At 44.9% G+C, this 144,179-nt stretch overlaps 3 protein-coding genes and 3 pseudogenes across 3 annotated transcripts; 1 reads left to right on the top strand and 5 right to left on the bottom strand.

The window, feature by feature from the left end:
• Window positions 1-32,185: 32,185 nt before the first annotated feature.
• On the bottom strand, window positions 32,186-32,680 carry LOC122110718 (annotated as a pseudogene).
• A 17,133-nt stretch (window positions 32,681-49,813) lies between these two features.
• Window positions 49,814-50,059, bottom strand: LOC122110715 (annotated as a pseudogene).
• A 4,486-nt stretch (window positions 50,060-54,545) lies between these two features.
• Window positions 54,546-60,310, top strand: LOC122110701 (annotated as a pseudogene).
• Window positions 60,311-74,011: 13,701 nt separating this feature from the next.
• LOC122110716 (short coiled-coil protein B-like) lies at window positions 74,012-74,254 on the bottom strand. Its single transcript, XM_042683351.1, has one exon. It carries the CDS (start codon window positions 74,252-74,254, stop codon window positions 74,012-74,014), a length of 243 nt encoding a protein of 80 aa, XP_042539285.1.
• A 7,958-nt stretch (window positions 74,255-82,212) lies between these two features.
• LOC122110713 (short coiled-coil protein B-like) lies at window positions 82,213-82,526 on the bottom strand. The gene is made up of 2 exons (XM_042683350.1): window positions 82,506-82,526; window positions 82,213-82,424 (listed from the first exon to the last, which is right to left on the bottom strand). The coding sequence occupies exons 1-2, from the start codon at window positions 82,524-82,526 to the stop codon at window positions 82,281-82,283; spliced, it is 165 nt and encodes a 54-aa protein (XP_042539284.1). The 3' UTR covers window positions 82,213-82,280.
• A 12,372-nt stretch (window positions 82,527-94,898) lies between these two features.
• On the bottom strand, window positions 94,899-95,579 carry LOC122110571 (vomeronasal type-1 receptor 4-like). The gene has a single exon (XM_042683159.1). The coding sequence runs from the start codon at window positions 95,577-95,579 to the stop codon at window positions 94,899-94,901; it is 681 nt and encodes a 226-aa protein (XP_042539093.1).
• Between the last annotated feature and the right edge of the window lie 48,600 nt (window positions 95,580-144,179).

Genomic DNA, 144,179 nt, shown 5'->3' with positions numbered 1-144,179 from the left:
GGTTTTCTTTAACTTCAGGACTTACAGATCAGATTACTGTCCGGTGATTACTACTCAAAGTACTTTTACAAATGTGAAACTATCTTGACTTAGGAGAAGGAAAATGGGGAGGATGAGGCAGATGGAGGAGAGGCACACAATGGTGAACAGGTACATACATAAAGCTATGCATTCAGTACATAATTTTGGTCACATTTTCACAACACGGTTATTTTCTTGTATATCTTACTAAGTAAGCATGTAATAAAGGACGAAGTCTATATATCAAAGCAAATTCAATAAAACATTCAATTGCAAGTTTCATAAATATATGCAATTCTAATTATAAAGTCTGTACAATGCACCTGCACATTTTCTTAGACTAACATAATACACAGACTCATGGAAGTCTCCTGTTAAGTAGTTAATTTTGCCTAGCTTTGAAATTATTTACATAAACATTCAATGAAGCACAAACAAAGGAACTGTAACATTTGGAATCTACCCAAGTTTTAAAGGGGGGAGAGAGGGAGGGTGGGGGAAGGGATGGAGAGAAGGAAAGGGAGAGAGAGAGAGGGAGAGAGAAGCAGCAATTCCATAAATGAGAAGGGAATTCAATCCCTTACTTTCTTTTGCTTTTCATGTCAGTTGTTTGGAAAACACTAGAAGCAGACATGAGGTTTTCTATATATTGTCCAAAAACTTGGTCTTCTGATTTTAGCTTCAGGATTTCTTCCTCAACTGCATCTACTCTTGCTGAGAGATCTTCAAGTGTGTGTTGGAGTTCCAACACTTTATTAGTGTTGTGCTTTTTCCTCTTATTTTGTACTTTTTAAATGCAGATTTCATTGGATGGGGAAGACTGTGTCAAAGTGTGATCAAGCAGAAAGGGTGTGACAGGGTGCAGACAGGGTCAAGCTGGGGGCCTAGCAGCGCCTCCACCTGCACCCTGTGGCCCTCCTGTTGGCATATTGGGCTGGACCCGTCCCGTAACGGGTGTTGGGATGTACCATCAGACACTGGTCAGGATTCTACTGTGATGGCTCTGAGAGGGAAATGCTGGGCCCAGTAGTTACCATGCCCTCTTCTGAAACAAAGCTCTGGTCCTATGGTCTGCATTCTGGAGGGAGTTAATGAGGCAGAAACTGTGCACCCAGACCCACCTGTACAGTCTTGGGTTTCTGTTCACCTATGGTGCTGCCCACAACAAGGCTGAGGTTGCCCCTCTCTTGTCATTGTTAGTTTGAGAAAAGATCTTCCTATGTACTGTAGGCTGGTTTTGAAGTCACGATTCTTCCACATCAGTCTGCTGAATACTGGGATTAGAGGTGTGCATCAGCATACCTGACTTTTGTTTTTGTAGTAATAGTATCCTATTGTTTATTCTCTCATCATCACCGTAAGTCACATGTCTTGAGTTTAAATGCCTGCTCTGCCAACCATCCTCTTAGCTCTGTCAGCTGGCGAGAGGTTCTGCCTTGTGCTGTGAGCCAGCTTCAGACCTTGTACGATTGTTTTGAGGGTTCAGTGAGGTCGCAGGTGTGTGTGCCTTGTCTAGGGCCTGGCCCAGAGCATGGATGCATGCATGCTATGCAGCTGCAGCTACTAAGTGGAATATGTGGTGTAGTAACTAGTGGTGGGCAGCGTGTGTGATCTTATGTGAACTCGGAATGTGCTGTTTCTATTGAACTGTGAGCTCCAGGTCAGAGGAGGGCATGGCGGGTGTGCTGAGCGTCTGCTCCCAGCACTGTGGAGCTCCCTTGAGACTGGGATTACTGACATTCTCCCTCCTTATTCTCTCCTCAGCTTCGCCTCAACAGCATCAAGAAGGTGTCCACCATCGCCTTGGCCCTTGGAGTGGAAAGGACCCGAAGTGAACTCTTCTCCTTCCTTACAGGTGGAGACTCTTGGGGCACAGTGCAGTTGGGGTGCCTGGAGATGGCTTCTGCTTAATAAGAGAAGCCCACAGCAGGGCCCTGGATGATGGGGTACAGAGGCTGAGGTGCAGGTAGAAAAGCTTTATGTACTGCAGGACTGTGTTGAGGGGAAGGCTGAGGAAGAAGAAGGTGGAGGCAGGATGTCCTATCAGAAGTCTGCTGGAAGACAGCTGCTGACCCGGAGTGAAGCTCTCAGCCTGAAACCTGCCTTGGGCTCTGCAAGGTGGAAACATTTGTGTGACTCATACTAGAGACATGGAGAGCATTCAGTCTGTTTAACACATAAGTGTCGGTTGTGAGGACAGTCTCATCAGACAATGTTCTGCCTACCTGGATGGAAAGAACTGGGGCTTGTGATGGGGGGAATGTGGTAGCTTCAGACCAAGAGCTGCCAGGGGATCCAGACACCTGGGGTCAGAGTCCCAAGGGGCGTTAGGTTCCTTCTTCTCTGGACTTGCTGCCTGGGAGCCTCTCCAGTCGCATGTGGCAGGTGCCGTGTCTTTGGGAAAACATGGTGCTGTCCACAAAGAAAATCGGAAGTCTCAGCCTCACCCCTGCAGAACATGCAGGATTGGTTTTGTGAGCGATTACTGCAGCATGATTGTGGGCTAGAGCAAAATGCCAGGCTGGCATCTTAAAGGATAGCAGTGTAGTGTCGCTGTTCTGTAGGTGGTGCTCTGAGCCTGGGTGCTTCTCTTCCTGTGGTGAGTCCTAGGTCAGAAAAGAAGAATCCCCAAGATCACCGGTTCCCCAGCCTCCCCTGCCCAGCCCTGAGGCCTGAGACTGTCACTGGGCTTGGCGCTGTCTTCAGGTGGAAGCCGGGCAAGCAGCCGGTGGTTGTGAGCAGGCTGTGGGAGGGTCAGCCTGCAAAGTCTCCAGGAGGCAGTAGATGAACTGAGTCTTAACAGATAGAAAAGGATTTTTGGCAGAGAACAGTGCTGAGAGTGTAAGCTGTACTTGAGCAGGAAATGGGCATGCCACTGTGTTGCATAGGATGGGGCTCAGTCTCTCCTCCCTGAGGGGTGTAGACTGGCCCTGTCACACAGTGCTCTCCCACCCACCCCCACCTCGTATCTTTTTCTCTGTGCTTGCCATATGGGAAAACTCTGGGTACTGACAGCTAGCTTGTGCATCTTGGGGCCGGGATCCCAGGGTGCAGGGGCTCTAGGAAACTGGAAGTGGCACTAAGCTCCAAGTGGTAGAGCACTAACCATGAGTAAAAGAGCTCAGGGACAGCACCCAGGCCCTGAGTTCAAGCCCCACTACTGATTTTCCGCTGCCCTCCTCCCCCGAAAAAAGTCATTATAACAAGGATCCATCTGCTTTTAAGGTTTCTCTGCCAAGGCACTATCAGCTGTAAGAAATGAGTAGTTAGGGAGTTTACTGAAGTAGAAACAATGGGAAGGTAGATACAGTCTGGCAGGGACTTGACTAGGCAAGGTGTGTGCAGTGTGCAATAGGGGCTACCATCATGCTTGGGCTCAGGTGTGACCCAGGAACAGAAGTCAGATGGCGCCTGTCCTAGGTGTCAGTCAATGGTTACTCCCAGATCTAACCGGGCATGAGGGCTTCCGCCCAAAACTTCCTCAGGACAGGACTTTCTTGGCCCTTCAGGGTTCTGCTGTTTTGATCCCAATGGCCGCGCTTCTCCAGGCTGGTTCTTTCGCAAGGATGGCAACCACAGTGAGGCATGCTCTACCAGCAGGAGGTGCACAAGGGGTGGGCCTGGAGCCCCCAAGCTAAGCATGCAGGGTGTGGGGTGGAGCTGACCTCCCAGCCGGTTCATGAGCTGAGTTGCACCTTTGTGTCACAACCCATTTTTCCTGGAAGGCTTTGTCAGGAGCTTCAAGTCATCCCCACGAGTGAGAGGTGAGCGTGTCTCATCCCTCCTTCATATTGAACATAGTCACGAGATGCTGCTGTGAATGAAGCCAAGGCAGGAGCTGGCTGTGAGCTCTTGCCGGCAGGTGTGTGGTGGGGAAACAGGAGTTGTGGGGTCCGGCCACATTGTGGCAAGGACACAGGGAACAGGAAAGGGATTCCTACAAGTTGGTGGCGCAGAACTGAGGGTGCTCAGGAGAAAAGGAGGAGACAGAGATGGAGAAATGCCACGCCCACTCCGGTGGAGTCTGCTTAGCATGGGAAACCTGCTTTCAGATTTGAGAATGGGGCTTCAAAGAGGCCTACCTCCTGGAAAGGCTGGCAAGCCCCTGGGAAAGATGTGTTTCTGTTCCTGTTTTTCTTTTCTTCACTGTGTAGGAGTGCCTATTAATCTTTTACTGTTCCTGCTGCTTGTTCTACTTACTCATGCTCAATGTTCCCTTATTCAAGGCTCTTTCCTGGAAGTGTTGATGACTCCTACATCTGATGAGTGTCTTGAGAATATGACTAACTCACCAGAGTTAAGTCCTACCCTGAAAGCTCCTCTTATGGAGGCTAGTAGACAAGTCATAAATAAATATAAAAGTATTGGGGGTTTCATGACGACACTTCAGCAGAAGGAATTGTTTGTAAGAGATTTACAAGAAGCTGTAGGCACGGCTAGAGCAGAAAGAGTGTATGGCTATTGGGGACTTCCGTTTAATCCTAAAGCATATACAATAGACTCATATAGATATCCTGTAGATAAGAAAGCTGTAGAGGGCTATTTAGACCAACAGCTAAATAACATTCCTAAAAAGTTGGTAGATGGAAGGTGGCAATGGCTTATCAGAGGAAAATGGTGGGATCCTCCATTATCTAGAGGACCCCAAAGACTTCCCCCAGATCCATAGACTTTAACAGGTGTGTATGATAAGGACCGCAACCGTTGGGAAAACTACTTAGGAAAAAGAACTTCCTATTACTCTCTTTCATTTACTGAGAGACTTGCTAGATCTAGGCCTCCTTGGTGCCTACTATCAAAGAAGGAACAAGAAAGATCTTATGAGACAGTTAAGGCCTCTATGGAGAAGAGTAAACGATTATGTGAAAGGGTTACAGAAAAGATACTATGAGTTTAAATTTGATATATGGCCAGATTTAACTAAGTATACTGAATATCATGATTTTTGGCCACAAATTGGGGACCCTCTAAAGAATGGCAAAGAAGCACAATTGCTTAGAAAAGATTTGAAACGTATAAAATATAAAACTAAACAAAAGTAACTATGAAGTACTAGAGTTCATGCCTTTCTGTTCAGCAGCTTGCCCATATGCTCTGGTTAGTGGTTAATAGGTGATAAACATCGAAACCAATTGTATTTCTTAAAAATAGAGGTAAAGCCTGGAACAAGTGCCTATCGTCATACCTCGTCATCCAAAAAACAAGATCAGGCGACCAGCTGGTCACCGCCCAAGAACGAAGTCTTGCAGCAACATTGTGTAAAATTTTGCCCTTTCTCATGGAGACTTTTGCTATAAAAGCTTGTTATCCTCTGCAATAAATCGCACTCAGCATTCACTCCTCTTGTGTGTGAGTTGTCTGTTTGCCATCTCCCCACCTATTCCGGTTACCTCCACTAGGTGTCCTCCGTCGTCCCGACAAAGCCTCTTGTGTGTGAGTTGTCTGTTTGCCACCTCCCCACCTATTCCAGTTACCTCCACTAGGTGTCCTCCGTCATCCCGACAGAGCAGGTCCGCAGCAGAGAAAAACCTCCTAGATGTGGGAACTCTCCAGAAGTAATGAGTCCAGACAGGGCTGCATGTCAGCATGACGGTGGGTGTCTGTGCATCCAGTGTACTGCAGGGGTGCATGGGGTGCAGAGCCTAACCTTGAGCTGAAGAGCTGAGGGACAGCACCTATGCCCAGAGTTCAAGCCCCAAGACCGACCAAAAAATAAAAGAGGAAAAGCGCGTGGAGCTTTGCTGAGCTCTGTTGGGGAGGAGAAGCGCGAGGCTTGGGTTGTCTTGGATTTGGATCATGCTCAAGACAGAGTGTGAGGTGGGTGGAGGGTGGGGTGCTCCTGGGGAGCGGGTACTGAGAGGGGGTGGGCTGGGGGCAGGGAAAGCCTGCATCCCCTCACAAGGCAGGGAGGTGGTGGAGGACGCATGCTGCCCCTAGGTCAGGAGGCTAAGTCCACATCCACACTCTCCAAGGTGACACAGACGGGGAGGACCTATGGGGACAGGAACACCAGGGGTCAGGAGAGGACCAGGTGTGTGTGAGGTTAATGATGACACCAGAAGGCTCCCAATGGAGCCCAGAGCATGCGTGTGCTGGGTGGAATGACTTTGGGCTGGATTAAGGGCATGGGGCATGGAGGGAATCTGGCTAAAGTGAGTGTGGGGGGAGGGAGTGCAGGGACGGCAGGGCCTGTGGTTCAAGGCTTTCTTTGGTGGGGTGGCTGAGGGAACTTCAGGATCAGGAGGAGACACCTGGCTCAGAGCCTACAGTCCACTTAGCACCTGGCATAGTCTCTGGATGGCTCCTGGCAGCAGGCCTGCCATCTGCTTGCTTTCCTTTTCTGTGCCAGTCCCAGGACTTGAACTCAGGGCCTGGGTCCTATCCCTGAGCTTTGTGTTCAGGGCTGGTGACTGTCCCCAGGGCATCAGTGCTACTTCTGGCTTGCTGTCACCTTGCAATTCATTCCTGAGAAGAAAAGGGTGGAGGTGGAGAGCCCTGGACAGGAGGCCCCTCCTCACATTCAGCACAGCAGCCCTAACCTGCACCCCAGAGGCTGTGGTAAAGTGACCTCATAACAAGGGACATGAGGAGCACTGCAGGAAATGTCACAATAGCCAAACAAGGGACTTTCTCAAGGAGCCTTCGTGTTTTAAAAACAACTTTATATTAAAAAATGTGCTTTTCAAAGTACACTTAATGTCCTTGTTGAATTAGCAGAGAGTCTAGAGATATGTAACATAGACTGCCAAGAAAAAGAAAGAGTTGTGAATATAAATTATGTGAAAGAAATAAGCACGGACAAGACTAACAGAGTAACTGTCAGGAAGGAGTCTTGATGTTTGTGGTCAGTGCTACACCAGCAGGACTCCCTTTTTTTCTTCCTTCCTTCCTTCTTTCCTTCCTTCCTTCTTTTCTTCCTTCCTTCCTTCCTTCCTTCCTCACTCCCTCCTTTCTTCCCTCCCTCCTTCCTTCTTTCCTTCCTTCCTTCCTTCTTTCCTTCCTTCTTTCCTTCCTCCCTTCCTTCTTTGCTCTCTTGCCCTCTCTCTTCGCTGTCTGTCTCTGTCTGTGTGTCTGTGTCCCTCATTCTCTCTTTCCTTGTTTGTGCCAGGCCTGGGGCTTAAAATCTTGGCCTCCATTCTGTCCCTGGGAAGATTTTGCTCAAGGCTAATGCTCTACCACTGCAGCCACAGCACCACCTCCATGTTTGTTTGTTTTTTTTTAGTGGTTTATTGGAGATGAAAGTCTCAGAGAATTTTCTGCCTAGACTGGCTTTGAAATGTGATCCTTAGATCTCACCTCCTCATGAACTCAGAACACAGGCATCAACCAACACACCCAGCTGCTATTTTCTTTTCTTTTTTTTTATTGTGAGAATACCCTACAGAAGAGTTACCATTATATGGGCAAGATAAGGACTACATTTCTTATCAAGCATTGTTGCCTCCTCTTTGTTTCCACTTCCCATCCCTTCCCATACTCCCGCCCTCCCCCAACCCGATTCCCCCCCACACCAAAGTTGTAAAGTTCATTTTTCAACATAACGACTTGAACATCTCATTGTTGCAATGGGTCCACCTGCATCCCTAGTTAAAAGATTTGTTTTTTCCCTTTCCCTTCACAAATTATACCAACATCAAATAGAGTGAAAGCATGGGTTATACCGTGGGTGAGGGACACACAAAGCAACATAGAAATCATCTTATAAATATGTTAGAAACAATTGCCAGTTGATATTTTCTTTCCAACTACTTTCTTCTCCAGAACAGAAAGGGCTTTAAGAATGATTTGCTTCATTGCATAGGGAACTATTAAAGAAAGAAAGAAAAAAAATCAAAGACTCAAAATGGAATTAGGAAAATATGTTAAGTGAGTTTAACCACTTTATCTTGAATTTGACACAACTACCAATTAATGGGGCAGATTCTCTGGAAGAAGTTGACAGGGCCTAATAAGCATTATTCAAAATCTCACATTTCCACATTCATATAATTTTGTGGGCCAGCACAATAGAGACAGATGAACACACACACAGATTTATAGTACACAAATGCACAGGTGTGGACGTCTGCTCACACCTCTATCTCTAAGCAGATGATTTTTATCTAGGTGTGGAGATTGTTGAATGGCCAAGCAAAGTTCAGCAGAGATGCAAGCTGAGTGGTCCTCAGGGGAGGACCACTTTCTTCTTCTTTGTGCAGGTGAAGAGGAGGCTGCAGGGAGTGGAGTGTCCACTCATGAGCAGGGAAGGACTGAGGGCTGGGAAACAGCCCATAGCAAACACCGTCATATGGTGCAGCACCGGGCTGGGGTTGTAAATCACAGACAAGCAAATCTGACAAATGCAGGACATGGTATAAAAGGAGACAAAGGCGTTCATCAGGAAGAGGATGATTATCATAGCTCTGGACTCGAGAGAGGCTCTGGTGGAGACACTGATCCTCTGGATGTGTCACATTCTCGGCTTGTGTCTGTACAGGATGAAAAGCGTGGAGATGCTGGCCCAGAGCATGAGCCCCAGACACAGAACAGCAGGCACTGAGAGCATGGGCAAGTACAGCACATTAGCAGCTGGGTCCTGACACATGGAAGAACAGTATCCATAGACCTTTAAGCTCATCATGTTGTCGTGTGCTTTGGGTCCGGTCGTGAACTTGAGATTAACAATTCTCAGCAGGAGGAAGACACCCCAGCTGAGGCAGACGGTGGAGACAATGTGCTTGTGGGCTCTCCCCTTCATCCCTGACCACCTGGAGTTCCTCTGGCTGATGCTGACAGCAAGGAATATGCTTAGGGAGCAAGTGTTACTGATCAACACGCCCCTGCCCACTTGGTGAAGATAGAAGACCATTTTGCACTCCACATCATTGAAGAAATTTCTCCAGCCCCAAGCCACCATGGTTTGGGGACACCCCTACACAGAAAACTTAGGAAGTTGGCCACAATTAAGAGCCTAAGAATCAAGTCTGTGGCTCTCATCCTGTTCCCCATGCAGGAAAGGAATGGACAATGGGAGAGAAGAGATAAATTACCCACAAACCCAAGCACACTCTGGGCTAAGAGGATCACCCCCATGAACACATGGGCATCTCCCAACTTCTCCTGTTACTTGACTCTCATTCAGAGGCTCTGGCTTGGGAACTGAGGCCTGCATGCTGCCAAGGGAACTCAACATTCTCCATCCAGCATTCAGACCACCAGAAATACTGTCCTACTGTCTCTCATGTATTAGGAAAAATCCAATTCTATTCATCCATCGGGAAGAGGAAGATGGCATGTTCAGGTAAATGGGTGAACCTGGAGAAATGGCATTAAGGGAAGGTGAGTTGGGTTCTGAGACGAAGGCAGCTCCATTTCTCCTCTGTAGAATCAGATCTAAGAATCTAAACAAGCAAGGCCCTAGTGGCTCAAGCCTGTAATCCTAGCTACTCAGGGGCTAAGACCTTGGATTCCCAATTCAAAGCCAGCCCAGAGAAGGAAAGTCTCTGAGACTCTTCTCTCCAGTTAAGCACCAGCGAACCGAAAATAGATCTGTGGCTCAAAGTGGTAGAGGCCTAGCCTTGAGCAAAAAGGGCTGAAGGAACATGGGCAAGACTCAAGTTCAAGCTCTCTGACTGACTAAAGGAAGAAAGCCGGGAACACATGCACTTATACCTCAATACGCTGGCTGCAGGAGTGGGTCCCAGGTGTCACCCTTTCCTCAATATAGAGCCTACATTTCACAGAAGAAATACCAGGAAGATGAACCAGGTCTGCATTGGCGATGTTGTGGGTTAAGAAGGAGGCGGATGGCAGAGACAGATAGGGAGCAATTTTAGGTTCAAATGCCATTCTAGAGTCGCTGATGTGAACACATCGTCCCAAGTCCTTGGACAATCAGGATTCCTCCTCACTTGTCATAAACAAGGACAGACTCTGTGAGGGGAGATGAAGATAGGAACCAACAGGGCTTGGGGTTGAGGGGCCTAGAACCCCAGTTATTTTCACTGTCCTAGCCCATTCCTATCCTTCCCTGTGGCTTTGTCATGCATCCAGGTTCAATCCAGAATCCCTGCTCCTAAGGTGATTCCTTACCCAGAGTGTGGAACCTGGTGTCTCTCCTGCAGGCTGCGCCTTTCCAGTGGCAGTGAACACAAGTGCTCGCCTGTTCTCTCAGGATGTGCCTGGCAGAGCGGGTCATTTCTGATGCACATGGGCACTTCAGAGCTGCAGAGTGCTACTTAGATAGGGTCCAGGAGGGCGGCATCTGAGGTCGTCTCCCTCGGGAGCAGTGATTTTCCCTTCACCTGGGGTGGCAAGCCAAGTTCTCAGTAAACTTTTTCTTTTCCCCCATGTGACAATTATCAAGACACTTTTCACTTTCATGTGGGTGCTTCTCCAGGGGGCAGGGGAGTGGTGCACTCGCTTACCTCTCCTGGATCCCAGTAGCCAGCAGGAGACACTGAGGCCCAACTTGAGATGACTGTCTGTGAACAACCTCAGCGGTGTGTAAGCCCTGTGTCCCCAAACTTTCTTACCCAAAGTGTCTCTTCCCTTTTTTTTCCCAGTTCTGAGATTTGAACTCAGGGCTTGGACACTGTTCCTAGCTGCTTTTGCTCAAGGCTAGCACTCTCCCATTGGTGTCACAGCAACAATTCTGGCTTTTTGTATGTATGTGCTGCTGAGGAATTGAACCCAGGGCTTCATGCATGCTAGGCAAGCACTCTACCACTGAGCCACCTTCCGAGCTGTCTTCATCTCAGTCTGCTTTTGTTTTTATCATCATATATGCTGTTAGAAAACAGAAATGGAACCTGGTACTGATGCAATCTCAGGAGCTGATATCAGAGAATCAAGGTTCAAAGCCATCCTGGTGAACAAAGCCCATGAGATTCTTATCTCCACTCTCTGGTGGTACAGTGCCAGTCTGGAATAAAAGAGCTCAGCAACAGCATCCAGGCCCAGAGTTCAAACACCTGGCCTGGCACAAACAAAGAAAGAAAGTAGAATGAGACATTCCTGTACAGGAGTTTCTTTGACAATAATGGCCATTTTTTTCTAAAAATATTTTCATCCCTAGAGACCCCATTTGGAGATTAGAGGTAAGCATTTCATGCATATTCCTGAAAGCAGGGTGATGAGTGATCTCTTTTCATGCCTGGTCGTTTCTGAGGAGGTAGCTTCATTCTCTAATTCCCTACTCATTTTCATCATTAGCAGTGGTGATTTTGAAGCAGAAATTTGTCACTGTGCTCAGGAGACAATCAGTAGTGACTCCTCACCCTGGGTTTCTGGTCTACCTCATTGCATGTGACTCCATTCCTCACCTGGACCCTTCTGGTCTTCCTGACAATTCCTCTGCCCTGTTCTTGTCTGTTTCAAGAACATGCATTTGCCTTTCTGTGTCTGACTTCCTGCATTTTCCACAGCGATGTGTACTTCTACAGATGTGGCAGCAAATGACATGATTTCCTTCTTGTTCCTGGTCTAGTCGTACTTTGTGATGGAAATAGGCTACATCTTTTTTTTTGTGAGTGTAAGCCATCTTTTTCTTAAACAGCAAAGCAGAAATGCCACACAATTTTAAATATTGTAAAATTAAATCACAAAAGGGATTCAAAATGTTTGCAGCATGAGTATTACATCTTTCTATAGTTAAAATCATTTATGATCATATACTAACACATAAGATTATCCAATGATTAAAATAGTTGAAATCTAGTAACTGTAAGCTATATTAATGGATCTCTTTTGCTAGTATAATATCTTAATATTACCTCTGATATTTGTTCAGAGCCAACAGTAAAGCTCTAAGGTCATCTTGACCCCTGTGCTCAGTTCAAGGCACATACAAGGAGCTGACTTACTTAAAAAACACCAGGTGCCCAGGATTGCTTTTCTATGTCTGCACAGTTTGTTTTACTTTCTACCAGTTGACCTTGTCTTGTTTTACTGCACTCTGTTTTTACTGAAATTTTCCTTGTTATTCTGGACTATTGTAACCTTATGTTACCTCTTGACTTCTAATAGTATATATTAGGTAAAGTTAAAAGTAAACGGTGCTGCAGTCTTGAGCTGCAGACCTCCCGATCCCATTCTTTGTCTTATGTCTTTATTTTTCTGCATCCTCGCCCCCTAATTCAAGACTCCTTTTTGTTGCCGGCAAGCTCCGGCAAGTGGCGCCCGATCAGGGACCTGAAAACCTGGGATCACGGCAGAGGACCCTGCCAAGGTAAGAGGACGCATCCTGAAAAAGAGAGTGGTTGAAAGTATAATTGTGAGAAAGAAATTATGGGGCAAGGTAAGATCCGCACGTTATATGTGCAGGCTGTTAAGGGCATGCTTCAAGCTCGAGGAGTGAAAGTTGGACAGAGGCAGTTAGAGAGTTTATTTCGCTTTGTCAAGGAAGTATGCCCCTGGTTCCTGGAGGAAGGAACCATTAGTTTAGAAACTTAGCAAAAAAAAAAAAGGAAAAGAGGATTCAGGGACACTATGATGCAAATGGCCTATAAGTTAAAACATTGCTGCTTGGTGATTGTCTGGTAGCTGTGTAGCCTGCAGGTTCTGTATTGGGGTTGGCAAGAGTCTGGGTGGACGCGCTATAAGACAGCCAACTGGGCCCGTGGGAGCCATCCCCTGGATCCCCATCAGGGTAAACTATCCACCAGTGCGGACATTTGGGCCCATCTGTAGTCCGGCACTTTCTGTCTGACAGTCTATAACGCGCATGTTGTAAATGTGTTTTGTCTCAATGTTTGTGTGTATGTGTTTTGGAATTGTTGGAATGTTTCTTCTTTCAGATTCATCCTGAAGCGAGAGCCGGGAGGAGGCTGGCTAACACCCCCTTTTAATATCTGTTTCTCTCTAGCTCCTTCTTTTTAAATTACACTTTAAACTGACCCCTATTCTACCCTTCACTGCCACCTCTTCCACTCTCTCTGGATCCAGAAGTAGGGGAGGGGTCGGGGTGAAAAACCTGGAGGATCTAACAATAACTTGAAAGGGCCGGCAGGGAGAACTTGCAGCCAGATGAAAATGCCACTGACCACCTGCAATTGATACCAACAAGATCTTAGCCTTCGGCCTTGGCCCAGGGGTCTGAGTATGGGAGGGAACCTGTCAGTCTGAGGGGACGGCCGCTATGGACTTCTTTCCCTTGTCCTAAGATGTCTGGGAATTCTCCTCAACCTTGGAAGGCCCCTGGGTCAATGTTTGCAGGAATCTAAAAGAAAAATCCTCCGGAGGTGAGTAGAGGAGATGCCAGTCCCCTGGTGAGTGGATTTGAGTCCCACTTGTGAATAGTGGTGAGATGTTGCCCCATTCAGTGAGACCTGATTTTGTCTTTATGGCCACTTGTCTGTCTTGTTTACTTCAGTGTGTTTTCTGTTATGTTTTCTGAGGTAAGGATAAACTGGGGGCCCATTATCCCCCAACTCAGCCTTTGGTTATTGTTTTGCCTAGTTCTGTTCTAGAATTGATATCAGTTTTAAATGTATGTACAATTGATTTTGATTTTTGCACACTTAAAATCTGTATGTGTTTTGTATGTATTTGTGAACACATTCAAGATAAAAATTATCAGCATGAAAAAGGAGGAGGGAAGATGGTGGAGGAGAAGCTGGAGTCTAAGCAAGCTCTCGCATAGAAAGCAGTTTTAGAGTTCCAGTGAACAGTCCTAAGCCAGAGAATTACACCAAGCGTGCCATCACAGGACAGAGAGTTAGGCCAGAGAGGGGAAATCCAGGCAAGGAGACACTTGTGAGCTCTTGCCAGCAGCTGCGGCGGCGGCGGCAGCTGTGGCGGTGGCAGCGAGCGCAGGAGCCATACCTGAGCCACAGAGAGTCCGGGACGAAGGAGCCAGATGCAACAGGTGAATGGATTCTACTCAACACCAGCAAGAACCGACAAAGAGCAGACATCTTCATCCTGAAGTTCGCAGACCAGAGACGACCCAGGAACCAAGACTCGGTGTGAGTAGAAGCCTGATGTCCTCACTCCTTCTCAGGGAGCAGAGGAGGGAAGGCCACCCCTTCCCCCCCAGCATCGGAGATCTCCATCTTGGATACCAACAAAGCTCGGTGGAGCTGCTAGCTCCAACTCAAGCCTTGGAATAAAACGAGTCATTTAGCAGGTCACAAGAACTTAACGGGGGCATGACCTGCCAGATTCAGCTCCACCCAGGGAAAAGTCACCCAGCTCGGGCGCCAGCCCTAGGAGTGGCTTTCTTCACTGGGTAACCAGAGCCAGAGGCTGCCCCTCCCTCTAGCAGCCTCTACAATCAATTGAAAATCAGTAAATAGAAACCCTGAGAATGGCTCCAGGCTGGGCTCTGTGAGTTTTTCACAAACTAGCCCCCGGGAAAAGCTACTGTCTGTTGAAAGGCCTCAACTCTACCCAGAACCTAGCCTCATCAGTGCATCCCCCTCTTTTGTGATACTCAAAGCAGATCTGCCTTCCAATGAATTAGCCTGGGAGGAGGATCGCCAAATCTTGGGTAAAGCAGAGCATTTTTCTGCCTGTTTGAACAAACTGACTTAAGAAACCAACCAAGCCACAGGACCATAAGCAGACCAGAGACTCCAACAAGAGGCTGGTTACGGACACAAGGGAGATACAGGATTTTTCCCACCCCTCCCAAAAAAATCAAAGAACTTTTCTTCTTCTTCTTCTTCTTCTTCTTCTTCTTCTTCTTCTTCTTCTTCTTCTTCTTCTTCTTCTTCTTCTTCTTCTTCTTCTTCTTCTTCTTCTTCTTCTTCTTCTTCTTCCTCCTCCTCCTCCTCCTCCTCCTCCTCCTCCTCCTCCTCCTCCTCCTCCTCCTCCTCCTCCTCCTCCTCCTCCTTCTCTTCCTCCTCCTCCTCCTCCTCCTCCTCCTCCTCCTCCTCCTCCTCCTCCTCCTCCTTCTTCTTCTTCTTCTTCTTCTTCTTTCTTCTTCTTCTTCCTCCTCCTCCTCTTCCTCCTCCTCCTCCTCCTCCTCCTCCTCCTCCTCGTCCTCCTCCTCCTCCTTCTTCTTCTTCTTCTTTCTTCTTCTTTTTGGTACCTTATATACATTTTTTTTCTTTTCTAAAACGTTTTTAATCTTTAATTTTTGCCTTTTTTGAAAAAAAAAATGTTCTCCAGAAACTTTTTTTCCCTCTTATAATTTTTATTTTAGGGATACGTGAGTGTGCGTTTTTCTTTCTTTTTTTTTTTTTGTTTTCTTTCTCTTTTTTTTCTTTTTTAACTACCTTTTTGTTTTTTGTTTAGCTCTACTGAACTTCTCATCTTTTTTTTCTTCCTTTCTTATCCTTTTCACCTCCTCCTCTCTTTCGTTCTTCTTTATGTGACTTAATTCTTGTCCTGCACATCCTCAGATAAACCCATAGTTGACTATTAGACCCTATTCTCCATTGTGTACACACTTAATCCACAAATTTATTACTCAATTCAAAACCTCTGAGACTTAAATTCCTTAATAGCAGTACTACCTCTTTATACCTATATAATATTTTAAGCATTGTTATTTTTAAGTTTTTCACATCTCCTTTATATCCCTTCCCTTCTTGCAATATATTTATGTTCTTCTCTAAATAGATTGTTATCGAATCTACATAATTTTATTAATTTTTACTTTTCTATTTTTTCTGGTCTCTTTTCTTTTCCCTTTCCCTTTCTTCTTTTTTTCTCTCTCTCTACTTTCATCCTACCCAACCTATTTCCTGCTTTGAGATTAGGACTTAGTTAACTCTCCCTGAGCCTCCCCACATCAATCTATTCTTATATTTTACACACATCTCTCCCTAACACTAATAATTTCTGGTCTTCCAAATTCTTCTTTGCAGTTCATAGCCCATTAACATATAGTTGTTTGATGTTGAATAGATGTATCTGTTGAACTAGATTGTATCTGTAGACTATTGACTGTGCAAATTCAGACTTTGGTTGATGCTTGCGTTAAGATAGTGTTCTAGCACAAAACTGGTGCTATTTTCATCTCAAATGGGCAGAGTAAGCTGGAAAAACACAAGAAAAAATGCAAATCTAAGTATCTCAATTCCCAATCTTGATAATCAGGGGACAGAACAGATAATGAATAATCCAGAGGAGAATTCCCAAATAGCTCTACAAACACTGCTGGCAAATGTGATAAATGAAAAGATTGAAAGCATACAAAGGACTCTACGAGCGTGATAGGGAGAGAGAGGAGGCAATCCAAAAGTTTATACAGGAATATCATAAGCGTGAGGAAACTACTCAAAAACTGATACAGGATTTGCATGAGCAGCTTGAGAATACTCAAAGAGAAAGGCAGGAATGGCGTGAGCAGGCTGAGAACACTCAAAGAGAACTGCAGGAATCCCATGAACGGGAGGAAGCTAATCAAAGAGTAATACAGGAATTGAGAGAGCAGGAAGAGAATACACAAAGGTCACTAAAGGCATTCATGGGATCCATTAACAAAGAGCTGAAGGAAGTCAGGGAGACCACAAAGGGAATGCTGACTAGAACCCAACAGAAGGAATGGGAGTCCAAGGAAACCATAACCAATCAACTAAGTGATTTGAGAACAAACACTGAACACCAAATTAAGGAAGTAAAGAAGTTCATATGAGATCTAAAACAAAGCTTCAACAAAGAATTTGAAACCATCAAAGCTGACAATTAGAAGGAAAAGAGATAAAAAACAAAGTAGAAAGTCTTGACAGCAGGTTAGACAATGCAGAAGATCGAATCTCAGGGATTGAAGACAGCTTAGATATTATAGAGAAAGAACATACAACCATCCAAGACAAGTCCAAGAAATATGATAGATCTATCCAACACTTGGAAGACACCATCAGAAGGCCTAACCTAAGAATAATGGGTGTAGAGGAGCACCTAGAAACAGAAGTTAATGGTCTAGGAAATTTGTTTAACAAGATCCTATCAGAGAACTTCCCAAACATGAAAAAGATAGGCCTATTCAGATACAAGAAGCTTTTAGAACTCCAAATAGACCAGACCAGAATAGGACATCCCACGGTCACATTATAATCCACACAGGATCAACTCAGACCAAGGAAAAGATCCTTAAAGATTTCAAGGAGAAAAGATTAATCACCTATAAAGGGAAACGAATTAGAATCACCTCAGATTTCTCAGCAGAGACAATCAAAGCAAGAAGAGCCTGGAATGATGTATGCCATGCCCTAAAAACAAACAACTATCAACCAAGAATACTGTACCCAGCTAAACTCTCCTTCATAACTGAAGGTCAAATAAAAACCTTCCATAGCAAAGAAAAACTGAAACAATACATCTCTACCAAACCAGCCCTACACAACATTCTTAAAGATGTCCTACACATAGAAAACCAACAAGACCACAATAAAGGCCAAGAAACTGCACGCAAACTGAGAATCCAAGAACCATAGGAAGAACCAGTTTTCGCAGCACCCAAGAAGGTGGATAACATGGCAGTAACTCCCAAATACATCTCAGTCCTATCTCTTAACGTTAACGGACTTAACTCTCCAATTAAGCAACATAGACTGTCTAGTTGGATTAAAAAACAAGACCCTTCTATCTGCTGCCTTCAGGAGTCACATCCTGACCGCAAAAACAAACATATTTTCAATGTTAAAGCCTGGAACAAAATCTACCAAGCAAACGGCCCCCATAAACAGGCGGGAGTTGCAATCCTAATATCAGATAAAATAGACTTCAAATTAAAATTTGTGAGAAGAGATAAAGAAGGTTGCTACATACTAATTAAGGGATCTCTCCTTAAGGAGGATATTACAATTCTACATATCTACTCACCAAACAATGGAGCACCTAAATTTATCCAAGAAACAATACTTTCCCTCAAATCTCATATAGATCCAAAGACATTAATTGTTGGGGATTTTCACACACCACTCTCCACACTAGATAGATCAACTCGGAAAAAACTCAACAGAGAAACCGCAGATCTAAACAGCTGCATAGATCAACTAGATTTAACAGACATCTACCGAATATTTCACACAGAAGCATCAGAATACACGTTTTTCTCAGCAGCACATGGAACATTTTCTAAAATAGACCACATTTTAGGCCACAAAGGAAACGTCTAAATTCAGAAACATTGATGTTATACGTTGCATTCTCTCTGACCACAAGGGAATAAAATTAGAACTCAACACCAAAAGTCACCAAAGAAAGTCCCATATCACATGGAGGCTGAACAACACACTGCTGAATCACGAGTGGGTCATGGAAGAGATTAGAAAGGAAATTCAAATGTTCATGCTATTCAACAAAAATGAACACACAAATCACCAGCTCCTCTGGGACACAGCAAAGGCAGTACTCAGAGGCAAGTTTATAGCTCTGAGCTCCTACATCAACAAATTGGAGAGATCTGAAACCAACAATTTAATGAGACATCTAAACCTCCTTGAAAAAGAGCAGCAAGATAAACCCCAATCCAGTAGATGGAAAGAAATAATTAAAATTAAATCAGAATTAAATGAATTGGAATCCAAAAAAAACTATAGAAAGAATCAACAAAAAAAGCGTTTGTTCTTCGAAAAAATTAACAAAATTGACAGACCCTTAGCAAATCTTATCAGAAAAAGAAGAGAACACACCCAAATAAATAAACTCAGAGATGAGAATGGAAACATCACCACAGAAACAACCAAGATTCAGAACATTCTAAGGGAATCCTTCACAAAACTTTATGCTCATAAGTTTGAGGACTTGACAGAAATGGACCTTTTCCTAGCAAATATTGACATGCCAAAACTAAACCAAGATGAGTTAAACCATCTTAACAGGCCCATATCAAGCATTGAAATAGAAACAGCAATAAGAGACCTTCCAGCTAAGAAAAGTCTAGGACCAGATGGTTTTACAGTGGAATACTACAAGGCTTTCAAAGCAGAGCTCACATCAATACTTCTCCAACTCTTCAATGAAATTGAAAGAGAAAGTTCACTACCTAACACATTCTATGAAGCCATCATAACCCTCATCCCAAAACCAGGCAGGGACTCATCAAAGAAAGAGAACTTTAGACCCATTTCTTTGATGAACGTTGATGCAAAACTTCTCAACAAAATTTTGGCCAATCGACTTCAACAATTCATCCAAAAAATCATACACCACGATCAAACAGGATTCATTTCAGGGATGCAAAGCTGGTTCAATATACGCAAATCAATTAATATTATTCATCACATCAGCAGGAGCAAGAATAAGAACCACATGGTTATCTTAATACATGCAGAAAAAGCATTCGACAAGATCCAACACCCCTTTATGATGAAGGTTTTGGAAAAATTAGGAATCCATGGAACATTCCTCAATACAATAAAGGCTGTATATGACAAACCTACAGCCAGTATTATACTTAATGGTGAAAAACTAAAGCCATTTCCTCTTAACTCAGGAACAAGACAAGGATGTCCACTCTCTCCACTTCTCTTCAATCTAGTATTAGAATGCCTAGCTACAGCAATAAGGCAAGATGCAGACATGAAGGGGATCCAAATAGGGAAAGAAGAAATAAAACTCTCCTTATTTGCAGATGACATGATCTTGTTTTTGTAGAATCCCATAGACTCCACTGCCAAATTACTCAAGCTGATTCAAAACTTTGGCAAAGTAGCAGGGTATAAAATTAACCCCCCAAAAGCAATGGCTTTTCTGTATGCCAACAATGAGAAAAGTGTGGCTGAAATTAGGAAAGCAACTCCATTTGTAATAGCCCCACAAAAAATAAAATACCTAGGAATTGACTTAACCAAAGAAGTGAAGGACCTCTATGATGAAAACTTTAAAATCTTGAAAAAGGAAATTAAAACAGAACTTAGAAAATGGTAAAACTTCCCATGCTCCTGGATTGGAAAGATTAACATTGTGAAAATGGCAATACTTCCCAAGGCTATCCACAAATTCAACGCAATACCTATCAAAATTCCAACCTCATTCTTCAAGGAAATAGAAGAGGCAATCCAAAAATTCATATGGAACAATAAAAGACCCCGAATAGTAAAAACGTTCCTCAACGGAAAGAACACTGCTGGAGAAATATCAATACCAAATTTCAAACTCTACTATAAAGCCATAGTAATCAAAACAGCTTGGTATTGGCATAAGAACAGACCTCAGGACCAATGGAATAGAATTGAAAACCCAGAAATGAACCTACAGACCTATAGCCATCTAATCTTCGATAAGGGAGCTAAAACAATAGAATGGAAGAACCATAGCCTCTTCAGTAAATGGTGCTGGCAAAATTGATTAACTACTTGTAGAAAACTAAAGCTAGATCCTTATATATCACCCTGCACCAGAATCAACTCCAAATGGATCAAAGACCTCGAAGTCAAAGCAGACACTCTGAAAACATTACAGGATGGAATAGGAGAAACCCTTGGTCTCCTTGGCTCAGGCCGAAATTTTCTGAATAGAGACCCGGAAACACAACAAATCAAAGAAAGTTTGGACAAATGGGATTGCATGAAATTGCAGAGCTTCTGCATGGTAAAGACATAGCTAGCAAGATCAATAGAAAGCCCACGGATTGGGAGAAGATCTTCACTAGACATACAACAGACAAGGGTCTCATATCTAAAATATACTTGGAACTCAAAAAATTAAACCACCCAACAACAAATCCCCAAAGAAACAACTGCCCAATAAATAAGTGGGCTAAAGACTTAAAGAGAAACTTCTCTGAAGAAGAAAGAAGGATGGCCAATAGACACATGAAGAAATGCTCAACCTCCCTAGCCATAAAAGAAATGCAAATCAAAACAACATTGAGATACCACCTCAACCCAGTTAGAATGGCAAAAATCAAGAACTCTAACAACAACAGATGCTGAAGGGCATGTGGACAGAAGGGAACCTTACTTCATTGCTGGTGGGAGTGTAAACTTGTTCAACCACTTTGGAAAGCAGTATGGAGGTTCCTCAAAAGACTTCACATAGAGCTCCCCTATGACCCAGCAATCCCACTTTTGGGCATTTACCCAAATGTTTACAAACAGGACCACACTAAAGCTACCATCACAACTATGTTTATTGCAGCATTATTTACCATAGCTAAGATATGGAACCAGCCCAGATGCCCCTCAGTAGATGAATGGATCAAGAAAATGTGGTATATATACACAATGGAATTCTATGCCTCCATCAGAAAGAATGACATTGCCCCATTTGTTAGGAAATGGAAAAACTTGGAAAAAATTATATTAAGTGAAGTAAGCCAGGCCCAAAGAAACATAGGTCCCATGGTTTCCCTTATTTGCAATATCTAGTATATGTATGAGTCAAGCGGGAAAGGTTAGATAATGTGATGTTAGGATAATGAATCCTTAGATATGTATTTTAATGTTTGTTTTTCTTTCATGCATTTGTTTCTAAGGCATTTATTAGATTATCTCTTTGTAGCTTTGTATATCCCTCCCCCACAGTATAACCCCTGCTTTCACTATATTTGATGTTAGTATAACTTGTAGAGGAGATGGGGAAATAACAAGTCGTTTAAGGATACAGGTGGACCTGTTGCAACAATGAGAAGTACAAGTTGTTTTGTCGAAAACAAGCTTTACAATATTGGTGCGGGGCGGGGGGGGGGGGTGCGGGGGGGGGGGGGAAGGTGGGGAAGAGTGAGTGCGGGGTGGGGGGGGGGAGGCTGGGAAGGGATGTGAATGGTAAACAAAGGAAGAGGCTGCAATGCTTGATAAGAAATGTACGCATTAACCTGCCCATGTAATTGTAACCCCTCTGTACAGCGTGTTCACAAAAAATAAAAATTATAATTAAAATTTAAAAAAAATTATCAGCATGCTGGAACAATTGTGTAAGTTTAAGTTTAAAATTTAAAAGATTATGAGGTTTGGACATTACCAAAAATTAAAAAAAAATTTCAAATTGTTTTAAATAACTTGTAAGGATTCTTTAACTTAGAAAATTAAAAAATCTGGTATTTTAAAATGCATAAGTCTGTTTACACTGTAATCAAGTTATCTGGCTTAACAAAAATGCATCCGCACTTTGGAATTTAGTTCTCTTGCCTAAAATGTGGGGATAATATTAAAAGTTTAAATATAAAAGTTTGTTTACCACTGTCAAAGACATTACCTGTTCTGTCTGTCTAAACTGTGTATTTCCATTCAAAAACCAAGAGATAAGAAAAGGAAAAACTTAAAAGCAAACAAAAGACCTATCTTTAGGGACAAGGGATACACAGGCAAAAGTGCAATTCAGCTGGTCATATATGGTGGGATGGGCCATGGAAGGAGTCCAAACATGGTAAGAGGACAAGCTGGCACAAACACAGTTCATCTTACCCTAAAGTGTGAGATTAGGTGTGTGCCCATTCCACTGGAGGGGCCTAGTAGCCCAGCTTTGTTTTGTCCTTTTTCTTTACAGATAAAACTGGAAACATGATGGTAAAAATTAGTGATGTGATCATCTGATTAGTATTGCTAAAACTGCCCCTTTGGACTTAAAAAGAGGGTTAAAAAATGTATTTGTATAATGTGACTTGCTTTCAATGATGTTCTAAAATTAGGACATGTTTTTAAAAGTCATAAAGGTGTTAAGTTTAACTTCTTGGTACAGTGATGATTGTAATTCTTGCATTAAGGAGAAATTGTCATTTGAGTTTAAAAGTTTTAATGTGTATCTGTTTTAAAACAAACAGCCAAGAGACAATGAGTGACACTTGGCCTCAAGATTTTAAGGGATTTTTAAAAATGTAACTAAAAAATAAAATGTAAAATAATAAAAGAGATTAATAGGAGGCTTAAAAATTAGGAATGGATTTCTGGATATAAAGTTTAAAAGTAAATTTGTTCTTAACATTTGCCTCAAATAAAAAAATTATGATTACCCAAATAATTGCTTTATTGCTATTCCAGTTTACTCTTATAGGTTTTTTAAGTTTCTAGCAAGCCAAGAACAAAACACAGAGGATTCTTATAAGTTTGTCAGATGTAACTTTGGCTCTCTTAATAAGTTTCAGGTAAGAGCATGCTTAAAAACTACTTGTGTGGTGACCACCTTGTTGTTTTTAATTGAAGTAGAGTGGCCATTTATAAGACTCATTGATCTGCAAACTGGTTCAAAGCCAGCCCGGGCAGAAAAGGTTCCTGTGAGACTGTCACCTCTACTCAGCCAGCAGAGTGCTGAAAGAGCAAGCAGAGTTGCTTTGGGACTCATTGTGGCAGAGTGCTAGCCTTGAGTAGTAGAGCTGAGGGACAGCACTCAGGCCGGAGTTCATATCCAGCAACCAGCTAAGAAAAATACAGATAAGACATTTATTCCAGGGTACAGAAGACGTTCCTGGGACAAGAGCAATGGAGGAGCATCCAGAGGCAGTAAGCTACTGCTTGGATGACAAAAATGTCAAATCTTAGAGTCATTTGTGCATGGTCTTTCAAAAATTGGTGAGAGCCAGGAGGTCATGGGAAGATAGTTTGTAAGCATGCCTAATATCCATGACTATCTACTTTGTAGGGACAGAAACTTGTGATAGTACTAAAAAGCTAAAGTTGTAAAATGTGGGGGATGGTTTAAATCCCAACCCCTGTATGTGCCAAAAGCCCTAATTGGAAATAACTTTCGAGCTATCACCAGTTACATAAAATTTATCTGCTCAAGAAAAAAGTTTGTAAACCTAAGAGTGTGTTTCTATTAACATTTGTCTAAAGCCCTGCACAGGTGACTTACACATTTTTAGGGTCACTAGAGGTCACATTCCTAAAGATGCTTTTACAAACCAGAGTGCTCAACAAGCTACACTGCTGTAGCCAAAAAAAGTCTGTGCATTTGTCAAAAGTTAAAATATTGTTCTTAATGACATCTAACCCTGGTAACCTCTTTGTAAAATAGACTAAGGTTATAGGTTCCTGGCTAGGTAGGGTCAATACCCCTGAGTCACCTAGAAAAAGTTACAGGAGATGAATCTTCGCCCATCATCCCCTTTTTAGAACAAGAGACCAAAGTCATAAAAAAATGTGATAATATAGACCAAAAAAAAAGACATGAAAAATAGTAGTACAAGCCTCAGCCCTCTATATCTGCCTAAAAAAATTAGCCTTATTAAAAAAAACTATCTAGTTAAAAAGGTTGTCATCTTGGTAATTTGTCCTGGGCTATTGTCTAAATAGTCTTAAAAACTAGTGGGGCCACAGCCTGCCAAGCCTATGTATTACTTGTTTTTTTTTTTTTTTTTGTCGGTCGTGGGGCTTGAACTCTGGGCCTGGGCGTTGTCCCTCAGCTCTTCAACTCAAGGCGAGCACTCTACCACTTGAGCTACAGCGCCACTTCCGCCTATGTATTACTTGTATCCTTAACCAGTCTGTGTAGAAATTTACAGCCCAGCACGAGGTGTGACAGTCCCTTGGAACCACTGAGAGACCCTGCTGCTGCTGCTGCTATAGCCTGACAGTCACCTGGAGGAAATCTACATCATTACCCAGACCACCTCCACTGTGGAAAAAAGTAGACTAAACTCCTGCCTGATTCCATCTTTTGGATGGCTTCGCTTTGTCCATGTTAACATATACCTATTCTAATTTTATTATGGCTACTCCTCTTGCGGGGGAGACCAACAAACATTGTATTGCTCATTCCCTACACTGCTTTGCCACTATGGGACTTCCTAAACATATTAAAACTGACAATGGTCTGGGATTTGTTGGACAAGCTTTTCAAACTTTTTATAAATCTTACCAGATTTTTCACTCTACAGGTATTCCCTATATTCCTCAAGGACAAGAAATTGTTAAACAAGCCAACGGGCTATTAAAACACCAAATTTTTAAATTAAAATGTGGGAATTATACCCCTTCTCTCCTGTTAATATTCTTCTCACATTATATTTGTACTAAATTTTTTTTTTTTGGTTCCGGTCATGGGGCCTTAACTCTGGGCTGGGCCCTGTCCCTCAGCTCCTCAGCTCAATGCTAGTGCTCTACCACTTGAGCCACAGTGCCACTTCAGGCTTTTTTCCCTTTTTGCTTATGTGGTTCTGAGGAATTGATCCCAGGGCCTCATGCATGCCAGGCAAGTGCTCTACAACTGAGCCACCTTCCCTGCCCTTGTACTAAGTTTTTAAAGCTTAGACAGTGATGGCCTTTCCGTAGCACAGTGGTTTTGGAAAAATAGAAAGAGAGCAAAGACCTTTTGCCCAAGTTAAATGGAAGGATCCTTTAACAGGTGTTTGGCACAGGCCCGATCTGGTTTTAACATGGGGTTGAGGACATGTTTGTATTATTTTGCAGGAAAAAATAAATCCCACTGGTTGCCTGAGCATTGCGTTAGGATTGTGGAGGCTCATTCAGATGACACAAACGCTGACACATTGGGCTTACTTGCCGAATCCCTTAATTGTGCACCCTACAACTTGGGAGGGAGTTGAAGTACTCATTCACGTCAATAGATCAGCATACAATACAGCACCCAATCACTTCATCCAGCACACCTAGATGGGAGATATCTCAGCTTGAGACATCAGAACTCCTTTTTGCTTTACCACCAGCGCTAAGGCTCCATTCCAGGCTGGATTATAATGCTATCCATGACCCATAAAATTTGGATCCCGGACAAAAATCATATGTGCCATATACAAATCACATCTTTACCAACTGAACACCCAGTTCATGCAAATTTTACTCCATCCTATATGATACTCCGTTGCATTAATTCTTCACAAATAGTAGTATCTACAGGAGAGCCTCATCCAATAAGGTGCAGGCATGTACAGCCATTTGTTACCAATATTTCTGGAACTAACTCTCAATTAATGGACTGGTCTGGAGCTAATCTTACTAATAAGTACAATCTTGGCCTGTGGTGGATGAATGGGCATCCTCAACATCATGTTTGGATGCTGGTGGCTGCACTCAACAACATAACCTGGCCCAGTTTATCCCCTTTAAAAAATATTATGAGTTGTGTATCACCTCCTCATGTCATTATGTATGGACCATTTAATATCTCTGTAGGAGCTAATTATTTTAATGTCACCTGTTCTAATTATTCTTTTACTAATTGCATGTATAGGGGCATAACTGTATCCATACTTATTGTTAGGCAACCATCTTTTGTTATGTTTCCTGTAAATATTTCTAAATTGGTATAAAAATTCTGGCATTCAGGTGTTAAAACAAGTGAAAGAACTAATGTGCCCTCGTCAATTTGTTGGGCTACTTTAGCTGATGTTTTGGCCCTTATTTCGTTAGCTGCCTCTGCAGCCGCAGCTGCTGTGACACTAACACAAAATGTACAAACAGCCCATTATCTTAATCAGCTTGCTCATAATACTACATAAGCCCTACCTCTGGACTCTGAAGTGACAAAAACTGCTAAAAAAAAAAAAAAAATTTCAATGCTTTATCTATTCCCTGACTTATGTTAAAGGATTGCTAATGTCATTGCTTGGCCTGGGAATGCTTTTGCTGATGGTATTTCTATGCTTTCCTTGTATTATACGTGCATTGCAAAATTCTCTTGTGAGTTTAGCCAGCCAGCTACATAATATCAAGTTCCATATAAATAAATTCCCCCCGAGAGGAACTGCAGCCAGAGACGATTAGAGGGGGTGCCAGTCTGACCAACCTAAGACAGGGTCTTCAGCTTCACTCTGAAAATGTGCCCGATGATGAGTAAGGCAGACAAGGTGATCCACCCAGCCTACGGCAGGTGGGTTCGCTTCTTCAAACAAAGATGGGGGAGATATTGATTTCTTTACCAAATGGAATCTATGAACTAAATTTTTAGAAATTGTTATGAGATTGACTAAAATTCTACCAACCAACTAGTTGCATTTACAGAGTGAGATAAAAATACTGAGCTTACCAATTATTATACATATAAAATTCTCTCATTCATGATTCTAATACCAGTAAACACTTCAAGGAATTTGGTAACAGTTAGTTGACTAGGTACAAAAAATAAACCTTGCAACCAAACCCTAGAGCTGGAATAGCATAGCATGTGGCATATGTAAGATCAGTCAAACTTAACCTATTTTCATATCTATATATCTATATCTATATATGTATGTATGTATGTATGTATGTGTGTGTGTGTGTGTGTGTGTGTTCCCTGGAAGATCTGTTCTGTGCCACAGACAATACAAATCTGGAATGGAAACATTTGGAGTTGGTTGTTACTTTTATCACATTTTTTTTTTTTTTTACCTATTTCTATGTATTCCTCCCAGTCTTTCTAATTCTAATCAATACATAACCAAAATTCTTTTTTTTTTTTTTTGGGTTCGGTCATGGGGCCTGAACTCTAGGCCTGGACACTGCCCCTCAGCTCTTCAGCTCAAGGCTAGCCCTCTACAACTTGAGCCATAGCGCCACTTCCGCCATTTTTTTCTTATGTTGTGGTGAGGAATGGAATCCAGAGTCTCATACATGCAAAGCAAACACTCTACCACTGAGCCACCTTCACATCCCATAACCAAAATTCTTATTTTTTCTGATAGCAAGTGGGTTATTTGGTGCAAAAGCAAGTTGGTTTTTTGTTTTTAAACAGATCTCAAGTTGATAATTTAGTTTCAACTTAAAATCCTCTTTATAACCCAAATCTGTTTTCAAATGGTTAAAGAGAAACCATCACTCCTATCTTATTATTAGAAAGTAAATGAGGATCTATGTGGGATTTGAGGGAAAGTCGTGTTTCTTGGATAAATTTGGGGGCTCCATTGTTTGGTGAATAGATATTCAGAATTGCAATATCCTCCTGAAGGAGAGGTCCCTTAATTAGTATGTAGCAACCTTTTTTATCTGTTCTCTTGAATTTTAATTTGAAGTCTATTTTATCTGATATTAGGATTGCAACTCCCGCCTGTTTATGGGGGCCGTTTGCTTGGCAGACATTAATTGTTGGGGATTATAACACACTACTCTCCCCACTAGATAGATCAACTCAGAAAAATCTCAACAGAGAAACCGCAGATCTAAACAGCTGCTTAGATCAACTAGATTTAACAGACATCTACCGAATATTTCACCCAGTAGCATCAGAATACACGTTTTTCTCAGCAGCACATGGAACATTTTCTAAAATAGACCACATTTTAGGTCACAAAGCAAACTTGTCCAATTTCAGAAACATTAAAATTATACCTTGCATTCTCTCTGACCACAAGGGAATAAAATTAGAACTCAACACCAAAAGCCACCAAAGAAAGTCCCATATCACATGGAGGCTGAACAACACACTGCTGAATCACGAGTGGGTCATGGAAGAGATTAGAAAGGAAATTCAAATGTTCATGCTATTCAACAAAAATGAACACACAAATTACCAGCTCCTCTGGGACACAGCAAAGGCAGTACTCAGAGGCAAGTTTATAGCTCTGAGCTCCTACATCAACAAATTGGAGAGATCTGAAACCAACAATTTAATGAGACATCTAAACCTTGAAAAAGAGCAGCAAGATAAACCCCAATCCAGTAGATGGAAAGAAATAATTAAAATTAAATCAGAATTAAATGAATTAGAATCCAAAAAAACTATAGAAAGAATCAATGAAATAAAGAGTTGGTTCTTCGAAAAACTTAATAAAATTGACAGACCCTTAGCAAATCTTATCAGAGTAAGAAGAGAACGCATCCAAATAAATAAACTCAGAGATGAGAATGGAAACATCACCACAGAAACAACCAAGATTCAGAACATTATAAGGGAATACTTCTCAAAACTTTATACTAATGAGTTTCACAACTTGGCAGAAATGAACCTTTTCCTAGCAAATATTGACATGGCAAAACTAAACCAAGATGAGTTAAAGCATCTTAATAGGCCCATATCAAGCATTGAAATAGAAACAGCAATAACAGACCTCCCAGCTAAGAAAAGTCCAGGACCAGATGGTTTTACAGTGGAATTCTACAAGGCCTTCAAAGCAGAGCTCACACCAATACTCCTCCAACTCTTCAATGAAATTGAAAGAGAAAGTTCACTACCTAACACATTCTATAAAGCCATCATCACCCTCATCCCAAAACCAGGCAGGGACTCATCAAAGAAAGAGAACTATAGACCCATTTCTTTGATGAACATTGATGCAAAACTTCTCAACAAAATTTTGGCCAATTGACTTCAACATTCATCCAAAAAATCATACACCATGATCAAACAGGATTCATTTCAGGGATGCAAAGCTGGTTCAATATACGCAAATCAATTAACATTATTCATCACATCAACAGGAGCAAGGATAAGAAGCACATGGTTATCTCAATAGATGCAGAAAAAGCATTCGACAAGATCCAACACCCCTTTATGATGAAGGTTTTGGAAAAATTAGGAATCCATGGAACATACCTCAATACAATGAAGGCTGTATATGACAAACCTACAGCCAGCATTATACTTAATGATGAAAAACTAAAGCCATTTCCTCTAAACTCAGGAACAAGACAAGGATGTCCTTTCTCTCCACTTCTCTTCAACCTAGTGTTAGAATGCCTAGCTACAGCAATAAGACAAGATGCAGGCATAAGGGGGATCCAAACAGGGAAAGAAGAAATAAAACTCTCCTTATTTGCAGATGACATGATCTTGTATTTATAGAATCCCATAGACCCCACTGCCAAATTACTCAAGCTGATACAAAACTTTGGCAAAGTAGCAGGGTATGAAATTAACCCCCCAAAAGCAATGGCTTTTCTGTATGCCAACAATGAGAAAAGTGTGGCTGAAATTAGGAAAGCAACTCCATTTGTAATAGCCCCACAAAAAATAAAATACCTAGGAATTAACTTAACCAAAGAAGTGAAGGACCTCTATGATGAAAATTTTAAAAACTTGAAAAAGGAAATCAAAACAGAACTTAGAAAATCGGGAAGACTCCCATGCTCCTGGATTGGAAAGATTAACATTGTGAAAATGGCAATACTTCCCAAGGTTACCTACAAATTCAATGCGAGACCTAGCAAAATTCCAACCTCATTCTTCAAAGAAATAGAAGAGGCAATCCAAAAATTCATATGGAACAATAAAAGACCCCGAATAACAAAAACGCTCCTCAATGGAAAGAACACTGCTGGAGGAATATCAATACCAAATTTCAAACTCTACTATAAAGCCATAGTAATCAAAACAGCCTGGTACTGGCACACAAGAACAGACCTCAGGACCAATGGAATAGAATTGAAAACCCAGAAATGAACCTACAAACCTGTAGCCATCTAATCTTTAATAAGGGAGCTAAAAAAATAGAATGGAAGAAAGACAGCCTCTTCAGTAAATGGTGCTGGCAAAATTGGTTAACTACTTGAAGAAAACTAAAGCTAGATCCTTATATATCACCATGCACCAGAACCAACTCCAAATGGATCAAAGACCTCGGAGCCAAAGCAGACACCCTGAAAATATTACAGGATGGAATAGGAGAAACCCTCGGTCTTCTTGGCGCAGGCTGAAACTTTCTCAATAGAGACCCGGAAACACAACAAATCAAAGAAAGGTTGGACAAATGGGATTGCATGAAGTTGCAGAGCTTCTGCATGGCAAAGGACATAGCTACCCAGATCAATAGAAAGCCCATGTTTTGGGAGAAGATCTTCACTAGCCATGCAACGGACAAGGGTCTCATATCTAAAATATACTTGGAACTCAAAAAATTAAATCCCCCAACAACAAATCCTCAAAGAAACAGCTGCCCAATAAATAAGTGGGCTAAAGACTTAAAGAGAAACTTCTCTGAAGAAGAAAGAAGGATGGCCAATAGACACATGAAGAAATGCTCAACCTCCCTAGCCATAAAAGAAATGCAAATCAAAACAACATTGAGATACCACCTCACCCCAGTTAGAATGACTTTGTTCAAGAACTCTAACAACAACAGATCCTGGAGGGGATGTGGACAGAAGGAACCTTACTTCATTGTTGGAGTGTAAACTTGTTCAACCACTTTGGAAAGCAGTATGGAGGTTCCTCAAAAGACTTCACATAGAGCGCCCCTATGACTCAGCAATCCCACTTTTGGGCATTTACCCAAATGTTTACAAACAAGACCACACTAACCTACCAGCACAACTATGTTTATTGCAGCATTATTTACCATAGCTAAGATATGGAAGCAGCCCAGATGCCCCTCAGTAGATGAATGGATCAAGAAAATGTGGTATATATACACAATGGAATTCTATGCCTCCATCAGAAAGAATGACATTGCCCCATTTGCCCAAAGAATCATAGGTCCCATGGTTTCTCTTATTTGCAATATCTAATTTATTTATGAGTCAAGCAGAAAAGGTCAGATAATGTGATGTTTGGAAAATGAACCCTTAGATATGTATTTAAATGTTTTTTTCTTTCATGCATTTGTTTCTAAAGCATTTGTAAGATTATTTCTTTGTTGCTTTGTATATCCCTCCCCCACAGTATAACCCCTGCTTTCACTCTATTTGATGTCGTTATAGTTTGTGGAGGAGATAGGAAAAAACAAGACTTTTAAGGATACAGGTGGAACCGTTGCAACAATGAGAAGTACAAGTTGTCATGTGAAAAAACGAACTTTAAAACTTTGATGGGTGGGGAGGGAGGAAAATTGGGTGGGGGAGTGGGGAGAGGCTGGGAAGGGATGTGAAGGGTAAACAATGGAGGAGGCTGCAATGCTTGATAAGAAATGTACTCATTATCTTGCCCATGTAATTGTAACCCATCTGTACAGTATGTTCACAAAAATAAATAAATAAATAAATAAAAAAGAAAGTAAATGGGGAGGATGAGACAGATGGAGGAGAGGCACACAATGGTGAACAGGCACATACATAAAGTTATGCATTCAGTAGATGATTTTGGTCACATTTTCACAACATGGTTATTTTCTTGTATATCTTACTAAGTAAGCGTGTAGTAAAAGGTTAAGACTATATATCAAAGCAATTTCAATAAAACATTCATCTTCAAGTTTCATAAATATATGCAATTCTAATGATAAAGTCTATACAATACATCTGCACATTTTCCTAGACTAACATATACCCAGACTCATGGAAGTCTCCTGTTAAATAGTTAATTTTGCCTAGATTTGAAATTATTTTCATAAACTTTGAATGAAGCCACAAACAAAGGTACTTTAACGTTTGGAATCTACCCATGTTTTAAAGGGAGATTAGAGGGAGGAAGGGGGAAGGGACAGAGAGAAGGAAAGGGAGAGAAAGAAGCAGTAATTTTGTAAATGAGAAGGGAACTCAATCCCTTACTTTCTTTTGCTTTCTGCATCAGTTTTTTGGAAAACACTGGAAGGAGACATGAGGTTTTCTATATATTGTCCAAGAACTTGGTTTTCTGATTTTAGCTTCAGGTTTTCTTCCTTAACTGCATCTATTCTTTTTTTTAAATTTAATTTAATTTTTTTTTGTGAACATACTGTTCAGAGGGGTTACCATTACATGGGCTGGATAATGCATACATTTTTTATCAATCATTGCAGCCTCCTCCTTTGTTTACCCTTCACATCCCTTCCCAGCCTCCATCTTACCCCCCCACCCAATCCTCCCTCCTCCCCTCCCCTCGCACCAACGTTATAAAGCTCGTTTTCGACATGACAACTTGTACTTCTCATTGTGCTGCATCTATTCTTGCTGAGAGATCTTCAAGTTTGTGTTGGAGTTCCAACACTTGATTAATGTCATGTTTTTTCCTCCAGTTCCATCTGATTTTCAGCATCAACATCCATGTCAGCATTCATCATCCTGGGCACTGAACTGTGCCTCAGACTGAAAAACCCTGATGAAAGATCCTCAGAGGCACCCGGAGGGGTGGGATCCAGAGATCACGACTCCGGCCGGGGACTCCAGCACCGACTGACCAGGCTACATCTTCTTTATGCATCATCCACAGTTGGGCCTGTGACCACTGCTCTGAACCTGGCTGACTTTGCTTCACTTGACCATGTTCAGTGTCACTCATTTCTCTGCTGACACCATGGAGCTTCTGAATTGTTTCTTGGCTGTGGTGAATAGTGCCACAGGAGATATGATATTCAAGGACCTACATATTCTTGAGAATATGCCTAAATATTTCATTTTCTATTGTTTTTTTTTTTTTCTGTCAGTTGTGGGGCCTAAACTCTGGGCCAGGGTGATGTTCTTCAGCTCTTCAGCTCAAGGCTAACACTCTACCACGTGAGCCACAGCACCACTTTTGGCTTTTTCTGCTTAGGTGATGCTGAGGAATTGAACCCTGGTCATCATGCATGCAAGGCGATCAGTCTACCACTGAGCTAACTTCCCAGCCCCTCATTTACTATTCTTTTTTTTTTTTTTTTTTTGGTTGGTAATGGGGCTTGAACTTGGCCTGGACACTGTCCTTCAGCTCTTCAACTCAAGGCTAGGGCTCTACCATTTGAGCCACAGTGCCACTTCCAGCCTTTTTTGCTTATGTGGTGCTGAGGAATCAAATCCAGGGTCTCCTGCATGCAAGGCAAACAGTCTATCACTGAGCCACCTTCCCAGCTCCTATTTTGCTTTTGAAAACAGGGTCTCAACTCTGTAGTCCAGGCTAGCCTTGAACCTAGTATATACTCTAGCCTCAGCCTCCTCAGTGCTGGCATTTCAGGTGCACATCACTAAGCCCAACTGCATTATTTACCTAACTGTTCATCAGTTCCATTGTGATCCCAAAGAGATGCTTAAATGCCTTGATGAGAGGATCATCTGCAGGGAAGCTCTCAGTCACTCTTCGCCTTCTCGGGGTGTGGGGCCTACTCTTCATCTCAATGCAGCTTGCTGATCTGCCATGCCCTGGGGGAGGGGACCTTCTGTGCCCACCAGGGTTAGCTGGTCTCAGTGATGTCACTGCACTCAGCACACGTGATGTCATTGTGCTCCGTGCACTGGAGCAAGGCAGTAGAAGCACACAGGGGAGGGTTTGCAGTCCACTGCAGTGGTCACAATTGGAGCTTTGGGGTTAGGACCCTGTCTACGCAGGCTGGCCTAGGAGGGTGTCCCTTGGTCCCAGCCTGGTTTCTTCAAGGGAGGGAGGGTCTCGGTGCTGCTTCTCCCTTCGTGTGAACATGCTACAAGAATTTGATGCACCTGTTCTCTGGGACTGCTCGCACAAATAGCCTCACACAGTGGCTTACATTCACAGATTTTATGGGGATCCACTCTGAGCTCCTCTCCTCACTTCAAGCCCAGTTATAGTTCTTGATTTTCTTGGGCTTATGGATGTATCCTCAGCCTCCCCCTGTCTCTTTCCCCAGGCTGTGCCCTCTGTGTACTGAGTCTTCTCCAGCTGGGGTGCTTAGGAGGACTCTGTGGTTGGCTCTAGGACCCACTCACAATTCAAAGTGAACTCATCGTGGGATGTTGAAACACTCACCCACAGACACTACTTTCCTGTTCACCAGCACTGGCTCCAGATTGGGAACTAGTTTACAGCCCATATGTAAAGACAAACAAAATTCCCTGATTTTTCTCCACATTTCCACCACAGTCAACAGAAAAACTTTGAAAAGTGTGATCATTTCTCCCCAATAGCAAGCAAGCATTTCCTTTTTTTTCTTTCTTTCTTTTTTTTTTTTTTTTTATCTGAGACTAGAATTTCAACTGGGTATCTGATGCTTTTGTTCATTGGCTGGTGATCTACCACCAGAGTCATACCTCCTGCCCTGAGCATTTCCTTATGCAACAGCAGACACAGACCGACCCCTCTAATTCGGTTCACTTCTCACCCTAACTTCCCCTGCTGTGGATGTGAAAGCCCAGGTTGCTTGCTTGTGTTTTTGACTCTGCCACCACGTGGGGCTGATCAGCTCAAAGGAATCAGGACCAGGGACAAATCCTCACGGGTTCACCATAAAGGATGCTACTGAAAAGATTTGTATGGCAAGGCCCCAGGAGCCGAGAGCCTTGTCTACACCCCCTATGCTCCACGAACCCTCACATCTTCAGCTATCTGGAAGCTCTCCAAACCCTCTCCTTTTGTTCTTTTTTTGTTGTTGTTGTTTTACAGGCTTCATTGGATGGGGAAGACTGTGTCAAAGTGTGATCAAGCAGAAAGGGTGAGACAGGGTGCTGACAGGGCCAGGCTGGGGGCCTAGCAGTGCCTCCGCCTGCACCCTTTGTCCCTCCTGTTGGCACATGGGGCTGGACCCATGCCGTAATGGGTCTTGGGATGTGCCATCAGACACTGGTCAGGATTCTGCTGCGATGGCTCTGAGATGGAAACGCTGGGTCCAGTTGTTATCATGGCCCTCTTCTGAAACAAAGCTCAGGTTCTATGGCCTGCATTCCGGAGGGAGTTAATGAGCCAGAAACTGTGCACCAGACCCACCTGTACAGTCTCGGGTTCCTGTTCACCCATGGTGTTACCCACAGCACGGCTGTGGATGCCCCTATGTGGTCATTGCTATTTTGAGAAAAGATCTTACTATGTACACCAGGCTGGTTTGAAGTCACGATTCTTCCACATCAGTCTGCGGAGTACTGGGATTACAGGTGTGCATCAGCCTACTTGACTTTTGTTTTTGTAGCAATAGTATCCTATTGTTTGTTCTCTCATCATCACCCTTATCCACAAGTCTTGTGTTTATTTATTTATTTTTATATTTGTGAACATACTGTACAGAGGGGTTACAATTACATGGGCAGGATAATGCGTACATTTCTTACCAAGCATTGCAGCCTCCTCCTTTGTTTACCCTTCACATCCCTTCCCAGCCTCCCCCCTCCCCCCCAATCCCAATCCTTCTCCTTCCCCCCCATTTCCCCCACCTCCCCGCACCAACGTTGTAAAGCTCGTTTTGGACATGACAACTTGTACTCTCATTGTTGCAACAGGTCCACCTGTATCCTTAAACAACTGGTTTTTCCCCATCTCCCCATCAAATATAGTGAAAGCAGGGGGTATACTGTGGGGGAGGGACATACAAAGCAACAAAGAGATAATCTTATAAATGCGTTAGAAACACATGCATGAAAGAAAAAAAAATTAAAATACATATCTAAGGGTTCATTTTCCTGACATCACATTATCTGACGATTTCCGCTTGACTCATACATCTACTAGATATTGCAAATAGGGAAACCATGGGACCTATATTTGTTTGGGCCTGGCTTACTTCACTTAATATAATTTTTTCCAAGTTTTTCCATTTCCTAACAAATGGGGCAATGTCATTCTTTCTGATGGAGGCATAGAATTCCATTGTGTATATATACCACATTTTCTTGATCCATTCATCTATTGAGGGGCATCTGGGTTGGTTCCATATCTTAGCTATGGTAAATAATGCTGCAATAAACATAGTTGTGCTGGTAGCTTTAGTGTGGTCTTGTTTGTAAACATTTGGGTAAATGCCCAAAAGTGGGATTGCTGGGTCATTGGGGAGCTCTATGTGGAGTCTTTTGAGGAACCTCCATACTGCTTTCCAAAGTGGTTGAACAAGTTTACATTCCCACCAACAATGAAGTAAGGTTCCTTTCTGTCCACATCCCCTCCAGCATCTGTTGTTGTTAGAGTTCTTGATTTTTGCCGTTCTAACTGGAGTGAGGTGATATCTCAATGTTGTTTTGATTTGAATTTCTTTTATGGCTAGGGATGTTGAACATTTCTTCATGTGTCTATTGGCCATCCTTCTTTCTTCTTCAGAGAAGTTTCTCTTTAAGTCTTTAGCCCACTTATTTATTGGGCAGTTGTTTATTTGAGGATTTGTTGTTGGGTGGTTTAATTTTTTGAGTTCCAAGTATATTTTAGATATGAGACCCTTGTCCGTAGTATGGCTAGTAAAATCTTCTCCCAATCCGTGGGCTTTCTATTGATCTTGCTAGCTATGTCATTTGCCCTGCAGAAGCTCTGCAACTTTATGCAATCCCATTTGTCCAACCTTTCTTTGATTTGTTGTGTTTCCGGGTCTCTATTCAGAAAATTTCGGCCTGGGCCGAGGAGACCCAGGGTTTCTCCTATTCCATCCTGTAATGTTTTCAGAGTGTCTGCTTTGAGTTCAAGGTCTTTGATCCATTTGGAGTTGATTCTGGTGCAGGGTGATATATAAGAATCTAGCTTTAGTTTTCTACATGTAGTTAACCAATTTTGCCAGCACCATTTACTGAAGAGGCTGTCTTTCTTCCATTCTATTGTTTTAACTCCCTTATCGAAGATTAGATGGCTATAGGTCTGTAGGTTCATTTCTGGGTTTTCAATTCTATTCCATTGGTCCTGAGGTCTGTTCTTGTGCCAATACAAAGCTGTTTTGATTACTATGGCTTTATAGTAGAGTTTGAAATTTGGTATTGATATTTCTCCAGCAGTGTTCTTTCCGTTGAGGAGCGTTTTTGCTATTCGGGGTCTTTTATTGTTCCATATGAATTTTTGGATTGCCTCTTCTATTTCCTTGAAGAATGAGGGTGGAATTTTGATAGGTATTGCGTTGAATTTGTAGATAGCCTTGGGAAGTATTGCCATTTTCACGATGTTGATCTTTCCAATCCAGGAGCATGGGAGGTCTTGCCATTTTTTAAGTTCTGTGTTGATTTACTTTTTCAAGATTTTAAGGTTTTCATCATAGAGGTCCTTCACTTCTTTGGTTAAGTTAATTCCTAGGTATTTTATTTTTTGTGGGGCTATTACAAATGGAGTTGCTTTCCTAATTTCAGCCACACTTTTCTCATTGTTGGCATACAGAAAAGCCATTGATTTTTGGGGGTTAATTTTATACCCTGCTACTTTGCCAAAGTTTTGATTCAGCTTGAGTAATTTGGGAGTGGAGTCTATGAGATTCTTTTTTTTTTTTTTTTTAATTTAATTTAATTTTATTTGTGAACATACTGTACAGAGGAGTTACAGTTACATGGGCAGGATAATGTGTACATTTCTTACCAAGCATTGCAGCCTCCTCCTTTGTTTACCCTTCACATCCCTTCCCAGCCTCCCCCTTCCCCCCTAATCCCAATCCTTCTCCTTCCTCACCCCCAACCCCCCCCCCCCCGCACCAACGTTGTAAAGTTCGTTTTGGACATGACAACTTGTACTTCTCATTGTTGCAACAGGTCCACCTGTATCCTTAAACAACTGGTTTTTCCCCATCTCCTCCACAAGTTATACTGACATCAAATATAGTGAAAGCAAGGGTTATACTGTGGGGGAGGGACATACAAAGCAACAAAGAGATAATCTTATAAATGTGTTAGAAACACATGCATGAAAGAAAAAACATTAAAATACACATCTAAGGGTTCATTTTCCTGACATCACATTATCTGACATTTTCCTCTTGACTCATACATATACTAGATATTACAAATAAGGGAAACCGTGGGACCTACGTTTCTTTGGGCCTGGCTTACTTCACTTAATATAATTTTTTCCAAGTTTTTCCATTTCCTAACAAATGGGGCAATGTCATTCTTTCTGATGGAGGCATAGAATTCCATTGTGTATATATACCACATTTTCTTGATCCATTCATCTACTGAGGGGCATCTGGGTTGGTTCCATATCTTAGCTATGGTAAATAATGCTGCAATAAACATAGTTGTGCTGGTAGCTTTAGTGTGGTCTTGTTTGTGAACATTAGGGTAAATGCCCAAAAGTGGGATTGCTGCGTCATAGGGGAGCTCTATGTGGAGTCTTTTGAGGAACCTCCATACTGCTTTCCAAAGTGGTTGAACAAGTTTACATTCCCACCAACAATGAAGTAAGGTTCCTTTCTGTCCACATCCTCTCCAGCATCTGTTGTTGTTAGAGTTCTTGATTTGTGCCGTTCTAACTGGAGTGAGGTGATATCTCAATGTTGTTTTGATTTGCATTTCTTTTATGGCTAGGGATGTTGAACATTTCTTCATGTGTCTATTGGCCATCCTTCTTTCTTCTTCAGAGAAGTTTCTCTTTTTTTTTTTTTTTTTAAATTTTATTTTATTTTATTTGAGAACATACTGTACAGAGGGGTTACAATTACATGGGCAGGATAATGCATACATTTCTTACCAAGCATTGCAGCCTCCTCCTTTGTTTACCCTTCACCTCCCTTCCCAGCCTCCCCCCTCTCCCAACCAATCATACCCCCCCTCCCCCCCCCCACCAACATTGTAAAGCTGGTTTTGACATGACATTTTGTACTTCTCATTGTTGCAACAGGTCCACCTGAATCCTTAAACGACTTGTTTGTCCCCATCTCCTCCACATGTTATACTGACATCAAATATAGTGAAAGCGGGGGTTACACTGTGGGGGAGGGACATACAAAGCAACAAAGAAATAATCTTATAAATGCGTTAGAAACACATGCATGAAAGAAACAAAAACATTAAAATACATATTTGAGGTTTTGTTTTCCTAACATCACATTCTCTGACTTTTTCCGCTTGACTCATACCTATACTAGATATTGCAAATAAGGGAAACCATGGGACCTATGTTTCTTTGGGCCTGGCTTACTTCACTTAATATAATTTTTTCCAAGCCTTTCCATTTCCTAACAAATGGGGAAATGTCATTCTTTCTGATGGAGGCATAGAATTCCATTGTGTATATATACCACATCTTCTTGATCCATTCATCTACTGAGGGGCATCTGGGTTGGTTCCATGTCTTAGCTATGGTAAATAATGCTGCAATAAACATAGTTGTGCTGGTAGCTTTAGTGTGGCCTTGTTTGTGATCATTTGGGTAAATGCCCAAAAGTGGGATTGCTGGGTCGTTGGGGAGCTCTATGTGGAGTCTTTTGAGGAACCTCCATACTGCTTTCCAAAGTGGTTGAACAAGTTTACATTCCCACCAACAATGAAGTAAGGTTCTTTTCTGTCCACATCCCCTCCAGCATCTGTTGTTGTTAGAGTTCTTGATTTTTGCTGTTCTAACTGGAGTGAGGTGATATCTCAATGTTGTTTTGATTTGCATTTCTTTTATGGCTAGGGATGTTGAACATTTCTTCATGTGTCTATTGGCCATCCTTCTTTCTTCTTCAGAGAAGCTTCTCTTTAAGTCTTTCGCCCACTTACTTATTGGGCTGTTGTTTCTTTGAGGATTTGTTGTTGGGTGGTTTAATTTTTTGAGTTCCAAGTATATTTTAGATATGAGACCCTTGTCCGTTGTATGGCTAGTAAAGATCTTCTCCCAATCCGTGGGCTTTCTATTGATCTTGCTAGCTATGTCATTTGCCCTGCAGAAGCTCTGCAACTTTATGCAATCCCATTTGTCCAACCTTTCTTTGATTTGTTGTGTTTCCGGGTCTCTATTCAGAAAATTTCGGCCTGGGCCGAGGAGACCCAGGGTTTCTCCTATTCCATCCTGTAATGTTTTCAGAGTGTCTGCTTTGAGTTCAAGGTCTTTGATCCATTTGGAGTTGATTCTGGTGCAGGGTGATATATAAGGATCTAGCTTAAGTTTTCTACATGTAGTTAACCAATTTTGCCAGCACCATTTACTGAAGAGGTTGTCTTTCTTCCATTCTATTGTTTTAGCTCCCTTATCGAAGATTAGATGGCTATAGGTCTGTGGGTTCATTTCTGGGTTTTCAATTCTATTCCATTGGTCCTGAGGTCTGTTCTTATGCCAATACCAAGCTGTTTTGATTACTATGGCTTTATAGTAGAGTTTGAAGTTTGGTATTGATATTCTTCCAGCAGTGTTCTTTCCATTCAGGAGCGTTTTTGCTATTCGGGGTCTTTTATTGTTCCATATGAATTTTTGGATTGCCTCTTCTATTTCCTTGAAGAATGAGGGTGGAATTTTGATAGGTATTGCGTTGAATTTGTAGATAGCCTTGGGAAGTATTGCCATTTTCACGATGTTAATCTTTCCAATCCAGGAGCATGGGAGGTTTTGCCATTTTTTAAGTTCTGTGTTGATTTCCTTTTTCAAGATTTTAAAGTTTTCATCATAGAGGTCCTTCACTTCTTTAGTTAAGTTGATTCCTAGGTATTTTATTTTTTGTGGGGCTATTACAAATGGAGTTGCTTTCCTAATTTCAGCCACACTTTTCTCATTGTTGGCATACAGAAAAGCCATTGATTTTTGGGGGTTAATTTTATAACCTGCTACTTTGCCAAAGTTTTGAATCAGCTTGAGTAATTTGGGAGTGGAGTCTATGGGATTCTTTAAATACAAGATCATGTCATCTGCAAAGAGGGAGAGTTTTATTTCTTCTTTCCCTATTTGGATCCCCTTTATGTCTGCATCTTGTCTTATTGCTGTAGCTAGGCATTCTAATACTAGATTGAAGAGAAGTGGAGAGAGTGGGCATCCTTGTCTTGTTCCTGAGTTAAGAGGATATGGCTAATTTTTTTACCATTGAGTATAATGCTGGCTGTAGGTTTGTCATATACAGCCTTTATTGTATTGAGGAATGTTCCATGGATTCCTAATTTTTCCAAAACCTTCATCATAAAGGGGTGTTGGATCTTGTCGAATGCTTTTTCTGCATCTATTAAGATAACCATGTGGTTCTTATTCTTGCTGCTGTTGATGTGATGAATAATATTAATTGATTTGCATATATTGAACCAGCTTTGCATCCCTGAATGAATCCTGTTTGATCGTGGTGTATGATTTTTTGGATGAATTGTTGAAGTCGATTGGCCAAAATTTTGTTGAGAAGTTTTGCATCAATGTTTATCAAAGAAATGCGTCCATAGTTCTCTTTCTTTGATGAGTCCCTGCCTGGTTTTGGGATGAGGGTTATGATGGCTTCATAGAATGTGTTCGGTAGTGAGCTTTCTCTTTCAATTTCATTGAAGAGTTATAGGAGTATTGGTGTGAGCTCTGCTTTGAAGGCCTTGTAGAATTCCACTGTAAAACCATCTGGTCCTGGACTTTTCTTAGCTTGGAGGTCTCTTATTGCTGTTTCTATTTTAATGCTTGATATGGGCCTGTTGAGATAGTTCAACTCATCTTGGTTTAGTTTTGGCATGTCAATATTTGCTAGGAGAAGGTCCATTTCTGTCAAGTTCTCAAACTTATTAGCATAAAGTTTTGAGAAGTATTCCCTTATAATGTTCTGAATCTTGGTTTTTTCCGCGGTGATGTTTCCATTCTCATCTCTGAGTTTATTAATTTGGGTGTGTTCTCTTCTTTTTGTGATAAAATTTGCTAAGGGTCTGTCAATTTTATTAAGTTTTTCGAAGAACCAACTCTTTGTTTCGTTGATTCTTTCTATAGTTTTTTTGGATTCTAATTCATTTAATTCTGATTTAATTTTGATTATTTCTTTCCGTCTACTGGATTGGGGTTTATCTTGCTGCTCTTTTTCAAGGAGGTTTAGATGTGTCATTAAATTGTTCGTTTCAGATCTCTCCAATTTGTTGATGTAGGAGCTCAGAGCTATAAACTTGCCTCTGAGTACTGCCTTTGCTGTGTCCCAGAGGAGCTTTTAATTTGTGTGTTCATTTTGGTTGAATAGCATGAACATTTGAATTTCCTTTCTAATCTCTTCCATGACCTACTCGTGATTCAGCAGTGTGTTGTTCAACCTCCATGTGATATGGGACTTTCTTTGGTGGCTTTTGGTGTTGAGTTCTAATTTTATTCCCTTGTGGTCAGAGAGGATGCAAGGTATAACTTCAATGTTTCTGAATTTAGACGTTTGCTTTGTGGTCTAAAATGTGGTCTATTTTAGAAAATGTTCCATGTGCTGCTGAGAAAAACGTGTATTCTGATGCTGCTGGGTGAAATGTTGGGTAGATCTCTGTTAAGTCTAGTTGATCTATGCAGCTGTTTAGATCTGCGATTTCTCTGTTGAGTTTTTGCCGATTTGATCTATCTAGTGGGGAGAGTGGTGTGTTAAAATCCCCAACAATTAATGTCTTTGGATCTATGTGGGATTTGAGGGAAAGTAGTTTTTCTTGGATAAATTTGGGTGCTCCATTGTTTGGCGAATAGATAGGATCTCTCCTGAAGGAGAGATACCTTAATTAGTATGTAGCGACCTTCTTTATCTCTTCTCACAAATTTTAATTTGAAGTCTATTTTATCTGGTATTAGGATTGCAACTCCCGGCTGTTTATGAGAACCGTTTGCTTGGTTGATTTTGCTCCAGCTTTTCACATTGAAAATGTTTTTGTTTTTACGGGCAAGATGTGACTTCTGAAGGCAGCAGATAGAAGGATCTTTTTTTTAATCCAACTAGACAGTCTATGTCCCTTAATTGGAGAGTTAATTCCATTAATGTTAAGAGATAGGACTGAGAGGTATTTGTGAGTTCCTGCCATGTTATCCACCTTCTTGGGGGCTGCAAAAACTGGGTTCTTCCTATGGTTCTTGGATTCTCAGTTTGGGTGCAGTTTCTTGGCCTTTATTGCGGTCTTGTTGGTTTTCTATGTGTAGGACATCTTTAAGAATCTTTTGTAGGCTGGTTTGGTGGAGATGTATTGTTTCAGTTTTTCTTTGCTATGGAAGGTTTTTATTTGACCTTCAGTTATGAAGGAGAGTTTAACTGGGTACAGTATTCTTGGTTGATAGTTGTTTGTTTTTAGGGCATGGCATACATCATTCCAGGCTCTTCTTGCTTTGATTGTCTCTGCTGAGAAATCTGAGGTGATTCTAATTGGTTTCCCTTTGCAGGTGATTACCCTTTTCTCCTTGACAGCTTTAAGGATCTTTTCCTTGGTCTGAGTTGATCCTGTGTGGATTATAATGTGACCGTGGGATGTCCTATTCTGGTCTGGTCTATTTGGAGTTCTAAAAGCTTCTTGTATCTGAATAGGCCTATCTTTTTGCATGTTTGGGAAGTTCTCTGCTAGGATCCTGTTAAACAAATTTCCTAGACCATTAACTTCTGTTTCTTGGTGCTCCTCTACACCCATTATCCTTAGATTAGGCCTTCTGATGGTGTCTTCCAAGTGTTGGATAGATCTATCATATTTCTTGGACTTGTCTTGGATGGTTGTATGTTCTTTCTCTGTAATATCTAGGCTGTCTTCAATCCCTGAGATTCGATCTTCTGCATGGTCTAACCTGCTGTCAAGACTTTCTACTTTGTTTTTTATTTCTTTTCCTTCTAGTTGGTCAGCTTTGATGGCTTCAAATTCTTTGTTGAAGCTTTGTTTTAGATCTTGTATGAACTTCTTAACTTCCTTAATTTGGTGTTCAGTGTTTATTCTCAAATCACTTAGTTGATTGGTTATGGTTTCCTTGGACTCCCATTCCTTCTGTTGGGTTCCACTCAGCATTCCCTTTGTGATCGTCCTGATTTCCTTCAGATCTTTGTTAATGGATTCCATGAATGCCTTTAGTGATCTTTGTGTATTCTCATGCTGCTCTCTCAATTTCTGTATTGCTCTTTGCCTAGCTTCCTCACGTTCATTCTTGTAGTTCTCTTTGAGTGTTCTCAGCCTGCTCTCGCCATTCCTGCCTTTCTCTTTGAGTATTCTCAAGCTGCTCATGCAAATCCTGTATCAGTTTTTGAGTAGCTTCCTCATGCTCATGATATTCCTGTATAAACCTTTGGATTGCCTCCTCTCTCTCCTTATCAAGCTCATACAGAGTCCTTTGTATGTTTTCAATCTTTTCATTTATCATGTTTGCCAGCAGTGTTTGTAGAGCTATTTGGGAACTCTCCTCTGGATTATTTGTTATCTGTTCTGTCCCCTGATTATCATGAGTGGGAGTTGAGATACCGGGACTTGCCATTTTTTTTGTGTTTTTCCGGCTTACTCTGCCCATTTGGGATGAAAATAACACCAGTTTTGTGCTAGAACACTAACTTTAGGCAAGCATCAACCAAAGTGTGTATTTGCACAGTTAATAGTCTGTAGATACAATCTAGTTCAACAGATACATCTATTCAACATCAAACAACATTCTATTAATAGGCTATGAACTCCAAAGAAGAATTTGGTAAACCAGAAGTTATTAGGTTTAGGAAGAGTTGTGGGTAAAAATAGGAATAGAGTGATGTGTGAAGGCACAGGGAGTGTTAACTTAACTAAGTCCTAATCTCAAAGCAGGAAATAGGTTGGATAGGATGAAAGTAGAGAGAGAGAAAAAAAGAAGAAAGAGAAAGGGAACAAAAAGAGACCAGAAAAAATAGAAAGGTAAAAATTAAAAATATTACACAGATTGGAAAACAAACCATTCAGTAAAGAAAGTGAATACAATGAGAGAAGGGGAGGGATATAAAGGAGAGGTGGAAAAACTTAAAAATAAAAATACTTCAAAAATTATGTAGATATAAAGAGGTAGTACTGCTATTAAGGAATTTAAGTCTAAGAGGTTTTTTCTTTTTAATTTAATTTTATTTTATTTGAGAACATACTGTACAGAGGGGTTACAATTTCATGGGCAGGATAATGCATACATTTCTTACCAAGCATTGCAGCCTCCTCCTTTGTTTACCCTTCACCTCCCTTCCCAGCCTCCCCCCTCCCCCCCCACCCAATCATCCCCCCCTCTCCCCCAACACCGACATTGTAAAGCTGGTTTTGACATGACATTTTATACTTCTCATTGTTACAACAGGTCCACCTGAATCCTTAAACGACTTGTTTGTCCCCGTCTCCTCCACATGTTATACTGACATCAAATATAGTGAAAGCGGGGGTTACACTGTGGGGGAGGGACATACAAAGCAACAAAGAAATAATCTTATAAATGCGTTAGAAACACATGCATGAAAGAAACAAAAACATTAAAATACATATTTGAGGTTTTGTTTTCCTAACATCACATTCTCTGACTTTTTCTGCTTGACTCATACCTATACTAGATATTGCAAATAAGGGAAACCATGGGACCTATGTTTCTTTGGGCCTGGCTTACTTCACTTAATATAATTTTTTCCATGCCTTTCCATTTCCTAACAAATGGAGAAATGTCATTCTTTCTGATGGAGGCATAGAATTCCATTGTGTATATATACCACATTTTCTTGATCCATTCATCTACTGAGGTTCCATATCTTAGCTATGGTAAATAATGCTGCAATAAACATAGTTGTGCTGGTAGCTTTAGTGTGGTCTTTTTTGTAAAGATTAGGGTAAATGCCCAAAAGTGGGATTGCTGGGTCATAGGGGAGTTCTATGTGAAGTCTTTTGAGGAACCTCCATACTGCTTTCCAAAGTGGTTGAACAAGTTTACATTCCCACCAACAATGAAGTAAGGTTCCTTTCTGTCCACATCCTCTCCAGCATCTGTTGTTGTTAGAGTTCTTGATTTTTGCTGTTCTAACTGGAGTGAGGTGATATCTCAATGTTGTTTTGATTTGCATTTCTTTTATGGCTAGGGATGTTGAACATTTCTTCATGTGTCTATTGGCCATCCTTCTTTCTTCTTCAGAGAATCTTCTCTTTAAGTCTTTCGCCCACTTATTTATTGGGCAGTTGTTTCTTTGAGGATTTGTTGTTGGGTGGTTTAATTTTTTGAGTTCCAAGTATATTTTAGATATGAGACCCTTGTCCGTTGTATGGCTAGTAAAGATCTTCTCCCAATCCGTGGGCTTTCTATTGATCTTGCTAGCTATGTCATTTGCCCTGCAGAACCTCTGCAACCTTATGCAATCCCATTTGTGAAACCTTTCTTTGATTTGTTGTGTTTCCGGGTCTCTATTCAGAAAATTTCGGCCTGAGCCAAGGAGACCCAGGGTTTCTCCTATTCCATCCTGTAATGTTTTCAGAGTGTCTGCTTTGATTTGGAGGTCTTTGATCCATTTGGAGTTGATTCTGGTGCAGGGTGATATATAAGGATCTAGCTTTAGTTTTCTACCTGTAGTTAAGCAGTTTTGCCAGCACCATTTACTGAAGAGGCTGTCTTTCTTCCATTCTATTGTTTTAGCTCCCTTATGGAAGATTAGATGGCTATAGGTCTGTGGGTTCATTTCTGGGTTTTCAATTCTATTCCATTGGTCCTGAGGTCTGTTCTTATGCCAATACCAAGCTGTTTTGATTACTATGGCTTTATAGTAGAGTTTGAAATTTGGTATTGATATTCCTCCAGCATTGTTCTTTCCGTTGAGGAGCGTTTTTGCTATTCGGGGTCTTTTATTGTTCCATATGAATTTTTGGATTGCCTCTTCTATATCCTTGAAGAATGAGGGTGGAATTTTGATAGGTATTGTGTTGAATTTGTAGATAACCTTGGGAAGTATTGCCATTTTCACGAAGTTAATCTTTCCAATCCAGGAGCATGGGAAGTTTTGCCAGTCTAAGAGGTTTTGAATTGAGTAATAAATTTGTGGATTAAGTGTGTACACAGTGGGGGATAAGGTCTAATAATCAACTATGGGTTTATCTGAGGATGTGTAGAACAATTAAGTCACATAAAGAAGAACGAAAGAGAAGAAAAGGTGAAAAGGATAAGAAAGAAAGAAAAAAGATCAGAAGTTCAGTAGAGCTAAACAAAAAACAAAAACAAAAAACAAAAACAAAAACAAAACAAGAAAGAAAAACGCACACACATTTATACCTCTAAAATAAAATTCTAAGAGGAAAAAAAATTACTAGAAAACAATTTTTTCAAAAAAGGTAAAAATTAAAATTAGAAAAAATTTTTAGAAAAAAAATTTTTTTATACAAGGTACAAAAAAAAATAGTTCTTTGATTTTTTTTTTTTGGGAGGGGTGGGAAAAATCCTGTATCTGCCTTGTGTCCTTTACCAGCCTCTTGTTGGAGTCTCTGGTCTGCTTGTGTTCCTGTGGCTTGGTTGGATTCTTAAGTTAGTTTGTTTGAACAGGCAGAAAAATGATCTGCTAGCTTCTGCATGGCAAAGGACATAGCTAGCAAGATCAATAGAAAGCCCACAGATTGGGAGAAGATCTTCACAAGCCATACAACAGACAAGGGTCTCATATCTAAAATATACTTGGAACTCAAAAAATTAAATCCCCCAACAACAAATCCTCAAAGAAACAACTGCCCAATAAATAAGTGGGCTAAAGACTTAAAGAGAAACTTCTCTGAAGAAGAAAGAAGGATGGCCAATAGACACATGAAGAAATGCTCAACCCCCCTAGCCATAAAAGAAATGCAAATCAAAACAACATTGAGATATCACCTCAACCCAGTTAGAATGGCTTTGATCAAGAACTCTAATAACAACAGATGCTGGAGGGGATGTGGACAGAAGGGAACCTTACTTCATTGTTGGTAGGAGTGTAAACTTGTTCAACCACTTAGGAAAGTAGTATGGAGGTTCCTCAAAAGACTCCACATAGAGCTCCCCTATGACCCAGCAGTCCCACTTTTGGGCATTTACCCAAATGTTTACAAACAAGACCACACTAAAGCTACCAGCACAACTATGTTTATTGCAGCATTATTTACCATAGCTAAGATATGGAACCACCCCAGATGCCCCTCAGTAGATGAATGGATCCAGAAAAGGTGGTATATATACACAATGGAATTCTATGCCTCCATCAGAAAGAATGACATTTCTCCATTTGTTAGGAAATGGAAAGACTTGGAAAAAATTATATTAAGTGAAGTAAGCCAAACCCAAAGAAACATAGGTCCCATGATTTCCCTTATTTGCAATATCTAGTATATGTATGAGTCAAGCAGTAAAGGCCAGATAAGTTGATGTTAGGAAAATGAACCCTAAGATATGTATTTTAAATGTTTTTTTTTCTTTCGTGCATTTGTTTCTAATGCATTTATATGATTATTTCTTTGTTGCTTTGTATGTCCCTCCCCCACAGTATAACCCATGCTTTCACTGTATTTGATGTCGGTATAATATGTGGAGGGGAAGTGGAAAAACAAGTCGTTTAAATAAGGATACAGGTGGACCTGTTGCAACAATGAGAAATACAAGTTGTCATGTCAAAACGAACTTTACAACTTGGGGGCCGGGAGGATTGGGTGGGGGGAGGGAGGATGGGAATGGATGGGAAGGGTAAACAAAGGAGGAGGCTACAATGCTTGATAAGAAATGTACTCACTATCTTGCCCATGTAATTGTAACCCCTCTGTCCAGTATTTTCACAATAAAAAAAATAAAAAAAAAAAAAAGAAAAATGGTCTGCTTTACCCAATGTTTTGTGATCCTCCTCCCAGGTTAGTTCAATGGGAGGGAGATCTGCTTTGAGTATCTCGAAAGAGGGAGATGGCTTTTTCCTCAAGTTTGGAGGTGCTGTGATGAGGGTAGGTTCCGGGTAGAGTTGAGGCCTTTCAGCAAACAGTAGCTTTTCCCGGGGGCTGGTTTGTGAGAAAGAGCCCAGCCTGGAGCCACTCTGAGGGTTTATGTTTACTGAATTTCAATTGATTGTCCAGGCTGCTAAAGGGAGGGACAGCCTCTGGCTCTGATTACCCGGTGAAGAAAGCCACTCCTGGGGTGGCGCCCGAGCTGGGTTACTTTTCCCTGGGTAGAGCTGAGTCTGGCAGGTCAGGTTAGGCTCCTGTGATATGCTAAATGACTCTAGTTTACTTCCAAGGCCTGAGTTGGAGCTAGCAGCTCCACCGAGCTTTGTCGGTATCCAAGATCGAGATCTCCAGTACTGGAGGAGGAAGGGGTGGCCTTCCCTCCTCTGTTCCTTGAGAAGGAGAGAGGGCGTCAAGCTTCTACTCACGCCTAGTCTTGGTTCCTGGGTCATCTCTGGTCTGTGAACTGAAGGATGAAGATGTCTGTTCCTTGTCAGTTCTTGCTGGTGTTGAGTAGAATCTGCTCGCCCGCCGCATCTGGCTCCTTCCTCCCGGACTCTCTGTGATTGAGATATAGCGGGTACAGCCGCCACCACCACCGCTGCCGCCAGGGCAGCAGCTGCTGGCAAGTGCTCAGAGCTATCTCCTGGCCTGTATTTTCCCTCTCTGGCCTAACTCTCTGTCCTGTGAAGGCACACTTGGTGTGGTTCTCTGGCTTAGGACTGTTCACTGGAACTCTAAAGCTGCTTTCTATGCGAGAGCTTGTTTAGCCTCCAGCTTCTCCTCCATCATCTTCCCGGAACTCCGATCCCTTACTTTCTCTTGCTTTTCATGTCAGTTGTTTGGAAAACACTGGAAGCAGACATGAGGTCTTCTATATATTATTCAAGAACTTGGTCTTCTGATTTTAGCTTCAGGTTTTCTTCCTTAACTGCATCTACTCTTGCTGAGAGATCCTCAAGTGTGTGTTGGAGTGCCAACACTTGATTAATAAGTCGTGTTTTTTCCTCCAGTTCCACCTGATTTTCAGCATCAACATCCATGTCAGCATTCATCATCCTGGGCACTGAACTGTGCCTCAGACAGAAAAGTCCTGATGAAGGTTCCTTATAGGCACCCGGAGGGGCAGGATCTCAAGATCATGCCTCCAGCCAGGGACTCCAGCACCGACTGACCAGGCTACAATTTCTTTATGCATTCATCCACAGTTGGGCCTGTGACTCCACTGGACTGAACCTGGCTGATTTTGCTCCAGAAGACCATGTTCAGTGTCACTCATTTCTCTGCAGACACCATGGAGCTTCTGGGTTGTTTCTTGGCTGTGGTGAATAATGCCACAGTAGATACCACTTGAGCCACAGTACTACTTCTGGCTTTTTCCGCTTAGGTGATGCTGAGGAATTGAACCCTGGTCATCATGCATGCAATGCAATCAGTCTACCACTGAGCTAGCTACCTTCCCAGCCTCTCATTTTCTATTCTTTTTTTTTTTTTGGTCAGTAATGGGGCTTGAACTCAGCCTAGACACTGTCCTTCAGCTCTTCAACTCAAGGCTAGTGCTTTACCATTTGAACCACAGTGTCACTTCCAGCCTTTGCTGCTTATGTCGTGCTGAGGAATCAAACCCAGGGCCTCCTGCATGCAAGGCAAAGAGTCTGTTGCTGAGCCACCTTCCCAGTCCCTCTTTTGCTTTTTAAGACAGGGTCTCAACTGTGCATTCCAGGTTAACCTTGAACCTAGTATCCTCTTGCCTCAGCCTTATCAGTGCTTGAATTTCAAGACCAGCTGCATTTTTTACCTAACTGTTCATCCGTTCCATTGTGATCCCAAAGAGATGCTTAAATGCCTTGATGAGAGGATGGTCTGCAGGGAAGCTCTCAGTCACTCTTCGCCTTCCTGGGGCATGGGACCATTCTTTGCCTCAATGCAGCTTCCTGGTCTGCCATGCCCTGTGGGAGGAGGCCTTCTGTGCCCACCAGGAATAGCTGGTCTCAGTGATGTCACTGAACTCAGCACATGTGATGTCATTTTGCTCCGTGCACTGGAGCTAGGCAGGAGAAGCACACAGGGGAGGGTTTGCAGTTCAATGCAGTGGTCACAATCGGAGCCTGTCCACACAGACTGGCCTAAGCGGGTGTCCCTTGCTCCCATCCTGGTTTCTGCAGCAGAGGGAGGGTCTCACTGCTGCTTCTCCCTTCATGTGAACACACTTCGAGAATTTGATGCACCTGTTCTCTGGGGCTGTTGAAAAAAATAGCCTCACCCAGGGGCTTACATTCACAGCTTCTATGGGGAGCCACCCTGAGCTCCTCTCCTCACTTCAGGCCCAGTTATGGTTCTTGATTTTCTTGGGCTTATGGATATATCCTCAGCCTCCCCCTGCCTCTGTCCCCTGGCTGTGCCCTCTGTGTACTGAGTCTTTTCTAGCTGGGGTGCTTAAGAGGACACTGTGGTTGGCTCTAGAACCCACCCTCAATTCAGAGTGAACTTATCATGGGATGTTGAAACACTCACCCACAGACCCTACTTTCCTATTCACCAGCACTGCCTTGGGACTGGGAAATAGCTTACAGCCCATGTGTAAAGACAAACAAATTTCCCTGATTTTTCTCCACATTTCCACCACAGTCAACAGAAAAGCTTTGGCCCTGAAAAGTGTGATCATTTCTTCCCAGTAGCAAGTAAGCATTTCCTTTTTTTTCTTTCTTTTTTTTATCTGAGACAAGAACTTCAACTGGGTATCTGATTCTTTTGCTCATTGGCAGGTGCTCTACCACCAGAGCCATACCTCCCGCCTCGAGTATTTCCTTATGCAACAGCAGACACAGCCCGGCCCCTCTAATTCGGTTCACTTCTCACCCTAACTTCCCCTGCTCTGGATGTGAAGGCCCAGTTGCTTGCCTGTGTTTCTGACTCTGCCCCCATGTGAGGCTGATCAACTCAAAGGAATCAGGACAGGAGACAAATCCTCACGGGTTCACCATAAAGGATACCACTCAAAAGATGTGTATGACAAGATCCCGGGAGCAGAGTGCCTTGTCTACACCCCTTATGCTCCACGAACCCTCACATCTTCAGCTCTCTGTAAACCCTCAAACCCTCTAGTTTTGTCTTTTTTTATGCAGATTTGATTGGAGGGGAAGACTGTGTCAAAGTGTGACCAAGCTGAAAGGGTTTGACAGGGTGCAGACAAGGCCAGGCAGGGGGCCTAGCAGCACATCCTGTGGCCCTCCTGTTGGCACATGGGGCTGGACCCATCCCGTAACATGCCTTGGGATGTACCATTAGACACTGGTCAGGATTCTGCTGTGATGGCTCTGAGATGGAAACGCTGGGCACAGTAGTTACCATGGCCCTCTTCTGAAACAAAGCTCAGGTTCTATGGCCTGCATTCCCGAGGGAGTTAATGAGCCAGAAACTGTGCACCCAGACCCACCTGTACAGTCTCGGGTCCCCGTTCACCCATGGTGTTGCCCATAACATGGCTGAGGTTGCCCCTATGTTGTCATTGTTATTTTGAGAAAAGGTTTTACTATGTACCTCAGGCTGGTTTTGAAGTCAGGATTCTTCCACATCAGTCTGCTGAGTACTGGGATTACAGGTGTGCATCAGCAAACCTGACTTTTGTTTTTGTAGTAATACTATGCTATTGTTTGTTCTCTCATCATCACCATTAGCCACAAGTCTTGTGTTTAAATGCCTGCTCTACCAGCCATCCTCTTAGCTCTGTGAGCTGGCCAGAGGTTCTGCCTTGTGCTTCACTGTGAGCCAGCTTCGCACCTTGTACAATTGCTTTGAGGGTTCAGTAAGGTCGCAGATGTATGTGCCTTGTCTAGGGCCTGGCCCAGAGCATGCATGTGTGCATGCTATGCAGCCGCTGCTACTAAGAGGAGTATGTGGTGTAGTAGCCAGTAGTGGGCAGTGTGTGTGATCTTACATGAACTCAGAAAATGCATTGTTTCTATTGAACTGTGCGCTCCAGGTCAGAGGAGGGCATGGTGGGTGTGCTGAGCATCTGCTCCCAGCACTGTGGAGCTCCCTTGAGTCTGGGATTACTGACATTCTCCCTCCTTGTTCTCTCCTCAGCTTCACCTCAACAGCATCAAGAAGCTGTCCACCATCACCTTGGCCCTTGGAGAGGAAAAGTCGTGAAGTGAACTCCTTCCCTTCCTTACAGGTGGGGACCCTTGGGACCCAGTGCAGTGGGGATGCATGGAGATGGCTTCTGCTTAATAAGAGAAGCCCATGGCAGGGGCCCTGGATGATGGGGTACAGAGGCTGAGGTGCAGGTAGACAAGCTTTATGTACTGCAGGACTGTGTTGAAGGGAAGGCTGAGGAAGAGGAAGATGGAGGCAGGATGTCCTCTCGGAAGTCTGCTGGAAGGCAGCTGCAGACCCAGACTGAGACTCCCAGCCTGAGAACTACCTTGGGCTCTGCCAGGTGGACACAGTCATGTGACTCGTACTAGAGACATGGAGAGCATTCAGTCCATTTAACACCTAAATGTCGGCTGGGAACACAGTCTCATCAGACAATGTTCTGCCTGCCTGGATGAAAAGAACTGGGGCTTGTGATGGGGGGAATGTGGGAGCTTCAGACCAAGAGCTGCCGGGTATCCAGACATGTAGGGCTCAGAGCCCCAAGAGACTTTAGGTCCCTTCTTTGGACTTGCTGCCTGGGAGCCTCTCCAGTTGCATGTGGCAGGTGCCATGTCCTTTGGGAAAAGGTGGTGCTGTCCAGACAGAAAAGCAGAAGCCTCAGCCTCATGCCAGTAGAACATGCAGGATTGGTTTTGTAAGAGATTACTGCAGCATGATGGTGGGATAGAGCAAAATGCCAGGTTGGCATCTTAAAGGACAGCAGTGTAGTGTCAGGGATCTGGAGGTGGTGCTCTGAGCCCTGGGTGCTGCGCTTCTTGTGGTGAGTCCTAGATCAGAAAGGAAGAATCCCAGAGATCGCTGGTGTCCCGGCCTGCCCTGCCCCTGCAGTCCCCACTGGAGTCACTGGCCAAGGTTGAGGAGACAGTGGTGCGGGACAAGGCGGTGGAGTCCTTGCGGGCGATCTCCCATGAGCACTCGCCCTCTGACCTCCAAGCCCATTTCGTGCCCCTGGTGAAACGGCTGGCGGTGGGCGACTGGTTCACCTCCCGCACCCCAGCCTGCAGCTTCTTCTCCGTCTGCTACCCACGAGTGTCCAGCGCTGTGAAAGCAGAGCTCTACCAGTGAGTCCGGGGCTCCCTTGCCACTGCCTTCCCAACTGCCCCTGTCTTGTCCCCTGGGGTCAACTCACTTGCTGGGCCTCAGTGGCAGTCCTCTCCCCCTCTCATGGGTGTGTGAATGCTCAGTAACCCTACTTGCTGCTCCCTTGAGCTGCCCTGGTCGAAGGACCCCCTCCTCCTCTTCCTCCTATCCTGAGTGAAGCCTCTTATGCCCTGGGCAACAACCATGGCACCCAAGAGTCCACGCAGTCTGATCTCTCCTGGCTCTCTGAGTTCTTCCTGACCAGTGCCACTCTAGATCCCCAGGTACTTCTGAAACCTCTGTTCAGATGACACTCCCATGGTGCGGCAGGCCGCAGCTTCCAAGCTGGGGGAGTTCGCCAAGGTCCTAGAGCTGGACAATGTCAAGAGTGAGATCATCCCCATGTTCTCCAACCTAGCCACTAATGAGCAGGTGGGTCCCTGCTCTGCCCTTCCTCCTCTCCCCCTTGGCCTCTCCAACCATCCCACCACTGGGCCCTCTGCCCTTATGCCCCATGGACACTCAGCACCCCTTCTGCTCCCCAGGACTCCGTGCAGCTGGCAGTGGAGGCATGTGTGAACATTGCCCAGCTCCTGCCTCCGGAGGACCTGGAGGCCCTGGTGATGCCCACACTGTGCCAGGCGGCCAAGGACAAGCCTGGTGCATCCACTACATGGTGGCCAAAAAGTTCACTGAGGTGCAGGAGGCCTGCAGTGCACAGGCAGGGCCAAGACTGAAGAGAAGAGGGACACAAGTCTGTCCTGCATGGGAGTGGGCAGCCTGACGTCCGTGGGCAGAGAAGCCAGGGCTGGATCTTCACAGGGTCAAGGGTGAACATTCACACTGGGAAGCTGTCACTTGCCCTGCTTTGTACATGGCAAGGCCGGTGAAATTTGGGAAAGTGAAGCTCTCTGTCCTGGGCTCCAAGCGAGAATCTTGTCCTGCCCAGGAGTGGAAGGTGCTGACAGACAAGGAGCTGAGGTAGAAAGAGGGCTGCCCACCAGCACTCCATACCAGTTACACTGGTAAAAAGAGCATGAGGCCCTTGGAGGGCTCCCCTTGTGTGTGCCCTTAGTGTGGACCCATCAGCTCTGGTGGTGGTCAGGAGCAAGTGGTGGTCAGGAGCAAGCATAAGGCATCTCTGGCAACCAAGATAACTAGGCACAAATTCGTCCAGATGTGTGTTCATACTGGCAACTTGGGCTGTGAACTGGGGCCTTGTGCTCGCTGGGCAGGTGCCCCCCTTCTTGAGGCACACCCTACCCTTTGGATTTATTTTTCAGCTAAGATCTCCACCTTTGCCTAGGCCAACCTTGGACTCCAATTCTCCTAACTCTGCCTCCTGTATAGCTAGCTAGATTGTAGGTGTGAGCTGCTGTGCACAGCCCATTTTATACATGTGTACTGTTATTATAGAGGGGATGTACAGAGGGATTACAATGGCATGCATGAGTCAGCAAATGAGGACATGTCCTTTTGTGCAGTGAGTGTCTTCTGTTCTCTTATTCCCTCCCAGCCCCTTCCTCCCATCTCTAACCACAAGTTGTGCAGTTCACTTTCATCAATGTCCTGTGAGCTCCATGGATACACTTTTTTTCTATCCTTTTTCCCTCCCTAGAACCCCCAGAGATAACACGAGAACAGACTCTTTATCAGATAAAGAACAAAGAAGTATCAAAAGGTAAAACAAAAAAATGTATATGTATTTTGTTTCCATATCTTGAGTTTTGTTTTAGTATGTGTAATATTTTATATGAATATGAAGAGACGCTTAGGCATTGGGCCTTTGTGATTCACTCCTAAGATTATTCTCCTTTGGTCTCACTGTGTGTGAGTCTCTGGAATCCTGTGGCATTTGTCATATCCCAGTGCATTTTAGATCTAACTTCCTTATATCAGAGAGAACGTGCACCATTAATCTCCAATCATGACTTATGTCACTTTTCATGATTTGTTCTAGTTCCATCCATTTGCTTGCAAATGACATTATTTTATTCTTTCTAATGACTGTGTAAAGTTCCATTGTCCACATTTTGTGGGTCCACTCATCTACTGTGGGGCATCTGGGCTGTTTCCATATCTTGGCTATTGTGAGTAGTGTGGCAGTGAACATGGGTGTGCAGGTGTCCTTGTCATGATGCTCAGTGTAGATGCCCAGGAGTGGGTGGTAGGGAAGGTCTGTGTTTAGTATTTGGAGGAACCTGCAGACTGTTGTGCTGAGTGGCTGAAGTAGTTCACATTCCCACCAGCTGCACAGTAGGGCTCCTTTTCTCCACATCCCCACCAGCATTTGTTCTAATTCACAATGCTGGCCAATCTGACTGGATTAAGGTGGAATCTCAGGGTTGTTTTGATTTGTACTTCCTTCATGCCCAGAGATGATGAGCATTTCCTCATGTGTTTCTTTGCCATTCTTCCCTCTTCTGAGGAGTCTCTCTTTACCTCCCCTGCCCATTTAGTGATTCAGCCCACTATATTTTTTTTATAAATGTGAAAGCAGGAGACTCTGCATCGCTGGCATGTTTTTGGATCAGGTCACAGAAAGCCCCACTTGGGAAAATGTGAACTAAGGTCTGTAGTTTGGGTGCAGGTTGCTGGAGATGAGGGCTGGCTCCGGGAAGAGCAGCCTACCCAGTCTCCATACCTGCACAGTTTCTGCCTAGATTTTTGGCCTCAATAGCTGAGAAAGGCTGCCAGACCCCCTTTCGCTCCACACACCCTGGCTCTTCTGGTTCTGGGTTTACAGCTCCAGAAAGCAGTGGGGCCTGAGATCACCAAGACAGACCTGGTGCCTGCCTTCCAGAAACTGATGAAGGACTGTGAGGCCGAGGTGAGGGCCGTGGCCTCCCACAAGGTGAAAGGTGGGTGCCCGTGTCCCATGCATGAGAAGGGCGGCTCAGGGTGGAGGTGCAGTCGGCTCCATCTCATCCCCCACCCTAGCCCACAGAGTTCTGTGAGAACCTCTCTGTGGATTGTCGGGAGATCATGATCATGACCCAAATCTTGCCGTGCATCAAGGTAACTGGTTTGGTGGAGGGAGTCAGCTGGGCAGGAAAGAGGGCACAGAGCAGGCGGTGGAAACCCCCCAGGCACCTGGGTCACAGGCTGCAGCCAAGTTGATGGAGGCAGCCCACCCCCATGCCCCCTGCCAGTCATGTGCAGAGGAGGCTGAGCTTGGTCACCCTGGGCCTTCCTCCCTTGTCCCTCCCAGGAACTGGTGTCAGATGCCAACCAATATGTGAAGTCAGCCCTGGCCTCTGTCATCATGGGCCTCTCTCCCATCCTGGGTAAAGACAACACCCTCGAGCACCTCCTGCTCCTCTTCCTGGCCCAGCTGAAGGACCAGGTGAATCTCCCCTCCCCCAGCCCCCTGCCCAGGTGATTGATGGCTATCCTAGAGTCCAGTGGGGCTTGTGAGCTGTGTGATGAGTCAATTTGTGATGGGTAAGCTTGCACATGTGGGATTGATCAAAGCTCACCATCTGGGAGGCAGAAGCAGTTCAAACTCTTTCTGTCATGGAGCACCTGCTGTGTTTGCCCGGGCCATGCTGGATAGTGGGGGCATGGCATTGATGAGGCTTGCCCTGAAGGCGGGTCTGTGCTCTGGTGGGATCTCATGTCAGTGGAGGGAATTGAGGTGACAGGAATGAAAGGGGCAAGTCTCAGTACTGGTGCACCAAGTGCCATGACTCTGCCCTCCTGGCTCCACCCTCGACTGGGTCCTGACACAGCTGTCCTGGGCGGAGCTGGGGCTCACCTTTCTTCTCCCACTGTGTTATTTTTCCTCATGATTCCTGCAAGTTCTCTCAGAATGACTGCAGGTGTCATGTGATACCCAAGCCTCCTTCACTTAATGTCAAGTGTGGCTCTGTATGTGACCTTGTCACTGTGCCTCTGGGGCCAGGTTGGGGGTAGGGCAGTGGCCCTGGGGAGATGGCAGGTCTGTAGGGTGTTGCTGTGAGGTGGCACTCCCCTCCCCTCATGCTGAGCCTCCTTGGGCCAGGCATCACTGGAGCCTCATCCTCTGCAGTGCCGGGAGGTGCGGCTGAACATCATCTCCAACCTGGACTGTGTGAACAAGGTGATCAGCATCCGGCAGCTGCACCAATTGCTGCTGCTCTCCATCGTGGAGCTAGCTGAGGACGCCAAGTGGTGGGTGCGGCTGCCCATCATCGAGTACATGCCCCTGCTGGCTGGGCAGCTGGTGCATGATCCAGGGTATGCCAGGTAGGGCAGGGAGGGGAGAGGAGGCAGGCCGGCCTCCCTCAACATTGGAGCCCTCACTACCTCTCTCCTCTGGCAGGGAGTGGAATTCTTTGATGAGAAACTCAACTCGTTATGCATGGCATGGCTGGTGGACCATGGTGAGTCCTGCCAGAAGGAGCTGGCAGCCAGTGTGTGGGGCCAAGCCACTGTTCTGTCTGTGCCCTGCCCCCACTGTTGGAACCCTGGGGAAGCTGGCACTGAGCCATGACCCACTTTAAAACTCCCCCATGGCCTTCCTGTCCCCCTTGAAGTCTATGCCATCCATGTGGCAGCCACCAGCAACCTCAAGTAGCTGATGGAGAAGTTTAGGAAGGAGTGGGCATATGCCACCATGATCCCCAAGGTGCTGGCTATGTCTGGACACCCCAACTACCTGCACTGCATGACCACCCTCATCTGCATAAACATGAGTGTGGCCTGCATCACACCTGCACCCAAGTGCCAGCTTGCCAGGGGAAGGGCATGCATTGCCCCGTGGTGAAACCAGGCTTCGGAGTGGAGAGGCTGGGGGCCAGGGCCAGCGGTACACATCTGGAGCTGGGCGGGCTCCAGGCCTCCGGCACCTTTGGCCAGGGCATGGGCGAGCTGGTGTGAGACACACCATTGGCTGCGTGTTCAGAGTTGAGCTTGTGGTAAATCATGGTTGTGGGGAGGTTGGGTCAGTTGTGCGTGTCGTGTGGATGCCAGCGAGGGTTGGCATAGCCTCAACACACGGGCCCAGGTGCCAGGCACTGACTGTACTGATCGTGTGCCCGTGCTTGGCCAGGTTCTGTCGGAGGTGTGCGGGCAGGATATCACCACTAAGCACATGCTGTCCACTGTCATGCGCATGGCAGGAGACCTCATCGCCAAATTCCGCTTCACTGTGGCCAAGTCCCTGCAGAAGATCGGGCCCATCCTCCACAACACGTGAGCTGGGACTCGCTGTTCTTATGCTCCTCTCCAGTTACACTGTTTCTTCCTTTGTGGTGATACTGAGGGTTGACCTCGCTAGGCAAGCATTCTGCCACTTGAGCCATGCCCCCAGCGCTTTTTGCCTTTGTTATATTTCACAGAGTGCATGTGTAGGCCCAGGCTGCCTGGTCTGTGCATGCTGCTCACACTACTAGGACAACGGGTGCCACACCTCCCAGCTATTGCTAGGGCTTCCTCAGTGTCTGGGATTCCAGATGTGCACCACTGTGTTCAGCTGCCACTGCTCCCTGCTGCTTCCTCCCAGTGTCAGCTTCACTGTAGACTGAGGAGTCGGCAGTGGGGGTGGGAGCCTTCTGGGGAGGGGGGTGTGAAGGGAAGGGAGGTGAGGGGTGGCTCAACATCGCTAGCCATCTGGAGATGCAAGTTGTAATTCGGCAGGGGGTGGCCAGCCTGAACTGAGTTCCCAGCTGTGGGCCCCATCAGCTTCATGCTCCAGCCCTTTCCCCTCTGCTTCCAGCACCCTGCAGAGCGAGGTCAAGCTGGTCCTGGAGAAGCTGACCCACGACCAGGATGTGGACATCAAGTACTTTGCCCAGGAGGCCTTGACTGGTGCGGGCTGGGGGTGGGCGCGCAGTGGCAGGTGGGAGGGGTGGTGGTGCCCAGTCAGGGGCACAGGAGGGCCAGAGGGTGGCAGTGCCCAGTCAGGTGCTGGGGGCCAGACAGACAGGTGGATAGGGAGAGGGTGGTGGTGCCTGGGCAGGGGTGCCAGAGGGCTAGGCTGGGCTTCTGAGCCAGCCCATTCCTGTTCCTCCAGTTTTGTCTCTTGCCTGATGCTGGAAGAAGAGCCAGTGCTTGGGCCTCCAGTGCCTGGCCTCCAGCCCACCCTCAGCTCAACCCTCCCTGAGCTCCTCCCTCATGGACCCAGTGTGTCGCTGACAGCCCTCCCTGTGCATGGCCTGATCCCAGACCTGACCCCATGCATACCCTCCCAAAGGCTGAGGGACACACGGTGGGATGGACAGCAGCCAGGAGGAAGGCGCCACTCCTGCCCTGTAGGGAGAGAAGGGAGCATCTGGGTCACTGCCTCTTGCTGCTGAGATGGGAACCCCATCCTTACCTCCCTCCCACCTCCCTCTCTTTCCCCTCCCCCACTCCACCCCGGTAGTTTATTTGTGTCAACTGTACTGTTTATATTTTATTCCTTTTCCCCCTCTTTTCACAAAGAAATAAAGGTATAGAAACATTCAGCCCTCAGGACTTAGTGGGGGTTGGGGGGAATGTTTTGGGGCCTTGGTCTCTGCCCTTTTCTGTGAGGAGACTTAGGTCTAAACACTCACACTGGGTGTCCTGACCTCTAGGCATGCTGCCTGCGGTGGCAGAGCTGGCCAAGGAGCCGGGCTGCCTGTGGAGGCCCTACTGTTCACATCCTCCTACTATTCACATCCTCCTACTGCTCAAGTCCTCTTACCGTTCACTGAGCCACACCCCTGCCCTGGGAAAATCATCCATTTTTTTGATGAGCACATAGTATTGTATCAAAGCCTGGGTTTCCCACTGGGTACTACAAGCATGTCCAAGGCCCCTGTGGTAGAGGACATCAGTGTGAGTCTCCTTTACAGCTGTATATGTTTTTTTTTTTTTTTTTGGTTCCTCGTGTGGATTGAACTCTGGTCCTGGCTGCTGTGCCTCAGCTCGTCAGGTGAGGGAGAGCACTCTACCACCTGAGTCACAGTGTCACTTCTGCTTTTCTCGTGGCTTATTGGAGATGAGTCTCATGGACTTTCCTGCCCTGGCTGGCTTTGAACCGTGATCCTCATATCTCAGCCTTCTGAGTAGTTAGGATGACAGGAGTGAGACACCGGCACACGGCTATGCTTGTGTCTTTTAAAGTCTGGATTCCACCTGGGAAAAACATATTTACGTTTCTTGTCTGGGTTGTTTTCCTTCCAAAGATGTATGATGAATTCCAGTTCCATCGATTTTCCTGCAGGTGCCAGGCTTTGTTCTTCATGAAAAGTTGTTTTTTAGGAGAACAGACAAATATACAAGATAGAAAGGAGTAGACGGCAATAGATACTATCTTAAAAATTTGGAGCTATTTGGTGGTGGGGAATTGATATACAACATAAAGCTGACAGTATTTTCTGGATCTGTATACACCTGCCCGAACTGTAAAGCAGTGACCCAGCTCTATCCTGTGCCTGTCAGCCAGGAGGGAGAGCTGGCCCAGCCAAGTTATAAACCAACACTGCATAGAGATGACACTTCACCAGCCAAGACTGAAAACTGAAAGTTCCAGGTAGAAAACTGTCCCAAGCAAATGGGAACTGACCTGAAAGGGAGCCCCAGTTGCTTTTTCCCATGAGAGCAGGGGAGACATCAAACTCAAGATAGGTTGATGAGATAAAGACTGCCACCCTCTGCTGACACACAGCGAGCCAGCACACACATGATGACTGCTGTCCCGGTTTCATGAACTAGTACTACTGGATGCCATGGACCTGTAAGTCCAGACCAAGTTAGAATGTTGACTTAAGACCCCCTCTCATCAAGTGATAGGCTGTTGAGCCCAAAGTCAGCCATACGACTTAAGGATCAAATGAAGGAACAAGTTTACAAATTCAAGAATCAAAACCATACCACAACTTTCCAGAACCTATGGGATGAAGCAAAAGCTTATCAGGGAATTTACAGCTGTGCGGGCCTGGCATGAAAACAGTCAGGTGTCTCAAATGCAATCAACAATGAAGCACAGTCTAAAAGCAAACCCAGAACAGTGGGTAGAAAGATAATCATAAGGATTGGGAAGGTGGCTCAGTGGTAGAGCACATGCTTTGTATGCTTGAGGTCCTGGCTTCAATTCCTCAGCACCACATAAGCAGGGAAAAAAAAGCTGGAAGTGGTGCTGTGGCTCAAGTGGTAGAGTGCTAACCTTGAGCTGAAGAGATGAGGACTGTGCCCAGGCCCAGAGTTCAGGCCCCACGACTGGATCCCTCCTCAGAAAGAAAGATAATCATAAAAATCAGATAGAGCCGCCAGGCACTGATGGCTGCTCACTACTAATCAGATATACTCCAGAAGCTCAGATCTTAGTATTGTGGTTGAAAGGCAGCAGAAATGTCCATGAGGCTTATTATCAATAAACTATCCCCAGAATGTACAAAGCAGAGCTGTGGCTCAAGTGGTAGCGCACTAGCCTGGAGCTGAAGAAGCTTAGCAACAGTGCCCAGGCCCTGATTTCAAGCCCTAGGACAGGCACACACACACACACACACACACACACACACACACACACATACACACACACACACATCAGGGTAAAAATGAAAAAAAATGGAGATTAAAAGAACAATGTAAAAAAATCTGTGAAAGAAACTGAGCGCTGGTGTTTCATGCCTGTAATCCTAGCTACTCTGGAGGCTGAGATCTGAGGATCATGGTTCAAAGCCAGCCGAGGCAGGAAAGTCCATGAGACTCATCTCCAATAAACCACCAGAAAACTGGAAGTGGTGACTGTGGCTCAAGTGATAGAGCATTCGCCTTGGGCTAAAGAGGTAAGGGACAGTGCTCAGGCCCAGAGTTCAAGCCTCGGGACTGACAAAAAATATCAGGAAAAGTAACTTTCCTTGGGAAGATAGCTAAGACTGACAAGCCTTCATCCAAGAACAGTGAAGACATCAGCTAAGAAAACTAGAAAGTCGTAACAGTTTAAATTCAAGTTGTCACTGGGAAGTATATTAGAAACTTCATCCAACACATTAGAAAATATAGAAGACCATTTTGCACTCCACATCATTGAAGAAATTTCTCCAGCCCCAAGCCACCATGGTTTGGGGAACACCCCTACACAGAAGACTTAGGAAGTTGGCCACAATTAAGTGCCTAAGAATCAAGTCTGTGGCTCTCATCCTGTTCCCCATGCAGGAAAGGAATAGACAATGGGAGAGAAGATACAAATTACCCACAAACCCAAACACAGTCTGGGCTAAGAGGATCACCCCCATAGACATATGGTCATCTTCCATCCTGTCTGTTCCTTGAGTCTCATCCAGAGGCTCTGGCTTGGGAAACTGAGGCCTGCATGGTTCCAAGGGAACTCAACATTCTCCATCCAGCATTCAGACCACTGGAAATACTTTCCTACTGTCTCTCATGTATTAGGAAAAATACAATTCTATTTATCCATCGGGAAGAGGAAGATGGCATGTTCAGGGAGATGGGTGAACCTGGAGAAATGGCAGTAAGGGAAGGTGAGTCAGGTTCTTAGATGAAGGCGGCTACATTTCTCCTCTGTAGAATCAGATCTAAACAAGTGACACCCTTGTGGCTCAAGACTGTAATCCTAGTTACTCAGGGGCTGAGACTTTGGATTCCCAATTCAAAGCCAGCCCAGAGAAGGAAAGTCTGTGAGACTCTTCTCTCCAGTTAAGCCCCACCAAACCGGAAGTAGACCTGTGGCTAAAAGTGGTAGAGGCCTAGCCTTGAGCAAAAAGGGCTGAAGGAACATGGGCAAGCCCCAAGTTCAAGCTCTCTGACTGACTAAAAAAAAAAAAATTAGAAACATGCGTGACACATTCCCCGAGTGACATGCACTTATACATCAATAGGCTGGCTGCAGGAGTGGGTCCCAGGTTTCACACTTTCCTCAACACAGAGCCTACATTTCATAGGAGAAAGACCAGGAAGATGAACCAGGTCTGTGGTGGGGATGGTGCGGGTGAAAGAGGAGGTGGATGACAGAGACCAAGAGGGGCAATTTTAGGTTCAAATGCCATTATAGAGTAGCTGATGTGAACACATGGTCCCCAGCCCTGGACAATCAGGATTCCTCCTCACTTGTCATAAACCAGGACAGACTCTGTGAGGGAGAGGAAGTTAGGAACCAACAAGGCTTGGGGCTGGGGAACCTAGAACCTCAGTTCTTTTCACTGTCCTAGCCCATTCCTATCCTTCCCTGTTTCTTTGTCATGCAACCGGGTGCAAACTGGAATCCCTGCTCCTAAGGTGATCGATGCCTTACCCAGAGTGTGGAACCTGGGGTCTCTCCTGCAGGCTGCGCCTCTCCAGTGGCAGTGAACACAAGTGCTCACCTCGTCTCTCAGGATGTGCATGGCAGGGAGGGTCGTTTCTGAGATGCACATGGGCACTTCAGAGCTGCAGAGGCCTCCTTAGATAAGGGTCCAGGCCAGCGGCAGCTGTGGTCATCTCCCCCGGGAGTGGTGATTTTCCCTTCACCTTGTGTGGCAAGCCAAGTTCTCAATAAACTTTTTCTTTTTCACCATGTGACAATTATCAAGACACTTTTCACTTTCTCGTGGGTGCTTCTGCATGGGGGAAGGGAGTGGTGCAGTCACTTATCTCTCCTGGATCCTAGTAGGCCCGCAGGAGACACTGAGGCCCAACAGGAAATGACTGCCTCTAAACAACCTTAGCGGTGTGTAAGCCAGGTGTCCCCAAAGTTTCTTACCCAAAGTGTCCCTTCTGTATTTTTTTTCCACTTCTGACACTTGAACTCAGGGCATGGGTACTGTTCCTGAGCTGCTTTTGGTCAAGGTAGCACTCTACCATTGGCGTGACAGCATCATTTCTGGCTTTTTCTATGTATGTGCTGCTGAGAAATTGAACCCAGGGCTTTATGCATGCTAGGCAAGCACTCTACCACTGAGCCACCTTCCCAGCTCTCCTCAGCTCAGTCTTCTTTAGTTTTATCATCATATATGCTGTTAGAAAAGAAAAATGGAATCCTGTACTGATGCAATCTCAGGAGCCTGATATCAGAGAATCAAGGTTCAAAGCCAGCTTGGTGAAGAAAGCCCATGAGATTCTTATCTCCAATTCATATCTCCACTCTCTGGTGATAGAGTGCCAGCCTGGAACAAAAAATCTCAGCAACAGCATCCAGATCCAGAGTTCAAACTCCTGGACTGGCACAAAATTATGGAAGTAGAATGAGACATTTCTATGCAGGAATATCTTTGGCAATAATGGCCATTTTTTCTAAAAATATTTTCATTCCAAGAGACTCCATTTGGAGATTAGAGGTAAGTATTTCATGCATATGCCTGAAAGCAGGGTGAGGAGCGATCTCTTTTCATGCCTGGTCCTTAATGAGGAGTTAACCTCAATCTCTAAGTCCCTACTCATTTTTATCATTATCAGTGGTGATTTTGAAGCAGGAATTTGTCACAATGCTCAGGAGAGGATCAGTAGTGACTCCTCAACCTGGGTTTCTGGTCTACCTCATTGAATGTGTCTCCATTCCTCACCTGGACCCTTCTGGTCTTGTTGACAATTCCTTGCCCTGTTCTTGTCTGTTTCAAGAACATGCATTTGTCTTTCTGTGTCTGACTTCTTGCATTTTCCACAGGGATCTGTACTTCCACACATGTGGCAGCAGATGACAGGATTTCCTTCTTGTTCCTGGCTTAGTCATATTTTGTGATGGAAATAGGCTACATCTTCTTTATTCATTCATCCACCTTCGGGCCTGTGATCCACTGCTCTCAACCTGGCCGACTTTGCTCCACATGACCATGTCCAGTGTCACTTGTTGGGAGCCGACAGCAAAGTTTAAAGGTCATCTTGACACTGATGCTCACTTGAAGGCACGTACAAAACACCACGTGCTAGGGATTGCTTTGCTATGTCTGCAGAGTTTGTTTTACTTTCTACCAGTTGACCTTGTCTTGTATTTACTACACTCTGTTTTTACTGAAAATTTTCTTGTTTTTCTGGACTATTGTAACCTTGTGTTACCTCTTTGCTGCTTCTAATAGGATATATTAGGTAAAGTTAAAAATAAATGTTGCTGCAGTCTTGAGCTGCAGACCTCCAGATCCCATCCTTTGTCTTGTGTCTCTTTTTTCCTGCTTCCTTGCCCCCTAATTCAGGAGTCCCTTTCGTTGCCGGCAGGCTCTGGCACGTGGCGCCTTAATACAGACCTGAAAACCTGGGATCAAGGCAGAGGACCCCGCTAAGTTAAGAGGCCATCCAGAAACTTAAAATATAGAGCGGGAGAGAGTATAGTCAGGAGTAAGAAATTATGGGGCAAGGTAACAGCCGCATGCTGTATGTGCAGGTTCACAATGGTATGCTTCACGTTCGAGGAGTGAAAGTTAGACAGAGTCAGTTAGTATGTTTCTTTCACTTTGTTGAGGAAGTATGCCTCTGGTTCCTGGGGGAAGGAACCATTAGTTTGCAAAAAAAAAAAAAATGGAAGGGGCTGGGAAGGTGGCTCAGTGGCAGAGCACTTGCCTTGCATGTATGAGGACCTGAGTTCGATTCCTCAGCACCACGTAAGAAAAAAGAAAAAAGCCAGAAGTGGCGCTGTGTCTCAAGTGTAAAGCGCTAACCTTGAGCTGAAGAGCTGAAGGACAGCGCCCAGGCCCAGAGGTCAGGCCCCACAATTGGACTCCCCCAAAAAACAAAAAAATAGAAAAAAGGATTCAAGGACACTATGATGCAAATGGCCTGTAAGTTAAAACATTGCTGCTTTGTAATTGTCTGGTATCTGTGTAGCCTGCAGGTTCTGTATTGGGGTTGGCAAGAGGTCTTGGCGGACGTGCTATAAGACAACCATCTGGGCTGGTGGGACACATCTCCCGGATCCCCATCAGGGTAAACTATCCACTAGTGGGGACATTTGGGCCTGTCTGTAGTCCGGCACTTTCTGTCTGACAGTCTGCAATGCACATGCTGTAAATGTGTTTTGTCTCAATGATTGTGTGTATGGATTCTGGAATTCTTGGAATGTTTGTTCTCTCAGATTCATCCTGATGTGAGAGCCCAGAGGAGACTGGCCAACATCCCCTCAATATATGTTGCGCTCTAGTTCCTTTTTTACTTACACTTTAAGCTGACCCCCGCCCCCTTTCTACCTTTCATTGACACTTCCTCCACCCTGTCTGGATCCAGAAGTAGGGGAGTGGTGGGAGGTGAAAAACCTGGAGATTCTAACAATAACTTAAAAGGGCCGGCAGGAAGAACTTGCAGCTGGATGAAAATGCCACTGACCCCCTGCAAGTGACACCAGCAAGATCTTAGCCTCGGGCCTTGGCCCAGGAGGTCTGAGTATGGGTTAGAACCTGTCAGTCTGAGGGGACGGCTGCTAGGGACATCTTTCCCTTGCCCCAAGATGACTGGGGAATTCTCCACCTTTGAAGGCCCCTGGGTCAACGTTTGCAGAAATCTAAAAGAAAATTCCTCCGGAGGTTTTAGAGGGGGTTCGAATCCCCTGGTAAGTGGATTTGAGTGTGGTGGTGAGATGTTGCTCCATTCACTGAGACCTGATTTTGTCCCTTTGTGGCCACTTGTCTTTCTTGTTTACTTCAGTGTGTTTTCTGTTCTGTTTTCTGAGGTAGGGCTAAACTTGGGGCCCATTAGCGCCCCACTAAGCCTTTGGTTGTTGTCTTGTCTAGTTCTGCTTTAGAATTGGTACCAGTTTTAAATGTACATACAACTGATTTTGATTTTTGCTTGCTTCAAGATCTGTTTGTGTTTTGTATGTTTGCGAACAAGTTCAAGATAAAAATTATCAGTGTGCTTTAACAATTGGTTAAGTTTAAGTTTAAAATTTAAAACGTTATGAGGTTTGGACATTACCAAAAATTTTAAAGACTTTTCACATTGGTTTAAATGACTTTGTAAGGATTCTTTACCATAAAAAATTAAAAAATCTGGTATTTTTAAATGCATGTCTGTTTACACTGTAATCAAGTTATCTGGCTTAACAAAATTCACTGGCTGTTTGGAATTTAGTTCTCTTGGCTAAAATGTGGGGATAAATATTAAAAGTTTAAATATAAAAGTTTGTTGAACACTGTCAAAGACATTACCTGTTCTGTCTGTCTAAAACTGTGTATTTTCATTCAAAAACCAAGAGATAAGAAAAGGAAAAATCTTAAAAGCCAACAAAAGACATATTTTTAGGGACAAGGGGTAAACAGGCAAAAGTGCAGTTCAGCTGGTCATACATGGTGGGACGGGCCATGGGAGGAGTTCACACATGGTAAAAGAGGACAAGCTGGCACAAGCCCAGTTCATTTTACCCTAAAGAGTTGTGTTCCCATTCCATAGGAGGGGCCATGTGGCCCAGTTTTGTTCTGTCCTTTTTCTCGACAGATAAACACTAGAAACATGATGGTAAAAATTAGTGATGTGATGATCAGATTAGTATTGGTAAAACTGCCCCTTGGTCTTCAAAAGAGGGTTAAAAAACGTATTTGTATAATTTGACTTGCTTTCAATGATGTTCTACAATTAGGATATGTTTTTAAAAGTATAAATCTGTTAAGTTTAATACTTGGTACAGTGATGATTGTAATTTTTGCATTAAGGAAAAATTGTCATTTGAGTTTAAATGTTTTAATGTGCATCTGTTTTAAAACAAACATCCAAGAGTCAATGAGTGACACTTGGCCTTGAAATTTAAGTTTTTTTTTAAATGTAACTAACAACTAAAATATAAAAGAATAAAAGAGATTAATAGGAGGCTTAAAAATAGGAAAGTATTTCTGGATATAAAGTTTAAAAGTAAAATTGTTCTTAACATTTGCCTCAAAGTAAAAAAATTAGGATTACTAAAATAATTGCTTAATGGCTATTCCAGTTCGCTCTTATAGGTTTTTTAAGTTTTCAGCAAGCCAAGAACAAAGCACAGAGGATTCTTATAAGTTTGTCAGATGTAACTTTTGCTCTGAACAAGTTTCAGGTAAGAGCATGCTTAAAAGCTACTTCTATGTTGACCACCTTGTTGCTTTTAATTGGAGTAAAGTGGCCTTTTATAAGACTCATTGATCTGCAAACTGGTTCAAAGCCAGCCCAGGCAGAAAAAGGTCCCTGAGAGACTGTCACCTCTACTCAGCCAGCAGAGTGCTGAAAGAGCAAGCAGAGTTGCTTTGGGCCTCATATTGGCAGAGTGCTACCCTTCAGTTGTAGAGCTGAGGGACAGCACTCAGGCCCGAGTTCCTGTCCAGCAACCAGCTAAGGAAAATACAGATAAGACATTTATCCCAGTGTAGAGAAGACATTTCTGGGACAAGAGCAATGGAGGAGCATCCAGAGGCAGTAAGCCACTGCTTGGATGAAAAAAAGCCAAATCCTAGAGTCATTTGTGCATGGTCCTTCAAAAATTGGTCAGAGCAAGGAGGTCATGGGAAGATAGGTTGTAAGCATGTCTAAGATCCATGAGTATCTACTTTGTAGGGACAGAAACTTGTGATAGTACTAAAAAGCTAAAGTTATAAAATGTGGGGGATAGTTTAAATCCCAACCCCTGTATGTGCCAAAAGCCCTAATTGGCAATAACCTTTGAGCTAACATCAGCTACATAAAATTTATCTGCTCAAGAAAAAAGTTTGTAAACCTAAGAGTGTGTTTCTATTAACATCTGTCTAAAGGCCTGCACAGGTGACTTAGACATTGTTAGGGTCACTAAAGGTCACATTTCTAAAGATGCTTTTACAAACTAAAGCACTAAACAAGCTACACTGCTCTAGCCAAAAAAAAAAAAAAGTCTGTGCATTTGTCAAAAGCTAAAATATTGTTCTTAATGACATCTAACCCTGGTAACCTCTGTGTAAAATAGACTAAGGTTGTCGGTTCCTTGGTAGGTAGGATCAACACTCCTAAGTCAGCTAGAAGAAGTTACAGAAGATGAATCTTTGCACATCATCCCCTTTTTAGAACAAGGGACCAAAGTCATAAAAAAGTGTGACAAAATAGACAAAAAAGACGTGAAAAATAGTAGTATAGGCCTGAGCCCTCTATATCTGCCTAAAAAGTCAGCTTTATTAAAAAAAACTATCTAGTTAAAAAGGTTGTCATCTTGGTAATTTGTCCTAGGTTATCGTCTAAATAGTCTTAAAAACTAGTGGGGCCACAGCCTGCCAAGTCTATGTATTACTTGTATCCTTAACCAGTCTGTGTAGAAATTTACAGCCCAGCATGAGGTGTATGACAGTCCCTTGGAGCCACTGAGAGACCCTGCTGCTGCTGCTACAGCCTGACAGTCACCTGGAGGAAATCTACATCATTACGCCGACCACCTCCACCGTGGAAAAAGTAGACTAAACTCCTGCCTGATTCTATTTTTAGGATGGCTTCATTTTGTCCATGTTACCATACACCTACACTCTAATTTTATTAAGGCTACTCCTCTTACGGGGGAGACTAGCAAACATTGTATTGCTCATTCCCTGCACTGCTTTGCCACTATGGGACTTCCTAAACATATTAAAACTGATAATGGTCCAGGATATGTTGGACAAGCTTTTCAAACTTTTTATAAATCTTACTAGATTGTTCACTCCACAGGTATTCCCTATATTCCTCAAGGACAAGAAATTGTTAAACAAGCCTACTGGCTATTAAAACAACAAATTTTTAATGTAAAAGGGGGAATTATACCCCTTCTCTCCTGTTAATATTCTTCTCACACTTTATTTGTACTGAAATTTTTAAGCTTAGACTGTAATGGCCTTTCCGCAGCACAGCAGTTTTTGAAAAAAAAAAAGAGAGCAAAGAGCTTTTGCCCAAGTTAAGTGGAAGGATCCTTTAACAGGTGATTGGCAAGGGCCCTGATCCATTTTAACTTGGGGTCGAGGACATGTTTGTGTTATTTTGCAGGAAGAAAATAAATCCTGCTGGTTGCCTGAGCATTGCTTTAGGATTGTGAAAGCTCATCAGATGACACAAATGCTGACAAATTGGGTTTATCTGCCGGATCCCCCGATTGTGCAACCTACAACTTGGGAGGGAGTTGAAGTACTCATTCTTGTCAATAGATCAGCATACAATACAGCCCCGGATCCCTTCATCCAGCACAGCAAGATGGAAGATATCTCAGCTTTGGACATTGAATTCCTTTTTGCTTTACCACCAGCTCTAAAGGCTCCATTCCAGGCTGTATTATAATGCTATCCATGACTCATAAAATTTGGATCCCGGAGCAAAAATCAGATCTACAATATGCAGATGACATCTTTCCCAACTGAACTCCAAGTTCATGCAAATTCTTCTCCATCCTATATGATACCCCGTTGCATTAATTCTTCACAAATAGTAGTATCTACAGGAGAGCCTCATCCAATAAGATGCAGGCATGTACAGCCATTTGTTACCAATATTTCTGGAACTAACTCTCAATTAATGGACTGGTCTGGAGCTAATCTTACTAATAGGTACAATGTTGGACTGTGGTGGATGAATGGGCATCCTCAACATCATGTTTGGATGCTGGTGGCTGCACTCAACAACATAACCTGGCCCAATTCATCCCTTTTAAAAAATATTATGAGTTGTGTATCACCACCTGATGTCATTATGTATTGATCGTTTAATATCTCTGTAGGAGCTAATTATTTTAATGTCACCTGTTCAAATTGTTCTTTTACTAATTGCTTGTATAGTGGCATAACTAAGTCCATACTTATTGTTAGGCAACTATCTTTTGTTAAGCTTCCTGTAAATATTTCTAAAACTTGGTATAAAAATTCTGGCATTCAGGTGTTAAGACAATTGAAAGAACTAACGTGCCCTCGTCAATTTGTTGGGCTACTTGTAGCTGATGTTTTGGCCTTTATTTCCTTAGCTGCCTCTGTAGCGGCAGCTGCTGTGGCACTAACACAAAATGTACAAACAGCCCATTATCTTAATCAGCTTGCTCATAATACTATATAAGCCCTACCTCTGGACACTTAAGTGGCAAAAACTGCTAAAAAAAAAAACTTGTTTAAACAATTTCAACGCTATATCCCTTCCCTGACTTATGTTAAAGGATTGCTAATGTCATCCCTTGGCCTGAGAATGCTTTTACTGATGGTTTCTCTATGCCTTCCTTGTATTATACGTGCACTCCAAACTCTCTTTTGAGTTTAACCAGCCAGCTACATAAGATCAAGCTCCATATAAATGAATCCTCCCTCCTCCCCCCGAGAGGAAGTGCTGCCAGAGACGGGTAACAGGGGGGTACCAGTCTGACCAACCTAAGACAGGACCTTCAGCTCCATTCAGAAGAAGATTCCGATGATAGGTAAGGCAGACAAGGTGATCCACCCACCCTAAGACAGGTGGGTTCGCTTCTTCAAACAAAGACAGGGGAGATATTGATTCCTTTATCAAATGGAATCTATGAACTAAATTTTTAGAAATTGTTATGAGAATGACTAAAATTCTAACAACCTATTAGTTGAATTTACAGAGTGAGATAAAAATACTGAGCTTACCAATTATTATACATATAAAATTCTCTCATTCATGATTCTAATACCAGTACACTCTTCAAGGAATTTGGTAACAGTTAATTGACTAGGTACAACAAATAAACCTTGCAACCACACCCTAGAGCTGGAATAGCATAGCATGTGGCATATGTAAGATCAGTCAAACTTAACTACTTTTCATATATTTAGATATATATTCCCTGGAAGATCTGTTCTTTGCCAGAGACAATACAAATCTGGAGTGAAAACATTTGGAGATGGTAGCTACTTTTATCACATTATTATTTTTTTTAACCTATTTCTAAGTACTCCTCCCAGACTTTCTACTTCTAATCGATATAAACCAAAATTCTTTTTTGGGGGGGCGGGGTCCTGTTATGGGGCCTGAACTCTAGGCCTGGGCGCTATCCCTCAGCTGTTCATCTCAAGGCTAGCCCTCTACAACTTGAGCTGTAGTGCCACTTCTGGCTTTTTTTTTTCTTATGTGGTGCTGAGGAATCGAACCCATGGCCTCATACATGCAAGGCAAGCACTCTACCATTGAGTCACCTTCGCAGCCCATAACCAAAATTCTTATCTTTTCAGATAGCAAGTGGGTTATTTGGTACAAAAGCAAGTTGCTTCTTTGGTTTTCAACAGTTCTCAATTTGATAATTTAGTTTCAACTTAAAAATCCTCTTTATAGCCCAAATCTGTTTTCAAATGGTTAAAGAGAAACCATCAGTCTTATCTTATTATTAGAAAGTACAACTGACACACTTTAGTCAAGGTTTTGGTTAACTTCAGGGCTTACAGATCAGATTACTGTTGGGTGATTACTACTTAAAGTACTTTTACAAATGTGAAACTATCTTGACTTAGAAGAAGGTAAATGGGGAGGATGAGGCAGATGGAGGAGAGGCACACAATGGTGAACAGGTACATACATAAAGCTGTGCATTCAGTACATGATTTTGGTACATTTTAACAGCATGGTTATTTTCTTCTATATCTTACTAAGTATACGTGTAATAAAAGACTAAGCCAATATATCAAAGCAAATTCAATAAAACATTCATTTTCAAGTTTCATAAATATATGCAATTCTAATTATAAAGTCTGTACAACACATCTGCACATTTTCTTAGCCTAACATAATATACAGACTCATGAAAGTCTTCTGTTAAATAGTTAATTTTGCCTAGCTTTGAAATTAATTTCTAAACATCCAATGAAGCCACAAACAAAGGTACTGAAACATTTGGAATCTTCCCAAGTTTTAAAGTGGGGAGAAAGGGAGGGATGGGGAAAGGACAGAGAGAAGGAAAGGGAGGGAGTGAGGGAAAGAGAGAAGCAGCAATTCTGTAAATGAGAAGGGAACTCAATCCCTTACTCTCTTTTGCTTTTCATGTCAGTTGTTTGGAAAACACTAGGAACAGACATGAGGTATTCTATATATTGTCCAAGAACTTGGTTTTCTGATTTTAGCTTTAGGTTTCCCTCCTTAACTGCATCTACTCTTGCTGAGAGATCTTCAAGTGTGTGTTGGAGTTCCAGCACTTGATTAATAAGTCGGGTTTTTTCCTCCAGTTCCATCTGATTTTCAGCATCAACATCCATATCAGTGTTCATCGTCCTGCGCACTGAACTGTGCCTCAGACAGAAAATATCCTGATGAAGGGTCATCAGAGGCACTGGGAGGGGTGGGATCCCAAGATCACACCTCCAGCTGGGGACTCCAGCACTGACTGACCAGGCTACATCTTCTTTATGCATTCATACACAGTTGCCCTTTGACTCCACTGCTCTGAACCTGGCTGACTTTGCTCCACACGACCATGTCCAGTGTCACTCATTACTCTGCAGACACCATGGAGCTTCTGGGTTGTTTCTTGGCTGTGGTGAATAGTGCCGCAATGGATATGGTGTTCAAGGACCTATATATTCTTGAGAATATGCCTAAATATTTCATTTTCTATTGTCTTTTTTTTTTTCTGTCAGTTGTAGGGCTTGAACTCTGGGCCTGGGCGATGTTTTTCAGCCCTTCATCTCAAGGCTAACACTGTACCACTTGAGCCACAGCAACACTTACTTCTAGCTTTTTCTGCTTAGGTGATGCTGAGGAATTGAACCTTGGTCATCATGCATGCAAGGCAATCAGTCTACCACTGACCTACCTTCCCAGCCCCTCATTTTCTATTTTTTTCTTTTGGTCAGTTATGGGGCTTGAACTTGGCCTGGTAACTGTCCCTCAGCTCTTCAGCTCAAGGCAAGTGCTCTACCATTTGAGCCAAAGTGCCACTTCTAGCCTTTGCTGCTTATGTGGTGCTGAGGAATCGAACCCAGGGCCTCCTGCAGGCAAGGCAAACAGTCTATCACTGAGCCACCCTCTCAGTCCCAATTTTGCTTTGTAAGACAGGGTCTCAACTGTGTAGTCCAGGCTAGCCTTGAACCTAGTATCCTCTTGCCTCAGCCTCCTCAGTGCTGTCATTTCAGGTGCACATCACTAAGCTCAGTTGTATTAGTTACCTAACTGTTCATCAGTTCCATTGTGATCCTAAAGAGATGCATAATGCCTTGATGAGAGGCTCATCTGCAGGGAAGCTCTCAGTCACTCTTCGCCTTCCCGGGGTGTGGGGCCTACTCTTCACCTCAGTGCAGCTTGCTGGTCTGCCATGCCCTGGGGGACGAGGCTTTCTGTGCCCATGAATGTTAGCTGGTCTCAGTGATGTCACTGCACTCAGAAAATGTGATGTCATTGTGCTCCATGCGCTGGAGCTAGGCAGGAGAAGCACACAGGGGAGGGTTTGCAGTGCACTGCAGTAGTCGCAATCAGAGCTTTGGGGTTAGGACCCTGTCTACTCAGGCTGGCCTAGGCGGGTGTCCCTAGTTCCCAGCCTGCTTTCTGCAGCAGAGGGAGGGTCTTGCTGCCGTTTCTCCCTTCATGTGAACACACGACAAGAATTTGATGCACCTGTTCTCTGAGGCTTACATTCACAGCTTCTATGGGGATCCACTCTGCACTCCTCTCCTCACTTCAGGCCCAGTTATGGTTCTTGATTTTCTTGGGCTTATGGATGTATCCTCAGCCTCCCCCTGCCTCTGTTCCCAGGCTGTGCCCTCTGTGTACTGGGTCTTCTCCAGCTGGGGTGCTTAGGAGGACACTGTGGTTGGCTCTAGGACCCACCTTCAATTCAGAGTGAACGTAACATGGGATGTTGAAACACTCACCCACAGACACTACATTCCTATTCACCAGCACTGGCTCGGGACTGGGAACTAGCTTACAGCCCATGTGTAAAGACAAACAAAATTCCCTGATTTTTCTCCACATTTCCAGCACAGTCAACAGAAAAGCTTTGGCCCTGAAAAGTGTGATCATTTCTCCCAAGTAGCAAGCAAGTATTTCCCTTTTTTTCTTTCTTTTATTTTTTTTACCTGAGACTAGAACTTCAACTGGGTATCTAATGCTTTTGCTCATTGACTGGTGCTCTACCACCAGAGCATTTCCTTATGCAACAGCAGACACAGCCTGGCCCCTCTAATTTGGTTCAGTTCTCACCCTAACTTCCTCTGCTGTGGATGTGAAGGCCCAGGTTGCTTGCCTGCGTTTCTGACTCTGCCTCGATGTGGGGCTGATCAGCTGAAAGGAATCAGGACTGGGGACAAATCCTCACGGGTTCACCATAAAGGATGCCACTGAAAAGTGTGTATGGCAAGGCCCCGGGAGCCAAGTTTCTTGTCTATACCCTCTACACTCCACGACTCCTCACATCTTCAGCTTTCTGGAAGCTCTCCAAAACCTCTGGTTTTGTTCTTTTTTTTTATGCCGACTTCATTGGATGGGGAAGACTGTGTCAAAGTGTGATCAAGCAGAAAGGGTGTGACAGGGTCCAGACAGGGCCAGGCTGGAGGCCTAGCTGCACCTCCACCTGCCCTCCTGTTGGCACATAGGGCTAGACCCGTCCCATATCGGGTCTTAAGATGTACCATCATACACTGGTCAGGATTCTGCTGTGATGGCTCTGAGATGGAAATGCTGGGCACAGTAGTTACCGTGGCCCTCTTCTGAAACAAAGCTCAGGTTCTATGGCCTGCATTCCGGAGGGAGTTAATGAGCCAGAAACTGTGCATCCAGACCCACCTGTACAGTCTCAGGTTCCCGTTCACCCATGGTGCTGCCCACAACATGGCTGAGGTTGCTCCTCTGTTGTCATTGTTATTTTGAGAAAAGATTTTACTATGTACCTCAGGCTGGTTTTGAAGTCACGATTTTTCCATATCAGTCTGCTGAGTACTGGGATTACAGGTGTGCATCAGCAAACCTGACTTTTGTTTTTGTAGTAATACTATGCTATTGTTTGTTCTCTCATCACCACCATTAGCCACAAGTCTTGTGTTTAAATGCCTGCTTTACCAGCCATCCTCTTACCTCTGTGAGCTGGCCAGAGGTTCTGCCTTGTGCTGCGCCTCACAGGATTGACGCTGTGAGCCAGCTTCACACCTTGTACAATTGCTTTGAGGGTTCAGTGAGGTCCCAGGTGTGTGTACCTTGTCTAGGGCCTGGGCCAGAGCATGCATGTATGCATGCTATGCAGCGGCTGCTACAAAGTGGAGTATGTGGTGTAGTAGCCAGTAGTGGGCAGTGTGTGTGATCTTACCTGAACTCGGAAAGTGCATTGTTTCTATTGAACTGTGTGCTCCAGGTCAGAGGAGGGCATGGTGAGTGTGCTGACCATCTGCTCCCAGCACTGTGGAGCTCCCTTGAGCTCCCTCCTTGTTCTCTCCTCAGCTTCACCTCAACAGCATCAAGAAGCTGTCCACCATCACCTTGGCCCTTGGAGTGGAAAGGACGGGAAGTGAACTCCTCCCATTCCTTACAGGTGGGGACTCTTGGGGCCCAGTGCAGTGGGGATGCCTGGAGATGGCTTCTGCTTAATAAGAGAAGCCCATGGCAGGGGACCTGGATGATGGGGTACAGAGGCTGAGGTTCAGGTAGACAAGCTTTATGTACTGCAGGACTGTGTTGAGGGGAAGGCTGAGGAAGAGGAAGATGAAGGCAGGATGTCCTCTCGGAAGTCTGCTGGAAGGCAGCCAGAGACCCAGAGTGAGACTCCCAGCCTGAGAACTACCTTGGGCTCTGCCAGGTGGACACAGTCATGTGACTCGTACTAGAGATATGGAGAGCATTCAGTCTGTTTAACACCTAAGTGTCGGCTGGGAGGACAGTCTCATCAGACAATGTTCTGCCTGCCTGGTTGGAAAGAACTGGGGCTTGTGATGGGGGGAATGTGGGAGCTTCAAACCAAGAGCTGCCGGGTATCCAGACATGTAGGGCTCAGAGCCCCAAGAGACTTTAGGTCCCTTCTTTGGACTTGCTGCCTGGGAGCCTCTCCAGTTGCATGTGGCAGGTGCCATGTCCTTTGGGAAAAGGTGGTGCTGTCCAGACAGAAAAGCAGAAGCCTCAGCCTTACGCCAGCAGAACATGCAGGATTGGTTTTGTAAGCAATTACTGCAGCATGATCATGGGGTAGAGCAAAATGCCAGGCTGGCATCTTAAAGTATAGCAGTGTAGTGTTGCTTTTCTGGAGGTGGTGCTCTGAGCCTGGGTGCTGCACTTCCATTGGTAAGTCCTTGTTCAGAATGGAAGAATCCCAGAGATCACCTTTGCCCTGGCCTGCCCTGCCCAGCCCTGAGGCCTGAGACTCTGGCTGGGCTTGGCACTGTCTTCAGGTGGAAGCCAGGCACAGAGGACGGTGGTCGGGGCAGTCTGGGGGAGGGACAGCCTGCAAAGTCTCCAGGAGGCAATAGCTGAACCTAGTCTGAACAGATAGAAAAGGATTTTTCGCAGAGAACAGTGCTGAGAGTGTAAGCTGTACCTGAACAGGAAATCTGCTTGCCAGATGGGACTCAGTCTCCCCTCCCTGAGGGGTGTAGAGTGGCCCTGTCACTCAGTGCTCCCCCATCCACCCGCAGTTTGTATCTTGTTCTCTGTGCTAGCCATATGGGAAAACTGTGGGTACTGACAGCAAGCTTGAGCATCTTGGGACCGGGATCCCAGTGTGCCGTGGTCCCAGGGTGGGCTGTGATGAGAATGCCCTGGCCCTACAGACAGCATCTACGCTGAGGATGAGGTCCTTCTGGCCCTGGCTGAACAGCTGGGAACCTTTACCGCCCTGGTGGGGAGCCCAGAGTAGGTGCACTGCCTGCTGGTAAGTGATATGCGGGGTCCTCGCTCCCATCCCCGGAGCAGAGACAGGAGCCATGGTGCAGGGTTTAAAAGGGGGTTGGGTGCTGTCCAGGGGGATGGCCTCAGGGCTGGAGGGCTGAGCAGAGCATCAGTGCCACCCGCCCCTCCCTTGCCCCTACAGCCCCCACTGGAGTCGCTGGCCACAGTGGAGGAGACAGTGGTGCGGGACAAGGCAGTGAAGTCCTTGAGGGCCATCTCCTATGAGCACTCGCCCTCTGACCTTGAAGCCCATTTCGTGCCCCTGGTGAAACGGCTGGCAGGGGGCAACTGGTTCACCTCCCGCACCTCGGCCTGTGGCCTCTTCTCCGCTGCACAGCAGTTTTTGGAAAAAAAAAAAGAGAGCAAAGAGCTTTTGCCCAAGTTAAGTGGAAGGATCCTTTAACAGGTGATTGGCAAGGGCCCTGATCCATTTTAACTTGGGGTCGAGGACATGTTTGTGTTTTTTTGCAGGAAGAAAATAAATCCTGCTGGTTGCCTGAGCATTGCTTTAGGATTGTGGAGGCTCAACAGATGACACAAACACAGACAAATTGGGTTTACCTGTCGGATCCCCCGACTGTGCACCCTACAACTTGGGAGGGAGTTGAAGTACTCATTCTCATCAATAGATCAGCATACAATACAGCCCCGCATCCCTTCATCCAGCACAGCAAGATGGGAGATATCTCAGCTTTGGACATTGGAATTCCTTTTTGCTTTACCACCAGCTCTAAAGGCTCCATTCCAGACTGTATTATAATGCTATCCATGACTCATAAAATTTGGATTCCAGACAAAAATCAAATGTACAATAGACAGATGACATCTTTCCCAACTGAACTCCAAGTTCATGCAAATTCTTCTCCATCTTATATGATACCCCGTTGCATTAATTCTTCACAAATAGTAGTATCTACAGGAGAGCCTCATCCAATAAGATGCAGGCATGTACAGCCATTTGTTACCAATATTTCTGGAACTAACTCTCAATTAATGGACTGGTCTGGAGCTAATCTTACTAATAGGTACAATGTTGGACTGTGGTGGATGAATGGGCATCCTCAACATCATGTTTGAATGCTGGTGGCTGCACTCAACAACATAACCTAGCCCAATTCATCCCTTTTAAAATATATTATGAGTTGTGTATCACCACCTGATGTCATTATGTATTGATCGTTTAATATCTCTGTAGGAGCTAATTATTTTAATGTCACCTGTACAAATTGTTCTTTTACTAATTGCTTGTATAGTGGCATAACTAAATCCATACTTATTGTTAGGCAACCATCTTTTGTTAAGCTTCCTGTAAATATTTCTAAAACTTGATATAAAAATTCTGGCATTCAGGTGTTAAGACAATTGAAAGAACTAACGTGCCCTCGTCGATTTGTTGGGCTACTTGTAGCTGATGTTTTGGCCTTTATTTCGTTAACTGCCTCCGCAGTGGCAGCTGCTGTGACACTGACACAAAATGTACAAACAGCCCATTATCTTAATCAGCTTGCTCATAATACTATATAAGCCCTACCTCTGGACACTTAAGTGGCAAAAACTGCTAAAAAAAAAACTTGTTTAAACAATTTCAATGCTATATCCCTTCCCTGACTTACGTTAAAGGATTGCTAATGTCATTCCTTGGCCTGGGAATGCTTTTACTGATGGTTTCTCTATGCCTTCCTTGTATTATACGTGCACTCCAAACTCTCTTTTGAGTTTAACCAGCCAGCTACATAAGATCAAGCTCCATATAAATGAATCCTCCCTCCTCCCCCCGAGAGGAAGTGCTGCCAGAGACGGGTAACAGGGGGTACCAGTCTGACCAACCTAAGACAGGACCTTCAGCTCCATTCAGAAGAAGATTCCGATGATAGGTAAGGCAGACAAGGTGATCCACCCACCCTAAGACAGGTGGGTTCGCTTCTTCAAACAAAGACAGGGGAGATATTGATTCCTTTATCAAATGAAACCTATGAACTAAATTTTTAGAAATTGTTATGAGAATGACTAAAATTCTAACAACCTATTAGTTGAATTTACAGAGTGAGATAAAAATACTGAGCTTACCAATTATTATACATATAAAATTCTCTCATTCATGATTCTAATACCAGTACACTCTTCAAGGAATTTGGTAACAGTTAATTGACTAGGAACAACAAATAAACCTTGCAACCACACCCTAGAGCTGGAATAGCATAGCATGTGGCATATGTAAGATCAGTCAAACTTAACTACTTTTCATATATTTAGATATATATTCCCTGGAAGATCTGTTCTGTGCCAGAGACAATACAAATCTGGAGTGAAAACATTTGGAATTGGTAGCTACTTTTATCACATTATTTTTTTTACCTATTTCTAAGTACTCCTCCCAGACTTTCTACTTCTAATAGATATATAACCAAAAATTTTTTGGGGGGGAGCGGGGTCTGGTCATGGAGCCTGAACTCTAGGCCTGGGCCTGTCCCTCAGCTCTTCAGCTCAAGGCTAGCCCTCTACAACTTGAGCCATAGCGCCACTTCCGGTATTTTTTTTCTTATGTGGTGCTGAGGAATCGAACCAGGGCCTCATACATGCAAGGCAAGCACTCTACCACTGAGCTACCTTCGCAGCCCATAACCAAAATTCTTATCTTTTCAGATAGCAAGTGGGTGATTTGGTACAAAAGCAAGTTGCTTCTTTGTTTTAAACAGATTTCAATTTGATAATTTAGTATCAACTTAAAAATCCTCTTTTTAGCCCTAATCTGATTTCAAATGGTTAAAGAGAAACCATCAGTCTTATCTTATTATTAGAAAGTACAACTGACAAACTTTAGGCAAGGTTTTGGTTAACTTCAGGACTTACAGATTAGGTTACTGTCAGGTGATTACTACTCAAAGTACTTTTACAAATGTGAAACTATCTTGACTTAGAAGAAGGTAAATGGGGAGGATGAGGCAGATGGAGGAGAGGCACACAATGGTGAACAGGTACATACATAAAGCTGTGCATTCAGTACATGATTTTGGTCACATTTTCACAACATGGTTGTTGTCTTGTATATCTTACTAAGTAAGTGTGTTGTAAAAGATCAAGCCTATATATCAAAGCAAATTCAATAAAACATTCATGTTCAAATTTCATAAATATATGCAATTCTAATTATATAGTCCCTACAATATATCTGCACATTTTTTTAGACTAACATAATATACAGACTCATGGAAGTCTCTTGTTAAGTAGTTAATTTTGCCTAGATTTGAAATTATTTTAATAAACATTCAATGAATCCACAAACAAAGGTACTGTAACATTTGGAATGTACCAAACTTTTAAAGAGGGGAGAGAGGGAGGGAAGGGGAAGGGACAGAGAGAAAGAAAGGGAGAGAGAGGGAGAGGGAGAGAGAAGCAGCTATTCCGTAAATGAGAAGGGAACTCAATCCCTTACTTTCTTTTGCTTTTTATGTCAGTTGTTTGGAAAACAGTAGAAGCAGACATAAGATTTTCTATATATTGTCCAAAAATTTGGTTTTCTGATTTTAGTTTCAGGTTTTCTTCCTTAACTGCATCTACTCTTACTGAGAGATCTTCAAGTGTGTGTTGGAGTTCCAGCACTTGATTAATAAGTTGTATTTTTTCCTCCAGTTCCATCTGATTTTCAGCATCAACATCCATGTCAGCGTTCATCATTCTGGGCACTGAACTGTGCCTTGGACAGAAAAATCCTGATGAAGGGTCGTCAGAGGCACCGGATTGGCGGGATCCCAAGATCGCGCCTCCGGCCGGAGACACCAGCACTGACTGACCAGGCTACATCTTCTTTATGCATTCATCCACAGTTGGGCCTTTGACTCCACTGCTCTGAACCTGGCTGACTTTGCTCCACACGACCATGTCCAGTGTCACTCATTTCTCTGCAAACACCATGGAGCTCCTGGGTTGTTTCTTGGCTGTGGTAAAAAGTGCTGCAATGGATATGGTGTTCAAGGACCTACATATTCTTGAGAATTTGCCAAAATATTTCATTTTCTATTGTCTTTTTTTTCAGTCGGTTGTAGGGCCTGAACTCTGGGCCTGGGCGATGTTTTCAGCCCTTCAGCTCAAGGCTAACACTCTACCACTTGAGCCACAGCAACACTTCTGGCTTTTTCTGCTTAGATGATGCTGAAGAATTGAACCCTGATCCTCATGCATGCAAAGCAATCAGTCTACCACTGAGCTACCATCCCAGCCCCTTATTTTCTATTCTTTTTCTTTTGGTTGGTCATGGGGCTTGAACTCAGCCTGGGCACTGTCCCTCAGCTCTTCAGTTCAAGGCTGGTGTTCTACCATTTGATCCACATTGCCACTTCCAGCCTTTGCTGCTTATGTGGTGCTGAGAAATCCAACACACGGCCTCCTGCATGCAAGGCAAGCAGTCTATCACTGAGCCACCTTCCCAGACCCTCTTTTGCTTTTGAAGACAGGGTCTCCACTGTGTAGTCCAGTCTAGCCTTGAACCTAGTATCCTCTTGCCTCAGCCTCCTCATTGCTAGCATTTCAGGTGCACATCACTAAGCCCAGCTGCATTTTTTACCTAACTTTTCATCAGTTCCATTGTGATCCCAAAGAGATGCTTAAATGCCTTGATGAGAGGATCATCTGCAGGGAAGCTCTCGCCTTCCTGTGGCATAGGACCATTCTTCACCTCAATGCAGCTTGCTGGTCTGCCATGCCCTGGGGAAGAGGCCTTCTGTGCTACCAGGGTTAGCTGTTCTCAGTGATGTCACTGCACTGAGCACACATGACGTCATTGTGCTCCGTGCACTGGAGCAAGGCAGGAGATGCATACAGGGGAGGGTTTGCATTCTGCTGCTGTGGTCACAATCGGAGCCTTGAGGTTAGGACACTGTCCTCCCAGGCTGGCCTAGGCTGGTGTCTCTTCCTCCCAGCCTGGTTTCTGCACACACTACGAGAATTTGATGCACCTGTTCTCTGGGGCTCTTGGGACAAATAGCCTCACCCAGTGGCTTACATTTGCAGCTTCTATGGGAATCGGCTCTGCACTCCTCTCCTCACTTCAGGCCCAGTTATGGTTCTTGACTTTCTTGGGCTTATGGATATATCCTCAGCCAACCCCTGCCTCTCTTCCTAGACTGTGCCCTCTGTTTACTGAGTCTTCTACAGCTGGGGTGCTTAGGAGGACACTGTGGTTGGCTCTAGGACCCACCCTTAATTCAGAGTGAACTCATCATGGGATGTTGAAACACTCACCCACAGACACTACTTTCCTGTTCACCAGCACTGGCTTGGGACTGGGAAATAGCTTACAGGCCATGTGTAAAGAAAAACAAATTCCTTGACTTTTCTCCACATTTTCACCACAATCAACAGAAAAACTGTGGTCCTGAAAATTAGAGCATTTCTCCCCAGTAGCAATCAAGCATTTCCTTTTTTTTTAAAGCTGAGACTAGGACTTGAAGTAAGTATCTGACTCTTTTGCTCATTGGCAGGTGCTCTACCACCTGAGTCATACCTCCTACCCCTAGCATTTCCTCATGGAACAGCAGACACAGCCCGGCCCCTCTAATTCGGTTCATTTCTCACCCTAACTTCCCCTGCTGTGGATGTGAAGGACCAGGTTGCTTGCCTGTGTTTCTGACTCTGCCCCGACATGGGGCTGATCAACTCAAAGGAATCAGGACCGAGGACAAATCCTCACAGGTTCACCATAAAGGATGCCACTGAAAACATTTTTATGGCAAGGCCCATGGGAGCTGAGTGCCTTGTCTACACCCCCCATGCTCCATGAACACTCACATTTTCAGCTCTCAGGAAGCTCTCCAAACCCTCTCTCTTTTTTTATTTAAATACAGACTTCATTGGATGGGGAAGACTGTGTCAAAGTGTGATCAAGCAGAAAGGGTGTGACAGGGTGCTGACAGGGCCAGGCTGGGGGCCTAGCAGAGCCTCGGCCTGCACTCTGTGGTCCTCCTGTTTGCACGTGGGGCTGGACCCTTCCCCAAACTGGTAAAGGGATGTACTGTCAGACACTGGTCAGGATTCTGCTGTGATGGATCTGAGATGGAAAAGCTGGGTGCAGAAATTACCATGGCTCTCCTCTGAAACAAAGCTCAGGTTCTATGGCCTGCATTCCAGAAGGAGTTAATGAACCAGAAACTGAGCACCCAGATCCACCTGTACAGTCCAATCCCACCTGTACAGTCTCAGGTTCCCGTTCACCCATAGTGTTGCCCACAGCACGGCTGTGTGTAGAGCAGAAGGGCAGCAAAGATGGCGCTGAGAGAGCCTGATTTGCTTTACCCTATTTGCCAGACCGTGGAAGCTTAGGTGTATGATAGGGTGTGAACTTGACAGTGATTGGTTCCTTTTCTCCCCTGTCATGCCACCCGCTCTTTTTTGCTTTAACAAGGGCTTGTTGTGTGTTAATAAATGAGTTTTCCTGCTTGACTTGACTCTCCACTGTGTCTGATTGTCTCCCAGTCAAAGGGAGGCTGAGGAAAGGGCAAGCTGCCATGCTTACCTTTCCTTGGACCCTGTCCGTCTTTGAGGAACAGACAAAGACTTGACATCTGGCACTCAACTTGGGGCATGAAAGGAAAAGATGCCGACCAAGGCTAAGCAGTCTCTCAGGGTAAATGAAACCCTTAGTATGGGTAATGCTATCTCACAGAAGAAGGAGGAGGAGGCAACATTAGGCCTTAGGGAGTAAAGGAGGACTTAGGAAGTGGGAAGGAAAAGGAATGGGTTAAATTCGACTGAGAATGTACTGAAACCTGCACAGTGGAAGTCAAAACAAGAGTGAAAGTTACTCCCTCTGACTCAGGTGCCCCTGACAGTCATAAGCCCCCTCCCTATTCCCCTGACTGGAGGGGAGGTACGTCACCCTACGCAACCTGCTAGAGGGACCTGCAAGACCTGGAACCCTACCAACCTTCCACGGAGGGGCCGAGGGTTGGGGAAGTAACCTACTTGGAGGCCTACTCTGGAAAGGAAGGGCCATCTGGGAGCCCAGACCCTAGGACATAGGCTTTGCTTCCCCAAGCGTATCCTGTCAATCTGGCACCAGAGCTAACAGGCCCTTGGAATGGTATCCATGGGAAGCTAAGGACCTTAAAGAGCGCCACAAGGCAGTGGTGGAGGATGGCTCGAATTCTCCTTGGGCCCAGACCCTATTACAGGACATTGCTTATCACCCGTGTGTCCCTAAGGACTGGCTGGATGTGGCCAAAGCCATCCTCACCAGTTCTCAGTTTATTAAATAGTGTGCTTTCTTCGAGGAGGAATGCAGAGTGTAGGTGGAGAATAACTGGCAGGGTCAACGTGAGATACCTATTACTTATGCCATGTTAACTGAGATGTGGGAAGGGCACTCCACTGGTGTCCAACAGGCCGCTATACCTGGTCCGTACTGTGACCAGGTGAGGCAGGCAGGACTTGCCGCATGGTACAAACTGGATGATGGGCCTACTGAGTCCCCCAGAGCAGGAGTGACACAAAAATCTGGTGAGTCTCTAGCTGAGTTTGTAGACCTAGTCCAACAGAGTATTAACTGCAAACTGCCGGCAGGAAACCTCCGAGATCAGTTTGTATAGCTGCTGGTCTGGGAAGGGATGAATGCAGACCACCACATGGCCTGTGCGGGATTGAGAGAGAGTTCCCTGAGCAGATGGATGGTGGCCTCACAGAATGTGGGAACGCAACAGCAACAGTCCCAATCACTAGCTTTAGTCTTACAGGCTCAGACACTGGAAATGACTGAGGCTATTACCCATCACCTGCAGCCCAGGGCCAAGGAACCCCAATACAATTGGGGAGAGGGACTTGTTTTAAATGCGGGCAGGAGGGGCAATCCCTTACCAACTGGCCCAGGAGAGGGGAGGTGGCAAACTGCCCCTTACACTCTGCCCCAGGTGCAGGAAGGGATACCCTTGGAAAAAGGATTGTCGATCCAAGTTTGATTTAGATGGAAAGCCTTTAAATTAGGGTAGGGGCGTTCTCCAGCCCCATTAACTCAAGGAGGAATCCCCTCTGCTGGGAAGCCCAGGCAGCCTCATGGCAGGATGACCCAGGCCCATCGGACTATCCTCCTCGTGGAGGGACTCTGCCCTATAATGAGTATTCACATAACATAGGTGGGAAGCAGTTTTACTGTTTAATTGACACGGGAGCAGATCTAACCGTACTCAGGGAGGAGGAATTGCCCTTGGACTGGAAGCTTGCACCTGGCCCCTGATATTGGGGGTAGGGGGCAACTCCCAGTCCAAAGAGATGGTCACCCTTATGAAATGGACTAGCCCAGATGGATAGCAGGGAAAGATACGCCCTTTAATGACGAAGAACCTCACTGCCAATTTACTAGGGCAAAATATGCTAAGACAAATGGATGCCATGGTCACTACAGACCATCGAGCATCCTATGATGATATCCTGGATGGGGAAGAAGCACAAAAGCTAAAAAAGGATCTAGAGGGAATTAAGGAAAAGGATTTTTTTAACTTTCATAATTACAGAGAAGAACATAGGGGACCCACTCGGGTACACCCTAATCCTAAAGGCCACTCCCCCACCCCCAGTACCTCCCATTAGGTGGAACCCAGGAAGCCCTATCTGGGTGGAGCAGTGGCCATTTACCAAACCTAAACTTGTAGCCCTCCATCTTCTGGTCGAGGAACAGAAAAACCTTGGACACATACTCCCTTCTGTGAGTCCTTGGGACACACCCCTATTTGTTATTCAAAAAGCCTCTGGGGCTTGGCATATGCTCCAAGGTCTAAGTAAGGTAAAAGAAAGGATGGAGCTAGTAGGAACGCCCCTAAGAGGCAGGCCCTGGACTTCTGCTATACCTTCAGAATATACCTTGGTTGTAATTGATATTCAAGATTCTTTTAAAAAAAATATCCCCCTGCATCCAGATGACTGAGAGAAGTTTGCTTTCTCCATCCCTTCTAGTCCAGCCTTTTGCCAACAATACTTGGCCACACTTTTAGGGCCTATGCTTGGTTCAGATACCTCCCTAGCCTATGCCTACATGGATGATATAATCCTGGGGCACAAAGACCCAGGCCGCCTGGAGGGCCTTCTGGCCCAGGTTCTCACCATATTTAAAAAAGGGAGGGGGTTCACCACAGCCCTCAATAAAATTCAAAAGATACTTCCTTCTTAGGTGCTTGGAACCCACCTTACCTTGACTCAGGCCAGGCTCTTAAGCCTTTGCTGGATATTCCAGTCTCTCTGACCTTAACCCAACTTCAGAGCCTTTTAGGGGAAATCAATTGGCTGTTGCCATGGGTTCCTGTCCCTAAAGATAGTCTTGTGCCCTTATTTGCCCTACTAAAAGACAGGACGCCCCATGAAGTTATTACAATTACAGACAGCCATCGGGCAATATTTTTGCAATTCTAAGAAGCCCTGGATGAAGTTTCCCTGAGGAGGTATTCTATTTTTGAGCCCATTTCCCTTTGGTTTTTTGCAGGTGTTACATTGATTTCTGCAGTTTTAATTCAAAGGTGGGAGCCATTAGAGTGGGTTCACACTCCCTTGGGGGGCACACCTCGGGTGTACTCTCAGGCAGACCAGCTATTGTCAAGTGAAGGACCCAAGCCCAAAGGCATTATGGCTTGGATCCTCACTAAATTGTTTTTCTTTTTCGGGTGGCAGACTTTGAGTGGCTCAATCGAGCCAATGCTCATCTTGCTCGCTCCTTGGAGGGGTTTCTAGGCCAAATTGATTGCATTGACCGGGAGCCTTTCCAGTTGCATGTGGCATGCGCCTTGTCTTTTGGGAAAGATAGTGCTGTTCAGACAGCAAAGCAGGAGCCTCGACCTCACTCCTGCATAACATGCAGGATTGGTTTTGTGAGCAATTACTGAAGCATGATTGTGGGCTAGAGCAAAATGCCAGTCTGGAATCTTAAAGGACAGCAGTGTAGTGTCGTGGTTCTGGAGGTGGTGCTCTGAGCACTGGGTGCTGCACTTTCTGTGTCAAGTCCTAGGTCAGAAAGGAAGAATCCCAGAGATCCGTGGTGCCCGGGCCTGCCCTGCCCAGCCCTGAGGCCTGAGACTGTGGCTTGGCTTGGCGCTGTCTTCCAGTGGGAGCAAGGCACAGGGGCCGTTGGTTGGGCGCAGGCTGGGGGAGTGACAGCCTGCAAAGCCTCCAGGAGGCAGTAGCTGAACCAAGTCTGAACAGAGAGAAAGGATTTTTGGCAGAGAACATTGCTGAGAGTATAAGGTGTACGTGAACAGGAAATCTGCTTGCCACAGTGTTGCACAGTATGGGACTAAGTCTCCCCTCCCTGAGGGGTACAGAGTGGCCCTGTCATGCAGAACTCTCCCACCTAGCTCCAACTCCTATCTTGTTCTCTGTGCTGGCCATATGGGAAAACTCTGGGTACTGAGAGCAAGCTTGTGTGTCTTGGGGCCGGGATCCCAGGGTGCCGGGACCCAGGGTAGGCTGTGATGGGAATGCCCTGCCCCTACAGACACCATCTACAATGAGGATGAGGTCCTTCTGGCTCTGGCTGAGCAACTGGGAACTTTCAGCGGCCTGGTGGGGGCCCAGAGAATGTGCACTGCCTGCTGGTGAGTGTCATGTGGGGTTCCTGTTCCCATCCCCAGGGCAAAGACAGGAGCCTTGGAGCTGTGTTGGGAGGGGGGCGGGGTGCTGTCCAGGGGGATGGCCTCAGGGTTGGAAGGCTGAGCAGAACATCAGTGCCACCCCCTTGCCCTGCCCCTGCAGCCCCCACTGGAGTCAGTGGCCACTGTGGAGGAGACAGTGGTGCGGGCCAAGGCTGTGGATTCCTTATTGCCAGAGTCTGCCAGCAACGAAATGGAATCCTGAATGAGGGAAGCTGAGATATCTTCCATCTTGGTGTGCTGGATGAAGGGATAGGGGGTTGTACTGTATGCTGATCTATTGACGTGAATGAGTACTTCAACTCCCTCCCAAGTTGTAGGGTGCACAATCAGGGGATCTGGCATGTAAGCTCTATGTGCCAGCATTTGTGTCATCTGAATGAGCCTCCACAATCCTAATGCAATGCTCAGGCAACCAGCGGGATTTATTTTCTTCCTGAAAAAAAAAACACAAACATGTCCTCAACCCCAAGTTAAAACCGGATCTGGGCCCGTGCCAATCACCTGTTAAAGGATCCCTCCACTTAACTTGGGCAAAAGCTCTTTGCTCTCTTTTTTCCCAAAACCATTGTGCTGCAGAAAGGCCATTACAATCTAAGCTTAAAAAATTTAGTACAAATAAAGCATGAGAAGTATATTAACAGGAGAGAAGGGTTATAATTCCCCCACTTTAAGTTAAAAATGGGCTGTTTTAACAACCCATTGGCTTGTTTAACAATTTAATGTTCTTGAGGAATATAGGGAATATTTGTAGAGTGAAAAATTTGGTAAGATTTACAAAAACTTTGAAAAGCTTGTCTGACATATCCCGGACCATTATCAGTTTTAATATGTTTAGGAAGTCCCACATTGGCAAAGCAGTGTAGGGAATGGGCAATACAATGTTTGCTGTTCTCCCCGGCAAGAGGAGTAGCAATAATAAAATTAGAGTACGTATATGGTAACATGGACAAAGTGAAGCCATCAAAAAAATGGAATCAGGCAGGAGTTTAGTCTACTTTTTCCATGGTGGAGGTTGTCAGGGTAACAATGTACATTTCCCCCAGGTGACTGTCAGGCTGTAGCAGCAGCAGCAACAGCAGGGTCTCTCAGAGGCTCCAAGGGACTGTCATACCTCGTGCTGGGCTGTAAATTTCTAAACAGACTGTTAAGGATACAAGTAATATATAGGTTTGGCAGGCTGTGGCCCCACTAGTTTTTAAGCCTATTTTTAATTTTCTATGTTAAAGAATCCTTAAAAAGTCATTTAAAACAATGTGAAAATTCTTTAAAATTTTTGGTAATGTCTAAACCTGATAACCTTTTGAATTTTAAACATAAACTTACCCAATTTTTACAGCATGCTGATAATTTTTTTCTTGAACATATTCACAAACACAAAACAAACACAGATCTTAAATAGCACAAAAATAAAAATCAGTTGTACGTACATTTAAAACTGGTATCAATTCTAAAACAGAACTAGACAAGACAACAACCAAAGGCTGAGTTGGGGGCTAATGGGCCCCAGTTTATCCTTACCTCAGAAAACATAGCAGAAATCACACTGAAGTAAACAAGACAAACAAGAGGTCACAAAGACAAAATCAAGTCTCAGTGAATGGCACAACATCTCACCACCATTCACAAGTGGGACTCCAATCCACTTACCAGGGGACTCGAACCCCCTCTACTCACTTCTGGAGGATTTTTCTTTTAGATTCCTACTAACGTTGACGCAGGGGCCTTCCAAGGTGGAGAAGAATTCATCTTGAGGCAAGAGAAAGAATCCCTAACGCCTGTCCCCTCAGCCTGACAGGTTCCCTCCCCCCATCCCTCACTTGCAGGTGGTCAGTGGCAGTTTCATTTGGCTGCAAGTTCTCCCTGCCGGCCCTTTTAAGTTATTGTTAGATCCTCTAGGTTTTTCACCCCCCACCACTCTCCTACTTCTGGATCCAGAAAGGGTGGAGGAGGTGGCAGTGAAAGGTAGAAAGGGGGGTCAGTTTAAAGTGTAAGTAACAAAGAAGGAGCTAGAGAGAAACAGATATTGAGGGGATGTTAGCCAGCCTCCTCCGGGCTCTGGCATCAGGATGAATCTGAGAGAAGAAACATTCCAAGAATTCCAAAATACATACATACAAACATTGAGACAAAACACATTTACAGCATGTGCCTTGCAGACTGTCAGACAGAAAGTACTAGAGTACAGACCGGCCCAAATATCCACACTAGTGGATAGTTTACTCTGATGGGGATTCAGACGACGTCTCCCACTGGCTCAATTGGCTGTCTTATAGCGCGTCCGCCAAGACTCTTGCCAACCCCAATACAGAACCTGTAGGCTACACAGATACCAAACAATCACAAAGCAGCAATGTTTTCACTTACAGGACATTTGCATCATAGTGTCCCTGAATCCGTTTTTCCTTTTTTTTTTTTTGCTAAGTTTCTAAACTAATGGTTCCTTCCTCCGGGAACCAGGGGCATACTTCCACAGCAAAGCGAAAGAAACTCTGTAACTGCCTCTGTCCAACTTTCACTTCTCGAGCTTGAAGAATGCCCTTAAGAGCCTGTACATATAACGTGTGGCTCTTACCTGGCCCTATAATTTCTTACTCCTGATTATGCTATCACCCGCTCTCTTTTTCCAGACACGTCCTCTTACCTTAGCGGGGTCCTCTGCCTTGATCCCAGGTTTTCAGGTCCCTGATTGGGTGACACTTGCCGGAGCTTGCCGGCAATCAAAGGGAATCCTGAATTAGGGTGGGAGGATGCAGAAAAATAAAGACATAAGACAAAGGATGGGGTCTGGAGGTCTGCAGCTCAAGAATGCTGCAACATTTATTTTTAACTTTCCCTAATATATAATATTAGAAGTCAAGAGGTAACATAAGGTTACAATAGTCCAGAAAAACAAGGAAAATTTCAGTAAAAACAGAGTGCAGTAAAATAGGGCAATGTCAACTGGTAGAAAGTAAAACAAACTCTGCAGACATAGCAAAGCAATCCCAGGCACCTGGTGTTTTTCAAGAAAGCCACCTCCTTGTATGTGCCTTCAAGTGAACACCAGGGTCAAGATGACTTTTAAACTTTACTGTCGTCTCCCAACACCTTGTGGGCCATCTCCCACAAACTCTCTCCCTCTGACCTCGAAGTCCACTTCTTGCTGCTGGTGAAACGGCTGGCGGTGGGCAACTGGTTTGCCTCCTGCACCTCTGCCCGAGGCCTCCTCTCCGTCTGTTATCCAGGAGTGTCCAGTGCTGTGTAGGCATAGTTCCGCCAGTGAGTCTTGGGCTCCTCTGCCACCGCCTGCCACACCCCCCTTGTCCTGTCCCCTCGGGACAGCTCACCTGCTGTGCTTCAGTGGCAGTCCCCCCCCCAACGGGTGTGTAAATGCACAGTAACCCTACCTGCTGCTCCCCTGAGTTGCCGTGGCTGAAGGCCCCCCTCCTCTTCCTCTTATCCTGTGTGAAGCTCCTTATGCCCTGGGCAGCAAGCATGGTGCCCAAGGTTCTACCCCCTATGATCTGTCCTGGCTCTGAGTTTGTCCTGCCAGAGTGTCTTATCCCTCCTTCATATTGAGCATAGTCACCAGGTGCTGCTGTGAATGAAGCCAAGTCTGGAGCTGGCTGTGAGCTCTGACCAGCAGGTGTGCAGCGGGTTAGCAGGAGTCAGGAGTCTGGCCACCGCATGACAAGGACACAGGGGACAGGAAACAAGATGGTGGCCCAGAACTGAGGGTGCTCAAGAAGAAAGGAGGAGACACAGATGGAGAGAGACATCTTGAATGTGTGAACTCTTCAGAAGTAATGAGTCCAGGCAGGGCTGCATGTCAGCGTGATGACAGGAGGATGTGCTTCCAGCAGACTGCAGGGGTGCGTGGGGTGCAGAGCTTAACCTTGAGCTGAAGAGCTGAGGGACAGCGCTTGGGCCCAGAATTCAAGACCCACGGTGGACCAAAAAAAAAAAGAGGAAAAACCCTTGGAGTGTTGCTGAGTGCTGTGGGGGAGGGGAAGCGCGGGGCATGGCTCAGAGCTCACAGTCCACTCAACACCTGTCATACTCCCTGGATAGCTCGTGGAGGCAGGCCTGCCATCTGCTTGATTTTCTTTTCTGTGCCGGTCCCAGGACTTGAAATCAAGGCCCGGGTCCTATCCCTAAGCTTTTGTGCTCAGGGCTGGTGACTGTCCCTGGGGCATCAGTGCTACTTATGGCTTGCTGTCACCCTGCAATTCATTCCCAAGAAGAAAAGGGTAGAGGTGGAGAGCCCTGGACTGGAGGGCCCTGCCTGTCATTCAGCAGAGCAGACCTCACCAGCACCCAAGAGGCTGTAGTAAAGTGACACCATAACAAGGAACATGAGGAGCACTGCAGGAAATGTCACAATAGCCAAGCAAGGGACTTTCTCAAGGAGCCTTCGTGTTGTAAAAACAACTTTACATTAAAAAAATGTGCTTTTCAAAAGTACACTTAATGTCCTTGTTGAATTAGCAGAGAGTCTAGAGTTATGTAACATAGACCGCCAAGGAAAATCAAGAGTTGTGAAAATAAATTATGTGGAAGAAATAAGCACAGACTAAAGGAGTAACTGTCAGGAAAGAGCCTTGATGTTTGTGGTCAGTGCTACACCAGCAGGACTCCTCACTTCCCTCCCTCCGTTCCTTGCTTCCTTGCTTCCTTTCTTCTTTCCTTCCTTCCTGCTGTGCTGGCTTTCCCTCTCTCTCCTCTGTCTGTCTCTGTCTGTTTGTCTGTGTGTGTCCCTCATTCTCTCTTTCCTTCTTTGTGCCAGTACTGGGGCTTGAACTCTGGGCCTCCATTCTATCACTGGGACGATTTGCTCAAGGTTAGCGCTCTACAACTTCAGCCACAGCACCATTTCCATCTTTTTTTTAGTGGTTTATTGGAGATGAGAGGCTCAGAGAGTTTTCTGCATAGACTGGCTCTGAACTGTGATCCTTAGATCCGCCTCTTCAGGAAATCAGAACTCAGCCATCAACCATCAACACCCAGCTGCTCTTTTCTATCCAACTACTTTCTTCCCCAGAACAGAAAGGGCTTTAAGAATGATTTGCTTCATTGCATAGGGAACTATTAAAGACAGAGGGAACAAAAAATCAAAGACTCAAAATGGAATTAGGAAAACATGTGACGTGAGTTTAACCACTTTATCTTGAACTTTACACTACCACCCCTTAATGGAGCAGATTCTCTGGAGGAAGTTGACATGATCTAATAAGAATTATTTCAAAACCTAACATTTTCACTTTCCTATAGTTTTGTAGGCCAGCACAATAGAGACAGATGAACACACACAGAGATATATAGCACACAAATGTGCAGGTGTGGACGTGTGTGCACACCTCTATCTCTCAGCAGATAACTTTTAATTAGTTGTGGAGATTGTTGAATGGCCAAGCAAAGTTCAGCAGAAATGCAAGCTTGGGGAGCCTCAAGGGAGGACCACTTTCTTCTTTGTGCAGGTGAAGAGGAGGCTGCAGGGCGTGGAGTGTCCACTCATGAGCAGGAAAGGGCTGAGGGCTGGGAAACAACCCATAGCAAACACTCCCATATGGTAAAACACAGGGCTAGGATTGTAAATCACAAACAAGCAAATCCAAAAGATGCAGGATGCAGAGTAAAAGAAGACAAAGGCGCTCATCAGGAGGAGGATGCTTATGGTAGCTCTGGACTCAAGAGAGGCTCTGGTGGAGACACTGGTCTTCTGGATGTGTTGCATTGTCTGCTTGTGTCTGTACAGGACCAAGAGCGTGGAGGTGCTGGCCCAGAGCATGAGCCCCAGACACAGAGCATCAGGCACCGAGAGCATGGCCAAGTACAGCACATCAGTAGCTGGGTCATGACGCACGGAGGAACAGTATCCATAGGCCATTAAGCTCGTGATGTTGTTGTGTGCTTTGGGTCCGGTCATGAACATGAGAAAAACAATGCTCACCAGGAGGAAGACCCCCCAGCTAAAGTAGACGGTGGAGACAATGTGCTTGTGGGCTCTCCCCTTCAGCCCTGCCCATTTGGAGTCCCCCTGGCTGATGCTGACAGCAAGGAAGATGCTCAGGGAGCAAGTGCTACCAATGGACACCCCCCTGCCTACGCGGTACAGATAGAAGATCATTTTGCACTCCACATCATTGAACAAATTTCTCCAGCCCCAAGCTACCATGGTTTGGGGAACACCCCTACACAGAAGACTTAGGAAGTTGCCCACAATTAAGTGCCTAAGAATCAAGTCTGTAGCTCTCATCCTGTTCCCCATGCAGGAAAGGAATAAATAATGGGAGAAAAGATACAAATTACCCACAAACCCAACCACAATCTGGGCTAAGAGGATCACTCCCATAGACACATGGGCATCTGCCATCCTATCTGTTCCTTGAGTCTCATCCAGAGGTTCTGGCTTGGGAATCTGAGGCATGTACAGTGGCAAGGGAACTCAACATTCTCCATCCAGCATTCAGACCACTAGAAATACTGTCCTACTGTCTCTCATGTATTAGGAAAAATCCATTCTATTCCATCCATCGGGAAGAGGAAGGTGGCATGTTCAGGGAAATGGGTGAACCTGGAGAAATGGCAGTAAGGGAAGGTGAGTCAGGTTCTGAGATGAAGGTGGCTACATTTCTCCTCTGTAGAATCAGATCTAAGATTCTAAACAAGTGAGGCCCTAGTGGCTCGAGCCTGTAATCCTAGCTACTCAGGGGCTGAGACCTTGGATTCCCAATACAAAGTCAGCCCAGAGAAAGAAAGCCTATGAGACTCTTCTCTTCAGTTAAGCACCAGCAAACCAGAAGTACACCTGTGGTTCAAAGTGCTAGAGGCCTAGCCTTGAGCAAAAATGGCTGAAGGAACATGGGCAAGCCCCAAGTTCAAGCTCTCTGACTGACTAAAAAAAAAAAAATTAGAAACATGCGTGACACATTCCCCGAGTGACATGCACTTATACATCAATAGGCTGGCTGCAGGAGTGGGTCCCAGGTTTCACACTTTCCTCAACACAGAGCCTACATTTCATAGGAGAAAGACCAGGAAGATGAACCAGGTCTGTGGTGGGGATGGTGCGGGTGAAAGAGGAGGTGGATGACAGAGACCAAGAGGGGAAATTTTAGGTTCAAATGCCATTCTAGAGTTGCTGATGTGAACACATGGTCCCCAACCCCGGACAATCAGGATTCCTCATCACTTGTCATAAACCAGGACAGACTCTGTGAGAGAGAGGAAGTTAAGAACCAACAGGGCTTGGGGCTGGGGAACCTAGAACCCCAGTTCTCTTCACTGTCCTAGCCCATTCCTATCTTTCCCTGTTTCTTTGTCATGCAACCGGATTCAATCCCAAATCCCTGCTGTCCTAAGGTAATCCCTTATCCAGAGTGTGGAACCTGGGGTCTCTCCTGCAGGCTGCGCCTCTCCAGTTGCAATGAACCCAAGTGCTCGCCTCTTCTGTGAGGATGTGCGTGGCAGGGCGGCCCATTCTGAGATGCACAAGGGAACTTCAGATCTTCAGAGGGCTCCTTAGATAGGGGTGGAGGAGGGCGGCAGCTGAGGTAGTCTCCCTCGGGAGCGGTGATGTTCCCTTCACCAGGTGTGGCAAGCCAAGTTCTCAGTAAACTTTTTCTTTTCCCCCATGTGACAATTATCTAGACATTTTTCATTTTCTCGTAGGTGATTCTCCGGGGGGCAAGGGAGTGGTGCAGTCGCTTATCTCTCCTGGATCCCAGTAGGCCAGCAGGAGACACTGAGGCCCAACTTGAGATGACTGTCTGTAAACAACCTCAGCGGAGTGTAAGCCATTTATCCCCAAAATTTCTTACCCAAAGTGTCCCTTTCCTTTTTTTCCAGTTCTGAGACTTTAACTCAGGGCTTGGGCACTGTTCCTGAGCTGCTTTTGCTCAAGACTAGCACTCTACCATTAGCATCACAGCACCATTTCTTGCTTTTTCTATGTATGTGCTGCTGAGGAATTGAACCCAGGGCTTCATGCATGCTAGGCAAGCACTCTACCACTGAGCCACCTTCCCAGTCCTCATCATCTCAGTCTCATATATGATGTTTTCTCATCGTATATGCTGTTAGAAAAGAAAAATGGAACCTTGTACTGATGCAATCTCAGGGGCCTGATATCAGAGAATCAAGGTTCAACGCCAGCCTGGTGAAGAAAGCCCATGAGATTCTTATCTCCAATTCTTATCTCCACTCTCTGGTGGTAGAGTGCCAGTCTGGAATAAAAGAGCTCAGCAACAGCATCCAGGCCCAGAGTTCAAACCCTTGGACTGGCACGAAAGAAAGAAAGAAAGAAAGAAATAGAATGAGACATTTCTGTGCAGAAATTTCTTTGGCAATAATGGCCATGTTTTTAAAAAATATTTTCATTTCTAGAGACCTCATTTGGAGATTAGAGGTAAGCATTTCATGCATATTCCTGAAAGCAGGGTGAGAAGGGGTCTCTTTTCATGCCTGGTGGTTAATGAGGAGTTAACTTCAATCTCTAAGTCCATACTCATTTTCATCATTATCAGTGGTGATTTTGAAGCAGGAATTTGTCACTATGCTCAGGAGAGGATCAGTAGTGACTCCTTACCCTGGGTTTCTGGTCTACCTCATTGCATGTGACTCCATTCCTCACCTGGACCCTTCCTGTCTTGTTGACAATTCCTTGCCCTGTTCTTGTCTGTTTCAAGAACATGCATTTGCCTTTCTGTGTCTGACTTCTTGCATTTTCCACAGCGATCTGTAGTTCTATAGATGTGTAGCAAATGACAGGATTTCCTTCTTGTTCCTGGATTAGTCGTAATTTATGATGGAAATAGGCTACATCTTCTTTATGCATTCATCCACAGTTGGGCCTGTGACTCCACTGCTCTCAACCTGGCCAACTTTGCTCCACACCACCATGTCCAGTGTCACTTGTTGGGAGCTGACAGCAATGTTTAAAGGTTATCTTGACCCCGGTGCTCACTTGAAGGCACGTACAAAACACCAGGTGCTTGTGATTGCTTTGCTATATCTGTAGAATTTGTTGTATTTTCTAGCAGTTGACCTTGTATTGTTTTTACTGCATTCTGTTTTTACTGAAATTTTCCTTGTTTTTCTGGACTAAAGTAACCTTATGTTACCTCTTGACTGCTAATAGTATATGTTAGGGAAAGTTAAAAATAAATGTTTCTGCAGTCTTGAGCTGTAGACCTCCAGACCCCATCCTTTGTCTTATGTCTTTATTTTTCTGCATCCTCACCCCCTAATTCAGGATTCCCTTTCATTGCCGGCAGGCTCTGGTAAGTGGCATCTGAACAGGGACCTGAAAACGTGGGATCAAGGCAGAGGACCCAGCTAAGGTAAGAGGACATCCAGAAACATAAAATAAGGAGAGGTAGAGAGTATGTATAGTCGGGAGTAAGAAACCATGGGGCAAGATAACAGCAGCATGCTGCATGTGCAGGCTCTCAAGGGTATGCTTCATGCTCAAGGAGTGAAAGTTAGATAGAGTCAGTTAAAATGTTTCTTTCACTTTGTTGAGGAAGTATGCCCCTGGTTCCAGGAGGAAGGAACTATTAGTTTAAAAACTTAGCAAAAAAAATGGAAAAAAGGATTCAAGGACACTATGATGCAAATGGCCTCTAAGTTAAAACATTGCTGCTTTGTAATTGTCTGGTATCTGTGTAGCCTGCATGTTCTGTATTGGGGTTGGCAAGAGGTCTTGGCGGAAAAGCTATAAGACAGGTGACTGGGCTGATGGGAGATGTCCCCCAGGTCCCCATCAGGGTAAACTATCCACTAGTGGGGACATTTGGGCCCGTCAGTAGTCTGGCACTTTCTGTGTGACAGTCTACAACGCACATGCTTAAATGTTTTTTTTGTCTCAATGTTCATGTGTATGTATTCTGGAATTCTTGGAATGTTTCTTCTCTCAGATTCATCCTGATGCGAGAGCCCAGAGGAGACTGGCTAAAAGCCCCTTTTAATATCTGTTTCTCTCTAGCTCCTTTTTTACTTACACTTTAATCTGACCCCTCTTTTCTACCCTTCATTGACTCTTCCTCCACCCTCTCTGGATCTAGAAGGAGGGGTGGTAGTGTGGGGTGAAAAACGTGGAGGATCTAACAATAACAATAAAGGGCTGCCAGGGAGGACTTGCAGCCCGATGAGAATGCCACTGAGCACCTGCATGTGATAGTACTAAAAAGCTAAAGTTATAAAATGTGGGGGATGGTTTAAATCCCCTTTTGAGAACAAGGGATCAGATTCATAAAATAAAAAAAAAATTGTGGCAAAGTAGACAGAAGCAAAAGTCATGGAAAATAGTAGTAAAGGCCTAAGCCCTCTATTTCTGCCTAGAAAATCAGCCCTATTAAAAGAACTATCTAGTTAAAAAGGTTGTCATCTTGGTTGATTGTATTGGGCTATTGTCAAAATAGCCTTAAAAACTAGTGGGGCCACAGCCTGCCAAGCCTATGTATTACTTGTATCCTTAACCAGGCTGTAGAAATTTACAGCCCAGCACACGGTCTGACAGTCCCTTGGATTCACTGAGAGACCCTGCTGCTGCTGCTGCTACAGCCTGACAGTCACCTGGAGGAAATCTACATTGTTAACCTTACCACTTCCACCGTGGAAAAAATAGACTAAACTCCTGCCTGATTCCATTTTTTGGATGGCTTTACTTTTTCCATGTTACCATATACCTACTCTAATTTTTTTTCTTTTTTTTTTATTGTAAAGATACTATACAGAGGGTTACAGTTACATGAGTGAGGTAATGAGTACACTTGCTCTTGAACATTGTTACCCCCTCCATTGTTTTCCCCCTACCATCCCCTTCCTCCCTCCCTTCCCCGAGGTTCTTTTTTTTTTTTTTGATTGTGATTAAGTGATTACATAATTTCAAAGTCACAAGTTCATTCTAACTTTCCTGGAGCAAATTGTCTATCACAGTCTGTAATATATAACAGTGTTCACATGTTATATACCATATTTGTGATCAGCAGCATGGGGATATTTAGTAGTGGTTCAACCAGATGAGCAGGAGTTCTTTGTTTCTTAAGTCCTGTTAGTTTTGTCGTATCACCTAACCTTTTGGATTTAGCATCCACTTATCAGGGAGACCATGTACCGTTTGTCTTTTCGGTCTTGGCTTACCTCGCTCAACATGATTCCTTCTAGCTCCATCCATTTCCCTGGAAATGCCATTATTTTGTCATTTCTAATGGCTGCATAATATTCCATTGTGTATAGATACCACAATTTTTGGATCCATTCATCTGTGGTGGGGCATCTAGATTGTTTCCATATCCTAGCTATTGCGAACAGTGCTGCAATAAACATGGAGGTGCACGTGTCCTTGTATGTTCCTGTTGTTCAGGGTAGATGCCTAGAAGTGGTATGACTGGGTCGTAAGGGAGGTCAATCTTTAGCTTTCTAAGGACCCTCCAGACTGCTTTCCAAAGTGGTTGTATAAGTGTACATTCCCACCAGCAGTGTAATAGGGTTCCTCTTTCTCCACATCCCCTCCAGCATTTGTCGTTGGCTGATTTGTGGATGTGGGACATTCTGACTGGGGTAAGGTGGTATCTCAGGGTTGTCTTTATTTGCATTTCCTTCACCACCAGGGATGATGAACATTTCCTCATGTGTTTCTTTGCCATTTTTATTTCTTCATTTGAGAAGTCCCTCTTTAGTTCCCTTGCCCATTTAGTAATTGGTTTGTTAGGTTTGGGAGGGATTAGTTTCCTGAGTTCCCTGTATATACAGGATGTTAACCCCTTGTCTGATATATTGCTGGTAAATATTTTTTCCCAATTAGTTGGTTGTCTTTCTAGCTTAGTTGCGATAGATTTAGCTGTGCAGAAGCTTTTTATTTTAAGGTAGTCCCATTTGTCGAGTCTCTCTCCAACTTGTTGTGACCCTGGGACTCTGTTCAGGAAGTTCCTTCCTGTGCCTATTAGTTCAAGTGTCTCTCCTACTCTGTCCTGCAGTAGTTTCAGAGATTCAGGTTTAATGTTAAGGTCTTTAATCCATTTTGAGTTGATGCTGGTGCACGGTGATAGGCTGGGGTCCACTTTTAGTTTTCTGCATGTGGCTGCCCAGTTTTCCCAGCACCAGCGGTTGAAGAGGCTGTGTTTCTTCCATTGTACGTCTTTGGCTCCTTTGTCGAATATCAGCTGGCTGTAGGCCTGTGGATTTATTTCTGGATCTTCTATTCTGTTCCATTGGTCTTCGGGTCTGTTTTTGTGCCAGTACCATGCTGTCTTTGTTATTATAGCTCTGTAGTAGAGTTTGAAGTTCGGCATGGATAGCCCTCCCATATTGTCTTTATCCCCTAGAATTGTTTTGGCTATTCTAGGTCTTTTGTTGTTCCATATAAATTTTTGGACTGTTTTCTGTATTTCAGTGTTGTACGTCATTGGGATTTTAATAGGAATTCCATTGAATTTGTATATTAGTTTACGAAGTATTACCATCTTTACTATATTAAGTCGGCCTATCCAGGAGCATGGGAGGTCTTTCCATTTCCTAGTGTCTTCTGCAATTTCTTTCTTTAACTTTTTATAGTTCTGGTTAAATAATTCTTTTACATCTTTGGTTAGGTTAATTCCTAAATATTTTATTTTTTGGGAGGTTATTGTGAATGGGGTTGCTCCCTTTATTTCCCTCTCTTCCTGTGCATTATCAGTGTATAGGAAGGCAACTGATTTTTGTGGGTTTATTTTGTACCCTGCTATTTTGCCGAAGTGACTTATGATTTCTAAAAGTTTGGGGATGGAGTTTTTGGGATCGTGGAGGTATAGTATCATGTCGTCTGCAAAAAGGGATAGTTTAACTTCTTCTTTCCCTATGCGCATCCCTTTAATGTCTTTTTCTTGCCTTATTGCCCTGGCTAAGGGTTCTAGGACTATGTTGAAGAGGAGTGGAGACAGTGGGCATCCTTGCCTTGTTCCTGAATTTAGGAGGATTGGTTGTAGCTTTTCCCCATTAAGTATAATATTGGCTATTGGTCTGTCATAAATGGCTTTTATTGTTTTTAGAAATGTTCCTTCTATTCCTATTTTCTCCAGAGCTTTTAGCATGAATGAATGTTGAATTTTATCAAAGGCCTTTTCTGCATCTGTGGCGATAATCATGTGATTCTTGACCTTGGCTCTGTTGATATGCTGGATTACATTTATTGTCTTACGTATGTTAAACCACCCCTGTGTCTCTGGGATGAAGCCTACCTGATCATAGTGTATTATTTTTTTTTATGTGTTTCTGGATTCTGTTAGCTAGAATCTTGTTAAGGATCTTTGCATCTGTGTTCATCAAGGAAATTGGCCTGTAATTCTCCTTTTTGGTTGGGTCTTTGCCTGGTTTGAGGATGAGTGTGATATTGGCTTCGTAGAATGAGTTTGGGATAGCTCCCTCCTTCTCTGTTTCTCTGAAGAGCTTGAGGAGTATGGGTATTAGTTCTTGTTTAAAGGTCTTATAGAATTCTGCTGTGAATCCATCTGGTCCTGGGCTTTTTTTTGTTGGAAGACTTTTGATAGCTTCCTGTATCTCATTATAGGATATTGGCTTATTTAATTGGTTAACTTCTTCTTTGCTCAGTTTGGGTAACTTGTATTTCTCTAAAAATGCATCCATTTCTGCCAGATTTTCTTCCTTTAGAGAGTATAGCTTTTGAAAGTAGTCTGTTAGAATTGTTTGGATATCTTGGGTACGTGTTGTGATTTTTCTGGTCCATCCCTAATCCTATTAATATGGGTTTCCTCTCTTCTTTTTTTAATTAATCTTGCCAACGGGCCATCAATTTTGTTTATTTTTTCAAAGAACCAGCTTTTTGTTTGGTTTATTTTGGTTATGGCTTTCTGATTTTCTAATTGGTTAATCTCTGCTCTTAATTTGGTTATCTGGCTTCGTCTAGTAGCTTTAGGTCCCATTTTTTTCTTGTTTTTCTAGCTGTTTTAGTTGCAACATGAGATTATTTACTTGGTCTGTCTCCATTCTCTTGATGTGGGCACTGAGGGCAATAAACTTGCCCCTCAGGACTGCTTTTGCTGTGCCCCACAAGTTTCTTTGTGAGGTGTTTTCATTTTCATTGAGTTGTAGGAAATGCTTTATTTCTTCTCTGATCTCTTCTGTTACCCAGGCATTGTTAAGGAGTGTGCTGTTCAATTTCCATGTATTAGAGGAATTTCTGCCTTATGCTTTGTTATTGAGAGCTAGCTTGATTCCACTGTGGTCAGATAGGATACAGGTGATTATGTCGATCCCTTTGTATTTGCTTAAGTTCCTTGCATGAACTATGATATGGTCTATTTTGGAGAAAGTTCCATGAGCTGCTGAGAAGAATGTGTACTGTGTTGTTTTAGGGTGAAATACTCGGTAGATGTCAGTTAATTCCGCTTGAAGTATGGCCTCACTTAATTTCGTAGCTTCTTTGCCAATCCTCTGGTTGGTAGACCTGTCCTTTGGTGAGAGTGGCGTGTTAAAGTCTCCTAGTATTATCGTATTGGGATTTATTTTATTCTGTAAGTTTGAGAGCCTTTGTTTGACATATCTGGGTGCACCAATATTTGGGGCATATAAGTTGACGATGGTTATATCCTCCTCTTGGATTGTTCCCTTTATTAATATGTAGTGTCCGTCCTTGTCTTTCTGTACTGATTTTAATGAAAAGTTTATTTTGTCAGATATCAGGATAACTACACCTGCTTTCTTACTGGGGGCATTTGATTGGTAGATCCTTTTGCACCCCTTCACTCTGAGTTTGTTTGTATGTTTGGCTGAGAGGTGGGTCTCCTGAAGGCAACAGATGGATGGGTCTTGTTTTCTGATCCAGTCCTCAGTTCGTTTTCTTTTAATTGGCGAATTCAGCCCATTTATATTAAGAGAAAGTATAGAGAGATGCATTGTTGTCCCTGCCATTCCGTTTTCCTAAGTTTTTCTTCTTTCCTTTCCTCCTGTGCTTGCTCAGTTAGACTTTGAGTAATGCCTGTTTGGGGCAGGTCCCAGTTCCTGGTTGCTTTCTTCAGGTTGTGTCCCCCCTCTTAGAATTCTTTGTAATGCTGGCTTAATGTTTATGTATTCATTTAGTTTTTCTTTGCTATTAAAAGTTTTCAGTTCTCCATCGAATGTGAATGCTAGCTTTGCTGGGTATATCAGTCTGGGTTGGCAGTTATTGGCTCTCAGGGCTCGTATGGTGCTTTTCCAGGCTTTTCTTGCATTCATTGTTTGTGTGGAGAGATCTGCAGTGATTCTAATTTTTTTTCCCATTGTAGTATAGCTCCTTCTTCATTTTTGCTGCATGCAGGATTGTTTCCTTATTATTCAGATCCATCATTTTTACTATAATGTGTCTAGAAGTGTTTCTCCTGGGATCTTGCTTGTTGGGTGTTCGATAAGCTTTTGTGATGTAGTTAAGATGGTCGTTTTTGAGGTGGGGAAAATTTTCATTGACTATCTTGTTAAATAGGTGTTGCATTCCCTTGCTCTGGAATTCCTCACCTTCGTCCACTCCGATTATGCGAAGGTTAAATTTTTTAGCATTATCTGCTTGCTCTTGAATTTCCCTTTGGTTTAATTTGAGTGATTTTTCCATATCTGTCACTTTTTGGTCCAGTTGGTGTATTCTGTCTTCTGTATCTGACACTCTACCTTCCATTTCATTCATTCTGTTGACCGTGGCTTCTATTGTGGTTTGCATGGAGGAAATGGATCCCTTTATGGATTCAATGTTGGTTCTCAGAGTACTGATCTCACCTCTCAATGAGGTGAGATCAGTATGCATTACCTCTAATTTGGCATTTATCTCACTTCTTACTGAGGTTTGTGCAGCTTCTATTTTTGCATCCAACTTTTGTTTGATATCCTGTATCTCTTTTGATAGTTCATCCTTGTGCTCTTTCAATTTCTGATCCATTTCTCGCTTTATTTCTTGAGTCATTGCCTCCAGCAACCCTTGGATGTAGCTTTTGTCTTCCATTCCTGCTTTGCTCCCACTGGGGCTCTCCCCTGCATGGCTGCTGGCTTTTGAGGTGAGCTTGCTGTTCTGGGTGGTGGTAAACCTTGTGATTTTTCTCTGTGATTTTCGCATGGGGGTTCAGGAGACTGCTCTTCAATTTTGTTTTGGTGTGTCTGTCTTTGCATGGTTGCTGATTCTGTATTGGTAGAGAGAGTCTGTGCCTGATCTGGGTTCTGTTGGGAGCCTATTTCCAGCTGCTATTCTGACTTACTTAGGATTCTCAGCTCTCTGTTGTAGATTGCTGGCAATTCTCGCCTTTGGAAGGGTTGAGCAGCCTAGACTGCTTGTGTTTGCTCCTACGGGTGCTCTTGGGAAGATAAGATGCTCTGGATGCACTCTCCCAAATACTGGAGTCTGCTATGGGCTCCTGATGTGTTTTTGTTTGTTTGTTTTGGGCTGGTTGTGGGCTTGAACTCTAGGTTTGGGTGCTGTCCCTCAGCTCTTCAGCTCAAGGCTGGCACCCTACCATTTGAGCCACAGCACCACTTCTGACCCTTTTTGCTTTTGTGATGCTGAGGAATCAGATCCAGGGCCTCATACATCCAAGACTATCACTCTATTGCTGAGCCGCCTTATCAGCCTGAGCTCCTGCTTACTATCAGGTGCTGGCAGCCTGTGTTGCCCAATTCCCAGCCTAGGGTATATGGGTGGAGTTTTGGTGGGGTTTGGGCTTCTCTTGTCCTGAGCCTCCAGGTCTTTTGTTGTCACAGGCGTGCTTCCCGGGAAGTGTTGTTTCCTGGTTTCCTCCCCTCTGTTGAGGCGTATGCTTAGCTTTTTACTTCAGTTGGGAGGAATTGGTTGTGTTGTTCAAGCGCCGGATCCCCGGGCCTGGTTCCGGCCTCAGCCTGGAGCGCACTCGTTAGGCCTGTGCTGATGTGTATACCACCTAGGTTATGCAGCCTGGAGGACACAGTTCAAATTTCTTCTACTGTTGGTAGTCTTGACCCAGGGGCGCTGTTCCTGGCTTGGGCATTTAAGCTCCCTTCTAGGGGCACTCTTGCTCTGGCCTGGCCAGCAGAGTGTGCTCCACTGGCTGGTGGAGCTCTCGAACAGTTCCCAGTTTTAGTGGGTCCTGTGGTCCGGGTGTTGGGGTAGGGAGTCTAGGTCAGGGTCTGGGGATTCCCTCCAGCTCTGGTTTCCCTTGAGGGATACACTGTCCCCTGTGGGGTACTCACCCTGGAGCTGTTTGTTTCTGTGTGGTGTAGGTCGTCAGTTGTTGTTGCAATACGAGTTCAGTTGGGGTGGTTGCAGGCTGGGTTGGGTGGCCCCCGCCGGGTCGTTGCGATCGCGATTGGGCGGGTGGTCTGCCGACAGGTCCCTTTGTCGCGCTGCTGGTGCCGGGCGGCTTTGGTGGGATGGAGCCTCTCTGCTCCGGTGGAGAGTGAGGGGTGGGGGTGGGATCCTCATGGAGACTCCCGGCTGGTAGGTTTCCCTGTTCCTGGCGATCCCCTGTTTTACAATCCGGTACCTGGTGATCTGCAAGCAGCCCCCTGTGTCTCTGGGGCTACGGCAGCCCCCACCGGGCCGGCTGGCCGGCGGCTTGGCGCACTGCGGCGCAGCCAGTAAAGGTTGGGGAGGGGTCTTCGCTCTTCTCTGTTCTGAAATTCTTCTTTTCCTCTCTTTCTTTTTTTGTTATTTTCCACCTCTGGTTTTTCTCTGAGTATTCGTCTTTTTGTTGTTGTCGGTCTCTTGGGGAGATTAAGCGTTGGAACTCGAACTCTCTTTTTGGTTGGAGAGAGCTGTGGCGTTTCCCTACTGCCCCATCGCCATCTTGGTCCCCCCTCCCCTACTCTAATTTTATTGTGGCTACTCCTCTTGCTGGGGAGACTAGCAAACATTGTATTGCTCCTTCCCTACACTGCTTTGCCACTATGGAACTTCCTAAACATATTACAACTGATAATGGTCCGGGATATGTTGGAAAGCTTTTCAAACTTGTTGTAAATCTTACCAGGTTTTTCACTCTACAGATATTCCCTATATTCCTCAAGGATGAGATATTGTTAAACAAGTCAATGGGCTCTTAAAACACCAAATTTTTAAATTAAAATATGGGAATTATGCCCCTTCTCTCCTGTTAATATTCTTCTCATGCTTTATTTGTACTAAAATTTTTAAGCTTGGATTGTAATGGCCTTTCTGCAGCACAGAGGTTTTGGGAAAAATGGAGAGCAAAGATCTTTTGCCCAAATTAAGTGAAAGGATCCATTAACAGCTGAGGGACAGTGCCCAGGCCCAGAGTTCAAGCTTCAGGACAGACAAAAAAATCAGTGAAAGGAAGAAGTTTCCTTGATAGCTAAGCCTGACAAGCCTTCATCCAAGAACAGTGAAGGCATCAACTAAGAAAACTAGAATATCATAACAGTTTAAATTAAAATTGTCACTGGGGAATATATTAGAAAATTAGTCCAGGGGCTGGGAAGGTAGCTCAGTGGTAGAGTGCTTGACTTGTATGTCTGAGGCCCTGGTTTCAATTCCTCAGCACCGCATAAGCAAAAAGAACAAAACCGGAAGTGGCACTGTGGCTCAAGTTGTAAAGGACTAGCCTTGAGCTGAAGAGCTGAGGGACAGTGCCCAGTCCCAGAGTTCAGGCCCCACGACCGCCCCCCCCCCAAAATAAAATAAAATAAAATAAAATAAAATTAGTCCAACACTATACAAAACATACAAGGAATGGATTCAGTCTTTGCACATTGACCCATCAGGTTTGATCCAAGATGACTTCAATCACCTAACTTCATCTGTAATCAAGCAGTATATCGATTCACTGATGGGTTACCCCAGGGGTTCAGAATTACCACCAATGCCCCTCACACAGGTTCAAAAACTAAGAAAGGAAGAAGGCTACCAAACTCTCTCTCATACCAAAGTGAGAACAGACTGGAGACAAGATTAGACACCTATTTCCTTGAAGAGCACAGATGTAAAATATTTCATAACATACCTGCAAGTAATATTAACAATGCATTGAAAGATCATGCACCATGCCCATATTGCGTTCCACCCATAATTCAAAGTGTGGCTCAACAAGTCCTGGACAATTTGAAGAGTAAGACCCTGGACACCTGTGGCTCGCACCTGTCAACCTAGCTACTGAGGCTGAAATCTGGGGATCACAGTTCAAAGCCAGCTTGGGCAAAAAGTCCAGGAAACTCTTCAATTCCCTACCAGAACACTGGAAGTGGCACTAAGCTCCAAGTGGTAGAGCGCTAGCCATGAGGAAAAGAGCTTAGGGACAGCACCCAGGCCCGGAGTTCAAGCCCCACTACTGATTCTCCACCCTCCCAAAAAGTTATTATACCAAGGATCCATCTGCTTTAAAGCTTTCCTCGCCAAGGCACTATCAGCTGTAAGAAGTGAGTAGTTAGGGATTTTAATGAAGTAGAAACAATGGGAAGGTAGATACAGTCCGGCTGGGACCTGCCAAGGCAAGGTGTGTGCAGTGTGCAATAGTGGCCACCATCATGCCAGGACTTGGGTGTGACCACGGAACAGAAGTCAGATGGTGCCTGTCCTAGGCGTCAATCAATGGTTACTCCTAGATCTGACCTGGCATGAGTGCTTCCCCCCAAAACCTCCCCAGGACTTTCTTGGCCCTTCCGGATTCTGCTGTTTTGATTGCAATGGAAGACGATTTGCCAGGCTGGTGGTTTTGTGAGGATGGCGACCACAGTGTGGCCTGCTCTACCAGCAGGAGGTGCACAAAGGGTGGGACCGGAGCCCCCAAGCTAACGATGCAGGGTGTGTGGGGGAGATGACCTCCCAGCCGCTTCACAGGCTGAGTCACACCTTTGTGTCACAACCCATTTTTCCTGAAAGGCTTTTTCAGGAGCTTCAAGTCATCCCCAGGAGTGAGAGATGAGCATGTCTCATCTCTCCTTCATATTGAGCATAGTCACCAGGTGCTGCTGTGAATGAAGCCAAGTCAGGAGCTGGCTGTGAGCTCTGGCTGGCAGGTGTGCGGCAGGGGAGCAGGAGTCAGGGGTCCGGCCACCGCGTGGCAAGGACACAAGGGACAGGAATGGGATTCATACAAGTTGGTCATGAAGAACTGAGGGTGCTCAGGAAGAAAGGAGACAGAGATGGAGAGAGACATCCTGAATGTGCGAACTCTCCAGAAGTAACGAGTCTACGCAGGGCTGCATGTCAGCATGACGATGGGTAGCTGTGCTTCCAGCGGACTGCAGGGGTGTGTGGGGTGCAGAGCATAACCTTGAGCTGAAGAGCTGAGGGACAGTGCCTAGGCCCAGAGTGCAAGACCCAAGGCCAATCAAAAAGTAAAAGAGGAAGAGCGTGGAGCGTTGCTGAGCGCTGTGGGGGAGGGAAAGTGTGGGGCATAGGTTGTCTTGGATTTGGATCCTGCTCAAGACAGACTGTGAGGTGTGTGGAGGGTGGGGTGCTCCTGGGGAGCGGGTGCTGAGAGCGGGTGGGGTGGGGGCAGGGAAAGCCTTCATCCCCTTTCAAGGTATGGAGCGGGTGGAGGATGCACACTGCCCCTAGGTCAGGAGGATAAATCCACATTCATGCTCTCCAAGGAGACACAGACAGGGAAGACTTCTGAGAATGGGAACACCAGGGGTCAGGAGAGGACCAGGTGTGTGTGAGGTTAATGATGACACCAGACCGCTCCCCATGGAGCCCAGTGCATGCTTATGCTGGGTGGAATGACTTTGAGCTGGATTAAGGGCGTGAGGGGTGGAGGGAATCTGACTCAAGCAAGTGTGGGGGGAGGGAGTACAGGGATGCCAGGTCCTGTGGTTCAAGGCTTTCTGTGGTGGGGTGGCTGTGGGAACTTCAGGATCAGGAGGAGGCGCCTGGCTCAGAGCCCACAGTCCACTCAACACCAGGCATAGTCCCTGGACGGCTCCTGGACGCAAGCCTGTCCTTTTCTGTGTTGGTCCCAGGACTTGAACTCAGGGCCTGGGTCCTAACCCTGAGCTTTTGTGCTCAGGGCTGGTGACTGTCCCCAGGACATCAGTGCTACTTCTGGCTTGCTGTCACCCTGAAATTCATTCCTGAGAAGAAAAGGGTGGTGAGGGAGAGCCCTGGCCTGGAGGGCCCCGCCTTTCATTCAGCACAGTAGCCCTGACCTGCACCCAGAGGCTTTGGTAAAGTGACCTAATAACAAGGGACATGAGGAGCACTGCAGGAAATGTCACAATAGCCAAGCAAGGGACTTTCTCAAGGAGCCTTCATGTTGCAAAAACAACTTTACATTAAAAAATGTGCTTTTTAAAAGTACACTTAATGTCTTTGTTGAATTAGCAGAGAGTCTAGAGATATATAACATAGACCGACACGAAAATACAGAGCTGTGAAAATAAATTATGTGGAAGAAATAAGCATGGACAAGACTAAGGGAGTAACTGTCAGGAAGGAGCCTTGATGTTTGTGGTCAGAGCTACACTAGCAGGACTCTCTTCCTTCCTTTCTTCTTTCCTTCCTTCTGTCCTTCCTTATTCCTTCCTTCCTTCTTTGCTGGCTTGTCCTCTCTCTTCTCTGTCTCTGTCTGTCTGTGTGTCTGTATCCCTCATTCTCTCTTTCCTTATTTGTGCAGGCCTGGGTCTTGAACTCTGGGCCTCCATTCTGTCCCTGGGACAATTTTGCTCAAGGCTAGTGCTCTACCACTTCAGCCACAGCACCACCTCCATAGTTTTTCTTTTTTTTAGTTGTTTATTGGAGATGAGAGTCTCAGAGAGTTTTCTGCCTACACTGGCTTTGAAATGTGATCCTTAGATCTCACTTCTTCATGAACTCAGAACACAGGCATCAACCACCACACCCACCTGCTATTTTCTTTTCTTTATTTTTTTATTGTGAGAATACCCTATAGAGATGTTATAATTACATGGCAAGATATCGAGTACATTTCTTATCAAGCATTGTTGCCTCCTCTTTGTTCCCCCTCCCCATCCATTCCCATACTCCCACCCTCCCCCAATCCAATTCCCCCCCCCCACCAAAATTGTAAAGTACATTTTTCGACATAATGACTTGTATGTCTAATTGTTGCAATGGGTCCACCTGTATCCCTAGGTAAACGATTTGTTTTTTCCCTTCTCCACAAATTATACCAACATCAAATAAAGTGAAAGCATGGGTTATACCATGGGCAAGGGACATAGAAAGCAACATAGACATCATCCTATAAATATGTCAGAAACTATTGCCAGCTTCTATTTTCTTTTCAACTAATTTCTTCTCCAGAACAGAAAGGGCTTTAAGAATGATTTGCTTCATTGCATAGGGAACTATTAAAGAAAGAAAGAAAAAAAATCAAAAGACTCTAAGTGGAATTAGGAAAACATGTTAAGTGAATTTAACCAGTTTATCTTGAATTTGACACGACTACCACTTCATGGGGCAGATTCTCTGGAGGAAGTTGACATGACCTAATAAGCATTATTCAAAATCTCACATTTCCACTTTCATATAATTTTGTGGGCCAGCACAATAGAGACAGATGAACACACACACAGATATATAGCACAAAAATGCGCAGGTGTGGACATGTGTGCACACTTCTATCTCTCAGCAGATGACTTTTATCTAGGTGTGGAGATTGCTGAATGGCCAAGCAAAGTTCAGCAGAGATGCAAGCTTGGTGGTCCTCAGGGGAGGACCACTTTCTTCTTCTTTGTGCAGGTGAAGAGGAGGCTGCAGGGCGTGGAGTGTCCACTCATGAGCAGTAAAGGACTGAGGGATGGGAAACAGCCCATAACAAACACCGTCATATGTTGCACTACAGGGCTGGGCTTGTAAATCACAGACAAGCAATTCTGACAGATGCAGGACACGGTATAAAAAAAGACAAAGGCGCTCATCAGGAGGAGGAGGATTAGGGTGGCTCTGGACTCGAGAGACGCTATGGTGGAGACGCTGATCCTCCGGATGTGTTGCATACTCTGCTTGTTTCTTTACAGGATGAAGAGCATGGAGGTGTTGGCATAGAGCATGAGCCCCAGGCACAGAACATCAGGCATTGAGAGCATGGACATGTACAGCACATTAGCAGCAGGGTCCTGACACATGGAAGAACAGTATCCATAGGCCTTTAAGCTTGTAATGTTGTTGTGTGCTTTGGGTTCTTCCATGTACATGAGAAAAACAATGCTAATCAGGATGAAGGCCCCCCAGCTGAGGTAGACGGTGGAGACAATTTGCTTGTGGGGTCTCCCCTTCAGCCCTGCCCACCTGGAGTCCTCCTGGCTGATGCTGACAGCAAGGAAGATGCTCAGGGAGCAAGTGCTACTGATCGACATCCCCCTGCACACTTGGTGAAGATAGAAGACCATTTTGCACTCCACGTCATTGAAGAAATTTCTCCAGCCCCAAGTCACCATGGTTTGCGGAACACCCCTACACAGAAGACTTAGGAAATTGGCTACAATGAAGTTCCAAAGAATCAAGTCTGTGGCTCTCATCCTGTTCCCCATGCAGGAAAGGAATAGATAATGGGAGAGAAGAGACAAATCACCCACAAACCCAACCACAGTCTGGGCTAAGAGGATCACCCCCATAAACACATGGGCATCTCCCATCCTCTCTGTTCCTTGACTCTCATCCAGAGACTCTGGCTTGGGAAACTGAGGCCTGCACATTGCCAAGGGAACTCAACATTCTCCATCCAGCATTCAGAACACCTGAAATACTGTCCTAATGTATCTCATGTATTAGAAAAAATCCAATTCTATTCATCCATTGGGAAGAGGAAGATAACATGTTCAGGAAAATGGTGAAGCTGGAGAAATTGCATTAAGGGAAGGTGAGTCAGGTTCTGAGATGAAGGTGGCTGGATTTCTCCTCTGTAGAATCAGATCTAAGATTCTAAACAAGCAAGGTCCTAGTGGCTCAAGACTCTATTCCTAGCTACTCAGTGCTGAGACCTTGGATTCCCAATTCAAAGCCAGCCCAGAAAAGGAATGTCTCTGAGAATATTCTCCACTTAAGCACCAGCAAAGCAGAGGAAAACCTGTGGCTCAAAGTGGTAGAGGCTTAGCCTTGAGCAAAAAGGGCTCAAGGAACATGGGCAAGCCCCAAGTTCAAGCTCTCTGACTGACTAAAGAAAAAAATGTGAAACATGCTTGACACATTCCTGGGGTCACATGCACTTATTCCTCAATATGCTGGCTGGGGAGTGGGTCCGAAATGTCTCCCTTTCCTTAACACGGAGCCCACATTTCACAGAAGAAATACCAGGAAGATGAATCAGGTCTGTGATGGGCATGGTGCGGATGAAGGAGGAGGTGGATGACAGAGACAGATAGGGGACAATTTTAGGTTCGAATGCCATTCTAGAGTGCTGATTTGAACACATCGTCCCCAGCCCCTGGACAATCAGGATTCCTCCTCACTTGTCATAAACCAGGACAGACTCTGTGAGGAAGAGGAAGTGAGGAACCAACAGGGCTTGGGGATGGGGGGCCTAGAACCCCAGTTCTTTTCAGTGTCCTAGCCCATTCCTATCCTTCCCTGTGGCTTTGTCATGCATCCGGGTTCAATTCAGTATCCCTGTTCCTAAGGTGATCCCTTACCCAGAGTGTGGAACCTGGGGTCTCTCCTGCAGGCTTCACCTCTCCAGTGGTAGTGAACAGAAGTGCTCGCCTCTTCTCTCAGGATGTGTGTGGCAGGGCAGGTCGTTTCTGAGACGCACATGGGCACTTCAGAGCTGCATAGGTCTCCTTGAAGGGTTAAAAATTAAAAACCTCACTTTACCATTACCATTACTAACTTGCTAACTGCTGATTTTGCTTCTGTAAATATGCTTGCATTCAGACCCCCTTCCCTGGGAGATAAAACTGGGCAGTGACTCAAGAATATTGGCTGGCCCAGATGTCCGGATATCAGCCCACCCAGGACAAGGACAGCGGTTATAGATAGTACATGTTCTTCAGTTCCACATTAATTAAGCAATCCCTGGGACAAATCTTGACAACGACCACCTCGCAAGACCACAAGCTGAGCCAAGTGTCAACCAATCATGGGCCTGTAACCATGTAAACCCCCCTTAAACCAACCATGGACCAGTCATTTTACAAAGAGTGTTACAAATTTTCCCGCGTGGCAAAGTGATTGTTGGTGTATATGGTGACTTTTAAATGGACCAATCATGGGATGCTTTGTGTTATGCGTTAATCTTGTGATTTTTGCCTTTAAAAAGGCTTGTAACCACTGCTCTGGGCTCCCTGTCTGCTCGGGACAGAGAGTCCGTTTGCGCAAACGTCAAATAAACTCCTCTTGCTTATTGCATCTCCTGGCCTGGAGTCTGAGTTTTCTGGGGTGCCCTCCTGTTGACGAAAGTATCCTAGGGGCCTAGGGTCTTTCATCCTTAGATAGGGGTCCAGGAGTGTAGCAACTGAGGTTGTCTTCTGCGGGAGAAATGATTTTCCCTTCACCTGAGGTGGCAAGCCAAGTTCTCAGTAAACTTTTTCTTTTCCCCCATGTGACAATTATCAAGACACTTTTCACTTTCTCGTGGGTGCTTCTCCATTGGGGTAGGGGAGTGGTGCAGTTCCTTACCTCTCCTGGATCCCAGTAGGCTGGCAGGAGTCACTGAGGCCCACCTTGTGATGACTGAAAACAACCTCAGCGATGTGTAAGCCATGTGTCCCCAAAGTTTCTTACCCAAGGTGCCCCTACTCTTTTTTTTTCCAGTTCTGAGACTTGAACTTAGGGCTTGGGCACTATTCCTGAGCTGATTTGCTCAAGGCTAGCACTCTACCATTGGCGCCACAGAACCACTTCTGGATTTTCTATGTAAGTGCTGCTGAAGAATTGAACCCAATGCTTCATGCATGCTAGGCAAGCACTCTACTACTGAGCTACCTTCCCAGCCCTCCTCATCTCAGTCTCCTTTTGTTTTATCATCATATATGTTGTTAGAAAAGAAAAATGGAACACTGTGCAGATGCAATCTCAGGAGCCTGATATCAGAGAATCAAGGTTCAAAGCCAGCCTGGTGAAGAAAGCCCATGAGATTCTTATCTCCAATTCTTATCTCCATTTTCTGGTGGTAGAGTGTAGTATGGAATAAAAGAGCTCAGCAACATCACCCAGGCCCAGAGTTCAAACCCCTGGACTGGCACAAAAGAAAGAAAGAATGAAATAGAATGAGACATTTCGGTACAGGAATTTCTTTAGCAATAATGGCCATTTTTTTCTAAAAATGTTTTCATCCCTAGAGAACCCATTTGGAGATGAGAGGTAAACATTTCATGCATATTCCTGAAAGCAGGGTGATCTCTTTTCATGCCTGGTCCTTTGTGAGGAGGTAGCTTCATTCTCTAATTCCCTACTCATTTTCATCGTTAGCAATGGTGATTTTGAAGCAGAAATTTGTCACTGTGCTCAGGATAGGATCAGCAATGACTACTCACCCTGGGCTTCTGGCCTACCTCATTGCATGTGACTCCATTCCTCACCTGGACCCTTCTGGTCTTGCTGACAATTCCTTGCCCTGTTCTTGTCTGTTTCAAGAACATGCATTTGCCTTTCTGTGTCTGACTTCTTGCATTTTCCACAGCAATCTGTAGTTCTACACATCTGGGAGCAAATGACAGGATTTCCTTCTTGTTCCTGGCCTAGTCATACTTTGTGATGGAAATAGGCTACATTTTTTTGTGTGTGTATAAAATATCTTTTAATTAAACAGGAAAGCAGATATGCAACACAATTTTAAATATTTGTAAAATTAGGTCACAAAAGGGATTCAAAATGTTTGCAGAATGACTATTACATCTTCATATAGTTAAAGTCATTTATGAAATCTTATACTAACACATAAGATTATCTCATAATTAAAGTAGTTAAAATCTAATAACCATAAGCTATATAAGTTGATCTCGTTTCCTCCTATAGTATCTTAATATTACCTCTGATATTGAGTCCTTTACCAAATGGGATCTATGAACTAAATTTTTAGAAATTGTTATGAGAATGACTAAAATTCTACCAACCAATTATTTGCATTTACAGAGTGAGATAAAAATACTGAGCATACCAATTATTATACATGTAAAATTCTCTCATTCATGATTCTAATACTAGTACACTCTTCAAGGAATTTGGTAACAGTTAATTGACTAGGTACAACAAATAAACTTTGCAACCAAACCCTAGAGCTGGAATAGCATAGCATGTGGTGTATGTAAGATAAGTCAAACTTAACCCATTTTCATATATTTGTATATATATTCCCTGGAAGATCTGTTCTGTGCCAGAGACAATACAAATATGGAGTGAAAACATTTGGAGTTGGTTGCTACTTCTAGCACATTTTTTTTTTTTTTACCTGTTTCTATGTATTCCTCCCAGATTTTATACTTCTAATCGATACATAACCAAAATTCTTTTTTTTAGGGGGGGTCCAGTCGTGGAGCCTGAACTCTAGGCCTGGGCACTGTCCCTCAGCTCTTCAGCTCAAGGCTAGCCCTTTAGAACTTGAGCCATGGCGCCACTTCCAGCTTTTTTCTTTTATCTTATGTGGTGCTGAGGAATTGAACCCAGGGCCTCATACATGCAAGGCAAGCACTCTACCACTGAGCAACCTTCGCAGCCCATAACCAAAACTCTTATCTTTTCAGATAGCAAGTGGGTTATTTGGTGCAGAAGCAAGTTGGTTTTTTGTTTTTAAACAGATCTCAATTTGATAATTTAGTTTCAACTTGACATCCTCTTCATAGCCCAAATCTGTTTTCCAATGATTAAAGAGAAACCATCAGTTCTGTCTTATTATTAGAAAGTACAACTGACAAACTTTAGGCAAGGTTTTGGTTAACTTCAGGACTTACAAATCAGATTACTGTCCGGTGATTACTACTCAAAGTACTTTTACAAATGTGAAACTATCTTGACTTAGGAGAAGGTATATGGGGAGGATGAGGCAGATGGAGGAGAGGCACACAATGGTGAACAGGTACATACATAAAGCTGTGCATTCAGTACATGATTTTGGTCACATTTTAACAACATGGTTATTTTCTTCTATATCTTATTAAGTTAACTTGTAATAAAAGACTAAGCCTATGTATCAAAGCAAATTCAATAAAACATTCATTTTCAAGTTTCATAAATATATGCAATTCTAGTTATAAAGTTTCTACAACACATCTGCACATTTTCTTAAACTAACATAATATACAGACTCATGAAAGTCTCCTGTTGAATAGTTAATTTTGCCTATATTTGAAATTATTTTCATAAACATTCAATGAAGCCACAAACAAGAGTACTGTAACGTTTGGAATCTTTCCAAGTTTTAAAGGGGAGAGAGAAGGAGAGTGGGGTATGGGATGGAGAGAAGTAAATGGAGAGAGAGAGAGAGAGAAGCAGCAATTCCGTAAATGAGAAGGGAACTGAATCCCTTACTTTCTTTTGCTTTACATGTCAGTTGTTTGGAAAACACTAGAAGCAGACATGAGGTTTTCTATATATTGTCCAAAAACGTGGTCTTCTGATTTTAGCTTCAGGTTTTCTTCCTGAACTGCATCTACTCTTGCTGAGAAATCTTCAAGTGTGTGTTGGAGTTCCAACACTTGATTAATGTCGTGCTTTTTCCTCCAGTTCCATCTGATTTTCAATATCAACATCCATGTCATCGTTCATCATCCTGGGCACTGAACTGTGCCTCAGACAGAAAAATCCTGATGAAAGGTCCTCAGAGGCACCCAGAGGGGTGGGATCTCAAGATCACACCTCTGGCCAGGGACTCCAGCACTGACTGACTAGGCTACATCTTCTATGTGCATTCATCCACAGTTGGGCTTGTGACTCCACTGCACTGAACCTGGCTGACTTTGCTCCACATGACCATGTTCAGTTTCACTCATTTCTCTGCAGACACCATGGAGCTTCTGGGTTGTTTCTTGGCTGTGGTGAATAGTGCAACAGTAGATATGGTGTTCAAGGACCTACATATTCTTGGGAATATGCCTACATATTTCATTTTCTATTGTTTTTTTTTTCTGTCGGTTGTGGGGCCTAAACTCTGGGCCACGGTGATGTTCTTCAGCTCTTCAGCTCAAGGCTAACACTCTACAACTTGAGCCACAGCACTACTTCTGGCTTTTTCTGCTTAGGTGATGCTGAGGAATTGAACCCTGGTCATCATGCATGCAAGGCAATCAGTCTACCACTGAGCTACCTTCCCAGCCCCTCATTTTCTATTTTTTTTTGGGTCGGTAATGGGGCTTGAACTGGGCCTGGACACTGTTCTTCCGCTCTTCAACTCAAGGCTATGGCTCTACCATTTGAGCTACAGTGCCATTTCCAGCCTTTGCTGTGTATGTGGTGCTGAGGAATCGAACCCAGGGCCTCCTGCATGTAAGGCTAACAGTCTATCACTGAGCCACCTTCCCAGTCCCTTTTTTGCTTTCGATGACAGGGTCTCAACTGTGTAGTCCATACTAGCCTTGAACCTAGTATCCTCTTGCCTCAGCCTCTTCAGGGCTGGAATTTCAGGTGCACATCACTAAGCCCAGCTGCATTATTTATCTAACTATTCATCAGTTCCATTGTGATCCTAAAGAGATGCATAATGCCTTGATGAGAGGCTCATCTGCAGGGAAGCTCTCAGTTACTCTTTGCTTTCCCGGGGTGTGGGGCCTACTCTTCACCTCAGTGCAGCTTGCTGGTCTGCCATGCCCTGGGGAAGGAGGCCTTCTGTGCCCACCAGGGTTAGCTGGTCTCAGTGATGTCACCAGTGAGGGCTGGTGTAGCCTCGAGACCCAGGCCCAGGGGGCAGGCACTGACTACTAATCGTGTGCCTGTGCTTGGCCAGGTTCTGTTGGAGATGTGCGGGCAGGACATCACCACCGAGCACAGCATGTCGTGTGCATGACAAGGCACCCCGTCGCCAACGTCCGCTTCAACGTGGCCAAGTCCCTGCAGAAGATCGGGCCCATCCTCCACAACAGGTGAGCTGGGACTCGCTGTTCTTATGCTCCTCTCCAGCTACACTGTTTCTTCCTTTGTGGTGATACTGAGGGTTGACCTCGCTAGGCAAGTATTCTGCCACTTTTGCCATGCCCCCAGTGCTTTTTGCCTTGGTTATATTTCAGAGTGCATGTGTAGGCCCAGGCTGCCTGATCTGCGCATGCTGCTCACACTGCCAGGATAACGGGTGCCACCACGCCCAACTATTGGTAGGGCTTCCTCAGTGGCTGGGATTCCAGATGTGAACCACTGTGTTCAGCTGCCACTGCTCCCTGCTGCTTCCTCCCAGTGTCGGCTTCACGGTAGACTGAGGAGTCGGCAGTGGCAGTGGCGAGCCTTATGGGGAGGGGTGTGAAGGGAAGGAAGGTGAGGGGTTGCTCAGTATTGCTAGCCGTCTGGAGATGCAAGGGAGTGGCCAGGCCTGAACTGAGTTCCCAGCTGTGGGCCCCCATCTGCTTCATGCTTCATTCCTTTCCCCTCTGCTTCCAGAACCCTGCAGAACAAGGTCAAGCTGGTCCTGGAGAACCTGACCCAGGACCAGGGTGTGGACGTCAAGTACTTTGCCCAGGAGGCCTTTACTGGTGTGGGCTGCTGGTGGGCAGGTGGTGGCAAATGGAAGGGGTGGTGGTGCCCTGGCATGGGACCTGGAGGGCCAGAGAGTGGCAGTGCCCATGCAGGGGCTGGGGGGCCAGACAGGTCAGTGCATGGGGAGAGGGTGGTGGGGCCTGGGCAGGGGCGTAAGACATCCAGGCTGGGCTTCTGAGCCGGCCCATTCTTGTTCCTCCAGTTCTGTCTCTTTCCGGATACTGGAAGAAGAGCCAGTGCTTGGGCCTCCAGTGCCCAGCATCTGGCCAACGTTGGCTCAGCCTTCCCTGAGCTCCTCCCTCATGGAGCCAGTGTGTCACTGACAGCCCTCCCTGTGCATGGCCTGATCCCAGACCTGGCCCCATGCACGTTCCCTGAGGCCCCTGGGGAGATGGTGCCTGGCCCCCTCCCAAAGGCTGAGGGACACTCAGTGGGCAGGACAGCAGCCAGAAGGAAGGCAACACTCCTGCCCTGTAGGGAGAGACCCGAGCATCCGGGTCACTATCTCTTGCTGCTGAGATGGGGACCCCATCCCTACCTCCCTCAAACATCCCTCCCATTCCCTCTCCCATCCCCTACCCCGGTGATTTATTTGTGTCAACTGTACTGTTTATATTTTATTCCTTTTTTCCCTCTTTTCAAAAAGAAATAAAGGTGTAGAAACAGTCGGCCCTCAGGTCTTAGTGGGGTTGGGGGGAATGTCTTGGGGCCTTTGTCTCTGCCCTTTTCTGGGTGGAGACTTAGTCCTAAGCACTCACACTGGGTGTCCTGACCCCTAGACATGCTGCTTGCTGTGGCAGAGCTGGCCAAGGACCCCAGCTGGGTGTGGAGGCCCTACTGTTCACATCCTCCTACTATTCACATCCTCCTACTGCTCAAGTCCTCTTACAGTTCACTGGGCCACACCCCTGCCCTGGGAAAATTTTGATGAGCACTTAGTATTGTATCAAAGCCTGGGTTTCTCACAGGATACTGCAAGCATGCCCAAGGCCCCGGTGGTAGAGGACATCAGTGTGAGTCTCCTTTACAGCTTTATATCTTTTTTGTTTTGTTTTGTTTTGTTTTTTTTTTTTTTTGGTTACTCATGTGGATTGAACTCTGGTCCTGGCTACTGTGCCTCAGCTCTTCAGCTGAGGGCGAGCACTCTACCACCTGAGCTACAGCGTCACTTCTGGTTTTCTGGTGGTTTATTGGAGATAAGGGTCTCATGGACTTTCCTGCCCTGGCTAGCTTTGAACCATGATCCTCATTTCTCAGCCTTCTTAGTAGCTAGGATCACAGGAGTGAGCCACTGGCACCTGGCTAGGTATGTGTCTTTTAAAGTCTGGATTCCACCTGGGAAAAACATATTTACGTTTCTTGTCTGGCTTGTTTTCCTTCCCAAGATCTATGGTGAATTCCAGTTCCATCCATTTTCCTGAATGTGCCAGGCTCTATTCTTCCTGGAAAGTTTTTTTTTTTTTTTTTTTTTAGCAAAATAGACATATATACAAGATAGAAAGGAATAGACGGCAATAGATAGTATATTAAAAATTTGGTGCTATTAGGTGGTGGGGTATTGATATACAACATAAAGCTGACAGTATTGTCTGTGTCTGTATACACCTACCCAAACTGTAAAGCAGTGACCCGGCTCTACCCTGTGCCTGTCAGCCAGGAGGGAGAGCTGGCCCGGCCCAGTTATAAACCAACACTGCATAGAGATGACACTTCACCAGCCAAGACTGAAAACTGAAAGTTCCAGGTGGAAAACTGTCCCAAGCAAATGGGAACTGACCTGAAAGGGAGCCCCAGTTGCTTGTCCCATGAGAGCAGGGGAGACATCAAACCCAAGTTAGGTTGATGAGATAAAGACTATCACCCTATGCTGACACACAGCGAGCCAGCACACAGATTCCTACTGCTGTCCCGGTTTCATGAACTAGTACTACTGGATGCCATGGACCTGTAAGTCCAGGCCAAGTTAGAGAGTTGGCTTAAGACCTCTCTCTTCAAGTGATAGGCTGTCCAGCACAAAGTCAGCCATAAGACTTAAGGATCAAATGAAGGAAAAAGTTCACAAATTCAAGAATCAAAACCATACCACAACTTTCCAGAAATTCTGAGATGCAGCAAAAGCTTCTCAGGAAATTTAAAGCTGTGCGGGCCTGGCATGAAAACAGTCAGGTGTCTCAAATGCAATCAACGATGAAGTACAGTCTAAAAGCAAACCCAGAACAGTGGATAGAAAGATAATCATAAGGTCTGGGAAGGTGGCTCAGTGGTAGAGCACTTGCCTTGCATGATTCAGGCCCTGGGTTCAATTACTCAGCACCACATAAGGAGGAAAAAAAAGCTTTAAGTGGCACTGTTGCTCAAGTGGTAGAGTACTAGCCTTGAGCTGAAGAGCTGAGGGACAGTGTCCAGGCCCAGAGTACAGGCTCCACGACTGGACCCCCCCCCCCCAGAAAAGAAAGATAATCTTAAAAATCAGCATAGAGCCAGCCAGGCACTGATGGCTGCACACCACTAATCAGAGCTATTCCACAAGCTCAGATCTTAGGATTGTGGTTCAAAGGCAGCAGAAATGTCCATGAGGCTTATTATCAATAAACTATCCCCAGAATATACAAAGCAGAGCTGTGGCTCAAGTGGTAGCGCACTAACCTGGAGCTAAAGAAGCTTAGCAACAGTGCTTAGACCCTGAGTTCAAGCTAGGACAGGCACACACATAAACACACACACACACACACACACACACACACACACACACACACACACACAATCAGGGTAAAGATGAAAAAAATGGAGATTAAAAGGACAATGTAAAAAAAATCAGTGGAAGAAGATGAGTGCTGGTGTCTCATGCCTGTAAACCTAGCTACTCAGGAGGCTGTGATCTGAGGATCATGGTTCAAAGCCAGCCAAGGCAGGAAAGTCCATGAGACTCATCTCCAGTAAACCACCAGAAAACTGGAAGTGGCGACTGTGGCTCAAGTGATAGAGTGCTCAGCTCACCTTGAGCTGGAGCTGAATGACAGTGCTCAGGCCTAGAATTCAAGCCTCAGGACTGAAAAAAATAATTAAGGAAGGTAAGAACTTTCCTTGGGAAGATAGCTAAGACTCACAAGCCTTCATCCAAGAACAGCGAAGACATCAACTAAGAAATCTAGAATATCATAACAGTTTAAATTCCAGTTGTCACTGGGAAGTATATTAGAAATTTTCCAACACATTAAAAAACATACAAGAAATGGATTCACTTCTTTGCATGTTGGACCCATCAGGTTTGATCCAAGATGAATTTAGTTACCTAAATATATCTGTAATCAAGCAGTAAATAGTTTCACTGACTGGTTCCACCAGGTGTTCAGAGTTACCACCAATGCCCCTCAGACAGTTTCAAAAACAAGGAAAGGAAGAATGCTACCAAACTCCCTCTCATACCAAAATGAGAACAGACTAGAGACAAGATTAGACACCAATTTCCTTGAAGAGCACAGATGTAAAATATTCCATAACATACCTGCAAGTAATTTCAACAATGCATTGAAAGATCATGCACCATGCCCACGTTACATTGCAAGTGTGGCTCAACCAGTCCTGGACAATTTGAAGATTAAGACCCAGGACACCTGTGGCTTGCACCTGTCATCCTAGCCACTGAGGCTTTTCAAAAGTACACTTAATGTCCTTGTTGAATTACCAGAGAGTCTAGAGATATATAACACAAACCGCCAAGGAAAATAAAGAGTTGTGAAAATAAATTATGTGGAAGAAATAAGCACAGACAAGACTAAGGGAGTAACTGTCAGGAAGGAGCCTTGATATTTTTGGTCAGAGCTACACAAGCAGGACTCCCTTCCTTCCTTCCTTCTTCTTTGCTGGCTTGCTATCTCTCTTCTCTGTCTGTCTCTATCTGTCTGTATGTCTGTGTCCCTCATTCTCTCTTTCCTTCTTTGTGCCAGTTCTGGGGCTTGAACTCTGGGCCTCCATTCTATCCCTGGGACGATTTTGCTCAAGGCTAGCACCTTACCACTTCAGCCACAGCCCCACCTCCATCTTTTTTTTATTGGTTTATTGGAAATGAGAGTATCAGAGAGTTTTCTGCCTAGACTGGTTTGAACTGTGATCCTTAGATCCTGCCTCCTCAGGATTTCAGAACACAGGCATCAACCACGACCACTCAGCTGCTATTTTCTTTCCATCTACTTTATTTTCCAGAACAGAAAGGGCTTTAAGAATGATTTGCTTCATTGCATAGGGAACTATTAAAGACAGAAGGAACAAAAAATCAAAGACTCAAAATGGAATTAGGAAAACATGTTAGGTGAGTTTAACCAGTTTATCTTGAACTTGACATGACCACCACTTAATGGAGCAGATTCTCTGGAAGAAGTTGACATGATCTAATAAGCATTATTTCAAAATCTAACATTTTCACTTTCATATAATTTTGTGGGCCAGCACAATAGAGACAGATGAATGCACACACAGATATATAGCACACAAATGCGCAGGTGTGGACATGTCTGCACACCTCTATCTCTCAGCAAATGACTTTTATCTAGTTGTGGAAATTGTTGAATGGCCAAGCAAAGCTCAGCAGAGACGCAAGCTTGGTGGTCCTCAGGGGAGGACCACTTTCTTCTTCTTTGTGCAGGTGAAGAGTGTTAGGTTTTTTAAAAAGAGGTAGCCGAGTAAGAACTGCACCATGCACATGGTATTCAGGTAAGGGGTAGGTTTATTCAGTAGACCTGCTGGGACCAGGCAAGGTTGGCACTCCACACTGCTGGCAAAAGAGAGAGAGCCCGTCTGGCCCCGGGTTAGTCCCTATATAGGGTAGGGGGTTGGGAAGGGTGTGTCCAGGTAAAGGGAAGTGGGATCAGGTGGGAGAAAGGTGTGGGCACATCAGATTAAGATGTGACCTCAGCGGATACGGATGTGACCTCTTCCAGGTGTCCCAGTTGCCTAGGTAACCCAAGTACTGGACGATTTCTGTTCACCGTCCAGGAATGGCCCTTACATTCCAGCCTTTTGATAATTATGTAAAAGGGCAAAGACTCTCTCTGGCTACTTCCTGCTGGCAAGGGGCGTCGTAGGGGTAAAAGGCTGAGATGTGGTCCACTCTGGGAGAAGGCAGCAGGCTGCAGCTGTCACTTGGGTGTTGAGTCCTTCGATGAAGTCTGGAGGAGGCAATTCTCTTGGACGAAGTCTGGAGAAGTTTCATGAAGCATTGACGGAAACCTGAACAAGTGGAAACTCTGACAATTTTTAAACCTAGAATGGCTAGACTTTGAGAGGGAACCGAGAGGGGGGTCCCTGGGACCCAGCCTGCATTGCACTCTTCAGGGAACAAGCCAAAATGTAGAAAAGAGAAAGGGAGAGATAGGGAAATTTGGACATGAGTGGCAGAGAAGAACAAAGAGAGCCTGAAAGTAAACAGACTTCTGACCATAAACCATTGCAGTGTCAAAAACTGAGAATGGCAGAAAAATTGTTCTGAAAAAATGCAAAGAAAGCCTGAACAAATAGATCAAGCCTACATTGGCTAGCCTTTGAGAGGGAACCTAGAGGGGGTTCCCTGGGATCCAGCCTGTGTCGTACTCTTCAGGGCACAAGCCTGAAGAGTCTGGTGAGTGAAGGAGAGCTGACCAGGAAGAAGCGGTATCCCGACTTCCCCCAGAGCCCTCTAGAGAAAAATGGCCAGGCCCCCAAAGCCAAGCGTCCTCAGCTTCGGAGGTGACCAGCCTTTCAGCTAAAGGCGGTAGGAGCTCTCTGGCATGGTGCCATGTCTGGACAGAGACTGAGCAACAGAGAGCCATAGAGAGTGGTTTCACTCACCAGAGTAGAGAAGTGGTGTGGACGTGGATGTGAAGGCCAGAAATGGTATTGGAGAAAAAACTCACATGGTGTCTCAAGGCAGTTCAGTTCACAAAAAGAGGTGGTTAGGTTTTATTGGGTAGCCAATGAAGAGAACACCACTTGCTATTCAGGCAGGAAAAGAAGTTAATTTGACTGAACTGTTGCCCCCATGCAGCATGGTGGAGAAGCATGGCTGAACAAGGAAAAGGGTGGGGGGAGGAAGAGGGGTGACCTAGTAGGAGAAGGTGACTGCTTCTAGGTCTGCCAGTTCCATGATGTCTTCAAGAAGCAAGTCTCTTAGATGAAGTCTGCAGGAAGTCTTGTCAGGCAGGGGGCTGAACAAAGATGAAAAGGAAATATATTACTGAAAAGAAAAGATTGGATGTCTATGGCTTGGAGGTGACCTAAGGGATGAGGTAGTGAGGTGTTTGGAGAGGAGAGCAGTTAGCTCAGTGTTACTCACCCGGATCTTCAGGGATGCGAGATAGCCTTACCTTGGTAGGCCCAAGGGGGGAACAGGTGTACCTCGAAGTCAGTGTTGGTATAGAAGGGGCAGGAGCAGGAGCTCTTTTTATTCTTGACAGGTGATTCCACTGTGGCTGTCCCTTGAGCTTGACTGTGTTGGGCGTGTTCAGCAGAACCTGGTGAGGGCCTGTCCACTTAGGGTGTAAACCAGATGGATTAAGGGTCTTGAGAAACACTTGGTCACCAGGCAAAATTGGGGGAGTGGGAAAGGGGCCTTGATGAGGCTGAGGGAGACACTGGTCAGCATGTTGGCTCAGCATGTGCCTAAGAAAGGTTAGGATGGGAAGGTAGTCTATTAGTGGAGTCTTGGTATTGTCAGTAGGGAAATTACCTAGGAGAAAAGGTCTTCCATACATTAACTCAAAGGTCTGAGGAAAGTAGGGCTGCGGGGAGAAACACGTAAGCAGGTGAGCACCAGGGGTAACAGTTCTGGCCAGGATTGCTGGAGCTCTAGAGAAAGTTTAGTAAGTTGTGTTTTGAGGAGCACATTAGCTCTTTCAACCTTTCCAGAAGACTGAGGCCTATAAGGAATGTGAAGATTCCACTGGATGTTTAGAGAGGATGCCACCTGTTGGGTCACTTTGGAGATGAAAGCAGATCTGTTGTCAGATTGAAGTGACCTGGGTAAGCCAAACCTAGGAATAATTTCTTTAATAAGGACAGAGGCAACAGTGTCAGCAGTCTCCGACGTTGTGGGATAGGCTTCAATCCATCCTGAAAAAGTATCAACCATAGTTAGAAGGTATTTCAGCTGCTTACATCTGGGCATGTGAGTGAAGTCTATCTGCCAGTCTTCCCCTGGGGTATGTCCCTGTGCTTGGTGGGGAATGCAGCTGGTCGGAGACCACCCTGTGAGGAGGTAAGAAAACATGTGGGGCAGGCTTGGGTAATAGCCTTTAGTCAAGTAGTTAGGCTAGGGCAATGGATTAAAAGTTTAAGAAGGTGGGAGAGAGGCTTGTATTCAATGTGCAGCGCCTGGTGAACCTGGGAAAGAAAGCTGTCTGCTTGTGTCTCAGGAAAAACAAGTCCTTCCAGAGACCACCATCCCTGTGCTTCCTGGGAGGCTCCCTGGTGGTTAAGTTCCTCGAGCTCCTGTGGGGTATAAGAGGGTTGTATTGAAGGCAATAGCAGAAGCAAGGGAGCTGGAAGTTGTCCCTGGAGTTGTCTCTGGGCTGCTAGCTTTGTCTCCCGGTCTGCTTTTGAATTTCCAACTGTAATGGCATCCAATCTTGTCTGGTGTCCTCTGCAGTGAATGACCGCTACCTGTTGGGGAAGGGAAGCAGCTTCTAATAGCTTAAGAATAAGTGAGGCATTAGTAATGGGAGTCCCTTTGGTGGTCAGGAAGCCACGCTCCTTCCAGATTGCTGCATGCGAATGGAGAATATGATAGGCATATTTTGAGTCTGTATAAATATTAATCTTCTGACCCTTGGCTACAATTACGGCCCTAGTTAAAGCTATAAGTTCTGCCTTCTGTGAGGTAGTGCTAGGGGGCAGAGGGCTGCTTTCAAGAATGGTAGAGTTATTAACGATGGCATAGCCCACAACTCGGCTTCCTGAAGAGGTAGATGTGGAACTGCCATCAATGTACCAGGTGTCTTCTGGGTTAGGAAGAGGAGTTTCCGAGATACCTGTAAAATGGGGTGTGAATTCCTCCAAGGTCTCTGTACAGGAATGGGAAAGAGGGTCAGAATTGGATGGAAGCAAGATAGCTGGATTGAGCGGGGAGCAGCTTTCCAGTGAAAAGTCAGGGTTTTGGATAAAAGTGACATGAAACAGCTGTAGGCGGGAAGGGGAAAGGGAAGACAGGGATTTATGAGACAAAAGGTCCTTTAGTCTGTGGGGAGAGCGAATGGTAGTGGGTTGGCCAAAAGTGAGTTTTGTGCTCTCCTGTGCTAAGGTGGCTGCTGCTGCTGAAGCTGGAAGACAGGTTGGCCAGCCTTTTATCATTGGGTCTAGCTGCTTTGAGAGGTAGGCCACAGGTCTAAAGGAGGGGCCTGACATTTGTCCAAGAACCCCAAGGCCAATTCCCCACTTCTCAGTGACATAGAGTATAAAGGGTTCCTTGAGGTTGGGTAGAGCCAGTGCTGGAGCCCGAAGAAGCTTGCTTCAGAACTTTAAGTGGGGTGTCAATGGGCTTTGTGGGGTCTGGCGGCTCCAGTAGGGAACCCTTGGTTGCCTCATAAAGACGTTTGGCCAACGTAGCAAAACCAGGTTTCCAATTACGAAGGAAGCCTGCAAGTCCCAGGAAAGACAGAATGTCCTCCTTGGTCTGTGGGACAGAGAGAGACTCAATGTCAGCTTTTCTATCAAGAGTAATTTTTCTCTCTGTCTTGCCTGTATATTGACATAGCACTGAGTAAGTCACTCCCATATCCAAGAGAAAAGATATTAACTTACCGGCTACATAGAAACACACCCAGGGCTCCGTCATTGTGATGGTCTGGTTGTTGGGAGCAGGCGGCCCTGGGCACCTTCATTCTGTAGCCAAGCAGAAAATCTCCATCCTGTCTGGCCCACTTGCCTGGGTAGGTGAGGTGGGGGAGGCGCTGGCCTACCTTGTGGAGGTGAGGAGGGTCAATCGACTCCCCAATGTCCTTGTTGCCCACACCTTGGGCAGGGTCCAGGTGGAGGTTGTGGTGAAGGACAGAATTTTGCCCAGTGGCCCTCTTGCCCACACTTGAAGCATGTACCAGGTGGTGCATGTTGGGTGCGTCTCCTCAGAGAAGGCCGGATGGCAGCAGCCAGGATTTGATAGTTCTCCCTCTTATGGGCAGTCTTATCGACAATCACCTGCTCTTCTCAATTATTGAAAACTTAAAATGCCATACTCACCAGATCTCCTTGAGCGGTCTGAGGATCATTCTCAGCCTTTTTTAACTTTTTCCTAATATCGGGGGCTGATTGGGCAATAAAATGAGTTTAAGAACCACCTTAGCCTCTGGTGACTCTGGGTCCAGCCTTGTATAGCGCTGGAGCGCTACTGTAAGGTGTCCAAGAAATTCCGCCGGGTTTCCATTGGGCCTTTGAGTAATGTGGTATAATTTGTCATAATTAACAGGGAGATAGGCTGCCTTTTGAAGGCCAGCCACTAAGCAAGTTATCATTCCTGCACAGGTGACTTAGGCATTGTTAGGGTCACTACAGGTCACATTCCGAAAGATGCTTTTACAAAACAGAGTGCTAAACAAGCTACACTGCTGTAGGCTGAGAAAAAGTCTGTGCATTTGTCAAAAGTTAAAATATTGTTCTTAATAACATCTAACCCTGCTAACCTCTTTGCAAAATAGACTAAGGTTATAGGTTCCTGGCTAGGTAGGATCAACACCCTAAGTCAGCTTGAAAAACTTACAGAAGATGAATCTTCACCCATCATCCCCTTTTTAGAACAAGGGACCAAAGTCATAAAAAAATGTGATAAAATAGTCAAAAAAACATGAAAAATAGTAGTACAGGCCTGAGACCTCTATATCTGCCTAAAAAAATCATCCCTATTTGCCGCAGACCGGGTTCTGTCGGGACGACGGAGGACACCTAGGGGAGGAACTGGAATAGGTGGGGAGATGGCAAACAGACAATTCACACACAAGAGGAGTGGATGCTGAGTGCTGAGTGCAATTTAATGCAGAGGATAACAAACTTTTATAGCAAAAGTCTCCATGAGAAAGGGCAAAAGGTTACACAATCTTGCTGCAGGGCTTCATTCTTGGGTGGTCACCAGCTGGTCACCTGATAGGCACTTGTCTCCGACTTATCTCTAAGGAATACAATGGGTTTGTGTTTCGATGTTTATCACCAATTAACCATTACCTATCTTTATAGAGGCCTTAACTTTCCCATACGATCTTTCTTGTTTTTTCTTTAATAGTAAACCTCAAGGAGACCTAGATCTAGCAAGTCTCTTAGTAAATAGCAGGAAATTCTTTCTTCTAAATAGTTATCTCAGCAATTGCCATGCATTCTTTTTGTTTTAGCTGAGCCTACAGCTTCTTGTAAATCCCTTACAAACAATTCCTTCTGCTGAAGTGACTTTGTGAAACCCCCAATACTTTTATATTTACTTATAACTTGTCTACTAGCCTCCATAAGAGGGGTTTCAGGGTAGCACTTAACTCTGGTGAGTTAGTCATATTTTTTAAGACACTCATCAGATATTGGAGTCGTCAACACTCTTAAGAAAGAGCTTTGAATAAGGGAACGTTGACAATGAGTAAGTACAAAGAGCAGTAGAAACAGTAAAAGATTAATAGGCACTCTTATGAGGAAAAGAAAGGCAGAAACACATCTTTCCCAGGGGTTTGCCAGCCTTTCCAGGAGTAGGCCTCTTAGAAGCCCTATTCTCTGAGGTAGACTTCGGTGAAGTCCCAATACTCAGAGATAGGTCTCTGTGAAGCCTCATTCTCAGGTCTGAAAGCTGGTTTCCCATGCTAAGCAGACTCCAGGGGAGTAGGCGTGGCACCTATTAAAAAAAAACTATCTAGTGAAAAAGGTTGGCATCTTGGTAATTTGTCCTGGGCTATCGTCTAAATAGTCTTAAAAACTAGTGAGGCCACAGCCTGCCAAGCCTATGTATTATTTGTATCCTTAACCAGTCTATGTAGAAATTTACAGCCAAGCACGTGGTGTGACAGTCCCTTGTAGTCACTGAGAGACCCTGCTGCTGCTGCTACAGCCTGACAGTCACCTGGAGGAAATCTACATCATTACCTTGACCACCTCCACCATGGAAAAAGTAGACTAAACTAATGCCTGATTCTATATTTTGGATGGCTTCGCTTTGTCCATGTTACCATATACCTACTCTAATATTATTATGGCTACTTCTCTTGCCGGGGAGACTAGCAAACATTGTATTGCTCATTCCCTACACTGCTTTGCCACTATGGGACTTCCTAAACATATTGAAACTGATAATGGTCCGGGATATGTTGGACAATCTTTTCAAACTTTTTATAAATCTTACCAGATTTTTCACTCTACAGGTATTCCCTATATTCCTCAAGGACAAGAAATTGTTAAAGAAACCAACGGGCAATTAAAACACCAAATTTTTAAATTAAAATGGGGGAATTATACCCCTTCTCTCCTGTTAATATTCTTCTCACACTTTATTTGTACTAAATTTTTTAAGCTTAGACTGTAATGGCCTTTCCACAGCACAGGGTTTTGGAAAATAAAAAGGGAGCAAAGAGCTTTTGCCCAAGTTAAGTGGAAGGATCCTTTAACAGGTGATTGGCACGGGCCCAATCCGGTTTTAACATGGGGTCCAGAACATGTTTGTGTTATTTTGCAGGAAGAAAATAAATCCTGCTTGTTTCCTGAGCATTGCCTTGGGATTGTGGAGGCTCATTCAGATGACACAAATGCTGACACATTGGGCTTACGTGCCAGGTCCCCCAATTGTGCACCCTACAACTTGAGAGGGAGTTGAAGTACACATTCACACCATTAGATCAGCATAAAATACAGCCCCCTATCCCTTCATCCAGCACACTAAGATGGGAGATATCTCAGCTTCAGGCATTGGAACTCCTTTTTGCTTTACCACCAACTCTAAGGCTCCATTCCAGGCTGTATTATAATGCTATCCATGACTCATAAAATTTGGAACCTGGACAAAAATCAAATGTGCAATATACAGATGACATCTTTGCCAACTGAACACCCAGTTCATGCAAATTCTATTCCATCCTATATGATACCCTCTTGCATTAATTCTTCACGAATAGTAGTATGTACAGGAGAGCCTCATCCAATAAGGTGCAGGCATGTAAAGCCATTTGTTACCAATATTTATGGAACTAACTTTCAATTACTGGACTGGTCTGGAGCTAATCTTACTAATAAGGACAATCTTGGACTATGGTGGATGAATGGGCATCCTCAACATCATTTTTGGATGCTGGTGGCTGCACTCAACAACATAACCTGGCCCAATTCATCCTAAAAAAATAATTATTAGTTGTGTATCACCACCCCATATCATTATGTATGGACTGTTTAATATTGCTGTAGGAGCTAATTATTTTAATGTTACCTGCTCTAATTGTTCTTTTACTAATTGCTCATATAGCGTCATAACTGAATCCATACTTATTCTTAGACAACCATCTTTTGTTATGCTTCCTGTAAATATTTCTGAAACTTGGTATGAAGATTCTGGCATTCAGGTGCTAAGACAATTGAAAGAATGAAAGAGCCCTCATTGATTTTTTGGGCTACTTTAGCTGATGTTTTGGCCTTTATTTCGTTAGCTTCCTCCACAGCAGCAGCTGCTGTGGCGATAACACAAAATGTACAAACTGCCCATTATCTTAATCAGCTTGCTCATAATACTACACAAGCCCTACCTCTGGACTCTAAAGTGGCAAAAACTGCTAAAAAAGTGTTTAAACAACTTCAACGCTATATTCCTTCCCTAACTTATGTTAAAGGATTGCTAATGTCATTGCTTGGCCTGGGACTGCTTTTGCTGATGGTTTTTCTATGCCTTCCTTGTATTATATGTGCACTCCAAACTCTCTTATGAGTTTTGCCAGCCAGCTACGTAAGATCAAGCTCCATATAAATGAATCCCCCCCAAGAGGAACTGCTGCCAGAGACGGGTAAGAGGGGGTGCCAGTCTGACCAACCTAAGACAGGACCTTCAGCCTCACTCAGAAGAAGTTTCTGATGACGGCTAAGGCAGACAAAGTGATCTGTACTGCGGCGAACGCCTTCTCGACCAGCGAGAAAGAACGACCACCACACCAGGAGTCTTCTCAGATCACACTTTATTGGAGAGCCTTCTTGTTTGTAGGAGAGCTTGAGCGCGAGAGAGCGTGCACAAAAAACATGGCCGCTTATATAGGGAATAGGGACACGTGTCGTTCTATCATTGGTCGTCTGCCTTTCACCGTCACCAAGTGCCACGGGATTGGCTGGGGACTTTCCGTGGCTCGCGCATGCGCAAAGCCCAGGACCCACCGTCCCGCCAAGCACTGCCTAATATGGAGTTGTTTACCTCAAAGCTGCAAGGGAGTGGGCGGCGTCTAATTGCGTTCGCCCCAGCTCCCCGCAGTTCCCCCTTTTTGTTTTTTGGCAACAGGTAAGAGTAAAGGTTGGGCCTCTGTCTAAAACATTAATGAGAGGACCTTGCACTGGCCTTTGCCTGAGGGGCGCCTTCCCCAGTGATGACCAGGCCCGTCCGATGCCTTTTTTGCAGAGGTGGGATCTTGGGCATCAACCCACTTGCAACCCAGCATGCTCTTCTTGAGGAGATGGTCCTCCTCAAGTGCAGTGCACTTGCCTCGCACCCTGTCCCAAATTGCAAGTTGCATACCTGTCCCGGTGCAATGAGATCCCTTGATCCCTCGGGGTGCTAAGGCTATGCAGAATGGTAAGGCTTAATTGCCTCTCAGGGCTGACAGCCAGATTTGGGGTGAGGATCCACTCTCCAAGGCGGCTAATGCTTGCGAGATAACAACCTTGTCCCTTCTGGTTTGGGCTCGAAGGCGACAGACCAACCATAGTGAGACCACGCATCCTCCCAGGCAGCAGGCTAAAAACATTCCGACTCCCACCCACTCTTTAAACCAGGAGACTGCAGAGGAGATCCAAGACTGGAGTCCCTCCACCAATCCAGGGTCCACTCGCGTTGAATTCACGGTCACAATGGCGATCCGCAGCTGATCCAGCATATCATCAAACTCACCAGTCCAGTTACCTAGAAGATAACTTGACAACTGTTTAGATAAGTTTGCAGCTTGGGTAAGGTTATCATACTGAATGCTTGTCACACATAACCCCTCATACTTCCACTGACAGCCAAGCTGAGCAATTTGCCAAAGGGTGTCCACTTGTTCCTGGACAAGATCAATCCTTTGGTTGACCACCATTAATCCTCCTCGCAACTGAGAATTAATGCCCCTCTGTACATCCAGGGCATGGGCTACGTTGGCAGAAAGATTATTTAAGGTTTGTGCCGTTTGTACCGTATGGCTCATTGCAACGGCTGCTGTGGCAGCTCCTACAGCCGCCAAGGAAATAGCTGTAACTATAGCAGCAGAAATGCCAAAATCTCTCTTTTGTCTAAACAAGGTCAACACATTGGAAGCATTAATGGGCACAGGCACCCAGCGAGGCATACGGGTTATCACGGCATATTCATATTTAGAAGCATTCCAACATTGAGCATAGAAGCAAGAACTATTAGTACAATTAGCAGGATCTATGTTGCTAACAACAAAGACAAATGGGGGATACACACAAACTGGGGTAGGACCATAAGTGATATTATATGGCTTAACTCCGTCGTCATAACAGCCTGTATCGGTCCTCCACTTGAGTGGTGTGGCTGTGCCTGCTGAGATTGTGGTTAATTTTTCCTGTGGGTCCCAGGAAGCCCATGGTTTGGAGGAACTCCACCCAAACTGGCTTAATCCGATCTTTCCCCCACCAATCATAACCAGGGGCTCCAAGTTCATACAACTCCCATTCACACCACACAACAACCAATTGTCAAAGGGGTTAGAAACATATGCCTGATTGGGATTTTGACCAGTATAATTTCATCCCTTATACGTCTGATTAAACCCCATGCTTATACCAGGGGAGAAGAAAAAGGTCTTGTCTTTAGTAACCCAAGTCCCAGTACGGGACTGACAACCTGTCCAGGGCCAGGCATTTCCCGAATGTCGACCAGCACAGAAGGGAGCCCACTTTGGAAAGCTAGGCAAGTCGCCTTCCTCCCTCCTTGCTGGCCACCACCCACTGACCCAGGAGGCATTGGCCTGATAACAAAGTGGCCCACGAGGAATGTCAAACCAGTCTGCTGTCTGTGATGTAAGCAAAATGCATGAGGAATAAGAAGAAAGGGACGTATTTCGGACAAGTTGAAAGCACAGGCTTCCCTGCAAATCAAGGGACCTGTTGTCCCCCAGTGGGGCTTCCTCTGCATCTAGCAAAATATATGGGATATCCATGGTCCTGTTGGTCCCAAATAACCGTGGGAACAGTCTGGCATCATGTTTGACTGGCATCAGCCTCGGGAATACCGACAGGATTCCCCATCGAAGTTCCCCCTGGCTGGGGCAGATCTTGACCATCAGTAATATTGTCACACTCAACACTTTCACGATCATCTTCCTCCTTGTCCTGGTTTTCTTTGACAGGTCTCGTTAGCCGACTTGGGACCCAATGTGGTGTTTCTTGATCCGACGTCTCCTCTCCGTGTGTTGAGTTCTGGCTCCTGTTCGGCCTCTCGCGTGGGTCCCGGGTCTCGGCACCACTTGCGGCGAACGCCTTCTCGACCAGCGAGAAAGAGCGACCACCACACCAGGAGTCTTCTCAGATCACACTTTATTGGAGAGCCTTCTTGTTTGTAGGAGAGCTTGAGCACGAGCGAGCGTGCACAAAAAACATGGCTGCTTATATAGGGAATAGGGACACGTGTCGTTCTATCATTGGTCGTCTGCCTTTCACCGTCACCAAGTGCCACGGGATTGGCTGGGGACTTTCCGTGGCTCGCGCATGCGCAAAGCCCAGGACCCACCGTCCCTCCAAGCACTGCCTAATATGGAGTTGTTTACCTCAAAGCTGCAAGGGAGTGGGCGGCGTCTAATTGCGTTCGCCCCAGCTCCCCGCACTGTACAACCTAAGACAAGCAGGTTCGCTTCTTTAAACAAAGATGGGGGAGATGTTGGGAGCTGACAGTAAAGTATTGTTTTGTTTTTGTTTTGTGTCTGGTCGTGGGGACTGAACTCTGGGCCTGGGGGCTGTTCTTCAGCTCTTCAGCTCAGGCTAGCGCTTTACCACTTGAGCCACAGTGCCACTTCTGGCTTCTTTCTTTTTGCTTATGTGGTGCTGAGGAATGCACCCAAGGGTCCCTGTGGTAGGGGACATCACTGTGAGTTTCCTTTACAACTTTATTTTTTTAAATTTTTTTTTTAATTCAGGTAAGGGGTAGGTTTATTCAGTAGACCTGCTGGGACCAGGTAAGGTTGGCACTCCACGTGGCTGGGAAAGGCCTGGGAATGAGAGAGAGCTGGGAAGAGAGGAAAGAGCTAGAAAAGAGCAGAGAGAGAGCAGAGAGAGAGAGAGAGATAGAGCTAGAAAAGAACAGCAAGAGCTCCTTTACAACTTTATATCATTTTGTTTCTGGTTACTTATGTGGATTGAACTCTGGTCTTGGATGCTGTCCCTCAGCTCTTTAGCTGAGGGTGAGCACTCTACCACCTGAGCCACAGCCTCACTTCTGGTTTTCTGGTGGTTTATTGGAGATAAGAGTCTCATGGACTTTCTTGCCCTGGCTGGCTTTGAACCGTGATCCTCATATCTCAGCCTTCTGAGTAGCTAGGATGACAAGAGTGAGCCACCGGCACGTGGCTAGGTTTGTGTCTTTTAAAGTCTGTATTCTACCTGAGAAAAACATATTTATGTTTCTTGTCTAGCTTGTTTTCCTTCCCAAGATGTATGATTAATTCCATTTCCATCCATTTTCCTGCAGGTGCCAGGCTTTGTTCTTCCTGGAAAGTTTTTTTTTTTTTTAGCAGAACAGAAAAATATATGATATCGAAAGGAGTAGATGGCAATAGATAGTATATTAAATATTGGGAGCTATTTGGTGGTGGGGAATTGATATACAACATAAAGCTGACAGTATTTTCCGGATCTGTATACACCTGCCCAAACTGTAAAGCAGTGACTCGGCTCTCCCCTGTGCCTGTCAGCCAGGAGGGAGAGCTGGCCCGGCCCAGTTATAAACCAACACTGCATAGAGATGACACTTCACCAGCCAAGACTGAAAACTGAAAATTCCGGGTGGAAAACAGTCCCAAGCCTATGGGAACTGACCTGAAAGGGAGCCCCAGTTGCTTGTTCCACGAGAGCAGGGGAGACATCAAACCCAAGTTAGGTTGATGAGATAAAGACCATCACCCTATGCTGACACACAGCGAGCCAGTACACAGATGCCTACTGCTGTCCCGGTTTCATGAACTAGTACTACTGTATGCCATGGACCTGTAAGTCCAGACCAAGTTAGAATGTTGGCTTAAGGCCCCCTCTCATCAAGAGATAGGCTGTCCAGCCCAAAGTCAGCCATAAGACTTAAGGATCAAATGAAGAAATAAGTTTACAAATTCAAGAATCAAAACCATACCACAACTTTCCAGAACGTCTGGAATGCAGCAAAAGCGTCTCTGAGGGAATTTACAGCTGTACAGGCCTGGCAGTAAAAAAGTCAGGTGTCTCAAATGCCATCGACCACGAAGCACTGTCTAAAAACAAACCCAGAACAGTGTATAGAAAGATAATCATAAAAATCAGTATAGAGCCAGCAAGGCACTGATTGCTGCTCTCCACTAATCAGAGCTATTTCAGAAGCTCAGATCTGAGGATTGTGGTTCAAAGGCAGCAGAAAAGTCCATGAGGCTCATTTTCAATAAACTATCCCCAGAATGTACAAAGCAGAGCTGTGGATCAAGTGGTAGCGCACTAGCCTGGAGCTGAAGAAGCTTAGCAACAGTGCCCAGGGCCTAAGTTCAAGCCCTAGGACAGGCACACACATAAACACACACACACACACACACACACACACACACACACACACACACACACACACAAATCAGGGTAAAAATGAAAAAAAAATGGAGTTTAAAAGAGCAATGTAAAAAAAATCAGGGAAAGAAGCTGAGGCCTGGTGGCTCACACCTGTATTCCTAGATACACAGAAGGCTGAGACCTGAGGATCATGGTTCAAAGAGAGCCGAGGCAGGAAAGTCAATGAGACTCATCTCCAATAAACCACCAGAAAACTGGAAATGGCGACTGTGGCTCAAGTGATAGCGTGCTCTCCTTGTGTTGAAGAGTTGAGAAACAGTGCCCAGGCCCAGAATTCAAGGCTCAGGACTGACAAAAAAATCAGGGAAGGTAAGAACTTTCCTTGGGAAGATAGCTAAGACTGATAAGTCTTCATCCAAGAACAGTGAAGACATCAACTAAGAAATCTAGAATATCATAACAGTTTAAATTCAAGTTATCACTGGGGAATATATTAGAAAATTAGTCCAACACATTAATAAACACACAAGAAATGGATTCACGTTGTTGCACGTTTGACCCATCAGGTTTGATCCTAGATGATTTTAGTCACCTAACTTCATCTGTAACCAAGCAGTAAATAGAGTCACTGACGGGTTACAGCAGGTGTTCAGAGTTATCACCAATGCCTCTCAGACAGGTTCAAAACCTAGGAAAGGAAGAATGCTACCAAACTCTCTCTCATACCAAAATGAGAACAGACTAAAGACAAGATTAGACACCTATCTCCTTGAAGAGCTCAGATGTAAAATATTTAATATACCTGCAAGTAATGTCAACAATGCATTGAAAGATCATGCACCATGCCCACGTTGCATTCCACCCATAATTGCAAGTGTGGCTCAACCAGTCCTGGACAATTTGAAGAGTAAGCCCCTGGGCACCTGTGGCTTGCACCTGTCATCCTAGCAACTGAGGCTGAGATCTGGGAATCACAGTTCAATGCCAGCCTGGGCAGAAAAGTCCAAGAGACTCTTCAATTCCCTACCAGAAAACTGGAAGTGGCACTGAGCTCAAAGTGGTAGATTGCTAGCTATGAAGAAAAGAGCTCAGGGACATCACTCAGGGCCTGAGTTCAAGCCCCACTACTGATTTCCCGTTCCCCATACCCCAAATCATTATAATAAGGATCCATCTGCTTTAAAGGTTTCACTGCGAAGGCATTATCAGCTGCAAGAAGTGAGTAGTTAGGGATTTTAATCAAGTAGAAACAATGGGAAGGTAGATACAGTCGGGCAGGGACCTGATAAGGCAAGGTGTGTTAAGTGTAACATTGTGGCCACCATCATGCCAGGAATCGGGTGACCCAGGAACAGAAGTCAGATGGCGCCTGTCCTAGGTGTCAGTCAATGGTTACTCCCAGATCTGACCTGGCATGAGCGCTTCCCCCCAAAGCCTCCCCAAGACTTTCTTGGCCCTTCTGGATTCCACTGTTTTCATCGCAATGGCAGCGATTGGCCAGGCTGGTTGTTTTGTGAGGATGGCAACCACAGTGTTGCCAGCTCTACAAGCAGGTGGTGCATAAGGGGTGGGTCTGGAGCCCCCAAGCTAAGGATGCAGGGTGTGAAGGGGGAGCTGACCTCCCAGCCGGTTCACAGGCTGAGTCCCACCTTTGTGTCACAACCTGTTTTTCCTGGAAGGCTTTGTCAGGAGCTTCAACTGATCCCCACCAGTGAGGGGTGAGCATGTCTCATCCCTCCTTCATATTGAGAATAGTCACCAGGTGCTGCTGTGAATGAAGCCAAGTCAGGAGCTTGCTGTGAGCTCTGGCTGGCAGGTATGTGGCCGGGGAGCAAGAGTCGGGGGTCTGACCACTGCGAGGGAAGGACACAGGGGACAGGAAAGGGATTCATACAAGATGGTGGCACAGAACCCAGGGAGCTCAGGAAGAAAGGAGGAGACAGAGATGGAGAGAGATGTCCTGAATGTGCAAACTCTCCAGAAGTAAATAGTCACATGGCCGACCAAAAAATAAAGGGGGGGGGGGGGAACTGCATAGAGCTTTGCTGAGCCCTGTGGGGGAGGGGAAGCGTGGGGTGTGGGCTGTCTTGGATTTGGATCAGGCTCAAGACAGAGTGTGAGGTGGTTGGAGGGTGGTGTGCTCCTGGGGAGTGGGTGCTGAGAGGGGGTGGGGTAGGGGCAGGGAAAGCCTGCGTCCCATCAGAAGGCAGCAAGGTGGTGGAGAACACGCGCTGCCCCTAGGTCAGGAGGCTAAGTCCACATCCAAGCTATCCAAGGTGACACAGAAGGGGTGGACCTCTGGGGACGGGAACACCAGGGGTCAGGAGAGGACCAGGTGTGTGTGAGGTTAATGATGACATCAGACAACTCCCCAAAGAGCCCAGAGCATGGGTTTGCTAGGTGGAATGACTTTGGGTTGGATTAAGGGCACAGGGGAGGGACAGAATCTGGCTAAAACGAGTGTGGGGGGAGGGAGTGCAGGGTTGGTGGGGTCTGTGATTCAAGCCTTTCTGTGGAGAGGTGGATGTGGGAACTTCAGGATCAGGAGGAGGCGCCTGGCTAGGAGCCCACTGTACAAACAACACCTAGCATAGTCCCTGGATGGCTCCTGGAGGCAGGCCTGCCATCTGCTTGCTTTCTTTTTCTGTGCTGGTCCCAAGACTTGAACTCAGGGCCTGAGGCCTGTCCCTGAGCTATTGTGTTCAGGGCTGGTGACTGTCCCCGGGACATAAGTGCTACTTCTGGCTTGCTGTCACCCTGCAATTCATTCCTGAGAAGAAAAGGGTGGAGGTGGAGAGCCCTAGACTGGAGGGCCCTGCCTGTCATTCAGCACAGCAGCCCTGACCTGCATCCCACAGGCTGTGGTAAAGTGACTTCATAACAAGGGACATAAGGAGCACTGCAGGAAATGTCACAATAGCCAAGCAAGGGACTTTCTCAAGGAGCTTTTGTGTTGTAAAAACAACTTTACATTAAAAAAATGTGCTTTTCAAAAGTACCCTTAATGTCCTTGTTGAATTAGCAGAGAGTCTAGAGATATGTAACATAGACTGTCAAGGAAAATAAAGAGTTGTGAAAATAAATTATGTGGAAGAAATAAGCACAGACTAAGGGAGTAACTGTCAGGATTTTTGTGCTCAGTGTTACACCAGCAGGACTTCCTTCCTTCCTTCCTTCCTTCCTTCCTTCCTTCCTTCCTTCCTTCCTTCCTTCCTTCCTTCCTTCCTTCCTTCCTTCCTTCCTTCCTTCCTTCCTTCCTTCTTTCCTTCCTTCCTTCCTTCCTTCCTTCTTTCTTTCTTTCCTTCCTTCCTTCTATGCTGGCTTGCACTCTCTCTTCTCTGTCTCTGCCTGTCTGTGTGTCTGTGTCCCTCATTCTCTCTTTCCTTCTTGTGTCAGGCCTGGGGCTTGAAATCTGGGCCTCTATTCTGTCTCTGGGAAAATTTTGCTCAAGGCTAGTGCTCTACCACTTCAGCCACAGCACCACCCAATTTTTTTTTTTTTTAGTGGTTTATTGGAGTGAGACTCTCAGAGAGTTTTCTGCTTAGACTGGCTTTGAAATGTGATCCTTAGATCTCACCTCCTCATAAAATCAGAGCACAGGCATCAACCACCACACCCAGCTGCTATTTAATATTCTTTATTTTTATTTATTGTGAGAATACCCTACAGAGGAGTTACAATTAAATGGGCAAGATAACGAGTACATTTCTTATCAAGCATTGTTGCCTCCTCTTTGTTTCCCTTTCCCATCCCTTCCCATACTCCCACCCTCCCCCAACCCCATTCCCCCACACACCAAAGTTGTAAAGTTCATTTTTCGACATAAGGACTTGTACGTCTCATTGTTGCAATGGGTCCACTTGTATCCCTAGTTAAACAATTTGTTTTTTTCCTTCCTCTCCACAAACTGTACCAATATCAAATACAGTGAAAACATGGGTTATACCGTGGGCGAGGGACATACAAAGCAACATAGAAATCATCTTTAAATATGTTAGAAACAATTGTCAGCTGCTGCTATTTTCTTTCCAACTACTTTCTTCTCCAAAACAGAAAGGGCTTTAAGAATTATTTATTTCATTGCATAGGAACTATTAAAGAAAGAAAAAAAAATCAAAAGACTCAAAATGGAATTAGGAAAACATATAAGTGAGTTTAAAGAGTTTATTTTGAATTTGACACCACAAACAATATATGGGGCAGATTCTCTGGAGGAAGTGGACATGACCTAATAAGCATTATTTCAAAATCTAACAATTCCACTTTCATATAATTTTGTGGGCCAACACAATAGAGACAGATGAACACACACACAGATATTTAGCACACAAATGCACAGGTGTGGACGTGTGTGCACACCTCTATCTCTCTGCTGATGACTTTTATCTAGGTATGGAGATTGTTGAATGGCCAAGCAAAGTTCAGCAGAGATGCAAGCTTGGTGGTCCTCAGGGGAGGACCACTTTCTTCTTCTTTGTGCAGGTGAAGAGGAGGCTGCAGGGAGTGGAGTGTCCCCTCATGAGCAAGAAAGGGCTGAGGGCTGGGAAATAGCCCAAAGCAAACACCGCCATATGGTGCAGCACAGGGCTGGGGTTGTAAATCACAGACAAGCAAATCTGACAGATGCAGGACACAGTATAAAAAAGAGACAAAGGCGTTCAACAGGAGGAGGATGCTTATGGTAGCTCTGGACTCGAGAGAGGCTCTGGTGGAGAAGCTGGTCCTCTAGATGTGTTGCATACTTTGCTTGTGTCTGTAAAGGACGAAGATCATGAAGGTGCTGGCGCAGAGCATGAGCCCCAGACACAGCACATCAGGCACCAAGAGCACCAAGGTACATCACCAACTGGGACTTGACTAATGGAAGAACAGTATCCATAAACCTTTATGCTCGTCATGTTGTCATGTGCTTTGGGTCCAGTCATGAACATGAGAAAAACAATGCTCACCAGGAGGAAGACCCTCCAGCTAAAGTAGACACTAGAGACAATGTGCTTGTGGGCTCTCCCCTTCAGCCTTGCCCACCTGGAGTCCCCCTGGCTGATGCTGACAGCAATGAAGATGCTCAGGGAGCAATTGCTACTGATCGACATCCCCCTGCACACTCCATGAAGATAGAAGATCATTTTGCACTCCACATCATTGAAGAAATTTCTCCAGCCCCAAGCCACCATGGTTTGGGGAGCACCCCTACAGAGAAGACTTAGGAAGTTGGCCACAATTAAGTGCCTAAGAATCAAGTCTGTGACTCTCATCCTGTTCCCCATGCAGGAATGGAATAGATAATAATAGAAGAGACAAATCACCCACAAATCCAACCACAGTCTGGGCTAAGAGGATCACCCCCATAGACACATGGGTATCTCCCATCCTCTCTGTTCCTTGAGTCTCATCCAGAGGCTCTGGCCTGGGAAACTGAGGCCTGCACGGTGCCAAGGGAACTCAACATTCTCCATCCAGCATTCAGACCACCAGAAATACTGTCCTAATGTATCTCATGTATTACAAAAAATCCCATTCTATTCATCCATCGGGAAGAAGAAGATGGCATGTTCAGGGAAATGGGTGAACCTGGAGAAATGGCATTAAGGGTAGATGAGTCTGGTTCTGAGGTGAAGGCGGCTGCATTTCTCCTCTGTAGAATCAGTTCTAAGATTCTAAACAAGCAAGGCCCTAGTGGCTCAAGCCTGTAATCCTAGCTACTCAGGGGCTGAGACCTTGGATTCCCAATTCAAAGCCAGCCCAGAAAAGGAAAATCTATGAGAATATCTCCAGTTAAGCACCAGCCAACTGGAAGTAAACCTGTGGCTCAAAGTGGTAGAGGCCTAGCCTTGAGCAAAAAGGGCTGAAGGAACATGGGCAAGCCTCAAGTTCAAGTTCTCTGACTGACTAAAGAAAAAAATTTGAAACATGCTTGACACATTCCCAGGGTCACATGCACTTATTCCTCAATATGCTCTCTGGGGGAGTGGGTCCCAACTGTCTCTCTTTCCTCAACAGGGAACCCATATTTCACAGAAGAAATAACAGGAAGATGAAGCAGATATGCAATGGGGATGGTGCGGGTGAAGGAGGAGGTGGATGACAGAGACAGAGAGGGGGCAATTTTAGGTTCAAATACCATTCTAGAGTCGCTGATATGAACACATGGTCCCTAGACCCTGGACAATCAGGATTCCTCCTTAGTTGTCATAAACCAGGACAGACTCTGTGAGGGCAGACGAAGTTAGGAACCAACAGGGCTTGGGGATGAGAGGCCTAGAACCCCAATTCTTTTCCCTGTCTTAGCCCATTCCT

This window comes from Dipodomys spectabilis, unplaced genomic scaffold (genome assembly GCF_019054845.1).
Source record: "Dipodomys spectabilis isolate Male_0828 unplaced genomic scaffold, ASM1905484v1 ptg000080l, whole genome shotgun sequence".
In the NCBI taxonomy this organism is placed as follows: domain Eukaryota; kingdom Metazoa; phylum Chordata; class Mammalia; order Rodentia; family Heteromyidae; genus Dipodomys; species Dipodomys spectabilis.
The sequence above is the reverse complement of the archived record's forward strand: the minus strand, read 5'-3'. Positions and strand labels throughout refer to the sequence as shown.

What these genes read in the sequence shown, in the direction of transcription:
- LOC122110716 (XM_042683351.1), bottom strand. Translation starts at nt 74,254, where the DNA reads ATGAACACTGATATGGATGTTGATGCTGAAAATCAGATGGAACTGGAG.
- LOC122110713 (XM_042683350.1), bottom strand. Translation starts at nt 82,526, where the DNA reads ATGATGAACGCTGACATGGAT. An exon ending in TGATGAACGCTGACATGGAT is followed by an intron (nt 82,425 to 82,505) that starts GTTGATGCTGAA and finishes CACACACTTGAA; the next exon opens with GATCTCTCAGTAAGAGTAGA.
- LOC122110571 (XM_042683159.1), bottom strand. Translation starts at nt 95,579, where the DNA reads ATGATCTTCTATCTGTACCGCGTAGGCAGGGGGGTGTCCATTGGTAGC.